The sequence below is a fragment of the Choloepus didactylus genome, chromosome 23, assembly GCF_015220235.1.
Source record: "Choloepus didactylus isolate mChoDid1 chromosome 23, mChoDid1.pri, whole genome shotgun sequence".
NCBI lineage: Eukaryota > Metazoa > Chordata > Mammalia > Pilosa > Megalonychidae > Choloepus > Choloepus didactylus.
Window position 1 is genome coordinate 17,020,479 of NC_051329.1, and position 107,274 is coordinate 17,127,752.

Consider the following 107,274-nt stretch of genomic DNA (forward strand, 5'->3'; position numbering starts at 1 on the left):
TGAGTGGGCAAAAAACATGAAGATATTTGTGTCCCATGTGAACGCTCACCAGAGGGTGACTTCAGCAGGGGAAGATTTTAATAATCAAGTGGGTAAGATGACCCATTCTGAGGATAACAGTTGGTCCTTTCCCCAGCCACTCCTGTCATTGCCCAATGGGCTCGTGAACAAAGTGGTCACGGTGGTAGGGATGGAGGTTATGCATGGGCTCAGCAACATGGACTCCTACTCACCACTTCTACAGCCACTGCTGAGTGCCCAATATGCCAGCAGCAGAGATCCAAGCTCAGTCCCTGATATGGCACCATTCCCAGAGGTGATCTGCCTCCTGCCTTGGAGTATGGGGAGAAATGAATATAGTAAATCATCTTGTTTTCTTGTGCTGATAATACCATACTGCAGGCTTGGAATAACTCTCTAATCCCACTAATTGTTTTTAAAGAAATAACATGATTTTGATCTTGCAAATTTTATAACACCAAGTTCTCCACATTTGGGAACACCAAGATCTTACCAATGAAAACCCTTCCTGGTGTTGAGCAGATGGATAATTTTGAAATATGTACGTATGGAATTAAGTAGTATGACTATCCAAATGTGCCAACCACTTCCACGGCATTTGAAATTATGCAATGGAAAATGTTTTCAGTGAAGCCCTTTTATGTGTTAATTTTGCAAAATGTATTCTCAATTATAATTTCAAATCACCTGAGGAGCAGAAGAAAATCAGAAGTTGTATCAAAACCAAGAACTTACTTGAATTTAGCATTAAGAAAACATTTTTAATTAATCAATTGGCACAAACTGAAGATAACCAATATTTAACAAGCCAGTTCTGGTTGATATTAGCCAAAATATGATACATTGAATATGCTGTTTTTGCCTTATGTCCCTTAAATTAAGAAAAACATTAAAGCAGAGAGTACAGAATAATTTACTTCCAAGAGATTCAGTAAATTTTAATTAGATATCCCTTTAAGGAAGAAATCTGGTTTTGTTCCATTTTGTTAAAAATCTGTGTTTTAAATGACCTTTAAAATTTCAAGACTTCCTCAAGATGCAATTGTCTAATCTTTGTATTAATGAACATGCCAAACATTTTAATTTCCTGTAGACATACCAAGTCTGTTTAGTTTGGAAGAAGATTAAATTCTAAGGTGCTTCTCTTAAATAAAAATATCACTTTCTCATAAGTCAAAAGAATTATTAAATATGTAACTGTCAATATCTTTGAAACATGTAAAATATCTTCAAGTTTAAAACTCTCCTCCAGATTGACTTGAGGCAGCCTTGGCCATCAATTGGTAGTAATACTCTCTTGGTTTACTTTTCAGCATTGCATTTATTGAAAATATATACTTATTTTTATTACATTGTCATAGAACTTGGGTCAAATGCTTTGAAACAGTGAGTTTCAGGGAATTGGAGGAACAAGATGAAAGGTCTAAAAATAGCAATTCTTTGTGCAGCACCTACTGTATATTAAAGTGTTGTATAACTCTGCCATGCAAAGTAAATAATGATAGTAATTTGCATTTTCTTATTACTATTCATCCTCCAATAGAATCCTCAGGCTTTTGCCAATATTAAGGTCCATTTTCACTTCCTTTCATCCCCGAGGGTTTTGAGAGAGGGGCAACATTGGCCTGCCATATTTTGCCCACAGATCGTAAAACAGGTACATCCCTAATTGCTTTGCCTTTATACTTTCAATTCACAAAACCAAAGGTGCGGTGGCCCATGGTTGGACCAATACCAAACAGAGCCAGGATAATGTAACCACACTTCCAGCACCTCCTTATTAATACCTTTTTGTCTTTTTAATCATGATGATCCCAGCAATTCTGGTCCGGGGCAATTATGTTGGGTTCAAAGTAGGAAGAGTCAGGAAAGTTTCCAGAAGAAGAAATATTTTTTAAAAATTTCACCAGCCTAGAAGATCTATTATTAGTGTGACAGAATAAATGTGACTGAAAAATTAACTGTGACTTATTTTCTCCTGTAGACTCATCACAAAAGATTAAGGGGGAATTTTTTTCCCCCAAGAAATTAAGCCCCAGATTCCTGGGGTGTTGGGCTTGCCTAGCTCAGGGCAGATTTAATCCTGGGGACACTGGGAGTTGGAGTTGAATGGTCAAGCAGGCCCATAGAGTGGGGGAGGCTGCCGTGTCCTATAAGAGAGGGGTGGTCCAGCTCCCTGGAGAATTCTGTGACTCTAGGGGCAGCACTAGGGAAGCAGAACTGCGGAGAGGGGCAAGATGGTGACAAAAACATATAATGAGCGGTACCCAGTGTTTCTCAATACAAATGTGCACAAATCACCTGGAGACCTTATTAAAATCTGATCTGAACAGGAGGTCTGGGGTGGGACTCGAGACTGCATTTCTAACGAGCTCCCAGGTGTGGCTGGTGCCTGGACCTCACTTTAAGTAGCATTCCCTGCTCCCATAACGTTCTTGGGGAGGGTGGGTAGAAGGACTTTGAAGTAGGGGCACAAGGAAGACTAAACCCCAAACTCGGTGGCACTGGGAGCGATGGCAAAAATCCTAGGTGGGGACATTATTCCCAGCAGAGCTGCCCATCTTCAAATGGATCATTCTAGTCTGGACAAAGAGCATCTATTCCAACAGAACTGAAGGCTAAAGGCCCTTCCCCAAATTTTCCCCCAATTTTCTGGCCTATTTTCCCACAACCTCCCAAGCCTCTTGAATGACCCTAGAGAGGGGGAGAAGTCTAACTCCCCAAACCCAACAGACTGAATTTCTAAATACCTTGGTTGAGGGAGCAGTGGTGGAAGACCTTGAGCCAGAGTTATATAATGTAGGAAAAGGAAGAAAGGCGAATTTTCTCGAGCCCAGGTGTCACAAGAGAAAATCCAAGTAAGTTATACTTTTAATCTCAGATGTAGAATCAGATTCAGGAATCAATAATAAACATGCATTATTCAATCAACAAATGTTTAGGGTAGTCTTGGGCTTCTGACAAGGGAAAGTAATTGGGGGGACCAGTGCCCCACAGACCAGAGAACTTAAAGCCCCAGTTAGTCAGTGGGTGAGATTGCTGATGTCACCAAAGAAGAAGGACCTTTTGCCCCTTACATGCACTCTTCAAATTGACCTTTAAGACTTTTCCCTCCTGCAAGTCCTTGCTCTTTGTTTAAACACGATTTCACCAGTATGAACATGTTCAGGAGAAAGACCCAGTTTGATTTTCTTCTGCCAGCATCTTCCAAAGATAGCCTTACATCCCATTCCCTCATAAGAACAAGTCTTAAAAATAAACTAAGGCAGTTAAGTGCTGTGTCCAAAGCCAAGTTTGTTCCAAAGCTGAGAGTAATAAAATCCAGGGCTCCCTTTTCCTAATCCAATTTCAAGAGCAAATGCTTCTCGTTGGTAATTTTGTTTATAATGTCTGATCCTGCCATCTCCAGGACTTGATCTTTTATTAAAGCATTTCGAAATCTGGTTTCAATTATATAATAACAGTTTGAGCCTGTGCTCATCAATGTCACAATTCACATAAAGATACCAGGTTGGCTTGTTCTTTTATCTTCCAGAAGGGCTAAAATTCCGGCAGGTAAGGGTAAGAAGGAATGACTACATTTTTTGCCTGCCCATCTGCCCTTGAAATTCAAAGTCACAAAATGACACATACAGTGTTTTGTCTTCTATTTTGTTTGTTTGTTTGTTTTTGTTTTGTTTTGTTTTTTAATTAGTTGCCAATTTAAAATGCAGGTATTTCGTATAAAAATCCAAATTTCTGGTTTCTCTTGAAAAAAAAATCAGATCTGGCAACATTTGGTTGCTGTCCCTCATGGCTGAGTACTTGTGCAATGGATGTTAATGATTTTGGGCTGCCAGCATCTGAACCCCTCCCCTGTCTAGGGGTGTCCCCACATCACAGTCTCGCTGAGAAGCACATGCCATTTCCCACCATTCAAACTGTATACCTGGGTCTCACAAGCATGCAACCTAAGCTTGGCCAATTAGGCGTGTACCCCTGGGCTTTAAAATGGAGCCTGAGTTTTAGGAAGAATCCAGGATAGAAAAGAACTGGAGAATTTTTTTCTGAGAGTGGAAGTGATGAAACCAAGATCCAATTTCTGGGAGGGAATTGAGGAGGAAAGAAGCGGCAGGGCCAGTAGGGGTCCAGAATCTGCAGCAAGTTTCCTTTCTGCATTGGTTCCGTGGAGTAATCTTGACCATGGTTTCGGCTGCATGGCTTGTCTTTGTCCCTGCCCATTTTCCAAGCGAAGTTCCCCAGCCTTGCTAGAGATTATGTGAGCTATCCAATATCTTGTTGCTAAATTCCTCTTCTGCTTAAGTCCTTCTTCAACGAATTCTGCCCCTTGAGTCAGGGAAGAATTTCTACCCGACCTTCTTTCTTTATATATTAACTTCCAGGCATGTGAGTTTGTAACCCTAGCTTGTATCGCTCCCTTTTTCCTTAAAGTGATTGCATTTTGGTACTGGGAGGGAACCCAAAGATCATCTAGTGCTAGAATCAGCAAACTTTTTCCTAGTAATGCAGAAAAGTCTCCCAGAAACCCTAGGTGACTTCCCCTAAATCTCTTTGGGCAGAACTGGGTCACCTGTCCTAAAGCCAATCAGTGGCAAGGGGAGTAGACTTTTTCATAATAGGCTTTTTCAGTGCCAGCGTTGAACTTTGGCTGAACATTACAATCGCCTGGGAATGTTTTTAAAATGCCAATGCCTGGTCCTATGCTGAGGCCAGAATTAATTGGTCTGATGTGGAGTTCTGACATTGGCATTTTTGAAACTCCCTTGGTGATTGTAATGTCCAGCCTGGGATGAGTCACTGGTCTAGGCTAACCTCTGACTCCCTATTTTACAGACGCAAATACTGAAGTCCAAAGAGATATTAAGTAACTTTACTAAAGGACTATACCTTCACTCAATAGCAAACTAGGAACAAACAAAGCCACACACACACACACAAACACACACACACACACAAACACACACACACACACACACACACACACGGCATTTATTAGGACAATTTTGTTTTTCTAGAGTACTCATGTGACTGCCCCTTCTTTTTCTTAGAAAGTGAAGTCATGTAGAACTCAAGGACTGAGATGCAACATAGTGTAGTGAAGTGGTTTTCAAACTTGAGCACAGCAGAATATCCTGGAGGTCTTGTTACAACACTAATGGCCGGGCTCTGCCCCCAGAATTTCTGATTCAGTGGGTTTCCGGGAGAAGAGGGATAATTAGCATTTCTAACAAGTTCCCCAGGGATGCTAATGTTGTGGGTTTGGGGATCACACTTTGGGAACCACTAGTGTACTTCCACAGCTTGGGCTATGGAATTTAATTGTCCTGTTAAGATCCAGTTTTGACTCTTTTGTGAATTTAGAAATTGAGTGACATACTTAACATATTTATGAAATGAGGCCAATGATAGCAACTTGACCTGTTCGAGGACTGAGTATAATAGATGTAAAGCACTTAGAACCATGTCGGGCCCACAGTAATTACTCAATGAATATTAGCTGTTGTCATTCATTCATTCATTCTCTCATTGAACAATTTATTCAATGTTTCCTTTGAGCCAGGCAGTGTTCTGGGTGCCAGGAACACAGTGCTGGTAAGTCAAATGCTCTGCTCTTTGAGAGCTTACAATCCACAGGGAGCTACACAGTAGAGAACCTCGTAAATATGTGATATAACATCATAGAGAAGAATCCTGCATTCCAAGCACACTGAGCAGCAGGTGCATGCAGAGAACTTGTTCCTATCTTGTTTGCACTCTCCAGCTCAAGCAGGTGATGCCTTCATGTTTCTAATGCAAAGTCCCCTCAGCAGGATGGCTCTTACTTGGTGGTTGAATAAAGCCCAGGTTATGGCATCATCATGCCAGCCAATCCTTTAGATTTTTGGGGGGAGAGGGAAACTTTGCAACAAGAACAGGATGAGCGGGGAATGCATTCAGAAGGAAGGAGACCGGTCATACTGTGCTGACTGCACTAGAGGCTTTAGGCACGTTATTTCACTGATTCCTCACAACCACCTTAGAGTAGGTATCCTTGGACGAGAGAAGCAACCTGCCCAAGGCTAAGCAGAAAAGGTGGTGAGCAAATGATCCCACTTGCCCCTGGAAAAGCAGGGTGTCTGGGCACTGTCATATCACAAGCTACATCTGACCTCCTGCTTCTGGGTCCCCTGCCACCATATATTTGCCCACTGTCCTTTTACCCTATTCTAAAACAAGTGGCAGTGATGTAATCAGATGCAAAAAATGCAGTTATTTCTCAATCAAAACTCCGCTGATCCCAGGCCAGCCTCATCTTCACCCAGTAAATCCTGCCTTTCTCCACATGTTAAAAAACAAAACAAAATGACTTTATTACAGATGTAATACATGCTCGTTGCTGGGATAGAAAAACCAGCAAAAAAGAAAAAAAGTGACTCATTATCCCCTCACATCAAAGAAGAAAAAAAAAGCACCAATATTTTGATTCTTCAGTATCTTCAGATCATAAGGGCCCTGTCTCGTTTTCACGCTGGAGTTGTTTTCTGGTGGTTCGTCCTCTGCAAATTTTGTTGGGTGAGAGTCACGGGTTTGAGAGACAGGGAGGTTGGAGTTGTGTTCGTTTGGGGTTGTTTTTCAACTTCAAGTACTCACTCCCAGCCATGGGGGCAAAAGGTCCTGGGAGCCCTTTTACAGATGGGCATCTATATTCAAGAACTGGCGGCATCAGTTGGGTTGTTTTTCCCTCAGGAATTTTTAGCCCTGGCAGTTTTCTGTTCCAAGTGTTTGAACCTTGGTGATGTGTCAGAGGATGGCAGGAATTGGCCTTGACCGTGAGACCCGTACCTGAAATGGTAATGACTGGCGGCTTCAGAAGGTGGCCGGGACTCTTCCGCTGCTTCTTCTTGGGTTCAGGAAGCTCCTCGCCACGAAGAGAGCAGACCGTGGACTCCAAGGGCGGAGCTGGAGGGAGGTTGGCGGCCCGCGCCTCCTGGTAACCAGGCAACCGGCTCCTTAGCAACGGAAGGGGGCGGGACCAGGGGAGGAAGTCGGAAGCCGGCGAACAAGTCTCGCGAGAGTTGCTTTTGCGCGCGAACTCTGAAGTGTGAGGGTCCCAGGGTTAAATCGCGGAGGTTTGGGGGTGATCGACGATCTCCGTGGACCCTGTTACCGCCCCTACCTCCGTCATGGAGACCTCAGCGCTCAAGCCGCAGCAGTCTGCGGCGAACAAGAGCAGAAACCTACCCTGGTAGGAGGAGGCCCGGCGGCCGCGATGGGGAGGGGCTCGACAGCGTCCGGAGCAGATGGCGGGGGTAGAAAGTGGCGGGGCCCGGGCGGCAGCCACACAGGTTTTCCTTGACATCCTCCAACTCTCCAATCTACCCCCCGTCCTATTTAGGACCTTAATCCCTTGCCAGGCCTCACCTCACCTCCAATTTCCATTTGCCGAAGAGGAAAGCGGTTTTTGCACCTGGGTGACAGTCAAGGGACTCTATCCCACGTTCTGACACCCTGCATTGGCCACCATGCCCAGTTGTCCTCATCTCTCTCGACAGCCAAAATCTTCAATGCCATTATTGGTCAAATCCTAAACTAAATAATAAAATAAAATAATAATAACGCTCTCGGGTTGGCATTTATAAAACAGCTTTCTGTGTGACAGTCACCCAGTTCAATGTTTGGGGCGCCTTAACTCACGTGATCCTTACAAACGCCTAGGGGGTAGGAACTGTTAATGTTCCCATTTTACAGATTACGAAACTGTCTTAAGAAGGTTAAATGACTTCCCTAAGGTCCCAAAGCCAGAAAACAGGCTTGGATTTGAACCCAAGTGGTCTGAATTCAGAGCCTGCACACTTAGCCATCTATGTACGTAGTGATGCTTTGGTTGGATTTGGCCAGATTTTGACAATTACAAATTGTTCTTGTATAATGAGTGCATTGTTTTAAAAATCGTGGTAAAACACACATAACATAAAATTTACTGTTTTAACCATCTTAAAGTATACAATGTATAGTGGCATTCACCACTATCTATTTCCTGAACTTTTTCATCATCCCAAATAGAAACCTCAACCCCGTTCACACCCCTACTCGTTCCCCTCAGTCCTTGGCAACCACTGATCTGCTTTCTGTGTCTATGGATTTGCCTATTCTGGATATTTCATGTAAATGGAATCAGACCACATATGGTCTTTTATATCTGACTTCTTTCACTTAGCATAACGATTTCAAGGTTTATCCATGTTGTAGCATGTATCAGTACTTTGTTCCATTTTATAGCCGAATAATATTCCAATGTATGCAAATAACACATTTTCTTTATCCATTCATCTGTTGATGGAATTGTGGTAGAAGTTCAATTTTGGATTCACTTTAAAATAGTTGGTGCCCGTCCAGGTTGAGATTATGAGCAGGCAGCTAGAAAGGTGGGATTAGAACAATTCCTCAACTTTAGCACTATTACATTTTGGGCCAAATACTTTTTGTCTGGGGGCAGGTGGGATGAGGGGAGGGGAGACAGCCCTGTGTATTATAGGATGTTTGGCAGCATCCCTGGCCTCTATGCACTGGATGCCAGTAGGCACTTTCCACTAGTTGTGATAACCAAAAATGTCTCCAGATATTGCCCGATGTTCCCTGGGGGACAAAGTCACCCCTGGTTGAAAACCACTGGTCTATATTAAAATTTAGTGGTTTTCTGTTTCTCTTCCTCTTTTAATTAGAATATGAAAGATTCTTTTGAAAATAATACAATGTTCTTGCCTTCATATATATTGTAATTCATGCTAAATTGTATTTCAGGGTTGAAAAATACCGGCCACAGACACTGAATGATCTCATTTCTCATCAGGACATTTTGAGTACCAGTAAGTATCCATGTATCTGTCCTGTTATCCTAGTTGAAGGACTTGTGTCAATTTCTTGGCGCTGACATCTCTGCTGAGTATTAACTTTGAGTACAATCAAACTTTATGGAATGTGGCTTTAAGAGTTGAGTGCTTCAGGTTTTTCATTCCTGCATCTGCCTCTGATATGAGATAGCATTGGACTGAGGTGTATTCAGTGCAACTCAAGGGCCCCCAGTGAATGAGGCAACTCCCAGAGACTGATGGTTTCTCTCCTTCCCAATCCTCAGTTCAAAAATTTATCAGTGAAGACCGGCTGCCGCACCTGCTTCTCTATGGTCCTCCGGGGACAGGAAAGACATCCACCATCCTCGCCTGTGCTAAACAGCTATATAAAGATAAAGAATTCGGTTCCATGGTCCTGGAGGTAAATAGGATGATGATGCTTACCCCACAAATAACTAAGGACTCTGGTCTATTCCCTTTAGTTCCACAAGGTTTTAGTTAACTTTAAAAGTAAGTTATTCCATCTTCTTGACCAAAAGGGGGATGTGAAAGGAAATGAAATAAGCTTCAGTAGCAGAGAGATTCCAAAAGGAGCCGAGAGGTCACTCTGGTGGGCACTCTTACGCACACTGTAGACAACCCTTTTTAGGTTCTAAAGAATTGGGGTAGCTGGTGGTGGATACCTGAAACTATCAAACTACAACCCAGAACCCATGAATCTCGAAGACAGTTGTATAAAAATGTAGCTTATGAGGGGTGTCAATGGGATTGGGAAAGCCATAAGGACCACACTCCACTTTGTCTAGTTTATGGATGGATGAGTAGAAAAATAGGGGAAGGAAACAAACAGACAAAGGTACCCAGTGTTCTTTTTTACTTCAATTGCTCTTTTTCACTCTAATTATTATTCTTGTTATTTTTGTGTGTGTGCTAATGAAGGTGTCAGGGATTGATTTAGGTGATGAATGTACAACTATGTAATGGTACTGTAAACAATCGAATGTACGATTTGTTTTGTATGACTGCGTGGTATGTGACTATATCTCAATAAAATGAAGATTAAAAAAAAAGGTAAGTTATTCACTAGCAGTTGGGAAAGAAGCAGATATGAGATAAGGTATTGTAATTCACTTTTCTTTATAATGGATATTTTGGTCTGGATTGGCATTAGTCAGCAGGAGGGCAGCTTGGAGGGCTAGGTGTTTTTCTTTGCTGTTGCCAACTTTTACCTAAACACAACTTTATAGTGACTCCGTTGCTGGCTGTCTCCCACCTGCCCCTCCACATCCATTTTCCATATCTCTCTACCCCATTCTTGCTGGGAAGGCTGGGCTGTAGTCTCTGCAGTTCCCCTGCCCTCTGACTCCTAGTTGGACTTGACCATGTGGGGCTCCAGCAGGGATCAGGAAGGAAGAGGGAAATGATGCCTGGCCCTGCCCTGCAGGGTCCCACCAGCTGCCATGTCTCCACCTGCAGACATGTCTCCTCACAGCTGGTACACTTCACATGCCCCTCCCCAGGGGCCACCAACCACTCCTTCCCCAGCCCCTTCAGACTTGGGGGTGGTAACGGGGCCCCAGTAGTCCCTGTGGTATTGCCTAACCCTGTGGTTTCCCACTCTGCACCAACAACTTTTTAAATATCTCTTCATTTAATTCTCTTCAAATTACCAAATTTGAGTATGCCATCTCTGTTGCTGAGACCTTCACTTAGATTACAAAAATCTGAATATTGTCTAGAGCAAGGAAAAAAATGTTTAACTTACTTTTTAGATATGGATCATAGAACCTTGCTACTACCAGCCTTCTTCCTTCAATGTATTGAAAGCTTGGTAACCTGGAAAGCTCTGGGTTGTTGGAGCTAAAATTAGCATCGCTCTGCTCATGCCAGAGATGCTGTTCAGTATGATCAGGCCGATTAATTATTCCTCCAATTTATGTCAGGGTGATTGTCCTCAAAGGCAGGGAAAAACAGTTGTTTGCCTTTCAGAATGTAATGAGGATCAACTGTGATAAATATATATATATTTTTAATGATTATCTCTTAACTGTCATTAGACCTAGAGACCTAGCTTACTGAGCTGGATTGGAGAAAAGGTACATTGAAACCAAAAAGTCACAGATTGCACACCAACATGTGTTTTGTTCTGGCTTTTCTCTCCCACATGTAGCTGAATGCATCAGATGACCGAGGCATAGATATCGTTCGAGGACCAATCCTGAGCTTTGCTAGCACAAGGACGATATTTAAGTAAGAGTTGTTTGTATCTTTGTCTCACTGGAGATTTGGATCAGAAAAATGATAAGAGCTTAATTTTTTAAACTCTCCCCACTACCAGTTTGTAAAGGTAAAACGAGACTTTGTTGACAGCAGCCTAAAACAAACAATAAAGTACAGGGGTGGTGGTAGATGTTAGAATGCAAATATTGAAGTAAAATATTCTTAACCTGCATTAGCAAGTTTTTCAGGGAAACATTGCCATCATTTTGTTAGTTAACTGAGGACTGATTATATCCTAAGGCTGAATGAACCAGTTTGAATTTAAACAAAAATAAATTGAAACCGAGAAGGATAACTAGGATGGTGGTTTGAAAAAAAAAAAAAAACAAACGACAAGACTTAGGCTTTAGCGAAGATGGTGGGAAAAGAGGGTCTTAGGGTGCTTTGTGGAAGGTGGGGGCACCTGAGGTACAGAAGTTGGGCCTCGTTTCCCTGTAAGGGTTGAATGAATGATGGCCCTTTGCTCTCAGCTTGACCACAGATGTCTGCTTTGGTCAAAGTTCTAGGAGAAATGGACTTTATGAGACAGGGCCTAATGGCATAGATGTAAAGACGCAGACTTGTGGCCTGGAAGTTGAAGTGCATGTGAAGAAACCTCTAGCAAGCACTGTTTGTTTTCCCAGGAAAGGCTTTAAACTAGTGATCCTGGATGAAGCGGATGCCATGACTCAGGATGCCCAGAATGCCTTGAGGAGAGGTGAGAAGTGCGGCACATGCAAGTGCCACCTAACGAGCACGTCGGAAGGAGAGCGGGGAACTTCAGGCCCGCACCATGGCGTTTTTTCAGTTTCCGTTCATCTTCTGGTCTGGAGAAATCTCTGTGTACCTTTCTCCATATATCCCACTTTATGATCCAGACAAAATATCTCTGTATTGAGGGTTTATTCACTCAGTAGCTTAAGAACATAAGCCCAGTTGGGACTTTTAAGTCTGGCCAGACACTGCCGTTTCATCCTGTTGCATCTGGGTTCAATTTCAGGGTTGGGAATTTGTATCATTTGATAGGAAGTTATGAAAAATCTTTTGTTCCTAAACGGCTGGATAGGGCTTTCTGCTCTTGGTACCCTTAGATACAAAATAGCCAGGAAGTTAATACAGTTTATTTGCACTCACAAAGCTGACATCTCTTCACTACTTACCATACATGATTTGGCAGGGAAAGGAGGGGATCCTGTGTATCTGTCTCAGTCTTTAGGGGGCTAATGCAGTTCATTTCTTTTCAAGGACATTTATCACCTCCCTCATTAAGATTCTGAGGCAGTCAGCTCTGAGAGAAGAATGATCTTTAGGCATTTCTGGGGGAAGGAGTGGATCACAGCACATGTTTCAGAGGAGGAGGAGGTTTGGAATATCTTCTGGTCTAGAAGTCTTGGCAGCCTTTCTTCAGCATCTTGTGCAGAGTGACTGTCATTCTGGGCAGACAGTGCGAGAACATCGAGTACCCACAGGAGCAAAACTGGTGTCATGAGTACCTCCGAATGCGGGTTGTTGCTCGCTTGAGTGCTCTGAGCCTTGCAAAAAGCCATCCCTGTCCCCTGCGTAGTAGAAAGTAGAACCTCCAGAACCCCCCAAATGTTATTTAATGCAAAAGGGCAGGAATCCTGGGTCTCACAGTTTAAAGGGATGGAATGGCAAGAGCGGCAAGGAAAGGAGGCGTTTTGCAAAATCCCATGGAGGTGACAGGCTCATCAGCTTTTGAAAAGGGAGGGTTGATCTCCAGTCCTGGACACACCAGGGACACCCTCCTGTTGCAGGCAGCACCCCCACTTGTTGGCATTCTTCAACCCTCTTCCTATATGCTCCAGGCAACTGAAGAGAAGTGCAGGGTTTCTGGGTTCTTTGAAGAGTCTGAATGGACTTTGATGTGAGGCGGTTTTGTTTTCTCTTGCCAGTGATTGAGAAATTTACCGAGAATACCAGATTTTGCCTCATCTGTAATTATCTGTCAAAGATCATCCCTGCCTTGCAGTCCCGGTGTACCAGGTTCCGATTTGGGCCTCTGACTCCTGAGCTCATGGTTCCCCGCTTGGAACATGTCGTAGAAGAAGAGAAGTGAGTATATTGGAAAATGGGAAAGGTGAGGGCCTCTGGGGGTTGAGTGTGGTGTGGGTAGGGTTGTGGGGTGACTGGTTTAAATGACCTGGTTGACATATTTAAATGAGGTAATATTTATACTCAGCAGAGTATGTGGCCCAGGGTAAGCATCAGGGTCTGTTGGACACTCTCATTTTCTCTGGTATCTCATGGACATTTGTTCCCAAATAAGTCATTTGGGTCTTCTTTTGATGTTTCTTGATTCCATCCTTCTCCCTTGGAAGCTATCCCAATTTCCTCCTACTCTTCTTTTGTCATTGGAAGCTGCATGCTGCCGAGTCCCTTCTGCTAATATGTCTCTAGTCTTTTTTGACTAGAAGGGATGGTTTCAAAGACATTATATTCTGTGTAATCAGATGCCAAGCAAGTAGCCGACCCAAGCTTGTTTTAAAGGAGGATCTTCGGCACAATGAATACATCTGGGCTTGCTCTTCTCTAGAGAGCAAAATTCAAAGCCAGTGGTGCAATGTAGGGATGAATGCTTGGGCCTAAATAGGGTTCTTTCTAGATTTTGAAAGAAGTCTGTGACTAGTTATGCGAGGCCAAGTCCCTAAAAACCAGGATGCGTTCTAGATCATAGAGATCAGGAGAGTGTTAACTCAGTTCTTCCTTTTCTTTCTTGCTTTTAAAGCCTTAATCATTCCAGGCCATCTTGTTCCCCTGGTGAATGCTTGCGTTCATGTGGGGCTTCTAAATCCCTTTTGCCTATTTCCTTTCAGAGTTGATATAAGTGAAGACGGAATGAAAGCACTTATTACTCTTTCCAGTGGGGACATGCGAAGGGCTCTGAACATTTTGCAGGTATGGCCCTATTTGCAACAAATCTTGAATTATTGCTGAATAGTTTTTCAGGGAAGATGTAGCAACAGTACAGCTAACCAGTCTGTAACTTTAGAAATCCATAGCTGACTAGACCTTGGTCTCATAATGTGCCAAAGATTCCCTAGCTCTTTGTTTTGTTTCATTGAAAGAATAATTTGTTACTAACAAGGGAAGGTATCTGCAGCTGTCACAAAGCCAGCAAGTAGCACTATCTTCTGATGCCTGTGTTAAAAATATGGGGTTTGAATTGCCCTATTTCCATGTGACATTGCTGCCCATCCTTGTGGCTGCCTCAGCAGATTCCTCCTGGCTTGCTGCAGGTTGGCAGCTGCTCTGACAGCTACTGTGATTCTTCCCCTGTCTGCACAGAGCACCAATATGGCCTTTGGGAAGGTGACAGAAGAAACCGTCTATACCTGCACGGGGCACCCGCTCAAGTCGGACATTGCCAACATTCTTGACTGGATGTTGAATCAAGACTTCACCACAGCCTACAGAAGTATCCTTTCTCGCGTTCTCTGGGACAGTGTGGTAAGTGCCTGAGGCCTGGCTGTGGCGCCAGGAGAGCAGGCCTCAGCGCTGCCCATACCTGCACCTCGCTGGCCAAAGCTTGGCTGGGGGCGCCTCCAGCCAGTTTGCCATAGCGGCATGGGTGTCTGTCGGTGGTGCTTGTCTGTAACGTGCCCAAGGTTTTCCTGAAGGGCTCTGACCTCGCCAGGGCTTGTGGAAGTAAATCAGTTAAGCTGGAAGATGTAATCATTTCAAAGTGGTCATTGTTACTCGTTTTGCTGTGAAATTAAAAGCTAGGTGTAGGGTAAGACGCCTCTCGGAGGTTGCATTTGGCTCTATTCTCAGAAGGCGATATCTTGCAGAAAACCATTCTTGAAGATGAAAACAAAAGAAAAATAAGAATTAGGTCCAGTGTACATCACTTCAAATTGAAAGAGAAATTGCTGTGTTGGGATTAAAAGTCCCACCCACCAGGGTTTGTAGTCAAAATTCCCTGCGGTGTATTTGTTTGGAAATGTGTTCCCTTTGCCTTAACTGCTCCTCTTTAGATATTATGGATTTGAAAACTCTGAAGGGATTGGCATTACACGACATCCTGACAGAGATACACTTGTTTGTGCATAGAGGTAAGTTACATCATTCCCTACTTTAAAGCTGTGGAGAAGGTGGCATGTTTGGGGGCTAAGTGTTGTTAGAAAGGGAACTCAAGGCTTCATTCTTGAAGCCAAGAAATGGGACCAAAGAAATAAAATCTGACCCCAATAAAAACTTGGTTCTACAAACACTCTTAATCTCTAGAACTACCGGTGGGAGGGAGTGAAAAGAAACTCTTGAAGGTTAATGTTTTTCTTCCTCCAGGGGTTTGTATTTTACAGCAATAAGTCATATATTTTAAATCATATTTCTAAAAGAATATTTTCCCCAAAAGGAAAGAGGGAGAAGGAACATCTATCTTCATGTAAACCAAAGCAGTCTTGAGTAAACTATCTTAAGTTCAACTCTTGCTCACATGTTCTGTACAGAGAAGTGGTTCACCTTGGCAGCACACAGGAATCCTCCAGGCCCATCAGCCCAGCCTTTTGGGGAGACATGGACATCAGTATTTTTTCCAGCTCCCCAGGTGACACAAGGTGCAGCCTTTGGAGAAGCTCTTCCATCCACAACACACCCAAGCGTGGACTGACAGACTTGGTCTGGTCAGTGAATGATTGATTCGGTCCGTGCCTTTGGAGGCCTCTCCATGGCTGGCTGATACATTAGCTTCTGCCCCAAAACATGGTCAGCTCAGGCTGCACTCTGCTCCTTGATTGTGCAAGCTGGGTATGAACTGATTTTTAAAATCAATTGTTTTAAAAACCGGGACAGTAAGAACTCTGCTTTCAGGTTAACTCCTGGCTATCCAGTTGTTAAAAGAGGAGTGTCGATGAGTCTTCTGAGTCTTCCATGTTCTTATTGTCTCTTTGGAATCTGCTCATATTTTGGTTATTCTTTTTGGGTACACTACAATGAATCACAAAGTAGAATAAAAACTGAAAACTTACACCATTTTCATTTTCTTATTGGTGTGGTGTCAACTAATGTTAAGTCTTGAGACCACAAGAAGTTCAATGTAGCTATTTGAAGTTTCAACTCATACTTGTATTCTGTGATTTTTTTTTTAAATTGTGATGAGTGGCATCTCATTTGATTTTGGTTTTCCTCAGTTGACTTTCCATCTTCAGTTCGAATACATTTATTGACCAAAATGGCAGACATTGAGTGAGTATTCATTTCCCAATTTTATTTGTTTCCCTATTGTAGATGTTTTTGTTTCTACTTGCTTGGTTACAGCCTTTTCTTTGTCTAAATCATTCATATATCATATAATCTAGTTTTTAGTGCTCTTGTCGAATGAAACCTGTGGGAAAGGGTACGAGCTGCTTCTTAAACGTACGAATGAAACGCAAAGGAGAGGTAGCAGTCAGTTACATATTTGAGGTAACGGCCTCTCCTTGGACCTCAAAGGCCTTCCCATCTTGATTCTGAAAAGGCTCTTGGGTATTTGAGAGGACTGTTTCAGTCAGATTTTTAATTTCTGACATCTAGGTCATTTAGGGACAACCAGCTATCTAGCTGTTATTAAGGCATTTTGGCATACTAAAGCATATTGGGGGAAAACTAAACATAAACCCAATTTTCCACTTTGCCTGGCTCAGTAAACACTGTTATTAACCCCCAGTGAAGCTAGCAGCTATCATTTAAGTAGACAAAGCATTGGGTTCAAAATAGATGTCAACACAGGCAAACTCTAATTTGCTGGTCATTGGCATTCACATTCACAAATCAGGTCACTTCTTATCACTCCACGGTGACTGTTAAGTTTGTGCATTCAATGGCCAGGCACTTTAAGGTGGCAAGATGAACTGCCAGTCGGTGCTTTACCAACTGGATCTTAGGACAGACATGTCAACTAAAACACCAATGAAATGATTTGTCTTAGATGAAGGAAATCTTAATTATAAATCCTCAGTGCATTTTGTGGATGAAGATATAATCCTTAATCACAAATTCTGGGTGTCTGTACACAGTTACAACAAAGTTCAGAACACTGTTACTGATGACTAACAGTTTGTTATTTAATTTAAGTTTTCCTTACCAGTTCAAATCAAATTTGTAGATCAATGTTTGAGGGCAGAGAAGAAAATGTTAGAGGAACACACGATTTCTGTCTACAATAAATTTTTAAGTCTTTGATCTCTTTTGTTCTCTTGTCAGAAGGCAGCTATTTGTGGTATTCTTTATTCTTACCTTGTTGAATTTCTTTTAGATACAGACTTTCTGTTGGCACCAATGAGAAGATTCAGCTGAGTTCCCTCATTGCTGCTTTTCAAGTCACCAGAGACCTGATTGTGGCAGAGGCCTAAATGGCGAGGCCTGTGGGCAACAATTCTGAAGGCCCAGTAATGCCTAGCAGAGGACCCAGTTACAGGATGAGCTGCTGCCCTGGGCCCCCGTGATGAAGCCACAGTCACTTGTCTTAGAGAACTCCAATCCAGGCTTTGGGTAGGCAGGCGTCAAAAACGTACCGCATTTGTGGCAGTTTGGCGCAGAGAAGTACAAAATAATTTTAGTGTACAAGTATCTGATTGCTCTGCCCATTTGTTTTTCATAAGGGGAAAAAAACTCGTCAGCCTTAAGGATTTTACCTTTCCATTGCTTGAATTGACAAGAAACTGGCTCTCTTATTTTGGTTTGGAACATAAGGCTTTCAAATCTAATATAGTCCCAGTGTCCTTCAACTCAAGGTAAACAGAACCTCTCCAAAATTAAGTTTATAAATATAATCTTTGGCACTGTGTCATTTCTACCTTAAATAGGTGTTAAATTTCTGGCCAATTCTTATGCTATTATAAAACAAACTCAATCCTCTTACTTTAAAAATTGGACTTTTTATTTCTCTTGAAGTAGAAGGGTTACCAGCAGCTTTCTAATTGTGGTGTGGATGGTAGAAAAAGTTTAATTTTAAATAACAGAGCTTAGCCTTTAAATCTGCCACTGGGGACCAGTGGTTGTACAAAGCTCACTTGTTAGTGGAGGCCAGGTGAGATTAAGCCTGACTGTACAACTGCTCGAAAGGATTGGGATTTTTGTACAAATTTAGCAGCTTGTTTTACAGCAATTCTGCTTCATTTATGTTAGTGTTCTTCACAGTTTAAAAAAAAAAAAGCAGCTTGCTTATTGGCTGTTATAAGTGACTTTTCTTTCCTTAGCCAGTTACGAAGATGCTTCTGTACCTTCATTTACATTATTAAAGCCTTCTCCATCTCTGATATCAAAGAATACACTTTTCTTAAGGGGCTGCTCTTTATAAAGGTGCCCAATTCTTACACCATTGAAAGGGAAAAGGTGGCTGTTTCTATCAGGAGTGTGAGACTTGACCTGCTCCCTGGGGGTACCAGCAGGAGCTTGAAGGCTAATGGCCAAGCAGTGCCTTGGGCAGCACCCAGGGTCTCAGGCTCTGCCACATGGGATATTATAAGAGAACCATAAAATTAAAAAGTTGGCTAATTCATTCCCAGTTGTCCTGTTGTACTTGTCTTAAGATGTGATTTTTTTTCTTAGTGGAAAAAATGAAACAGAAAGCCAAAAGCTTTTTACTGTTTTTTTTTTCCCCCTTCAATGAAAGCCCCTCATTTTGAAAAGAAATATTTTTCTTCAACAACAAAGCTTATGGTAGAAAAGTCCTCTGTTTCTCAACAAATTGTATAACGTCACACTGGCCTCCATTAAGAAAGCCGAAGGATAAGCTGTTACATTTCTTTTAAAATAATTTAAAATATATTAAATTTTCCTAAGGCAGATTTTGTTGGAATGAGGTGTGCTGACTGGATAACTGATGCACCACTGAGGGAGAATGGTGCTTTCAAGGAGCTATTTTTGTTTAGGGGACAGAGTTGAAACTGGCTGATGAGGCCAATGAGGTTAAGCAGCAAAGACAGCTCTCATACATAAGAAAATCCGCTGAAGTGGCGACACCACCAATTTACACAATTAAGAGACAGCCTCACAACTGTTCCACTGAAGTACTATGATTTTTAGACACCATTGAGAAAAACACAGTTTGTACCTTAACATCTGTTGAGAAAATACAAATAAATATGCTAATTAATGGCAAAAACAGAAAGCTCTGTAGCCATTTGAACAGCCATGCAGTTTAGGAATACATCCCTTTGTAATCGCACATACACACGTGTCATCTCGTGCACACGCACACCACTGTTAAAGAACAAAAGAGCCAACGAGTGTCCACCAGTCAAGAACATGCCTCCTGATTCACCTGTAATTGAGTTAAGCGACGGTAATCCCTCATTCCTAATGGCCCCACAGAGACTATCCCCTGGCCAGAGAAAGGACAGCATTTGCCGGCATCGGAGCAACTCTGACCACAGCAGGCGAGACCTTTAAACAAGGCCACCTCTGCATGTGGAAATCACCACAATGACAGGGATTAGGCAGAAGTCACATTTCCCAGTGGAGGGAGATTAACCTTCGCTGCCACTCAAGAGAGGCTCTTGAGGCCTGGTCACTTTTATTATCAAAACAACATCAATAACTGCACTTTCAATCAAAATGACTAGAAAGAATTCAACATTGCTGTTTTTAAGGTAAGGCTTGGGAGCTGTGGAAGTGGATCACCTCTAAGACTGACTTTCACATGTTATAGAGAAAAAGATCCGTGACTAGTCCATTGGAATCTGGTTTTGCTACATTCTATTCACAATCCCAAATAGAAATTATATTTCAATCCAAGACCAGACGTTTGGCCCATTATTCCAGCTACTCTTGTTAGGAAGGTTTATCATGCTACAAAGAAAACAAGACTCCATATAGCATTGCTTATAAAGTCCTGTATGTGAGAAACTCTTTCATTTTCTTGGGTATTGGCAGTGCTAGGACTTGGTAAGTTGTCAGGAAACTTCGAAGGGCTTTCCGGCATAAGTGCTTCAATGATGATAGAACCCTAGGAGCTGTCCAGAACTGGACATGGCCATCTCTTGTCCTAAAATGAAACAGAAACCAAGTTAAGATAGACCCTTGAAGTGTACGTTTCCATTGTGATGGATAATGTTTCTACTTTGACTTGACATCTTTGATACCAAAGCTCCGTCGGCACAGCCCTTTCTCCAACAGATCAGCTGTCAGTTCAAATGTGAGAGGGAAGAGCGCCACCTACTGAATTACAGATGCTGCCTGCAAGGTGGTCTCAGCCCTGGGTTTCCCATAAATTCTGCATCATCTGAATTTATGCTTGTACACTTAAGCCCATTAGATAGCAAGAACTGTAGGTCTCTTTTTAGTTATTTTAGGTTCAATATTAGGAGCAAATGATAAACTACTGGCTGAACAGAATGTTAGAATTCTATATAATCTTGGATTTCCTTAAAGGCTTGCTCTCAGGCCAGAGAATTCTAGGCACTACCTGGTATTCTCAGCAGAAAACTGCTACCCATCTGTTCAGTTAACAGATACATACCCTGTGGCAATAATTCCACCATGTGGAAAAAATGTGCAGCAAAGACCATTGGTCATAGGAGCAAATGCAATTGGAGTTTTCAGTTCCAGGGCCCAGATCCTGAGGAGTCTGGACAAAAGAGAAAGGTATAGTTTGTCCATTAATTGACCTGGGGCCAGACTGCAAGGGTAACACTGCAATTACTTGCTAAGCATCTGCTCTGAGGCTGCATATCAGATTTCTCTGTTTTACCTGTCATCTGCCACCGTGGCAAGGTACAAGCCTTCTGGAGAGAAGCATACCGACCTCAGTGAGCTGATGTGGACATCACTGTCATCCATGGGGGGGTCGAGCTGGGCGTGGCTGAGGAAAGAAAATAGGATGGCGGGCCTGGAATAATGCCATCCCTTCCCCGCTCAGGCAGGAGACCAAGATGCTTCTTGTATCCCTTCAAGAAAACATGGGGACAAAGCAGGCTGGGAGAGAAAAAGCATTTCAGAAGGTTCTGGGTGTCTCACAGAGGGGGCTGAAGGGTTACCAACACTTCCTTGTGCTAATTTTCTTATGCAAAGTAGGTCAGCCCTCACTTTAATGCCACAGTACAATCTGAAAGTCTTTTTTAGGCTAGGATACATGATAATTATAGGACTACCTATTATTTGCTTCATAAAACAAGAGAGACAAAGGGGAAAAGTAGACCAAGTTGTGAGAGTGTGAAAATTATTTTGGAAATAACAGTTTTCAATAAGAAGATCTTTCTGAACTAGTTAGTACAGTTATTAGTAAGTGGCAATGAAGAGTCACTTTGAGGTTTCCTAATACTGAATCCGAAGAAATAAGGACAGCCTCCCAGACAGAAGAGTTAGAGACACTGAGGTCTAATTTAGAGAACTTAACTGACAATGAAATCCTAATATGCACACCACTGCCTTAGCACAGCATAAAAGAAACTGTCCTAGACCCACGGCTTCTTTCCACCCAGGGTGTCCCTTCCCATGCCCCAACTCTAGGCGGGACCTGTCTGATCCAAGGCTGATTCCTCACTGGTCGCCCCCAAACGAAGTGTTAAGCAGCGGGTTTAGTCCTTACTGAAGTGACCTCAGCCTTTCGCCAGTGTAGGGGTCCCACATAATCACATTGGTGTCGTAAGAAGCCGTGACAAGCAAGGCGGAGTCAGGGGAGAAGTCACAAGAGACAACACTGCTTTGGTGGCCTTCTAGCTTCCGGATTAGCGTGTATGACCGCATGCTCCATAGAAAGACCTGTAAAAAGTAACAGGTGCTTGGTCAGGGGTGAAAACAAAGTGCTTAGGACTTGAACAGTGAGTGAAAGGCACCATGTTTCCCTCTGCAGCCCCACTACCAGGTAAAGTCAGGATGTCCACTCTTTTCTACAGTTCTTCCCGAATGCACCACACAGGTTTCAAGAAAGTAACAGATCTAGATTCTTGAGGCACTAAGCAATGGACATACTCAAATTGCTAACTGTTAGGGGGAATAAACCAGGCTGTGCTTAGGAAGACAGTCAGCTAAAAGCAATCTGCAGAAGCTTCTGAGTCCCGCCTCTGACCTCAGTTTGTAAATATGCAAATGAAGACTTGAGTCAACTGCTATCTTGTCCTTTCCCTTCAAACCAAAACTAGCAGTCAGAAGTAACTCCAAGGTTACCCAACAAAGCCATGGCCCCCTGAAATGCCATTTTATACCCTCACCACTGTTTACAGAACTATAGAAATCTGCCCAAAGAGAGTATGTCTGACCTAGCTCATCACGTTAAACCTTTTTGAGAATCATTAAACAAAAATAGGATTTGATTTGATTTGATTTCCTTTAACAAAACTCACATAGTTCCAAACCTCAAATGAATGATTAACCAACTGATCTGTCCAAATAGGTGAACTCTTAACTTTCCCAAGTCAGTCACAGCAAAAGATTGGTTGCAAATACAAAATTCAAACTCAAACAAACTGTTCCCAAATTTTTCTTGGGCTTCTAATACTTGTTATATGTATCTCAGATAGGATTTTGGAGCAAAGTTCAACAAATAACTATGTTTTAAGATGTGAATTAGATGCAGGGGTATTCGCCTACCCCACCTCCATGGTTGCTAACATGACCACAGACATAGGGGACTGGTGGTTTGATGGGTTGAGCCCTCTACCATAAGTTTTACCCTTGGGAAGACGGTTGCTACAAAGGAGAGGCTAGGCCTCCCTGTATTTGTGCCTAAGAGTCTCCTCCTGAATGCCTCTTTGTTGCTCAGATGTGGCCCTCTCTCTCTGGCTAAGCCAACTTGAAAGGTGAAATCACTGCCCTCCCCCCTACGTGGGATCAGACACCCAGGGAAGTGAATCTCCCTGGGAACGTGGAATATGACTCCCGGGGAGGAATGTAGACCCGGCATCGTGGGATGGAGAACATCTTCTTGACCAAAAGGGGGATGTGAAAGGAAATGAAATAAGCTTCAGTGGCAGAGAGATTCCAAAACGAGCCGAGAGATCACTCTGGTGGGCACTCTTACGCACACTTTAGACAACCTTTTTTAGGTTCTAAAGAATTGGGGTAGCTGGTGGTGGATACCTGAAACTATTAAACTACAACCCAGAACCCATGAATCTCGAAGACAGTTGTATAAAAATGTAGCTTATGAGGGGTGACAGTGGGATTGGGAATGCCATAAGGACCAAACTCCACTTTGTCTAGTTTATGGATGGATGTGTAGAAAAGTAGGGAAAGCAAACAAACAGACAAAGGTACCTAGTGTTCTTTTTTACTTCAATTGCTCTTTTTCACTCTAATTATTATTCTTGTTATTTTTGTGTGTGTGCTAATGAAGGTGTCAGGGATTGATTTAGGTGATGAATGTACAACTATGTAATGGTACTGTAAACAATCGAAAGTACAATTTGTTTTGTATTACTGCGTGGTATGTGAATATATCTCAATAAAATGATGATAAAAAAAAAAAGTCAAACAAAAAAAAAAAAAAAAAAAAAAAGATGTGAATTAGAACCTTAAATAGCTGGACATAACCATTTCAGAGAACAGTTGGATCCACATTTGGGTTGCAACTTTTAGAATCTTAGACTAAGAGTAAAAGAAATTCAAAAAGCATCCCTTTACCATTTTATAAAAGCAAACTGCATCCCCACCCCCTCTTCATAATGGGAGCACCCTACTTTCAAATACTTTCTCTCTTTTGGTTTATCAAAAGGCAAATCAAAATGGAGCCTGGAGGAGGCCGAAGCCCACTGGTGTGCCTTCTGCTGGGCCCGATTTGCAGATGGATTTTTGAGGACACTTGGTTTATTTTTCTTCTCTCAAACAAGGTCACTCAGGCCTCCATACAGAGGAAATGGCACCCAACATTTATGACTTACAGATTTCTCTCCAGCTGCAGAGCACAGCATGCTGCAGTCTGGCGAGATGGAGCAGCAGTAAACCCACTGCAGGTGGCCCGATAACACCTGAATCTGTTTACCTGGCAGAAAAAAAGAAGCAAATGGTGAGCCAACCCTCAAAGAGGCAAAGCAGGAAGACTGGACAACCAGTTCTAATAGCCCACCCCTCCCAGTCCATCCATCTGGTTCTATTAGCTGAGAAAGAAAAATGGCAGGATTTGTCATTGAACACCTGAAATGGATAACACGATACCCTAATTCCCAAGGGAAACACTATCTACTGCTTCATCAAAAGTTACAAGGATCAGTGGGGCAAAGGTGCACATACATCATGTACCTTTTGCGAGCAGGGAACGTTCTTTTCAGATCCCCCAACATCCTCAAGTCCTCAGAGGCAGCTTCTCCTATTTTGAGATAGTGTCTATCTTCAACTCCTCCTCCCTTAGACTCTGTAATGGTCTCCCCATCGCCACCAGCTCCCATTCTAGGCTCTCTGTCTCCTCCAACCTTTGCCAGGGAGTCCTGATGAACAGTGGTGGGGTAATTGGGGCCTGTGCTCTAGAGTCAGACAAATTCAGGAATGAATCCTGGCTCCTCTGCTTACCGAGGGTATAACACAGGTTACTCACATCATCTCTCCAGGTCTCAGTAGGGTATAACCCAGGTTACTCACATCATCTCTCCAGGTCTCAGTTTTTGGGGAAAACTGAATGCCCATCCACAGAGGAATGGCTACATAAATGACGGTACAGCTACCCCGTTAATGCAGATGGAATTAGAGCTACAGATTTTCCATGGGGTACTGTTTAATGAAAAAAAAGCAAGATGCAGAAAAATGTGGACAACGATCCCATTTTGTACAACAATGGCCCCAAAACCTCTGAATGAGTGTGTGTGTGTGTGTGATGTGCATGTGCATATCTATATAGGACTTTACAACAAAGATGGAAAAACATGGTAGCATATATACTAGGTTCTTGACCTGAGTTACCAGGTTGCTGCATAGGGGGGGAGGGGTGCAGTGGAGGGGAGGATGAGAGAGAGAGAATGGGAAAGGAAAGCTGATCAGAAAAAGAAGAGAAAAAATGAATTTTACATAAGCATGTATATAGAATATAGAACTTAATTCTTTAAAGTAAATCATAGTTTCTTCAGCTGTAAAATGGAAAAAAGAAGAGTACCTGCCTCCCAGAGTCACTGTATTGAATAAACTGAGGTGAGGCAAGTCAAGCCTTTAGGGCAGAGTCAGGGAGCTGGGAGCAGTACTCTGTTCCCCTCCTGTCTTTTAAATGCCCTGATGATTGGCCTAATCCATTTCACCCATATTAGTCACCCCCAGCCACCAAGTGATTTCCCAAGCTGCTCCCAGTACGGACTCTTCTTTAGATGGTGGCAAGATGCCTCTAAACTCATTAAAACAACTTGAAAACAGTCACTCCCTTTGAGAAGCTTTCCTCACAAGCTGGACAACAGTGAGCAGAAATGATCTAGAGTTCCCATGGTAATTAGATGCCTTCAGGTGCAGACCACAAGCACCTCCTTAGTTTTGTTTCGACAAGTTATCAGGCTCCTTTCCAAGAGCGCAGAGGGGAAAGGTCCCGTCGCATGTGGAAGCCAGGACAGACATGGCTCAGGCGAGAGCCCAGTGCCTATGCCTCATCACGAGTGCACCTCTCTGTGAGGGGTCTATACTGCCATGTCCTTCTCCCACCTTCCCTCTGACTCCTTCACCCTCACCCAGTGTTGGTGAGAAGTGGCATGTCAATAAATTCCCCTTCCCAATGTCCCCTGTCCAGTTAAGGATCAAAACAGGTGAGGTCTGGAATTCTTTAATGGGCCACTCCTGTGCATTGTTGTGCTTGAGGCAGAATTACCTACAAGCTGACCTCCTCTAGCCTGAGAGAATAATTCTAGGCCTAGATTCTACTCCACAAAGCAGCAGCTTTTTCTAACAAGAAGTACACAACAACTTCTTCTAGGGCCGTGGGTCTCAACCTGTAGAGATTTTGCTCCCCAAAGGACATTGGGCACTTCCTGGAGACATTTTTGGTTGTGACAGTGGGTCAAAGGCAGGTACACTGCTAAACACCCTAAAGTGCACAGGACAGCCCTACAACCAAGAATTGTCTTGCCCAAATGTCAACAGTGCAGGGTTGAGAGACCTTGTTCTAGACCATGTATTTTCAATGGGGGCAATATTGCCCCACGGGGGTGAAAACTGGTTCTTGCTCTTCTTCCCTCCCCCTAATCTTACATTTTTGTGCACAATGCACAGACAGACCCTCAGTCAGTACATAAATCTATATACAGTGTATCTGTGGTATAAAAATCTCATTGGGGGATGATTAGGAATAAAAATACCTGAAAAGACTCCTTAGGGAGTAATAATGGGGGGAAAGGTTGAAAGACACTGTTCTAGGTAAAAATGACATTGGTAAAGTGGAGAAAGGGGACAAAAATAGCATTTCTGGTGTTGCCAAGTAGTTCCATCACCTCCATACCATGTTTATTCAGGTCCCAGATGCGAAGAGTCTTGTCCCGTGACGCAGAGACCAAAATCAAGCTGCCACTGGGTGTGAAGCTCAGATCTCTCACGACGTCCTGGTGGCCAGAAAGATTCAAAAGCAGGAGCCCTAGCATGGGAGCAAGAGCACTCAGTCAGCAGGAGAGGTGGCCTCCTGTCTGCCAGTCACCCTTCAACCAGCTGGGGGACAAGTGACCCTTCTTGTGCCTCATCAGAACACACATTTGAACCTCCAGTTTACCTCATGCTGGCCAAAGACGACCTACCTGTCTGCACCTCCCAAATTTTGATCTGCCCATCATTGAGTCCCGTAGCTAGGATCAGGCAGGAGACATCTGGTCCTTGGGGATGGTGGCGTGCCCAGAGCTTCCTGCTGGGTGGAGAAGGCCATGGGCTGAAGGCCAACCCCCAGACAATCTGACCGCAGTCCAGGGTCTTCTCCTTTGGGCTGCCTCGCCCTTTTGGATCATTTTTGCTGCTTCGGTTTTTGGCTTCAAAGCCTTTGGGGATGCTGAGGAAGAAGGGATTTTTAATGAGTCTGAAATTGTTCCTGGGTTAACCAATGCTTCATCCTGGGACATCTAACACTCTAAAGTCCTAGAAGCAAACTGGCCTTAAGTGAACTCTGGTGTGACTTTTTTTTGGATTTCTTATTAGAAGTCACATGACAGCGGCCTCACTGGCCTTGGCTCATCCCATTTGTGGTAGCCCTGCAATGGAGTGACCTGTCTTGTGGGATAACTAGATCACAGATGCTCCAGGGAGTTGTACATTTGCTCAGAGAGTTCTCTCTCAGGTTACTTGCAGCTACGAACAGTTCTGTGAGGTCACATGACTTTTTCTCCTGTAGACTGTACCACCAGGGAAGTAGGTGAAAGAGCTTCAATCACTAATTAGAACATAAAAGAGAAGGCAGAAAGCAACATGTACCAAGCAAACTGTATTGGCAAGAAAGGGATTTGTTTTCCAGCTCCTTGGGACTTTCTAAGCTAGAGTTAAGGGGACTTATCAGGCAGAGACAGCAGCAGATGGGTATTCTGTCCTACTTCCAGAACTATAGTATGCTTTCTTCCTTGTGAGGAAAACTGAGTGCATCTTTCCTTTCCATGCACCAAACCCTACAGAACTTTCTGAGCAAGCGTGCAGTTCCCTGGAGCTTCTGTGATCTAGTTATCCCACAAGACAGGTCTGTGATGAGTTAAGTGAGAAGCAGGAAGTGTTAAGTGAGAAAAGGGCTGTTAAAGTTTAAGGGAAGCTCCTTGAGAGAAAATAACTTCACTGAAATTAACATTTCTAAAAACTTTACTTCTGTAAGTAGCACAATTATTTGGTTAATAGAAATTATTTGCTCAATATCAAAAGCACTACATGTTTTAAAAATATATAACAATCCCAGCAAGAATATAAATGGCCCAGATCTCCTCTTTTAAAGAACTTCTTAAATAACAATTATTTTAAAATTATAAAATAAGAGAAATATGGTAGGAAATTTGAAATCCAGACAAATAAAAACACAAAATTACCTTTAATCCTAACACTACCCTAACCACAGTAAGCATTTCACTAAAAAATTTGTGTATGTGTGTGCATGCATATGTGTGTCTAAAGGACAAATATGGAATCATATTGCATATATGATTCTACAGCCTGATTATTTCAGTAAGGCATATATTGTGAACATTTCCCCAGGTTATTACTCCTTAAAATATTTCCCCCTCAAAACGATTAATATCACATTTAACATATTAAACAATACACTGCTCTCATTTACAAAACAACAGATATGTAAAAAGGATTAAAATTGAAATATCTTTTTCCATTTAGTTAATTATTACTGAAAGGATATATTTAACTACAGTGATGTATAATTTTGGATACGTAAGTGATTTTCAGGAAAACAACAGATTTTCCACTTGATGCTTTTTTTTTTTTTTTAACTTTTTCAGACTATTAACTTACATCAGACTCAAGTCAAGATATGAAGGCTAATCCTTTGTACTCAGAATGGGGGATCAATAAACACTGAATGACACTGACATTATCACTAAACTGACAGTAAAAGGAAGAGACAAACATACTATCTTTGAAGGCTGCAAAGCATCATGTGGAAATGCCACAATTTTCTTAACCATTCTCTTATCACTAGATTTTAAGCTATTTCTGATTTTTCCCTATTATATAATTAGTTTAAGGATGAAAATCAGTGTATGTAAGTTGATGACCCCACTTCTGAGATTCCTAATAACTGGAAGAACACTTCTAAGGCCCTTAACACAGGCGAAACAGCCTTCCCAAAAGTTTGCATAAATTCACACCCCCTTCCCCCAGCAGTTTACAGAGTGAGTGCTCATCTCAGCAAACTCTTAATATTACCTCTAATCCAGACAATGAGTTTCAGACTGAACCCATAAAAAAACTTACTTCTAATATGCTATTTATAAGAAAAGTCTAAGGCAAAACAAATGAGACCCTCAAGAGCAGGGGCTGGGTTTGATTTATTTCAGGAGCCTCAGCCCCTAGGTCAGGCACAGGCAAATAAGATTTGCAATAAATAAAATTCAGACAGAGTTGCCCTAGGACAAATGAAAAAGTAAAGATCCTGGGACATCTGACTGGGACCTCACAGCATTCAGACACTGGAACCTGCCCATCCCTGATGGCCAAAGGAAGTAAAACAATTTAGTGTGAAAAACTGAATTTGGTCAATAATAAAAAGACAACCCAAGTGAAAAATGGCATAGGATCTGAACAGACATTTCTCCAAAGAAATACAAATGGCCACTGTGCAAATGAAAAGATACTCAAAATCATTAACCATCAGTGAAATGCAAATCAAAACCTTGAGATACCACTTCACACCGCTAAGATGGCAACAATCAAAAAGACATGATAAAATTGGGGAGCATGTGGTGAAACTGAAATCCTCATTTGCTGCCGGTGGGAATGTAAAATGGTGCAGCCACTTTGGAAGACAGTTTGGCAGTTCTTTGAAGAGTTAAGCATAAAGTTACCATATGATCCAAAAATTTGGCAACTAAATATAATAACCAAGAGAATTGAAAACAGGTGCTCTTAAACCAAAACGTGTACATGAATGTTCCTAGCAGCATTACTCACAAACAAAAAGTGGAAACAACCCAAATGTCCATCAACTAACAAATGGATAAATTAAAATGTCATCCATCCATACAGTAGAATTTTATTTAAAATAAAAATAATCAAGCATCAATACATGCTACAACACGGATAAAGCCTGAAAGCATTATGCCAACTGAAAGAAGACAGTCATAAAAGACCACATATCGTACGATTCCACTTATATGAAACGTCCAGAAGAGGAAAATCTACAGAGACAAGAAAGTGGATTGGTGACTGCCTAGGGTGAAGGCTACGGGGTGAAGAGTCTCTTTTTGGAGTAATGAAAATGCTCTAAAATTGATTGTGGTGATGGTTGCCCAATTCTGTGGATTTACTAAAAGCCACTGAATGTTTACTTTAAATGAATATAATTATATGGGGTGTATAAATAAATATAGTTTTACGGGGTGTGAATTATGTATCAATAAAGCTATATTTAAAAAAAACACAAAAACTTAACTTGGCGCTAACTTAACGTCCTCAACAGGATTAACTTTCACATGTAAGGAAGCTGGGGCTCTGGAAACTCCAACAATCAATTCCTGAATGCTTTAGTCCTTTTCCCTCCCGCCACACGGAAGTCTCCTATCGTGAAAACTCCTACCCTGCCTTTGGGCAAAGGGGGCTAAAATACTCACAACTGCTCCTCCAGTGGCCAGGGGATCAGCTTGACAATGCAGTGTCCTTGAGACCAAGCAAACCACGAGCCGTCTGGGGAGAAGGCGACGCTCCAGGTCTCACAGCTCGACTTCCAGTCGAACTGGTGGGGGCGCCCGGGCTTGAGCTCAGCCAGCAGCAGCGGCTCCTCTGCGGCAGGAGACAACATGCCTCAGACGAGCCCTCTCACTTCCCGGGAGAGTGGGGAGCCGCGCTCCCCAACCACCTGGCTGACTCCGACCGGAAAACTGCGGCTCCCCATGACAATGGGAGACGCTTTGGATTCCCGGAGGGGGGTGGGGGACAGAGGGAGTTGTCGTTATAATGACCCGGAGCAATAACAGTAGCCACAGGCCACATTCCACTGTGGTTACTCAGTCCCGGCCCTTGGGTCTGATGGTTAACCATGACTCAGAATAACCTCTGTACAGGTGAACCTGTGAATGGAGCCTCGGTTTCCAATGAACGCCTGACAAGGAAGATCGCGGAGATGACAGGCAAAGATTAGGCCAGCTAGTGCAGATGCGAGGCCTTAAAATGCACTTACGGTCTCCCCGAAAGAACCTGCTCCCAGGAAACTGGTGAAAGGAGGAGTTTTTCTCACTCACCAGCATCCTGCCACGAAGGTTAACCCACCTTGAGCACCTGGCCCTCCCTCCTCTGGCTCAGACCTGTGGATTCGGCTCCCCTGACCCCTACTCCCATCTCCTCCTCTGTCCTGGTTGAAAACATCACCTCTTGCCCAAATTTTTCACGAGAGTCTCTGGATTCGGTTCCCTGCCCCCAGATAGCTGCCCACTAGCGCCCTGCTAAAACTGGAGCGCCCATTGCTTCACCTCTTCCAAACATCACAGGCTGTCGGCTGCCTCCATGACAGGCAATGGGCGCAGGCCTTCCACGAATTCGCCCCTGGCCTCCCCAGCACAGCCCCCTGTGCACCTGCTGCACTCGGGCCACAACAGGTTCTTTGTGCCGCACGTGGCTTGTGCACAGCCACACCTGTGCTCACCGTCTGCTTGTGAGAACCCCACCTGATGCACAGCTAAGAAACCTGTGCACTATAAAAACGGAAATAAACTCCCACCTAGCTTGTTTCAGTAAGACCCACCCCTTCTCAAATTTAAGCGCCCTTATGCAAACACCAAGAGTACTTCATCTTTTTCTCTCCCAAGGCCTAGCATGGCATCCAGTGAGAGTAGGCCCTGGTTAGACGGTTTTTCATTAACCTGAACGGCAGGCACTTCCTAGTCCAACCTCTACTCTGCTGGAAGATTCTCTGTGGGCAACTAAGCTCGTAAGCTAAAGGCCTTCAGAATTGATTTTTTGACCACCATGACTGTGATACATACTAATATAATAAAAGCTTCCATCCCGAATGAGGTCATTTCCTGATGAATATGTTCCACCTTAATAGGTTCTAGACTTTGACCCTTTTATGGCTGTTACCAGATAATGATTTAAACAACCCAACAAGCAAATAATGATAAAGAACTACATATGTGTGTGCATCTAAAGTTCTTGTTTTATAACACAGGTGTGTTCCTGAAAACTGCCTCCATTTTAATGAAATCATCTCATGTTTAAGCTGTCGGTGGCTTTGCTATTTAAAGGAATTTTCCTTTGTAAAGAGAATATTTATCCCTTTGACATTCTAAGTGTAAGACTAGATTTGAATACATTAGGTTTGTCTAAACTGGCATTTGTATAGCTATATATAGGTGATTCCTCCTAAAAACCCATGTTTGCATGTGTGAGCCTTTTGCTAACACAATCATGTCTGTACAAGCACACTGTGGTAGGGTGAACATCCGTGTGATCCAGGAATTATATAAGTCACTTTATAGTTTATATAAGAAGTCACTTTATAGTTTAAATCCAGGACAGGTCTCTCCACATTGTGCAGCAATTCCTCAACATTTTCTTCAAACTGATCGTTTCTAGATTACTTCCTTATAGTGACACAAGCACTAATTTGTGAATGCTGCCTTCATGTAGTCCATTGGCTTTCAAACAAGGGTAGGATAGGGGGGTGGGATTTTGCCCCCCCAGGGGACACCTGTCTGGAGACATTTTTGGTTGTCAGGACTGGGAGGAGGACCAGTGCTACTGGGGTCTAGTGAGTAGAGGCCAGGGAGGTTGCTAAACATCCTATAAGGTACAGATCAGCCCTCCAACGAAGAATCATCCAGACTGGCATGTTAATAGTGCAGAGGACAAGACACCCAGATGTGGTCAAATATTCAATGACACTGACTGATCTGAATAAACACTTTCATATATCGACCTAAAGAAAAATGTTTTATTCCCATCCTGGAAAAATTCACACTTGGCACACTTCCCTCACAACACACACATTATACATCCTTTTGACACCATGGAGTCTCTACATAAAATAAAAAGACCCCACCCTTCATTTCTCTCTTTTCTTTACCTCTCAGATCCAAATTATCATGAAGTTCTATAAACTCTGTTTCCAAAAGTATGCCAAATCCAACTTCTCCCCATCTCCATGGCCACTATTGTGATCTACACAACATCATCTCTCGTCTGGCCCACTGCGCAGCCTTTCCAACTGCTTGCCCAGCTTCCATCCTGGCCCCACCATCCACTCGCCTCACCTCCCAGAGCAACCACTTTAAAGTATGAATCGGTTCCAATCACTCTTAGGATAAAACCTGAACTCCTCACCCTGCCCTCGAAGTCCTGCATAACCTGGTCCCTGCCTTCCTCTCCTTGCCCTTGGCTAACCTTCTCTCCACCCCTTGACTGTGCTCAACTCCTTCCGACCACAGGGCCTCTGCCCTGGCCTTGTCCTTTGTCTGCAATGCCCTTCCGTGGCTGGCAACTTTATTCAGGTCTCAGCTCAAATGCCACCTCCTTCGAGAAGCCTCCTCTGACCCTGGAGTCCCTCTCCATTGCAGCTTCTCACTTTATTTTCTTAACAGCACTCATCACTATTTGATGATTATCTGTCTTCCCCAAATAAACATCAAGTCCACGGGAGCATGAACCTTGTCTGTTTATTCCCAGTACCCAGCAGAATTCCTAGCAGAGAGCAAGGCAGCCAGTAAATGTTTTTTGAATAAATATACATGGTATGTCTTCTTTAAACATAAACTAAATGTAACCTCTTCAACTATGATGATGCTTATGCCAAATATTTAACATGTTTCTTAAACATGAGCCATACCCAGAATTCGCACACTATTTCTGAGACTTAGGGATTATAATCTCTTGCTATTTCAGGATCAGGAATCCAGGAGCTAAAAGAAGAAAGAACGCAGTGACTCTTGTCTCTTCATTTCTAGAAGTAAAGAAAATCTGAAGGGGAATCCAGGCCCAAACTAAACCCGGCTCCAGGAAAAGAAAGCCGTAATTAGCAAGAACAAACAACAAAACAGGGCAGAGAGGACCCAGCTTCACTGAAGACTGTCCCTTCTATGTGAAAAGACCCAGGGATCAGGGTTTTCTAATTAAACACCGGGATGTGTTTGGACAACCAGGCTGAATACAGAAAATATTACAGATTTCTTCCGTGCAAGGCGATTCGCCTTAACACAGAGGTGGGAGATAAGACCCCAGCCCGCAGGAAGCTTGGTGATTTTTCCTGACTCAGGGCCTTTATTACATTAGCTGTTCCATCGGCCTGGAGAGCTCTTTCCCTGGCCAGAGCTAGGCTGCTCTGCTTCCCAATGGGGTTACCTTCTCTGGGACCTTCCCTGGCTTCACTACCTCAACTGGCCCCTAGACACTCTCCTCTCACCCATTTAATTTTCTTTATAATCATCCCTCACAAATATTTTCTTGATTGCTTACTTGTTTTTATGTATTTATTGTCTATCTCTTCCCCACTTCCACCTCAAACTAGAGAAAGCTCCTTTAATCAAGATCTTGCATAGCTGGTTCACCCCCATTTGCGCTGAGCCACATGGGGCTACAAAGCACTTGAAATGTGGCGAGTCCCAATCAAGATGGGGGTAATTATACTCACTGGATTTCAAAGGAAATAGAATCTAAAACATCAACAATTCTTAAAATTGATTACCTGTTGACATTATCATTTGGCTATGTTGAATTAAGATATATCTTAAAAATTCATCTCATTGGTTCCTTTCTTTTTACTTTTTTTTAAATGTGATTACTAAAAAATTTTAAATTGCATTCATGGATCACATTATATTTCTACTGGCCAGTGCTTGCCTAGAGGGTGACTGGCACGCAGTAGACACTCTAAATATCTGTGGAATGAAGAAATGAATTCTAACCACCGCTCTGAAGATATCTACTGTTGTCCACTGTAATCCTATTACAATGAGCTTTATTCAGTTTCAAAAGGACGTAAAACTCTCTGGCCTTTTGACAGCAGTTTGGCAGCTACAAACAGCTCTGCCCACACCGTAAAACACAGCCGTCAATCATCGGGAAAAAACCAGAACTAGAAACAGATTCCTGTTAAAAGGGAAGGCTAGCTACAGATTGCTTTCAGATTAAGCTGCAAGTAGTCAATGGAGATGACAGCGGAAGCTGTAAAAAAGATCACATAAGATCCACATGAACAGCAGGGCTCTGTGGGAAACATACTCAATGAAAAGAAAGCCCTTATCAAGATGGAAAGGCAGTAAGAGCTGCCTCAACACCTTACACTGAATGCCTGATTCCAGCAAAGAAATGTCATCTCCCAAATCAAAAAGTTAACAACATTCCAGGGAATACTCGGACTTCAGAAACTCACCCACCCACAATCCCTGCTTCTCCATTTGATCAAGCAAGCCAGCCGGAACACAAACATCAGCAATCAGCATTCTCCAGATCAAGACCAAGCTTGAACTTTACCGGGAGAATACAAGGAGGTTCAGGAACAAATTCTGAACCTCCTGCTTTGGTAACTTCTGAGAACTTCCCCTAGGGAAACTACCCTTAAACGCTACACAGGTGTGGTTTAGGGGCAAGGTGGCTGGAAGGGGGAAGCCCGTGGGACTTGTCTTGAGGTTTCGCCTCTGCATAGCAAACATATCGTTTTTCTCACGTTCCTTTGGGTTGGCTGTCAAAGTAGATCTAATTTTCTTTGACTTCCACATCGTTGTGTGATGTTGACAGCAGTTAAGGAGGATAGAGGTTAAGTACCTCACCCATGAGTATATCCTAAACTTGCCTGATCGTATCTGTCACCAGCATCCCCATCCCCACCACACCCCTGCTGAATCAGTCTCCACTGGGAGAAGCTCAGAATAGATATTTTTAACAGACCCCAGATGATTCTTCTGCACAGGCAAGTTTGGGAAGCTCCCACTGAGGCGGGTACTATTATTATCCCCATTCTGCAGTTAAAAAAAAAAAAGACACACAAAAAAACTAGGGCTTGTCCACCATCACACAGCTGGCAAAGTGCAGAGCTGACTCCCAACCAGACCTGCCAAAGGGGGCGAGTTCGTCACCTGGCACTTGGGCACCAAGCCCCATCACCTAAGGGCTCTGCCGCACCCCTTCGTCCCACGGGGACCGGGTGACCGGTCCCGGGTGTCCCCCAATGCCCGGAGGGCAGAGGGATCCCCACTACGCAGAAGCCGGTTACCCCGCGTCAGTCCGCGGCCAGAGACCGGGTGGCGGCCGCTGACAGCGAAAGTGAAACAAAGCTGGGCGCCGAGCGCGCACCCCCGCCGCCTGCCCCGCGCCGGCGACCCAGGCCCGCGCAAGCCCGCGCCGCGTCCCGTCCGCAAGCCCCACGGCGGAGACGGCCTCCGCCGGTCACCACCACCCCCAACCCGGGAGGAGAACGGCCCTCGGCTCTGCCGGGCAGGAACGGACGCGCCCCGGCCCCACTCACCTCCGGCCTCCATGGAGGACGCGCGCGGCCCCGGCGGCAGGCGGCGGGCGCCTCAGCCCCGCGGGCCGCGGGCCCTCATGCCGCCCCCGCGCCGCCCGCCCCCGCCCCGGCCCCCACCCGGGCCCCGCCGCCGCCGCCGCCGCGCCCGCCGCCGCCGGGAGAGGCCATCAGCTGCTTCCCGTCACATGGCGGCGGGCGCGGGCGGGGGGCGGGGCTCAGGGGAAACGGGGCGGGGGGTGCAGCCGGGCGGGGGGGGGTGGGGTGCGGGGAGCGGGCTGAGGGAGAGCCCCGGGACGGGCGAAACCGGGGGTGGGGGGGACAGAGAACGGGGAGCAGGCCGGCTGGGTGGAGACGAGGGGGAAGCGGCGCGGAAGGGGCATGGGCGAAGGGGAGGGCCGGGGGAAAACGGGAAGGGGAGCGGGGGTGGGGGACTGGGGACTCGGGCGAAAACTGGGGAGGGGGAGCACGGAGCCGAAGAGAAAGCCGGGGGCGGGGACGAGCCCGGGTGAAAACGCGGGTGGTGTCAGCGGGAGAAACGAGGGGCGAGGGGAGCGCGGGCTGGGCAAAAACTGGGAAGCAGGCCTGGTGCGGGGGAGACAGACCCCGCGAGGGAAGCGGCGCGGAGGGGACGCGCGGGGACGGATTAAGAACCGGCGACTTGGGGAGAACCCGGGCCGGGTAAAAGCCGGGAGTGCGGGGCTGAGAGAAATATGAGGGGGGCTGATTAAAAAACGGGAGGGGGGTTGCCAGATAAGGGCTGAGGGGAAAAACGAGGGAAGGGGATACGGGATCGAACCGCTAAAAACCGGGGTGCGGAGCTGAGGAGAAAACCCGGGGAGGGGGTAAAAGCGGACCGGATGAAAACCAGAGTGAGGGGCTGTAGGAACCCGGTAAAAATGGGGGATGGGGTTAAAAATAAAAATGAAAACCTGAAAAGACCAGTGATCAGGGAGAAAATGGAAGACAAAAAAAGGAGCCCGAGAAAAGAATTGGGGAAGAGTAAAATTGGGGGAAGGGGGGACGGGAAAACGGGATCCGGGTAAAATCGGAGTGGGGGGCACGGTAGTAATGAGTCTAGAGAATAAAATTAGTGAGCTGAGGAGAGCGGGAAATCAAGAGGTTAAATGGGAGACAAAAGCGGGAGATTAGGTCGAGAAGATCAGTACAGGGGCTGAGGATAAAAGCTGGGGACAGGGGTAGAGGTAAACCCGGCGGTTTTCTAAAAAATGGTTAACAGAAAGGCAAGCCCAGGGAAAAATGGAGAGTGAAAACGGGGCAAACCAAGGACCAAGCGGGCGAGACAAGAGCCGCCAAGAGAAAGGGATGGAAAAACAGTGGATGTCCAGAAATGCGCAACCACGGGTGGAAGGGGGCACAGGAAGGAGTGCTAACTAAGGACAGAAGGGAAGGGACAATGGCAGAGGTAAAATGGGGGTGGGGTAGGGGGCGCTTCAGGAAAGAACACGGGGATCTGAGGTTAAGAAAGGAAAGACTTGGTTGAAAAGGAAATGAGTTTAAAATAGACAACTGTGATCAAGAGCTGAAGACCAGGGGAGCTAGGCACTAGGGGGAGGGAAATGGGGTGGGAGCTTGGAGTGAAGTAAAGAAGTGGAGAGGAAGAATGGAACTGAGCAACCTGAAGTGGGGGGTGAGCTGAGAGACCTCCTGGGGACTACTATTAACTGAGCCAAGTAAAGACTCCAAAGCCCAGGACTACTACTATGGGAACCAAACTACTAATAGAAACTGCCTTTTGAAACACTTCATCAGCTCTATGTCTTGCATTGTAACATCCACCCTGGCCCTTTCATGTTGGAAAGCATGCAGTATGGCATATGTTTGAGGGTACACAGGTATTTGAGCACAAGGAGGAAAAAAAACAAACACAAAAACCAGAAGAAAACAAGTTTCTCAGGGGAATTAGGAAAGGTGAGGGTATCTCAGAGTGTAAGAGGGTGGGTAGTGGTCTACAAGTCACGGAAAAAAATAAAATGGTAAGGGGCCAATACTGTTACCAATATTAAGGAAAGTTAGTTAACAAAATTTTGGGGGGGCAAACTTGCTTTTTTTCAAATCTTTCAGTATACTAATCAGGTCTAAAGAAAGATCACTAAAGCACTTACTTAAAAATAACTTTATTGCATCATCTTTTAAAAAAATCCATATTATGACCTCAGAATTAATTTCCCTGGACCTACCCCCACCAAATATTAAAATGTATATAATGCAGAAGGATGAACTTATTTTTCTTTGCAGCAGTTCCTGGCCAGCTCCATGGTGAGAAATAGCGATTGGCACTTATTGCATCATAATAAATTTTACCCAGCAAGGATGATTTTCCAGGGTTTGGTACATGGGTTATGGAAATTTTCCGTCATGCATTTTCCTGCTGCAGTGATAAGACGCTGTGTGTGCTTGTGAGAATTCCAGCTAATATCAAAGCCACGGGATTGTATGACCTCCTCCCCAGAGTCCACCAGGTTTAGAGGAAAAAAATGTCAATTGTGATAGCCCTGATGTATTTATCTTCCTGGTTCTGCTAAGCAGATCCCATGGTCTCTGAATTCACAATACATGCAGATAAGATTTTTTAAAGCACAATGTAACAACAGTAAAGACAAAGTTCTGTAACCCTCCTATCAACATGCCTGTGGATTTGGGGATGGATCTTTAAAAAAACAACAAAACAAAGAAACCCTGATTCTTTAAAAATCCTTAGAACTCAAAGATCTCCAGTACCTGGATTCTTAACTGACCCATACATATTAAGGTGCACAGCAGGCTCAGAAATAAGTGACATCAGTCACAGTTCAAGTGGCCAAGGGATGTGTGGTTTAGTGTTTTGGCACCAAGACCTTGAAGTTCCCATTTGCTAGTGGAAAAAGCCTGCCTTGAATATTTCCTATCCTCAGGTTTGTGTGCAGAAGAGGAAGTTGTGGAAAGCGTCCTAATGATCTTGCAAAATGTTTCCTGCATTCCCAGCTCAGGATCTTTTTCCTACAGTTTCTTCTTCTTCTTCTTCTTCTTCTTCTGCTTTGTTTTGTTTTGTTTTGTTTTTTAATGGTTGCCTCTGCAGAGTGGTCTCTGAAATTCAACAGTTTAGTCATTGAAGAATCCAAAGGGGGGACTTATTCAGTCTGCAGTGACTGCAGAAGCAACCAGTCCAAGTATCCCATTCTGAAATGACACTGCAATGCCCACTGTTGGGCAGTGGTTAAGTCACTGCAGGTACTATGGAAATCTGACTTTCTAGAAGACCTGGCCTAACTAGGATGGCGATTCCCAGCTTTTCCTGAAGGGTAGAAATTACAGCCAGCTCCCAAACTCCCCAGTGTTCTCAGCTGGGGGCAGGGCACACTTCCAGTGCTTTGCTCAGTTTTGTCCCTCGATCCACGAAAATAAACCTCCCCCAAGCACACTTGCAGGGGTACTTCGGATAACCAGCTTCTCACCCTAGGAGTCCCTGGTATTGAGAAGAGAGTTTCTCCTGTAAGCCCTGGGTCTTGCCCATTAGTGCAGGACATGCAACATTAAATTCAAGTCAGATATTCATGTTTAGCCCATATCCTTTACACCCTTATAATGCCCATCATTTAAAAAATTTGGATGAAACTAGAAAACCAAAACCTCTAAACTGTACAAATATCTACTAGAAGCACCTATACTCATCACTCAGTTTCATTAGTGTTACTGATCAGTGTATCTTCGTAATATCTTCACAAAGTGGGATATCCCACTTCTGGTACAAAGAAACAGGCCAGATAAACTAGACTGCTCAAGAAGTTTTTATCACCAGATACTCCCTTGCAAAATACTTCTCATGCCTTCTTTCAAAGCCATAGGAGAAGTGAAGAATGGGAGCGGCTAAAAGCTAATAGTGCCTCACCTAGGAGGTTTTTGTTTAAATATGAAGCTCTGCAAATGTGAGGTTATAATGAAAGGCACTTCCTCTTCTCAGCCTCTACCTCTTTGAAAGGAATTATATCTTCAGGAATGCAAAAATCGTCTAGCAGAGTTCCGATAATGCCCTCCTCTGAAACCATTTTCAAAGAAGAATGAAAGGCACGGGGCAGTAGCTCTTACAGGTAACATGTTTCTTCCAAAGGAGAAGATAACTAGCATCTATTGAGCACCTCCTAGACACTTTCATATCCAAAAATGACCTCATTCAATCCTCATCACAATCTTGTAAGTTAGGTATGATTTCACCTATTTTACAGAGGAGGAAATTGAGGCCCAGGGAGAGATAAAACAACATGCCCAAGCAAGTAAATAGCAGGACCCAGAGTCAAGGCCCAGTGTTTCTAACCCCAAAGCCCAAACCAAACTGCCTTCCTCTGGTTCACACTGAGAGCTGATACCTTTCCCAGAGAGCAGATGATTGACCACCTGGTTCTTCAACCACTAGCTCCCCTGGGCAGTGATAAAGAACATTTCCCCAACACCCCATGACATTCCTTCCAGGCTGGGGCAAGCTGGTTACAAACTTAAATAGTGGCAAAGGGTTCTGAGAATACGTGCTACCCTCTCCCCTTCTCCCTCCAAAGCCACATCCGTCACAGTAGGTCAACCTGGATACATCCAGCAGTCAGAGCAAAAGTGGTACCCTGGATGCCAAATGCAGCTTTCCCCCACACCCTGCCCACTCCCAAAGCGCTTTAACATCATTGAGAGAATTTACAGCAAATCAAACCAATTAAGAAAACAAGTGGAAGGAAAGATGTGTGCGTGTACTTTTCTTTTTTGCTGAGAGAACCAAACCATCACTAGTGTGGGACCCGGGCAGGGGTACGAGTCAAAGCTGAATGAAAAGCCCATTTTTGACCCAGCTTTCCAAGCCTTTAAGAAAAGATACCGATAACACAAATTCTCTTCTTCAAACTGGCCTGTCTTCTTCTTGAATGATGATGTCACTTTGCAGTTCACTGTTGTCATCTGTATGGGGGACAGGGAGGGAAGAGACCCAACTTTGAATGATCTCCATAGAGTATGATTCTAGTTCTACCATCAGTTTCCAATCATCTCAATGAGTTCTGGTCCTTTGCTGGACATGTAAGTGAGCCACTGGATCAGATTTCACGGAGGAACAGGCAACGCAGGATGTGTCTCCTTTCACCTGCTTTCCTCACTCAAACTCCTCTAGCCATGCTTGACACTTTCCAACCATACTTTTGGTTCATGCCATTCCCCTCACTCGGAACACTCTCTGCCCGTCTTCTTTACTCAAACTCAACCGTCATTGACGACTCAGCTCATATCCCACCTCTTCCATAAAACTCCACCTAACCACAACAACCCTCAAGGCTCTCATCCTTCTCTGTGGTTCTGTCATCTTTAAACGTATCATTCATCAGGCAGTTAATCACATCTTTCCTTCTGACAGCTCCTCTCCTGTCTCTCCAAGTGCTTCCATTTCAGTTTCCCCCACTTTTTTTTTTTTTTATTAAACTCAGTTTTATTGAAATACATTCACACACCATACAATCGTCCATGGTATACAATCGACTGTCCACAGTATTATAACATAGTTATGCGTTCATCACCACAATCTATCTCTGAACATTTTCCCTACATCAGAAAGAACCAGAACAAGAATAAAAAAATAAAAGTGAAAAAAGAACACCCAAATCATCCCCCCATCCCACCCCATTTGTCCTTTAGTTTTTATCCCCATTCCTCCACTCATCCATATACTAGATAAAGGGGGTGTGATCTACAAGGTCTTCACAATCACACTGTCCCCCCTTGTAATCTACATTATTATATAATTGTCTTCAGGAGTCCAGACTGCTGGGTTGGAGTTTGGTAGCTTCAGGTATTTACTTCTAGCTATTCCAATACTTTAAAACCTAAGAGGTGTTATCTATATAGTGCATAAGAATGTCCACCAGAGTGACCTCTCGACTCCATTTGAAATCTCTCAGCCACTGAAACTATTTCGTCTCATTTTGCATTCCCCTTTTGGTTCCCCCAAGTTTTTAATCTTTGTACCCTAACTGGTTTTGACAAGCTCCTGGCATGCAGATATCGTCTTTTTTTTTTCTATTCCCCTACTATGCCAATACTGTACCTTTCCCGGAGAAGGCCTTTAATAAATGTGTATCAATTTAATTTTGGGTTGGTAGCTGTCCCTCAGATTCTCAGGTTCTAGATGAACTTTTAGCTTCCTTCCCCAGCCTTTAAAAAACCAAAATCATCTCCATGGAGACTGCCAACCATGACGGTCACTGTGGTTGATCAGGGAGCTTTCAAGGAAAAAGGGCGTACCTTGGAGAGCCGGGAGTCCATTTCCCATCTGTTCTATGTTCCCATTCACCAGCGCAGTCACTCTGTGAATGTGGCCATGCCTGTGTGTTTCTTTCGGCAATTCCTCCCTCTCATTTTCTTCCTCCTCGTCCTCCTCCTCCTCTGCTGCAGCATCCTCCTCCTCCTCCTCCTCTTCCGAATCCACCAACACCATAACGTCGCCCATGTCTTGCCTCCTAATTTCCAAAGGGGAAAAATAATCAGGATATCCTGCTTTTTCCCAAACTTCAACCTTCACCAAATAGGACACACCAGATACTCTTCAACCCTTCTGATATGATGGGAAATTCTTCACTCACTCAACTTGGTTAAATAACAGGATAACAGTGTGTGGCCTCACAAAGCTGCCACAGATTGCTACAGAGAACCATATCTTGTACTGGGTTTGTTTTGTTAATTATTTCTCAAAAAGCACCCTCTCTTGCTTGTTAGGCAAGTGTCCTTGTTATCCCAAACAGCTACCAATTCATTCCACCCCCTAGCAGGTACCCTAGTGCTACGCTCCTGTCTTGAAATGCCCTTCCTTCTGCTCCACTTACTGAAATTTCTCCTGCTCCTCATCATGTAAACCAGGGTAAAGTCCTCCCCCTCTCCTGAAACCCTGAACTACGACTGCATTTGCAGTCTGTGCTTAGTGGTTTAACATTTCATTGGTCTCTAGTTTATTGCTAGTTTTGCCAACCCAGCGAGACTGTGTTTCTTAAGGAAGGACACACATGTGCCATGAGCCAGTCACAGTCCTAGGAACATTACATTCTCTTTTAATCTGCAACAGCCCCCTTATGAAACAGATAAGGAGACTCAGGCTCAGAGAGGCTCAGGAACTTTCCATGAAGCCCAGCGTTTAGAAATGGCAGACCTGCTATTTGAACCCGGGTTCCCTAACTCCAGTGCATTTTCCCACTCTACTATGCTGCAGCCTCCCTGTAAGAAAGTACCCTGGGACTCACAGGGAGAATAGCCCTCAGATACAGGGCAGTAAGGGTAATGCTTCCTCACAAAAACAGTCTCGGAACAATATCATGTCACACCATCACAAACGGGTAAAGAGAAACTATTTTCCCATAGAGCCATAGAGAAGAGTTCTTTGTTCCTGCCCAGAATCTCCTAGGGAAATGAAATATACAAGTTGTATCTAGTTACTTTGTGTAGTGGGTTGAATGGTGGTCCCCCAAAATGTCTGTCCATCTGTCTATTCAGAACCTGTGGCTGTGACCCCTATTTGAAAAAGGGTTTTTGTAAATATAATTAAAGATGTTGAGATGATGGCATCTTGGATGGGGGTGGGCCCTGAACCCAATGAGAAGTGTCCTTAGAAGAGGAGGAGACACAGGCAGGAGGGGACCATGTGAAGGTGGAGGCAGAGATTGGAGTGATGCAGCTACAAACCAAAGCCGCTACCAGAAGCCAGGAGAGAGGTATGGGACAGATTCTCCTTCAGGGCCTCCGGAAGGAACCACCCATGCTGACACCTTGATTTCAGACTTTGGTCTCCAGCACTGTGTAAGAAGACATTTATGTTGTCTTAAGCCACCCGATTTGTGGCAATTTATTATGGCAGCCCTAGGAAACCAAGACACCTGGGAGGGGCTTCTGGGCATGCTCAGATGAATCTTGCAAGACATGTAAGACATAACGTAGTCTTCCTTTTAGCTCTTTTTTGGAAAAATAAATTAGGTAAATGAATAAACAAATGGACTCAATGTGTACATCTTTTTTATGCTTCAAAGAAGGTCCAGAGATGTGGCCAGACCTGTGGGGGTCTAACAGCTCATAGAGATTGAAAAATTAGGATGAAGTTTAGCATTGTATAAAGAGCACAGACTTGGAACCAATTAAACCTGGGTGTGAATGCAGGTGAGGCCATCTCCTCCTGGATAGTCTGCAGAAAACATTTCATTGAGCCTTCCTCTCCTCTGTCTGGAAAATGGAGATGGCCCCACCACCCTGAAGGGTTTGTGAAAGGGTTTATAATAAGGTTTAATGAAGCCCCTACTACAGTGTCTGGCACATGGCGAGTCCTCAATAGTAGTTGATATTGTTGTTCTAATCAAGGACAACAAAAAACAGCAGTGAAAACAGATAGGGGAAATGGGTTTTTTATTTGAGTCTAGGGATACTCACCTGAAAGTGTTTCCTACTGAGAAGAGAAAGCGAAAAAAAAATTAATGTCCAGTAACATCCACTTGAGCCTGGCACAAGTTTTTAATCTAACATTTACGAAAGAACAAACAAATAAGAAAACCGACCCAACACAAGAGATCACGGGGTGTTAAGGGATGGGACTTTGGTGCTTCATTATTGCACAACTTGACCCAAATAAAGAAGCCTATAGAATGGGGCTTCAGGTGGGAGCAGAATGGGGGCTTCCTTCCCCTACCCCAGCCCCCTTCAGGAAGCCTGAAAAAGACACAAAGGGGCTGCAGAAGCCTTACCTTTCCAGCAGAACACAGGACTGTAATACAACATAAGCCCTAAAATAATGGCCAGTCCCAGCAGAAGGAGGCTCACGATGGTGCCCACTATCCCGCCGATGTTTACCGGTTCTGTAAACACAATCACACAGTTGACTCTTCCACCTGATACCCACACAGCTCAGAAAGGCAACACCTCCCCTACACTTGCCTGGGTTTCACGACCTCAGCCAAGGTCTATGACCTCTCTGTAAAATGAGATAAGCATCTCATCTCCCATCTCAGAGAGTTCCTGGGGATCAAATAAAGCACCCCATGCAAAAGAGCACTGGAAAGTTAAAATCTCTATGTATCTATCAGACATCAATACTTTTTATAAGGCCATGGTAATTAAGAATATGAGTTATTGGGGCCAAAGTAAACAGAGTGATCAATGGAACAGAATAGGGAACCCAGAAGCAGACCCACGCATATAAGGAAAGTTGATCCTTACCTCACACCCTTCACAAAAATCAACCCCAGATGGATTTAAGATTTGAAAATGAAAGGGAGAGTCTTTAAAATTTTAGAAGAAAATATGAGAATACCTTTGTGACCTTGGGATAGGGAAGGATTCTTAAGACACAAAAACTGCTAATGATATAAAACAGGATTCATAAAATCAACCACATTAAGAACATCTACTAATCAAAAGATTAAAGAAAGCAAAAAAGACAAAAAAAAAGAAAGATAAAGAAAGCACAAAAGACAAAAACTGAAAAATATTTGTAACACATAAAGCTAACAAATGATTAGTCTGCAGAATTTATAAAGAAATCCCACATACCTACAAGGAAAAAAAAAAAAAAAAAAAAAAAGCAAAAACCCAAGGGGAAAAATGCCAGAAGATGCAAAAATGTATTTCATAAAAAAGAAACATAAACAGTAAATAAATATGAAAACTGCTCAGCTTTCATAGTAATCAGGGAAATTCAAATTAGGTCCACAGTGAGATTCCATCTTACACCTACTAGAGAGGTAAAAATTATGAAGTTCTGGAGACAATGTGGATTAAACCAGAATTCTCATATATTGCTAGTAAGAACAGAAATTGGTCCAACCACTTTGGAAAATAATTTGGTGTTATCATATAAAGATAAAAATGCAAGTACCCTATAACCCATCATTTCTACCCCTTGTACATATCCCAGAGAAACATTTGCATAGGGACCTGGTATATATGTACACCGGGAACTGAGTTAAAAGATGTCCATAGCAACACTCTTCATCATAACAAAATATTGGAAAAAACAAATGTCCATTAGCAGGAATATGAATAACTTACTTGTAGAATAGTGATGCCTTGGAAAATTATATGGCAGTGAATAGGTATGAAGTATAATTACACATATCAGCATGGACACATCTTAAAAACAAAACGTGGAAAAAGCATATCACAGAAGACTACATATGTATGGTAAACAACATTTTATAAAGCTCAAAAACAAGTAAAAATAAATAATGTTATTTAGAAATGAGTGCCTATGTAGTAAAAAAAATACATACTTGGGGACCAAAAACATGAAATTCAGGGCAGCAATTACCTTTTGCAGGGCCAGGATGAGACTGGGAAGAGGCATACAGGAAGGACTGCCAGATAAAATACAGACTGCCCAGTTAAATTTTGACTTTAGGTAAACAATAACTTTTTTAGTATAAGTATATCCCATATGTGACATGTTGTTCTGAAGTTCAAGTTTAAGTGGGCATATGCTGTACATATATTAAGTGAGATGGTAGTTTCTTGGGTGTGTTCATTCTGCTATCATGCTTCATAACTTACATATATTTTGTATATATATTCTTTGGTATGTAATAGATATAAAATAATTTTATGATCCCTATGCAAATGTTAGAGATATCGGACTGGATGATAATTTTCCCCAGCTACCTCATCTAGCCACAGGTGTGCGTTTATGCCTGTGTGCAGGGAAGCCCCAGGCTTTCAGATGCTGGTGTCAGGCCCTCTACAGCTCTGAATGCCCCTCCTTGGGGACCACTTTCATCACTCACCTTTCACACTCAGCCAGATGTCCACCTCCCTCGGCCCTACAACATTCTCAGCCCGACAGACATAGTAGCCCTCATCCAGGTCCTGGGAGCAGTTGTGGATGGTTAGGGTGGAGGTCTGGCCGTGCTGTGTGATGAGATAGTGGCCATCAGGCTGGATTACCACCTCAGGCAGGGTCAGGTTCCTCAGCCACAGGATCTTGGCAGGCGGGTAGGCTCCAGACACCTGGCAGGTGAGCGTCACATTGCCCCCGACAAAGCAAGTCTTCATGGGCTCAGAGAGAAGGGAGGGGGTCCCTGGTGATTGGAAGAAGGTAAAGAAAGATACCTGTATAGCAATGTTCACCACAGCATTATTCACAATCACCAAACAACCCAAGTATCCATCAATAGATGGATGGAGAGACAAAATATATATTCATATGATGGAATAATATTCAATCATAAAAACGGATGAAGTTCTAATATATGCTATGACACAGATGAACGCTGAAGACATCTTGTTGAGTAAAATAAGCCAGACACAAAAGCACACATATTGTATGATCTCACTTACATGCAAATACCTGTAATATGCAAATTCATAGAGACGGCAAGTAGATTAGAGGTTACTGGGAGCTGGAGGGAGGAGGGAATGGAAAGTTATTGCTTCATAGGTAAGGAATTTCTGTTTGGGGTAATGGAAAAGTTTTGGTAATGGATGGTGGTAATGGTAACACAACACTGTGACTGTAATTAATTTCACTGAATTCTTGAACGTGGTTAAAATGGGAAATATTGATTTGTAATTGAAACCACAATAGAAAGTTAAAACTAATTAATTAATTTAAAGATAATTAAGGAGATTCTTCAAGTCATGGCCTGAGATCTTCAAGAATACGGTTCCTTTCCTAATGAAGCAACTCCAAGAATTTCTGCACCACACCTGGCCTTACATATTAATAAAAGCTAACATTTATGGAGCATTTACTATGAGATGGTCCTCGTTACAGATCATTTAATTCTCACAACAACCCTATCATCCCCATTTTGCAGATGAGGAAACAGCAACCTGCCCAAAGTCTCTCAGCAAAATAAATGATACAGCTAGGATTTAGGGTGACCAATGTTCCCGGTCTGCCCCTGTCTGAGGAGGTTCCCAGGATATGAGGCTTTCAAGTGCTAAATTCAGGAAAGTCCTGGGCAAACCACAATGAGTTGGTCACCGTGGAAGACTGCAACCAAGCAGTCAGGCTTTATTTAGTCCCCATTCTTTACTTGCATGCTGTAGGCTGCCATGTATAATATCCACATTGACCATAACAAAAATGGGCACACGGTGTGACAAGTGGAGGCTGCCCGCCCACCTTGGCCCCTGCCCCTTCTTCGCATCACTCCAACCTCTTCTGTCCTCACGGCTCCTGTTACTGACCTTGACCTCCTTGCCTCCATCTTATCGGGACCCTCATGACTTCACTGGGCCACCCGGATAATCCAGAAGTATCTCCTTATCTCAAGAAGCTGAACTTAATCACATCAGCAAAGTCTCTTTTGCCATGTAAGGTAATGTAGTTACACATTCTGGGGATTAAGACATGGACATCTTTGGGGGGCTATTATCCTGTCCGCCACAGGTCTGTCCTAGAAGACCCAGAACAAGGAGCCCCTGTGGACTTGGGGTCTAATTGAGAGGGACAAGAAAACTTTTTTTTTTTTTTTTTTTTTGCAAATGAACACACTCCTGGGAAGGGCAGGACATTCATCTTGGGGGATTTATTCAGTCTACAGCTCAGCAGCTGAGGTTCAGAAAGTGCATACTGAGTTTCTTGCCCACAAGAGCGAAACAACACACTTCCCCGTAGAGGCTGCTCCGAGAGAGGATCTAGAGTTTCACAGCTGGCATCCTGGGAAAGAGCAGGAAAGGCGGTGGAACAGCATAAAGCCTCTCTCTCTAGGTCAGGTCAACACGAGAATCCCCCACGCCCAGGTTTGCTCAGGAAACTCACAAGTAAGAACCCCTTCTTGGGTCCACTGTCGGGTTCCCTCTATATTGCTAAATTGTTCCTTCCCCGCTATATGGTTGACTGGAATTTTCTTTGGGGTCACAAAGCCAGCAGCTGTGCCAAGCCTCATCAGTATGTTTGTATTTTGACGTCCCCAAACCAAAGCTTCAAGAATGGACCCCTTATCCTTTATGAAAAGCAAAACAAGCAGTCCCCCTGGTGTTGCCACCATCCTCATGCCCCAAACAAAGGTCATGCTCACAAATACTTCTGCCAAACAGAGCATCCACCTCTCAATAAGTGAGTCACCCAACCAGCCATTGTGGCCGCCTACAATTCAGAGTTGAGCTTAAGAGGATGCTGTGTTGCAAGCTGGGGGTGATGAGGTGGGTGACACAGGGTGCCCAGGGATCTGCAAAAGATAGACTACATAGCAGAGCCTTCACAGCCTGGGCTGGCTAAGCTGCAGCCTAGTGTGAGTTGAGTTGGCTTCTTCCATTTAGGGGTCTAGAAGCCAATTTAAAGAGATATTTGAGCAACTGGACCCTTTTCTCCAAAACATCACCTTCAGTCATTTGGGGGTGCAGCTATTCTGCATCCCTGATAAACATTAGCATTTCCCTCCAATTACTTAGGATCTTCCCAGGTGAAATGGTGCAGAGACCCCAAGGGCCCTTCTACCCCAAGTGTGGTCTGCAGATCAGCCACATCAGAATCTCCTGGGAGCTGGTTAGAAATGCAGAGTCTAGGGCCCCACCCCATTCCTAGAGAGTCACAATCTACATTTTAACCAGGCACGTGTGGGAAGTTGAAAAGATTTCCACACTGAAATGATCCCAAGTTTTTGTGCCTGCTTCCCATGCTCCTGGTACTGGGAAAACTTCCAGTCAGCTCCCTTCTTCAGACACACTTCTTAATTTTGAGCATCTATTTAGATTCAAATTGCAGGCCAAGTCTCAGAGGCCCCAGGAATGATGACTCAGGGAAGACCTGCAAATGATGTGGAAATGTAGGAGGGAAACCAACACAAAACCCTTCAGTTGCCTCTGCCACTTTTACCCACTTTCACCGGTAATCATCATTTATTCACTTCCTGAGACTTACTGCCTGTAACACACGCAGGAGTCTTAATTATGCACCACTCTGAACTGTTTGTACCACTTTCCAGTTGCATGAATCTGGAAAAGTCCATTTCATCATGCATAAAACGGGGTGCAGTGGGTTGAATAGAGTACGCCCCCCCAATATCCATGTCCACCTGGAACCTCAGAATGTGACCTTATTTGGAAATAGGATCTTTGCAGATGAAGTTAGTTAAGGATCTCAAGATGAAATCATCCTAGATTTAGGGTGGACCCTAAATCCAGTGACCAGTGGCATTATAGAAGAGAAAACAGAGACACACATAGAGAAGAAAGCCATGTGTAGACAGGGAGGGATTGTGGTGTTGCCACCATACGCCAAGGAATACCAAGGAAAGCCTGGGGCCGCCGGAAGCTGGAGAAAGACAAGGGAAGATTCTCTTCCAGAGCCTTCACAGGGAGCATGGCCCTGCCAACACCTTGACTTTGGACTTCTAACTCCCTAGAACCATGAAAGAATAAATTTCTGTTGTTTTAAGCCATCCAAGTTGTGGTACTTTGTAACCGGAGCCCTAGGAAGCTAAGACACGGGAATAATATGAGCACTCAACTCAAAGAGTGGTCCGGAGGACTAAATGAGATACATCCCTGATGGACATCAGCACTTCCCTCCAATTACTTACGATCCTCCCAGGTGAAATGGTGCAGAGACCCCCAAGGGCCCTTCTTAGCACATGCCTTGAACACAGTTTGCACTCAATAAATGTTACCATTATAGCTATATTGCCATATCCCTGTTTCATGTTTGTTGGACATCTCTCTCCAGTTAAATATTAAGTCTTTAATGTCATGATTCTGTATTCCTCCAAACTACCTGGCACAGTTACTGAGTACAGAACACCCACGCAAAAGGTTTGCTGGGCTAGTGTAGAAGGAGGTCCCAGGGCAGGCTGTGGATGCTAAGTGGTGAAAGCAAGGGCTCTAGAGTCAGATCATCTGGCTCAGTCCCTTGCAAGCTGGGAGATCTCAGGCACGTCTCTTCACCTGTCAGATACAGTGACCTCCTCTGCAATATATGAACCATCCAATCTAATGTGCAGGCTATCATGAGGTTCAAATATTTAAAAATCAGGGAACAGAAGAAGACTCTCTAAGCTCAGAACCCTTAAAGAACAGGACTGACAGAGAGACTCTTTCTGCTAATTATTAGCAGAAATGCCACACATGTAGTTTAAAGGAAAATATACCAAAAAAATGTCTGCAACACATATGACAGTTATATGAAGGAATCTAGAAAAATTAATATGAAATTTTCTTACAGAATAATAAGAAAAGATGACCAAACCAATTCACAGATGATACATAGGGAGCCAAAAAGCATATGAAAATTATTAACCCCCACTTGTGATCAAAGGAATCCAGATTAAAATGATATGCCACATTGTTTTTACATATGAATAGGAAACATCTTAAAAAAAAAAAAAGCTCAATGTCCGTGAAGTACTGAGAAATGAGAACTCTCAAACAGCCTGTCTAGAGGGTAATTTCCCCAAATGCCCATATTCCAGGATTTCTACTTCTAGGAATTTATCATGAATTAATGAAAAGGAAGTATTCAAGGATGTGTACAATGACTCAACTACAAGAAGGGTCAAAGAATGGTTCATAATTACGAACAAATAAAAAACTGTAAACAATTTAAATATCCAGCAATATACCTCTTTAAGTAAGTAATGGCACATCTATCAAAGGAATACTATACTGTCATTTAAAATGAGGAGATATGTTTTTAATATGGAAAGCTATTCATATTTTTAGTGGAAAAAGCAACTTATAAAACTATATATATTTACGGTCAACCAATTTTTGGCAAAGATGCCAAACACATTCCAATGGAGAAAGGATACTCTACCAATGATAGTCTGCAAATTCTACAATGGGACAATTAATATTTATTTGTCAAAAAAAAAAAAATAGAACTTAAATCCTTAACTCACACCATACACAAAAATTAACTTAAAATGGATCATAGACCAATATGTGAGAACAATTCCATAAGAAAATACAGGAGAAAATTGTCATGACTTTGGGTTAGGTGAAAATTTCTTAGATATGATACCAAATACATGACCCATATAAGAAAAAGCTGATAAACTGGACTTCAACAAAGTTAAAAACTTTTGCTGTCCAAAAACACCCCCTAAGAAAATGAAAAGATGAGCCACAGACTGGAAGAAAATATTTCCAAGTTATATATCTGTTACAGGGCTTTTTTCCCTAGGATATGCAAATAACTTTCAACTCAGTAATAAAAAAAACTCCATTTAAAAATGGGCAAAAGATTGAAATAGACATTTCTTCAAAAAAGATATACAAATGGCCAACAGATGCATGAAAAGATGTTCAACATCATTAGTCATTAGGGGAATAGAAATTAAAGTCACATGAGATACCACTTCATACTCACAAGGATGGCTGTAATAAGACAAATAATAACAAGAGGAAATTGGAACCCTCACTCCTTGCTGACAGGAGTACAAGATGATAAAGCCACTTTGGAAAACAGTTGGGCAATTCTTAAATGTTAAATAGCAACTTATCATATGACCCAGCAATTATACTCCTCGGTATCTATCCAAGAGAAATGAAAACATATTTCTACACAAAGATCTGTAAGCAAATGTTCATAGCACCATTATTCATAGTAGCCCTCAAACTGGAAATCCAAATGTCCATCAACTAGTGAATGGCTAAACAAAATGTATATCCATACAATGGAACACTGTTCAGATACAGAAAGCATTGTTCAGCTACTGAGGCCCTGATCAAGATGGCAGGACGAGACACTTCAGGGCTCTGTACCCCTTACAGAAGCTCTGAACAACCAGCAAGAACTGGCAGAAGCATCTTTCTCAATTTTCCAGAAAACAGTTAAAGGACTGCAGTAACAGGCCAAGCACCAAATCAAGAAAAAGACCACTTAAAAGTAGTAGGATCTTGTGATGCCCAGGCTGGCCCCCTCCACCACCCTTTATCGGCTCAGTGCAGAAGTGGCCCATGTTCCCAGTGTGGATCCCTGGTCCTGGTTCCAGAGGGAACAGAGGAACCCTCGTGCACATACTCAGAGCAGGTATGTCTGGTTCAATCTGTCTGGTGGTGGCCTTAGGGACTTGCTGTCCCAGAACCTGCCCTGTGTGAAGAAGGCAGCTCACAGAGCTCTCGTAGAGAACACTGTGGGAGAGCAGTCAAATGGCTGCCTGGGGCAAGGGACTTGCTGGCTGTAGGACATACAGTGCAGTGCCCGGGACCACAAGAAAACTGTTTCCTAGGGGAGAGGGGACATTCAAAAACGTAAACAGAGGAATTCCCAATGCCAACCAGGCACGTCCAAGACACAACCCAGGCACAGAAAGGACCAGGGAGGCACCTATGCTTTGACCTAGAGCTATTCTCTAAACTCATAGTATGGAGATACTCTGAAGCAGAGCACTTGCACAGGTAAATCTGCAAAGACTGGAAAAGACGTTTTCTTTTTCTTTTTTGGTTAGCTCCTGTCATTCAAGGAAAGCTCTGCCATAACACTAACTGGACACAAGCTTCAGGAACAGTTGCCTCCGAGTCTAAATTCCAGCAGCAACAATTAAAATATCAAAATGTCCCAAGTTTCAACAAAAGATTATAATATCTACAAAGAAACAGGAAGTGATGGCCCAGGGAAAGGAGATTAAAGCAATAGAAACCATCAATGAGGAGGACCAGACCTGTGTCATTCCAGACAAAGACTTTTTAAAAATGGTCCTAAATATGCCCAAAGAGCTAAAGGGAAATATGGACAAAGAGCTAAAGAAAATCAGGAAAGTAAAAACAAAGAGAGTCTCAATGGAGAGAAGACAGAAATTATGAAAGGGAACTGAACAAGGCTGAAGACCACAGTAACAGAAATTTAAAATTCCCTAGAGGGGTTCAACAGCAGATTGCATCTGGCAGAGGAAAGAATCAGTGAACCTGAAGATAAGACAACTGAAATCACCCAGTCTGAAGAGATGAAAGAGGAAAGAATGAAGAAAAGTGAACAGAGCTTGAGTAACCTGTGGCACACCATCTGGTATACCAACATACACATTGTGGGAGTCCCAGAAGGAGAAGAAAGGGGAAGAGAGAATATTCAAAGAAATAATGGCTGAAAACTCCCCAAATACAATGACAGACATGAATATACACATCCAAAGTGCTCAACAAACTCCAAACAAGATAAACCCAAATAGACCCAAACCATGCCATGTTATAATCAGACTGTCGAATGCTGAAGATGAAGAATTCTGAAAGCTGCAAAAGGGAAGTAATATGACAAATACAAAGGCACCTCAATAAGATTAAGTGCCAAGTTCTAATCAGAAACCATAGAGGCTGGAAGCCAGTGTGAAGACATACTTAAAAGGGCTGAAAGCAAAACAAATTGCCCATCAATTCTATGTCTGGCAAAACTGCCTTTCAAAAATGAGGGAGGGATTACGACATTCTCAGATAAACAAAATCTGAGGGCCTTCATCTCCCCTAGACCAACCCTACAAGAAATGCTAAAGGGAGTTCTGCAGGGTAAAAGGAAAGGACACTAAACAATTGATGCCATATGAAGAAATAAAGATTTCTGGTAAAGATAATGACATGGATAAATATAAACACCAGCCCTATTGTATTTTTGTTTTGTAATTCTTCTTTTTACTTCCTACAAGATCTAATGGACAAATGTATAACGTGTCATGGTAAATCAGTGGTGTTGGACTTATAATGTATAAACATGTAATCTGTGACAAGAACCAGATAAAGGTGAAGGGACAGAGGGTTACAGGAACATGGTTTATAGATGCTATTGAAGTTAAGTTGGTATCAAAGTGAATGAGATTGTTATAGATTCAGGATGTTAAATTTAAGCCCCATGGCAACTACAAATAAACTATCAGAGAATACGCAAACTCATAGAGCCAGAAAGCAGTGTAACAGTTACAAGTGTTGGGGGGAAGGGGCAGTGCAGAGTTAATACAGAATGAGCACAGGGCTTCTGTTTAGGGTGAAGGGAATGTTCTATGGACGGTGGCGAGGGTACTGCAACATTTTGAATGTGATTAATCCCACTGAATGGCATGCTTGAGAGGGGTTGGTATGGGAAAATTTATGTTGTAATTATGTTTCCACAATTAAAAAAGGAAAAAAAAAGATAAACTAAAGAGATAATGACAATTAAATGCAATACATGGTACTGGATAGGATCTAACAATGGAGGAGAAAAGGCTCAAAAGGATATTATTGGGACATAAGAAAGAAAATGAAATATAAACTGTAAGCTTTATATCAATGTTAAATTTCTTAAACTTGATAATGCACTTACAGGGATTGCATAAATTAACCTCCTTATTCACAGGAAATGTACATGAAGTATTATGTGTTCAAGGATGATGTGTGCAACCTGCTCTCAAATATTCAGAAGATAGATAAATACGGATTTAGAAAGATAAGGATATAGATATAGACTAGATATAGACATAGATAGCTGATAAATAGAATGATATGGCAAAGGTGGATATCTGGGAGGGTGGGGGTACACTGGAGTTCTGTTATGGGGTTTGTATTATTCTTAAAACTGAAAGTTTGAAATTATTTCAAAATAAAAAATTAGAAAAGGAACTACTGATAAATTAACATGATAAAAAACAAGAATGAATCTCAACATTACGCTCACACCAGACACAAAAGGCCACATTCTATAATTCCATTTATATGAAACGTCCAGAGAAGGCAAATCTAGAGACAGAGAGACAATCAGTGGTTGTGCCTTGGGCTGAGAGTGGGAGTGAGAACTGACTACAAAGGGACAGAAGGGAGCTTTCTGAAGTGATAAAAATATTCTAAAGTCAAATTGTGGCAATAGCTGAACAGTTCTATAAATTTACTAGGCATTATTGAATTGCACACTTACAATGGGTGAATTTTACGGTAAGGTAAATCATACCTCAAGAAAGCTGTTTAAAAAAATGTATGTATTGTATAAGCCTATATTAATTAAATATATAATTAACACCTAATAATTAATTATATACATTTAATTTCCCAATGAAGATGATCTAGAGACATCTAAGCAAACCGTTAATAGTGGTTTCCTATTGTTTCCAGTGGTAGTATTTGGACTTTTCTCTTACAATGAACTTGTGTAAAAAAATGTTTCAAAAAGTACAACCCCCATCTCAATAATATAGATCATATATGTAAAGCGGCAGACACTTGGAAGAGACTTGATAAATTATGGCTATTTGTGGTGGTGTTTGCTTCCCTGTCTTCTCTCTCCAAGAAAACTGTCAAAGGTTGGCCAACTTTTTCTGTCAAGACAGTAAATATTTTTGGCTTTGCCGGACATACAGGCTCTGTCTCAATTTCTTGCCTCTGCCCTTAGGGAGACAATATGTAAACAAATGGGCATAGCCCCGTTCCAATAAGACTTTACTACAAAACCAGATGGCAGGCCATATCCTGGGTGATTCCATCCGTATGAATCTCCCGACTAGATAAATCCAGAGACAGAAAGTAGATCAGTGGTTGCCAGGGAAGGAAGGGAAGGTGGAATGAAGAGTGGCTGCTAATGGGTACAGGCTTCCTTTGGGGTGACGGAAATGTTCTGGAATTAGATAGTGGTGATGACTATCAACCTTGTGAATATATTAAAAACTCCCAAATTGTACACTTTAAAATGGTGAGTTTTATATTATGTGAATTATATCTCAATCTTTTAAATTGCATGAAAAAAAAAACAAAAACAAATGGCAAGCTGGATTTGGCCCACGGGCCACAGTTGGCTTGCCACTACTCTAGAGCAAAGAGCAAATGTCTCTCCCCTCTAATGTCCAAGGCCCAGTAAGCACCAAGCTCAGAGGGGACACTCGGGGCATGTTTGCTGAATAATGAGTCCATGGGAAGGGTCAACCGTCTGAATGTCACCTGCCTGGGAAAACATGCGCCTGGCCTAACGGGGTTCACTTCTCAGCATGCCAGCTCTCCACGGCTGCACCTCCAAGCACTGTCCCTATATCCCGTAACGAAAATCCCCTGCCCACCTGCCCAGCCTCATCCACCCCTCTCAAGCCACGCTCCAGCCATGCTGGCCTTCTCTCAGTCCCTCAAACATGCCAGGCTTGTTTCCACCTCAGGGCCTTTGCAATCGATGTTCCCCCTGCCAGGAACACTCAGCCCCCAGCTCGTCACCTGCTGGTTTCTTCCTATCCAACATGCCTCAGTCCAAGATACACCACTTCAAGGAGACCCCCGGCCACCCTAGGAAAAGTGGCCTCTTCCTATAAAGGACCCCGCTTCTTACACATACCATTTTCTTTTCCTCATAATTGTTATCACTATCCGAACCTGCCTCACCTGTTTTTGTGCTTTCTGTCTTCTTCCCACCTGTACCCCACCCAGAAGAATCTAAGCTCTGTGAAAGAGGAATGGTGGTTGTCTTGAAAACACATCCAGAAATTCTTTGACACTCCTCCCTTCAAAAAGTGGAACCTAATACTCCCCCACTTGCCTTCAGACTTAGGGACTCAATTCTAGCTAATAAACATGGTAGAAGCAAAGCCATGTGACTCCTGGGACTAGGTCCTAAATGTGACAGCTTCTGCCTGGCTCCCTCCCCCATGGATCGCACTGTCTAGGGGGAAGCCAGCGGCCACGTCACACATGGTGAGACACTCCAGCAGCCCTGCGGAGAGGAAACCTCCCAGCTGCGTGAGTGAGCATCTTGGAAGCTGACCGTTCAGCTGCTCTCAGCACCCCCAACCTCTGAGTCTTCTAGTTGAGGCCCCAGACGTTGTGGAGCAGAAACAAACCATCCCCACTGCGCCCTGTCTGAATTCCTAACCCACAAAAATCATGAGATAATCAATGACTACTGTTGTTCTAAGTCAGTAGGTTTGGGGGTCATTTGTCACATAACAATAGATAACTAATACATGAACCTCACCCAGCTTGTTTCCTGCTCCATCCCCAGCACCTGGAAACTGTGCCTGGCACATAGTAAGTGCTCACTTAGTAGCTGTCAGAAACGACAGCTTGAACTAGACCCAAGAAGCTTGGTTAAGCATCTTTGACGTTTGCAAGGAAGGAAACAAAGTAAAAGGAATAAAGGAGGGAAATTAAGTTCATTCGAACACCCTGGGATTTCTTTCCTAAACCTTCTTTCAGATGTTTCCCCCAGAAGAAAAGAAGGCAGGTGAACCCCAATCCCAGGACAAGATAAGTCCAACTCACTGATCTGTACCGTGCAGCTGGCTCCCGACTCTGGCCCCACTATGTGGCTCCCAACACACTTGAACGTCTTGCCATCGGACAGCTGGGACTGGTTCAGCATTTCCACCCCAAGGCTTGATTTCCCCACGACCACGCCTCCTGGCTCTTCTGTCCACAGGAAGTTGGGGTCCGGGTATCCCCCGACCCAGCGACAGGTGAGCTGCACCATAAGCAATCCTGAAGCTATCTCAGCCGAGCACTGAGGTGCCGATGGAGGGGGAGCTGCAAAACAGCAGAGGAGAGCGCGGGCTTCATCTTGGGCTCTAAGATTAGCCACTGGGCCAGCTCTAAGTATCACGGAACCAGGGTATCGGAGAAACATCAGCCCTAGGGAGCGTACCTGGAAACAGCTCTAAGCACAAATTAGTACTAATACTGTAGGGGGATGTTTTAGAAGAAACTTCCAAACTGCTTTCCAAAGTGATTGCAGCATTTTACGTTCCCACCAGCAGCATAAGATAGTCCCACTTCCTTCACACCAAAACTTGGCATGGTCAGATTTTTGCACAAATTAGTAACTGTCCTGTAACTTTTTTTCTTATTTTTTTTTCTCAAAAGAAGTCTCACTCCTCTTTTCTGCGGCTGATCACACACACACACACATACCCGCAAACCTCCAAACTAGTACACCTGATTTCCACCTGCTTTCTCTTACAATCATCCTCTCTACGGATGCCTTTTCCTTAAGATGTAATGAGACTGAACCCCTCTTGGAAAAGTAAAATCTTTTTTTTGATGTGTGCTGTTTCTCTCTTATACTCCTGTCTTCCCTCTCTTAAAATCATCACTGCACCATTCACCATCATTAGTCACCAGGGAAATGCAAATTAAGGCCACAATCATTAGATTGGCTTTAAAAAAAAGTCTGACCATACCAAGTGTTGGTGAGGACGTGGAGGGACTGGAACGCATAACTGCTGATGGAAATGTAGAATGGTACAGCCACTTTGGAACACAGTTTGGCAGTTTCTTATACAGCTATATACACCTACCGTATGACCCAGCAGCTACATGCCTAGTGAAATTAAAGTATATGTTTACACAAAAAACTGCACACTAATATTTGTAAGAGCTTTATTCAAATCCTCAAAAACTAGAAATCACTCAAGCGTCCTTTAGCCAGTGAATGAGTAAACAAGCTGTGGTCCAACCATGGAATACCACTCAGCAAGAAAAAAGAAAGAACTGTTGATTAAACAACATCAATGACTCTCAAACGCATTACCCAAAATCAAGTAGCCTACAAAAAGCTATACTCTGTATGTTTCCATTTATATGACATTCTGGAAAATGCAGAACTATGGGGATAGGATTAGGGTTCAAAGTTTTTTAAAACGCATGTCCTTGGGCCCCGTCTTCAGGGATTGATTCAGCAGATCTGGAGTGGAGCCCAGGACTCTGCATTTTTAACCAACACCTTAGGTTAGGAGACTGAGCCAGGAAGCCCCGAAGCCCAAGTATTTTGAGGGGAGGGCCATGGGTAGGGCAAATATGAACATAAATTAAATAACATTTCCAGTGTCTTTGTCCTATAAGAATTAGAGCATAAATGCAATCAGAGCCTAAAAGATACCCAACCTCAGCAAAGGGCCAGGTTTCCACGAATGAGGACAGCAGTCAGGCCGCCTCTGCTGGATGTTTAATCTCTGAGGACCTCTGCCTCATTTGTCTTGGCATTTCTCGCCGAACACATGTGGCTATTTAATTTAAATTTAATTAAATTACAATTTCAGCTCCTTAGTCACACTGCCTACACTTCAAGTGCTCAGTGACCACAAGTGGCTAGAGGCTGCTGTATTAGACAACACAGACTAGAACATCTCCTTCATCATAGAAAGTTCTGGTACCTGGAAACTAACAGTGGTCACCTCTGGCAGGGGGTTTTGGGGGGACTGGGAGTTACAGGTGGGAGAGAGACATATTTACCATTCCCCAATATGTTCTCCTCTGCATTTTAAATTATTTTTCTTTTTTTTTTAACCATGTGCATGTGTTACTTAAAAAATAAAATAAAAATTTAATAAAAATTTACAAACCTGCAAATTCAAGTTAACCCATATGTCAATACCTATACATTTAAACTCATATAAATTACATATGTATATGTATCATACATTTTTATATACTTTATGTAAGACATGAATAAAAATAAATTTGTATCTTACATAGATGGGTGTTTATTTGGCATCTATAGAAAAAACTATCGGAAATGTACCAAAATGATGGTTGGATTACAAGTGATTAATTTCTTCTTTATACTCATCTGTATTTTCTCCAGCAAGCACAAATGACTTTAGATACAATAAACGTCATTTATAACAGCGAACATGGAGACTTATAAAGGCTTTGGATAATGTATACATTAAGTAACGTGTCATTACCCTACCCATTAATTTGTTGTTCTGATGTTCCCTTTCATTAGCACAGATTAACTGTGAGAATGCTGCATTTCTACAGTGGTTTGCAGCCAAGATCTGTGCACACAGGAGTGTTTGGTTGTTGTTTCCCACCCCGAAGCAAAGGCTGGTTCTCAGTGCATTGGATGCAGGAAAACCCAGGTGAGCAAGGATGTATGAGGGGACGGCAGCTTCCAGAAGAGGTAATTCCCTCCTCTGTGGCCTTCCTGACATGCAGCTGCCCCTGGGGGTGTGTGTTTGTGTGCGAAGGAGCCACATAAACACGTGCAGAGCCATGCAGCAGGCCCGCCTTTGCAGACAAAATGGTTAAGCAGGCAGTTCACAAAGGGTCAGGGTGAAGGGGGGCACGTTCTGCTTACTCACAGTAGACCAGGAGCTCGGCGGTCACCTCTCGGCGTCTTCTGCTCAGTGTGTTGGTGGCCGAGCAGGTGTAGTTGCCCTGGAGGCTGGGCGACATGGGCAGCAGCGTGAAGGAGCTGACCCTCCGGCTGTCTCCAAAGAGCTCGGTTCTGGAGTCGGGGGCCTGGAACCACCACTCGACCCTGGGCGGGGGCCAGGCAGCGCTGCTGCAGGTAAAGTTCACCTGGGATCCCCTGGATACGTAGAAGGTGCCGTTGGGGAGGCTGCCAGCCCCCGAGATGTTGACCTCAACCTGGAAGGGGCCACCTGTGAACAACGGGGGCCAACAGGAAGGAAGTAATTACAATCAAGCAGGTGCACACCGATGCTCACAGAAGCACTATTCACAGCCGTCAAAAGGTGGGAACAACCCAGTGTCCCCCAACTGACGAATGGGCAAACAAGATGTGGTACAGATGCACGATGGAACATTATTCAGCCGTTAAAAAGGAATGGAGTTCTGATACACGCCACAACACAGATGAGCCCTAAAAACACTATGCTGAGTGGAATAAGCCAGACACAAAAGGACAAATATCACACGACCCCACTCATATGAAATATCTAGAATACGTCAATTCAGAGAGATGGAAAGTAGATTACAGGTTACTGGGGGCTGGAGCAGGAGGAAGGTGAAGAGCTATGGCTCAATGAGTACAGAGTTTGCAGTGACGAGAAAGTTTTAGAAACAAGATATTGGTGATAATTGCACAACACTGCCACTGAATTGGACACTTTGAAATGGTTAACATGGCAAATTTCACGTTGCATATATGTGACCGCAACAATTTTGTTTTAATTAATTTGGGCTCCTTACTAGTGCTAATGACACATAAATGACCAGGACATGCCCAGAAAGGATGGCAATGGCACCCGCTGAAGACCCACCAGGAGCCAAACGCTGTGCTAAGTGCCCTAACACATTCCCTCATTCAATCCTGAGTGATTATGTGAGATTTATTGGGGGATAAATCCTTAAAGAAAAGGGAAGATGGAAATGGTTCCTCTTTTAAAAACCACAGCGCAGCAGAAGGGATATCTGCGACTGCTCTCCTGGAAAGGCCCGCTCACGGTGGACCCTTGGCTGGCATCTGGGAACCCAGATTTGGGGAGGGCTCCCACCTGTCCCAGAACAGCTAAGAGCACCCCGTGCCCGAACTGTCTGTGCGAACCACATGGTTTATGCCAAACACCTGCTTTCCTGCTGGGAGTCTGGAATTTTGGTCCCGGAATAGCGGGCAGAGGATGCCTCCCTGAGGAGCCCCCAGTGAAAACCTTGGGCACTGGGACTCGAACAAGCTCCCGTGGGAGACAGCGTCTCGCACATGCTATCATGGCTCGGTGGCAGAGAACTTAGGTGTGCCCTGCGTGACTCCACTGGGAGCAGGCTCTGGAAAGCTTGTGCCTGGTTTCCTCCAGACTTCACCCTATGCGGCTTTTCCTTTTGCTCATTTTGTTTGGTATCATTTCATTTTAACAAATATATTACATACTGAGTCCTAGGAGTCTTCCTGGTGAATCATCAGGCCTATTGGTGATCTTGGGGACCCCCCAACACAGTATCAGACCGAAAGACAAGAAACATCGGTTCCAGTCCCAACTTTGGACTTCACTTATTAGCTCTGTGACCTTGGGCAAATTACTTAACCTCTCTGAGCCTCCATTTCCTCATCTGTAAAATGGGGGTCATGACAGTACCTAATTCACGGGGTTGTGAGAATTAAGTGAATTAATACAAGAGAGCACTCAACACGGGGCCCAGCATGTTGGAAGCCCTTGATAAACGCCAGTTCTTATCTTGGCTCCCTTCACATTGCTGAACCTCTCTCCCTTGTACCCAGAGATGCCCTCCCACTGTTGGTTTCCCATGCACCTAAGATACCACGTCCCCTCTGATGGAAAGAATATAGCTTGTTTATACTTGAGTAATTGAGCCTATCGCCTGCCCCAGAGACTTCCTCTTTTAAAAAGAAGAATCCAGAAAGCAATGTTTAGCCCAGTGGAATGAATCCTTGGCTGTAGGATTTTGAGCACAAACAGGCCAGTGGCGGGGGGAATTATCTGGGGGAAGAAAAGGCTTTTGCAAAGCCCCTCGAATCACAGCATCTATTTCCCCTCTGTCGGAGGCCACTTACAACTCTAGAAACTGGGGGTTTCTGAGGACAATATGTGTGTTGAGTCGGGGCTGGCTCCAGCAGTGATCTGCTGGGATCATACCCCTTCCCAAAAAGTGTGGGAGAGAAAAGGAGGTCCGGGGAAAAAAATTTTACCGTGGCCTGGGCGGTGCTCAGATGTCACATTCACTGTGGCTGGCTGGTCGGTTAGGTATGTGGCTCGGCAGGTCCTGGGCGTGCCCACGGCTGGCATGCTTCCAGGTCAGCACAGGGCACCGATGCCCAGCCCAGCAACGGCAGCACGACAGATCGGACAGACTGGGGCCGTGGCCGGCTCAACTGTGGTCTGGAAAACTGCAATGGCCTTGCACGGACAGTGAGGACTCCTAAAACCAGCTAGGAGGGTCTCCTGCCCAGCACAATCCTCAGCTGGAAACAGGGTTGATTAAAAGGGGCGGGCGGAAGGTAGAAAAAAAAATCCAATGAGACGCCCTCCTCATTTGCTAAGTGTTCAAAGGTTACTGCTCATCCATAAACCCTTGGGTGTAGTCTGCTTGCCTTTATTAAAGCTCACACCATCTCCTTCACTTCCTGGGGCTGCTCCCCTACCCGGCGGGACTACAAAGGAGGATATACAGTTTCCTTCCCCTCCACGTCCGTTTTCCACGCCCCTGGATATTCCTAAAGAGAAACCACTAGCTCTTTGTGCTTGCAGGATGTTGGCAGCGCTCTCCCTGGGAGACAGAGAGAGAGGGGAGGAAACAAAAATAAAACAACAAATAAATAAAAATAAAGGAGGGATTACAAGGTTCAGCAACTTATGGAGGCCGTGGTTGCTGGGGTTTCGATTCTTAACTCTTTCCACCGTGGCTGCCGTGGCCCAGCGGTTACGAGCTCATACTCTGAACAGTCAGAGGGACGTGGGTGCAAGTCTCGCTGCCACTAGAGTTGGGGCAAGTGTCCCTAGCTCCGATTCTCACTTTCCTGCCCTTCCTTGAAAATGAAAAGACTAGTAATAACTTACATGGCCGGTTGTTGGCAGATCCAGTGAGAGCATATAGACAGAGCAGTTAAGCCCACACCCAAGTATATCCAGGTCCAATACAGTGTCGGCAGAGCAGGTGCTTAAAAACTTGTTTACTCAAGAAAAATTTGAGTACTTAACATGAGCCTGGCATTCTCTTTGGGACATAGGGTCAACTTGGATAAACATCTGATATTATTATCAGTGGTATATTTGTAGATTGATTCTGCAACAGGTCTCAGCACTCTGGCTCACCACCCGTTTCTACGCGGCCCACGAGTTAAGAATGACTTTTACAGATGAACACTTGTAATTCATTTGATGCTAGGGAAGAGATACTTTACATCCCAGTTAAGCAAAATGTTACACACACACACACACACTCCCAAAATTTCCTCTCCTCACATTAGTAACTAATATTACAAAAATTGTACACAATTATATTTTGAATTTTCCCAATAAAAACATATGTGGAAATTTGTTTTCTCTCGTTACACAAGTACCTCTATAATATTCTCAATTTTTGCCTCTTGGCCCATTAAACTTAACATATTTACTATCTGGCCCTTTGCAGAAAAAGTTTTCTGGCTCCTGTTGGAAAGCACTCTATTACTGCTCCTGCTCTCCTACTTTCTGCAGTCATTCGTGAGGTCAAAACTCACTTCCCTCCTTCCTCACCACGACTCTCCTCTAGGACTATAGGCTGGCCAGTCAAGGGTCTCAAAGCTTCATTTACATCTTGGGGACCCACAAATGGAGAGAGCCCCATCTCCACATCTGGGTTCCTCACCAACAGGAACGGTTACTACCTTCAGGCACTTACTTTCCAACCTAGCATTTTTTATTTGAAAAATGACCTAAGAATGTATTGCACAGTCTCTGCAAATCAAAGGACATACTGTAGCTCTCTGTAGTTCTCCAGTGGAATGGGATCCTCAGGAACATGACAGAGGCTGTTCTGATGTCCCTCTGAGAGGCTGAACATGACCCCATCACCACCCCAGCTCCCTAGGAAGCCAAGGCCCGGGGGTCTTCAGCCTCTTCCAAGCAGCCCTCCCTGCTTCAGATGAGCTTGGTACAGCCAAAATGAATCAACCCTTGGGCAAGAATCACCCCATCTTGTAGAAGCAGCCAACAATTTTTCTCCCCCTTCCCCAGAACCCTATGCTATGATAAGGCAAAGCGTCACCTTTGCCAACACAAACAAAGGCTCTGCTACTGGGTACAAATGGGATGGGCCTGATTAGGCAGTGGAACTTTCCTGAGACTCCCTTTCCTGGAAGTCACGGGTGGCAGCCACATCATGGGCCAAACAAGGGCACTCTCCACCCACCAAGTCCCATCCGAATCCTAAGGGGCTCTTGGAAGTTGATACCAACCAGCTCCCTCATTGCCCAAGTGCCCGCCATCCCCATGTTCCCTAAACCCTTGCTTGGCCTGAGAAAAACAGACCAGGGAGAGTCTGACACAGCATGACAGAAAATCTGATTGGGTTTTTTCACAGGCTCATGTTCAGCCTGATCACTCGGCTCCCCAAATGCACAAGAGATGACATCTGGAAAGAAGCACAGCGTCTACTGGAGTGTGTTAAGATCTGCAGCCTTTGCAGGTAAACAAGAGTTCTGACCTCCTACCCAATTCAGAGGCAGGAGAAGATGGGTAAATTGAGGACATGAACGGCTGCTGCAGCCCAACACTGCTCTGAGCCAGAGGGTTTCTGTGCCCCTAGGAGCAGCAGTCCCAACCCAGACAGCAAAACCCTTCAACTGCACCATTAAATTAGCAAGTAACAGGATAGACTCTTTCATCATGAGATGACTGATGAAATCACAAAGCAATGCCCACTTGGGCACATTAAGTCACTCCAGATCCATGGGAAATCTGACTTTCTAGAAGGCGGAGGCACTGAATACCCACTCAGTTGAGAGGAAGGAGGGACCCACCTCCCAGTCACCATAAAGCCACCTTTGTGTTCCCTCCCAATCTCTGTCTCGTTCACCCACTCAGTAAGAATCGCTTAAAGATAACAACCTATCACCTCTCAGAATTCTTTCCCCTAGCTTCCAAGGCCGTGTTAGAATGTTTCCAAACTTTTCTCCTTAAGAGAAGGAGGAAATGTGACTGTGTTATCAACTGAGTAAGTGAAAAGAAGGGAAAGGCAAAATTCTGGGCACACAGAGTTCCCGACTCACAAGCAAGTCCTGTTCGAAAGACCCAGATGTGAACGACTGCTGGGAACTTCAGAGGCACTGAAATCCCATCACCTGCTCAACCAATGCATGGAGCAGACATGACCCAAGTGGTACACGTGTGCAGGGAGCTGTACTGGCAGCTGAGCATATATTATCCCAGCAATGTACACAGCACACCTGGGGCCAGGTACCACCATCACCCCATTCACAGATGATAAATCTAAGGTTTAGAGGAGTTCAAGTGACTTCCCCAAGGTCACAAAGACAACAGCCAGAAGGGAGCTGGATTTGAACCCGGGCAGCTCATTTCAGTATGCAAACCCTCAACCGTTCAGCAATAGCACCACTCCTCCCAGAACAGCAGTTGAATCAAACCTAGTCCATATTCTCAAATCTTCTATGGGAAACCGAGGGCCAGGTTCCAATCTGAGAGGCCACCGTCCGGTGCCCGAGAGCTCTGGTATTTGCCCAGGGTCCTTCTGGATTGGGAGCACCTCTGCTCCAAGCTCCAAGCATTTCTCCTGCATGTGAAACCAGAGGGCGTGTGTGTCCTGTCTTCACAAACAAGTCCTCTACCAGTCAAGGACTCCCCCCCCACCATGTTCCCAAATGGACAGGCACCCCCTAATAAGAGCCACACCACAGTAACTCAGGCATGCACGGGGCTTTCCCTCAGGGAGTGCAAAGTACCATTTGAGCTTGGCGATATTTTTAAAAGTCCAAGTTCACTTTCATTGTAACAGTGCCTTGCATTTATCTTCCTGCAGAGCAATAATGAAAACTAATACTGATCCTTCCTCCAATAAACTTAGCCAATGATTAATAACTCAGGGTCAGATTGAGTCGTCATAAACTGGAGAGAGTGATGATAAAAATTAAAAAAAAAACAAAACACCAAAAGTTGCAATTCAATCTCATTTCTCTGTGGTGAACGTGGAAATTATTTCTTGTCAAGATGGTCATGAAAAAATTAATTACCGTTCAGCAGCAGGAGTGAGGGAGGCTTTGCAAGGACTTGCTCCAAGCTCACAGTGGCAGCCAAACAGAGCTGGGCCAAGATATGGGACATTTTTGGATGCCTGTCCCTTCAGCAACTCCTCTGTGGCATCCCCAGATGTTTCTGCATCCCCAGATGCAAAAACACTGGGCTGACGGATTCCATGACAGTTGGTGGAAACCTTAGACACCATCCAGAAATCCAGAAGTGTCCTAGAGGCCTCTTACCCTCACCCCCCCCGCCCCATCCAGTCCAACAGCAAATCCTGCTGGTCTACCTTCAAAATATTTTCTGTATCTGTGCATTTTTCCCCCCAAGACCACTGCTACTGCCCTGATTCTGGCCGCCAATGGCTTCTCTGCTTTTATTTTATCAGCCCCTCTGGAGACCACACACACACACACACACATGTCCATATGGAATCAGACAACGTCACACCCCTGCTCCAAGATCCAGGAGCTTCTCCAGCTCCTAGAATAAAATCCCTACTCCTTACCAGTCCTGCCACATAGTGTGGCCCCTGCCTCCCAGACCTCACACCTCCTTCCCTCCTTTTTACTCACAGGGCTTCCCCACACCAGCCACCCCCAGCCCCCAAATGCACCATGCTTGTCCCGTCTTGCATCTGCCTGGAACGTTTTCCCTCTTATCTTTCCACACTGGCTCCCACTCAGCGTTCAGCTCAAAGGTCACCACTTCCAAAAGCTCTTCTCTGATCCCCATCATCTGGAGTGTTGAGGAGAATCACATCTCCCCATCTCAATTCTCTGCATAGCAACTGTCACTCTGATATTGTCTTACTTGTTCACTTGTTTGTTGTCCATCTTCCCCACTAGAATGTCAGCCCCACGAGGGCAGGGAGCTTGTGTGTCTCCTTCACTCCTGCGTCCCAGGGCCTAGAACAGTACCTGACACGAAGCCGGCTCTCAGCAAGTACATGTGGCCTAAAAGAACGAGTCCATTATTCTACAGCTAAGGAACCCTGGGTCTGGACCAGGAACACATCACACACGTTTCTACTAAACCACACACCCCAGACATGGGACATGGATGTCCCTCTAAGCCAGGGTTAGCAAACTCCCTCCGTAAAGGACCAGAGAGTAACTATTTTAAGCTTTGCAGGACATACGATCTCAGGTGTCACCACTCAACTCTGCCATACAGCACAAAAGCAGCCAAAGACAGTGTGTAAGTGAACGAGGGTGGCTGTGTTGCAATAAAACTATTTATAGGCACTGAAATGTGAATTCCATATCATTTTCGTGTGTCACAAATATTACTCTTCTTTTGATTTTTTTTCCCCAACTGTTGAAAAATATAAAAAGATATTCGTAGCTAGTGGGCTGCACAAAAATAGGTGGCAGGCTGGGCAGGGCCCACACGTCAGCCCCTGTTCTAAATTCATGTATGTTCATGAACAGATATGGTAGACACTAGAGCTCAAGAGTCCTCTACCCGATGAAGAAGGCAATGGATTACTATCCCCATGGAACAGATAAGGAAAACTGAAGCTCAAGACATGAAGCTACTTACTCAAGGGACACAGAACTAAGCCACAGTTGCAGGATTGAACTCGGGCAGTCTGAATCAATTACTTCATTGCTTAATAAAAATGATACTAACAATGCAAGGACAGAAGCAACAAGCTAAAAATAATAGCTAACTGATATGCCAGGAGCTGCTGAAAGCACTTTATACAGAGTAACTGGTATCTATTCTTCACAGTAATTCTACAAGGCAAGCATTTTTCTTATGCCCATTTTACAGGTAAGGATATGCAGGTGCGAGAGGGGGCTCAGCGTGTGGGCAGCAGAGCCAGGAAGGAAACCCAGGCTATTGGAATCCAAAGCCTGCACACTGGACCACGTCCTCCTCCTGGCCAAGGTCTGAGCACCGCGCCAGCCCCGGTGCCCGCCCACCCCACTTACTAGCCACCTGCAGCCACACCCGGAACCTCTGAGTCCCGTTCGGGCCCTCCTGGCAGGTGTAGTTCCCCTCATCCTGCAGGCGCAGCCCCTCGATGTGCAGGGAGCCGGCACTGTCCAGTGAGAAGCGTGGCTCGGTGGGCAGGAGGCTGGAATTGGAGGACAGGAGGAAGAAGGGCTCCGCGTCATTCCGATACCAGGTCACCAGGCCCTCTGGTCCCGAGAGGTTGCCACAGTGCAGAGTGATGTTCTCGTGGACTTCTCCGATGATGACAGCCTCCAAGTCTGTACAAGGAAATGTCAGGCTGTTACTCCCTTTCTCAATCTCCAAACCACCTCCTTTTCTGAACAGTCCCTTCTGCAGTAAGGATCTTTAAAAAATCAGGCGTGTGTGTTCTTAAGATTCAGTAACACACAGAAGCTCCACCCTGCTGGGATTAGGGGTGGTGTTTGACTTGAATGAACTCATGGCAGATCGCAAACGGCCTCAATTACTCACCGCTCACCAGGGCACTGTGCAGTGCCCTCCCACCTTGACCCTGGGCTCAGCCAGGTGACTTGCTTTAGCCAGGGGGATGTTAGCTAGTAGGACACAAGCAGAGACTTAAAAGGCGCTTGTATAATTGGGCTCGCTCACTCTTGCCTTCTGCAATCACCAGTACCACAAGAAGGACATGCCCACATTAGGTCCCAGGCAGAGGGTGGAAAACAAAGCTGTCCCCATCATTCCATCTGAGGCCATTCTAGATCAGCCGTTAGCCAGTCAGTGGATCCCCAGACTCGTGATTGAGCCCAGGCAAGACTTGACTGACTACCCCAGATCCCTGAGCAATAAACACTTATTGGGGTGTATACTGCGGTTTTGTGGTTGTTTGTTACTTGGTATTACAATGGCAGTGAATAACTGATGCAGAACCCAAGTGGTTTTATTTGCCTAGAAATCCAAAAGGGGTGGAAAGTAAAGGGCTTTAGCTTTGTTCCTTCTTTCCTGCTGCTCTCTCTCTCTGTCTCCCACTATCTCTCTCTCCATCTCAGGTCCAAATGACTCTGGAATTAAAGCTCTCTCCTCAGCTTCCTGTAGGAATAGGCTCATAGTACTCAATGAGCACCTACTTTGGTGCAGGCCCTGGGCCAGGTACCAGGGATTCAATGGTGGACAAAACAGAGGCCTCCAGGAATTCACAGTCCAGTGGGGAAAACAGGCAATAAGCTGGCAATTACAATGCCGTGGTATTAATACCACGATGAGGCCCCAGAGAAGGGGCTCCTAACCCCCCTGGGGTTAGGGAAGGGAAGCCTTCCTCCAGGAAGCCATGCTGAGATCCGATGAGCAAGTAGGAATTAGAAAATGAAATTATAAAGGAATTAAAGTGGTGCACTAGGAAAAACTAGTTAACACAAAGGAAGGCAGTAATGGAAGAATAGAGGAAAACAGACATGACATATAGAAAACAAATAGCACAATGGTAGACATAAATCCTACATTACCAGTAATTACGTTAAATGTAAATGGATTAAACTGTCCTACCAAAGGGCAGAGATGGTCAGAATGGATCTTAAATAAACAAAGTATGATCGAACTACATGCTGTCTACAAGAGACACTCTTTAGATTCAAAGACACAATAGGCTGAAAGTAAAACGAACAAATAAAGCCCTGAAGGAAGAGACCAGAAGCCAGGTGGTTCTCAAAAGTGGGGTCCCTGGACCAGCAGCAGCAGCATCTGGGGACTCGTTAGAAATGCAAATTGTTAAGCTCCAGCCCAGACCTACTAGTTCAGATCAGAAACCCTGGGGAGACGGAGAGGGAGGGAACACACACAACAATCTGTTTTAACAATTTTCCAGGGGATTCTGATGTAGACTAAAGTTTGAGAACCACTGCTCGAGAGAACCACCTTAAGCTCTCATGAGCATGTGTGCTGGACTAAATTATGTACCCCAACAAAGAGAGAGGCTGTCACGTGATGGGAGACAGAGAAGCAAGCACAGGAACCGCAAGGATTGTAGCAAGCCAGCACCAGGATGCTACAAACTTTGGAGAGAAAGCATGGCCTTACCAACAGCCTGATTTTGGACTTCTAGCCTCCGAAACAATAAGAAAATAAATGCTTGTTGTTTAAGCCAACCCACTGTGTGGTATGTCACAGCAGCTGTGACAGACTAAGACAGCTTGTCAGATTAGCTGAGAGAACTGTTTTATGATGTGCTTAAGACTGACAGGTGCTAAGGGCAACAGATGGGGTATAAGGCTGTCACCAGGTTAAGAAGAAGCAAATTCATTTTCACTTAGCAAAATGACCATTTTGCTGAAAAGTATCACATTTTTCAGCAACCTCCAATGTCAAGGCCTAAATATAGAGATGCCACAGGGATGAGAATAATAGGCAGCACCTGTTACAACTATTCTATTCAGGATGTCATGTTCCATACATGAGAAATGTATGGTCCAAAGAATCAAAGTGGCTAACCCAAGATCCTGAAGTTAGAAGGTAGCAAGAGTGGGATTAAACTTAGATCTCCCGCTACCCTCCCACCCTCCAGTCAGTGCTCTTTCTGCCAAATCAGAAGTTTTCAAAGTGTGTGAATATATTGGGGATTTGTGTAAGGTGGTATTTCATTAAAAAATAAACTGCTTTCAACAAATGGCACTAGGACAACAGGATATCAACATGCAAAAGAATTTAGCTAGATCTCTCCCTCACACCGTATTCAAAGATGGACTCGAATAGCCATTTGATCTAAACATAAGAGCTAAAACTATAACACTCTTAGAAGAATACAAAGAAGTAAATCTTTGTGAACCTGGGTTAGGCAACAGTTTCTTAGATAAGATACCAAAAGCCCAAGTGACAAAAGAAAAAATAGATAAATTGGACTTTGTCAAAATTAAAAACTTTTGGGAGAAAAATATCTGCAAATCATATATCTGATAAGGGACAAAATATATAAAGAACTTAAAGTCAGCAATAAAAAAGACAAATATAAAATTTTTAAATGGGCAAAGAATTTGAATAGACAATTCTCTAAAGATATACATGCCCAATAAACACATGAAAAGAACCTCAACATCATTAGTCATTAGGGGAATGCAAATCGAAACCACAATGAGATACTTCACACCCACCAGGATGACTAAAATAAAAAAGACAGATAAAAACAAGTGTTGACAAGGATGTAAGGAAATTGGAACCCTCATGCATCGCTGGTGGATTATAAAATGGTACAGCCACTTTAAAAAACATTTTGGCAATCTCTCAAGAAGTTAAACAAAGAGTGACCATATGACCCAGCAATTCCACTCCTAGGTATATACACACCCAAGAAATGAAAGCATATCCACACAAAAACTTATACACAAACGTTAATAGCAGTCTTATTCATAATAGCCCAAAGGTGGAAACAATCCAAATATCAATCAAGTGAAGAATAAACAAAATGCAGATATTCATCCAATAGAATATTATTCAGCAATAAAAGGAAATAAAATACTGATACATGCTATTGCATGGATGAACCTTGAAAACATTATGCTAAGTAAAAAAGCCAGACACAAAAGGCCACACAGTATGATTCCATTTATATGAAATGTCCAGAATAGACAAATCATAGAGACAGAAAATAGATCAATGGCTACCCAGGGCTAGGGGAAGTGAGAGAGAGGGGAAGAATACGGTATATGGGTTTTTTTTTTTGTTTTTTTTGTTTGTTTGTTTGTTTTTGTTTTTTGGCATGATGAAAATGTTTTGGATGGTTTCACAATCTTGTGAACATACCAAAACCCACTGAATTGTAGACTTTAAAATGGATGAATTTTATGTAAATCATATCTCAAAAAAGCTCTTAGAAAAATAAACAAACTGCCACTTGCATCCATGGAATCTTTCCCAGCTATAAAAAGAGTAAAAGTTATTTGTATTTGATCTTTTGTCTTGTTAGAAGAGGCTTCCTTTGAAAGACCTGAAGCCAGTCTGGAGCCACAGGAAGTTCTGACTCTCTCGCCATTTTGGCCACACCATTCCCCAAGACTTTAGAGCCAGGCCAAGAGGGAAAAAAATCTAAAGCCACTTGTTGAAAGGCAGAGAATGTCATCTAATGCTAGAGATTCCAAAACAGCAAGAAACACTTTAAACAATCACTGTTAACACCAGGAGGGGATTTTTTTTGAACCATTAGGCCAGGGAACCCACATTCCCAGTGGCCATCCCTGTTGAGAAGTAGACAATGAACTGTGCAGTTTGAAAAATAATGTGAGTTCTTGAGATCTGCAGACCTGCCCCTTCCCTGACTCCTTGGCAAAGGAATAAAGGAACGGTGGCTTTGAAAAGCCCTGGTGAGACTTTGGTCTTGGAACTTGAGCTAACATTGTCTTCCCCTCTGAAGAACAGAATGACGCAACCACAAAAGAAACCATTTTAATTTCACTGCTCTTCCTGGCTCTCTCTCTCTCCATTCTTTTTAACTACTGAAGCTGAAGGTGACCTTGTGGATCACCTTGTCCAGACACGTGGCTGCCAGGACTGCTGGATGAAAGACTGAGGCTGAGTCTGGGCTCAGTGGGACAGTTGTTGGATGGACAAGGAAAGGGTGGTCCTTGAGGGCACACAGAGTCTATCCCTGATAGTCCTATACTCACTTGTTGGTGAGAAAATGGAGGTTTAGGAAGTTTAAGGTCCCACACAACTCACTGACAGATGTGGTCTCCAGGGCTCTAAGTCACAGGGGTTTACTCTGATCTCCCACACATTGGTGACAGGATAAGAGGGTAAGAAGACAGGATGTAGTGACAGTTTTTGCTACTAGAAGTTGTCCACATGGTGTCCAGAGGAGCCCCTGATGGCCCCCATCCTTATATTCAAAATACAGAACAAAGGAGGAAGTGATATAAAGGACCGTTTTCCAAGCTGCCTTTGTATTATCATTCATAGAGTTGGGATTAAACATTTTCATTGTCCTTGTAATTCTCCCCAGGAATCTGAGGTGACAAGAGGAGGCATGAACTTTGCCTGGAGTTAAGTAACAGGAGAAAGACACATTCTGCCCCCAAGACAACTCCCAACTTGAAAAGCAAATGACACAAATACTCTGTGCTCATGAAGCCCCCTTGCACAATATACCAAGATGAATGGGGCCTAGACATCAAAAAAAAACTGGGCAGCCCAGCGGAGGAAACTTTTCCTCCAAGATCCCTGCGTGATGAGTGATGACCAGCCTCCCAGGCAGGAGGATTACAGCTCAGGGGTCTGATGACCCACAGCCACTGATGCTCACAGTGCAGCAAACAACACACGGCTGGGAAGAAGGGACTACTTGACAATGACCACCAATGTCCTTGGCCAATTGGGGACTGTCCTTCCTCATCCTTGCCAAACCTCAGCACAGTGATCAGAAGTCAAATGCCTGGAGGGTCCAAGGGTAAGTAATACAAGGAGAGAGATGGACACTGTTACAAGTTTGGGTTCATGTGCCCTAGATAACAGGAGGTGAGCCAGGTTCACTTCCAGGCCCTAGGCTGCCAGATCTTCTGCTTTTTCCATATAAACTGAAACCTAAGTTATGGGAAGTTTTCCTGGTTTTGAAACAGTTGAGCCACAAAAGAAAAAAGTTGTGACAGTTTAACAAGGAGGAACTTTTGGCACTTGCTGCTAGGAAGCTCAGGGCACAATTTTTATGTATTTTTTAATTAGAGAAGTTGTATGTTTACAGAAAAATCATGCATAAAATACAGAGTTCCCATTCAAGGCACAATTTACAAGCCACCGCCAGGAGCTTACAAGAGGAGAGCTCCTGACTGTGCTGAACCAGAAAATAGAGAAGCTACCACTCCTCGTGCATCTTGGGGAACTACCCCACCTCCTGGCTCCATCTCCTTTCCCTCCACTCCAGTCCCCTGGCTACTCTTCACACTCCCCTGCACCCAGTTAGGGATGCACTAACTGGTGACATCAATTCAATTTTTCTTCAATCTTTTCACAGTCTTCATATTTTTGTAAGTTACCCCCCCCTTTTTTTTGTAAAAAGGCGGAGTATAGTAAACGAAGCATTTAAGGTCTTTTCTCAATCATTTCAAGTGTCAGAGAAGCTTTTTATAAGTCTGAAGTTATTTCCAAATAAAAAGTTTAAAAATAAAAGGAAGTGAAGGAGGAAGGAACGGCTTTCAGTGCGCTAATCCCCACATGTCAGCTTGCAAGGGTGGGTAAAGAAATCCACAGAGCGAGGAGAGAAAAATAAAGAGGAAGCCTCGAATTTGAAGCAGGTAGAACCAGAACGCGAATTTAAGCATCCGACGCTTTATAAAACAACACTTTCCCCTCGACGTGCGCCTCTTGGTTTTTCCCAACATCGCTCCGCAGGCCCTTTGCAGCTCGTCGGCCGCTCACCCGGAGCGGATAAGCGTCTCTCGCCCTCCATCCAGCGCCCGGGAAAATTCCTTTCTGCAAAAGGGGCCGGGCTGCGGGCAGGAAACCCCAGCCTCGCCGGGGTGGCTCGGGGCTGCGGACCCAACTGGACGGGGCGGAGTCGGAGGGCGTTGGGTCCCTGGCTCTCCCTACTGTTGCCTTGGAAAACTCAACTCTTCCCTCCAGATCCCGGCTTCTTACCTGCGACGACCCAGCGGGCCAGGAGCGCGGCGAGGCACACGAGGACCCGGGGCTCTGGAGCCCAGACGCCTGCGGCCATCTCGCCCCCGACGCCAGCAGAAACCCCCGCAGGAAACGCAGGCTCCGGCGGGGCTGGGCGTGCGTCCCCCGGGGCCCGGGGTCCCGGGGTCCCAAGTGCGCCTCCCAGGTCGTCGGAACGACCGAGTTGCCCCCACTGCCCGCAGCACCCAGGAAGGATGCTTGGGGTGAGCCCGAGGGCCGGGGCGGGGGAGCCGCGGGTGGCCGCCTCTCGAGCGCCGGGGCCCGGGGTGGGAGGGCGCGTCCGTCCGCTCCCGCTGGAGGAAAACAACAGGCGCGGGGCTCCCCTCCCGCCGCCCATCCAGGCGGGAGCCCGACTTCCTCTACCTTGGCCGGGGAGGAGGGCTTTACGCGGAGGACGCGCGCCCCACCGAGGCCGGCCCGGCCGGGGGAGGAGCGCGGAGCTGGGCCCTCCCCGCGTCCCACCCGCTGCCGCCCGCCCGGGTGCGCCCAGCTCGGCCGGGACAGCAGCCTCGCGCCGCGGCGGGGACAGCTGGGCCGGACGCAGCCCCGCGGCTGCCGCAGGACGGCGCCCCCCGGCCCGGGGCCCGGCGCGCCGACTGCAGACCCGGGAGGAGCGCAGGGGAGGAGCGGAGGCGCCGGGGAGCCGGCCGCCGAGATGCAGACTTCAGGGCCCCGGCTGAACTCTCGGGATTCTCGTTTGTTTTCCCGGTGTCGGACGCCCGGGGCCGCCATCGCTGCTTTTTCTTACCCTTTGCAGGAAGAAGGCTGGACCAGCTCAAAGACTCCTGTTCTTTCGACTTAACTGGCCGAGACCACACCGTGAGAGCCTCGGGGGCGGCGGACTTGCTCCTCCAGAGGGTTTTTGTTTTTCCGTTTTAGTCGCCTCACTTCCACCCAGAAAGAGTCGCCGAAAGATGCATTCCCGGGCGAAAACCCCTCTCTCCCCGGGCACGCCTCCATCCCATCCCTCTGTCCCGGGGAAGACACATCTCACGAAGAGCCGATACTTGAAACAGCCCTACGAGAAACTTCCTCTAAAACACATGCGATCAGAACCGTAAAACATTACTCGTGGACTCCACCTGAGTGTTCATTGTAACAGCCTTTCCCCGTCCTGTGTGTTTGAAATTTTCATCGTAAAATATTTATTTAAAAAGTTTTGCTTTTAAGGAAATTATTCCTTTTCCATTGCCCAAAGGCCCCGTGTTCAAACACTTCTTCCGTGACAGAATCCTCTTGAAACCAGCAAAAGAAGTGTGTTTCTCTTGATGAGCCCAGGCATGAATACTGAACAGTTCTTCCTTTTTCCCTCTTTGGGTTGGCTCTTTGTGCTCCATGATTTTCACTCTTTGGCTAGCTCTTGATAGTTTCCTGCTCTTTCCCTTCCCCTTTGGTTCTTTTCCCCCTAAAATTTAATTATTAAAATTTGTAAAAATACAGAAAAGTTGGAAACACTTGACGGTGAACACCTGCCCCGTATGTTCTTCAATTCTTAATATTTTGCTCTATGCACTTTATCAGGTATCTATTGATCTAGCCATCAATCAATCTATCCATTAATAATCCCAACTTTGATGCTTTTCAAAGTTGCAGACACCAATACCCCTTTCACTCTTAAGCACTTCAGCATGTATATTCATTAACTACACACATAGTTAATAGGTACACACATAGATATACTACATTTACATACCATGAAAGGCACAAATCTACAAATCTATTGAATGTGTTGTTTTTTTTCCCTACAACTTGCTTTCTTTTCCTTCTACTTAATGTTTGGAGAGTTTTCCATCTCCTCCCTAGGTGGGATCTGCTCTTCTTTTTTAACTATGGCACAACCCGTCTGTTGAATGAATGTTCAACTGTCAACCCCTCCATCCCCCCTACCCTTTAAAAAATATTTGTGGTAAAATATATACAACATGAAATTTGGCATTTTGACGCATAAAAAAAGCATACAATTTAGTGGTCTTAATTACATTCACGATGTGCAACCATCACCGCTATCTATTTCCAAAACCCCTTTTAGTTCTTCCTTTTGATCTTTTACCTTGTGATTGAAGGTAAATTCTACAATAGCCAGACTTTGTCCAATTCTCCACTCTATTCCCCGTAGCTGGGACTTTGTCGCCACTCAATATATATTGCTGAATGAACGTTAACTGGTTTTGACATTGCAGTTCCTTAGCTTTTCTGGTAAACACCTCACATCCTCGTTGGAAGTAAAAAAAATATTTTAAAAATCAACACTTGGCAAGTTTTCGGCTGAGGACATTTTCTGGAATTTTCTGCCTCCCTCCTGGTGCCTAGCACAGGGAATGCACTGAGCAGGATCTCCTGGCCCATTTGCTGAATCAATTTGCAGATTTTATGTGTAGTTCTTCACCCCCAGAAGGCTTGACCTCCTTCGGGATATTTTAACAACACTGATGATGCCACTGTACATTTGGATAGCTGGGGCCCTTTTCCAGAGCGTTAGAAGCTTCATACAGCTGGGCCCTCCACAGAACCCTTGGACCAAAGTCACCATTCAATCCTATTTTATAAGGGAGGTGCCTGCAGCATGGAGAGGTTAAGCTCTAGCCAGGGCTGGAAACCACATCTGACTAACTCCAAGTCCACCCCCAATAAAGTTCCAATCTCGTCACATACACAAAGGCTGCCGGGGCCAAGGGGACGTGGGTCTGGCTGTTTTGGGTGTCACCGGGCCAACAGACACGGGCCTTCCCCTTGAGCCCAGGCTGGGAGCATCCCCCCACTGAGCCTGGGACAGAGCTGACACAGGGAACACCTGCCCTCTGTGTTTGGTTGCAGGCTTGTGAAGTGACCCTGAGCCAGGGGCCACGTTAGGACACGACCTGCCCTGATGTCCAGTCCCATTTCAGGCCGCTCTGGGCAGTACAAAGTGCCCTGCTGTTTTAATAACCACCAGTGAGTTGGGGTGGGTCACTGTGCGATCCCAGGCAAGGCAGGGCCTTTCAGAGCCCTCGTTTCTCAATCTGCAAAATAGAACTAATACCCACTTCACGGGATTGTTGTGAAGATAAAGTGAGTTGATTGTACAAAGGGACTCAAGAGAGAATAAAGACCTGTACAGACCTAAGGCATCACTCTGGGGACCATCATTTGAAATGCCGCCACACAGGGCTCCTAAACCCCTCCATCCTATGCAGAACATGGGGCTCAAACATCTCTCTTCCCAGTCTGCTCAGGGCCATTTTGGTCTCATTTACACTCCCAAAAAAAGTTCCTTGGGGGGCTGCACTAGATGTTTACATACGGCCCTCATCACAGCCCAGAGGGGTGGGGAATATCATTCCCCTTTTACAGACAGCTCAGAAGGACCAAGTTACAGAGTAAATGCTGCAGCCGGGATTCGAACCCACGTCTGAGGCGGCATCATTTTGACCCGTTTGGAGGGAGGAGACAGCAGGGATCCTGACCAGCTCCGTAGCCGGCATGTCCACAGCCTGCGTCTCTGAAGCCTTCGAGAAACCTATCTCTATGCTTCTTGTTTCTGCCCCACTACTCCTCCCTAGAGGGGATTCTTAAAGATTTCTTAGCAACCACCTGCTTCCCGGTTCAAGCTGGAGACTGTTCTCCTGGGAGGTTCAGAAAGGGAGCCGGTGGGGAGCAGCTGAGCTAAGAGCCTCAGCCCTCCGGGCACCTCACGTCAAGAAGTACTACGAGGTGGATGACAAAAACCTCCCGATGCCCCCTTAAATGGACCCGGGAGCCGCAGGCTGGTGCTTCCAGGGATGGATCAATCTGGCTTGTTGTCTGGAGAAGAAAGCTTGGGAAAGCTTCCAGGAACACCCCCCGCCCTGCACTTCCTCCTTGCCCTCCCTCCAAACGAAAGGATTGGGGGTGCAGATGCTGTAGCAAGAAAGTTCTGGAAATCAGGCAAAAGTCCACGAAAAAGCTGGCAGGATGAGATGGAGAAATGGAAAACGGAGAGTTGCCAAGAGTCCACCTTTTTTTTTTTTTTTTTTTTTTTTTTTGCAAGAGCCCAGTTCTTCTATCTGGACTAGAGACTAAGAGGGTGAAGTCAGGTATTTCTAAGTGGAAAACAACTGTGGGACTTGGAAGGCAGATCCACCCCCAAGAGGCAAATGTTGTTTGCAAAGAGATCAAGATGCAAGAAATGGTCATCCAGTTCCTTGAGAAATGGGCTACAAGGGGTCAAAGAGGTGGCTGAGGCACCCACCCTAACAGGTAAGCACAGCCCCTCCGAGCACTGGTAAATGTTCCACCAGACTCTTGGGGCGGGGTGGGGTGGGGGTGGGGCTGCTGATCGATCGCATTTGCCATTTTCCATGGTGTGACTACTTCTGGGAGAGCCAGCTGCAGGCTTCTGCTGTGAGGTGATTGAACACAATGCACAGATCCCGCTCCATTGCAAAGGCCCTCTTTGCCCCAGTGAGAGAACTTTTGAGATGGGAAACCTTTGACAGGGAGAAGCATGAGCAGGATTACACAGGGGGATGAGCTGGATTACCCAGGGGGACCCGCTGGGAGTCAAACAGATGACGCGGGTCGAAAACATTCTTTGATCCTTCTCCTCTTGTTTGATCTCACACTCACCTATCGGATGTGTTCTTTGGCTGAGATAAATGTTATTTTCCCCACTCAAAATTGGGGTGTGTAGATTGATGACCAAATGTGTATTTTATTTAGGGGGATGGAAGGACTTTGTAAAATCTGGGCTCTCCCAAGAAAGCTGGGATGAAGCATTTCCCTGCCATTGACATACCCTTAAAAGACAAGTAAATAAATAATGACACTTACTTTTTTTTACTGATTATAAATATACCATGCTCATTCTGGAAAATTCTGAAAGTACAGAAGAATAGAAAGAACATAAAATTTAACTATAACCCATCTAGAAATAATCACTATCACCACTAGAGACTTTTGTCCTTTTTGATGAGTTCCTGCTTATGTATTTTTTTTTACAAAGTTGAGATGACATTTTATACAAAGTTTTAATTCCTCCCATTTACCTTAACTTTCTATTAGAAGCATATATTGTGATTTATTTTGACAACTAATTAGTCTTTTCTTAATTGAAAAAGTAATAAATACTAATGGTAAAAAACATAATAATCCAAGCAACTATATGGTGAAATTATATCTAAAAGTAAGTGTCCAGCCACCTCCTCCAGGCTTTAATCGTCTTCTCCAACTTTTGGAGACTGCAAGCTTTACTGATTGCCTAATATGCAACCAGTTGGAATATTAAAAAGTCACCAACACTTGCCTTTTCAAAGTTTATGTAATGATCTTTGTCTATCTATTGTGATTACCCAGAAGCATAAGGTTCAGTGACAGGTTTTTTGGTAACAGCTTTATTGAGATAAAATTCACATGCCATACAATTTACCCTTGAAAAGGGTACAATTCAATAGTTTTTTTTTTTAGTATATTCACAGAGTTGTGCAACAAATCACCACAGTCAATTTTATAATATTTTTATCTCTCCAAAAAGAAACCCCGTACCTTTTAGCTATCATCCCCCAAAACCCGCAACCCTTCTAGCCCTAGGCAACTATTGTCTACTTTCTGTCTCTATAGATTTGCTTATTCTGGATATTTCATATAAAGGTATAACTCATTTTATTGAGCTTCATAGATAGTGCGTTCTTTAAAATTGAACATTTGTGGCAACCCTGCACTGAGCAAGTCTATCGGTGTCATTTTTCCAACAGCATATGCTCACTTTGTCTCTGTGTCACATTTAAAAATTCTTAATATATCTCTTTAGTATATTTTAATCTATAGGTTATCCTCCCTATTAATTTTGTTAGAAAAAAGAAGCTTTATTCACACGCCATATAATCCATTTGTGCCAGTTTGGATATATTATGTCTCCCCAAAAGCCATATCCTTTAATGCAATCTTGTGGGAGCAGATGTATTAGTGTTGATTAGGTTGGACTCTTTTAATTGAGTATTTCCATGGAGATGTGACTCAATCAACTGTGGGTGAAACATTTGATTAAATTATTTCCATGGAGACATGGACCTGCCCATTCAGGGTGGGTCTTGATTTATTACTGGAGTCCTATAAAAGAGCTCACACACAGTTGAGACATAGGTAAAGGAAATATAGAATGTAAGCTCTGTATCATTGTTGAATCTTTTGTACTTCTTAGCTGTGCTTAATGGGATTGCATAAAAGAATGTTCTTGTTCATGGGAAGTGTATATGTGAATTATAGTGTATGTTCAAGGATGTGTGCAGCTAGCTCTCATATGTTCAGAAGACAGAGAAATAGATGACGGATGATAGATAGGGAGGGAGGGAGGGAGGGAAAGAAATAGCGATGAGACAGCATGTTAAGGTTGGTGGCCTGAGCTATAGGGGGAGGGGGGTCAGGGTATGATGGAATTCTTTGTATGGGGTTAATATTGTTTTTGCAACTGTTCCTATAACTGTGAATTTATTTCAAAATAAATAAAATAAAATAAAATTAAATTAAATTAAAATAAAATAAAATATAAAATAAAATAAAATAAAATATAAAATAAAACTCACAAACAGAAGGACCTCAGAGCAGCCGAGAGGGACATTTTGGAGAGAAGCTAACAGCTGATCCTGACCTGACACTTGGAGATGCTTGGAGATGTTTGGTGATGCTAGCACAGAGTTTGCTCCAGAGAAGCTAAGAGAGGACCCTGACACTTAGATGCACAGGAGCTGAAGAAGCTAAGAGAGACCCAGAGACATTTTGGAGAAAGCCTTTTTGAAACGCAACCTGCAAGCAAAGGACCAGCAGATGCCAGCCACGTGCCTTCCCAGCTGACAGAGGTGTTCCGGACGCCATTGGCTGTTCTTCAGTGAGGGTATCCTCTTGTTGCTACCTTAGTTTAGACACTTTTATGGCCTCAGAACTATAAATGTGCAACTTACTAAATCCCCTTTATAAAAGCCAATCCATTTCTGGTATTTTGCATAATGGCAGCATTAGCAAACCAGAACACCATCCAAAGTGTACAATCAGTGGCTCTCAGTATAATCACAGAGTTGTGCATTTTATTACCACAATCAATTTTAGAACATTTTCATTGCACCAAAAAGAAAAACCCCATACCCCTCATACCCCCCTATTACTGACACTTAGCCTTGGTGTGGCACCTTTGTTACAGCTGATGAGAGAATATTGAAAGATTACTGTTAACTGTAGTCCATGGTTTGCATTAGGTGTTTTCTATGTCACATTTTAATTAAGGTATATACATTGTTTTTTAAAGACGTAATGCTATTTCCCACTTAAGAGACTACAGCATAGTGTAAACCCAACTTTTATATGCACTGAGAAACCAAAAAATTCATGGCTTGCTTTATTGCAATATTTGCCTTATTGCAGTGGTTTGGAACTGAATCCGCAATATCTCTAGGCATGCCTGTAATAAGTGGTCTTTTGTGACCGTTTTTTTTCACTTAACATAATGTTTTCTATGTATCAGTACTTCATCGTAGCATGTATCAGTACTTCATTCTTTTTTTATGGCTGAATGATCTTTCATTGCATATGTTTATCTGTGCATCTGGTGATGGGCATTCAATGAAAGCTGAAGCCACTAAATGACTCAGAGATTGGGGGCATCTCTTTCCTAATTTCCTCCCTGCCCTATCCATCATTCCATTTATATCTTCTGGAAAGAATTGTTCCCACTTCCCTTGCTGCCCTACTGCGAGCAGATTAGCATTTCACAAAGCCAGCCTCTCTTTTCTTACACTGGGCTCTGTAGTCCAAGGCCACAGGCTAGAATTCAGCTGAGTAGTATTTTATGCCGTGATTTTTACTTTTTCAAAGATTTCAGACAAACTTTTTTGGGTGTGTAGCCAGGAATTCCCAACCTCCTGAGGTCCTAGCACCGGATTATCATTTGCTTCAGTTCAGTCTCTGACACTTGCCCAAGTTCCATCCCATTTCTCAAAGACAAATGTATTTAAATTAATTCACCTCTAAGAGTTTGCATTCCCTAAGTCCAGGAAAACTTAGTCTTGCTAAGCCAGGAGAGAAAGCATCGGGGAAGCAAAGTTCCTACTTGAATCCTGGCTTTTCCGGCTGATGGCTGATCTATAAAATTTTGCACAAGTTCCCTTATAATATAATCCAGTTTGCTCCTGCCAGGAACACTTGGATGGAACGTCTCCTTCCATCCTTTAGCAAACTCCTGAAGTGGGTACTATTTTAAACCACATTTTACAAATGAGGAAACACTGGCTCAAAGAGATAAAGTAAATTCCCCAAAGTCACAGCAGTAAATCCATTATAAAATGAATGACCCGTGTCTAAAATTTCCCTAGAGTACTTAATGGTTCTTAAGCTTGGGAGAGGGAAGATGGTTAAGGACCTTGAGATGAAAGCAATGTACGCACTTCCCAGGAAAGAGGAAATATCAACAACAATTTAAAAGCAATTTTAAGGAGTTAAAAAAAAGATTCTGCAGATCTAAACTGGAATTGAAAACTGGGTTGGCTGCGTCCAGGAGACAGTGAAAAACAGCACTTACAAACATGCATCACCAGGTGGCGCTCTCCGCCCTAAGTGGACTCCAATTCCACTGCCAAGGTTTCTAAGAGATAAGATTTGGTCCAGGCTTCACGGAACGCAAAGAATTCCCAAAATTATTGGTTAAGCCAATAGCCCTCACTGTCCAGAAGAGGAAAACAGGCCCAGAGTTGTTCTACAGCTTGCTCAAGTTCACAGCTCAAGGGCAAAGCCAAGACTCACCAGCTTGTCCCAGTTCTGACATTTCTAAAATGTATCACATAATTCCCTGACCCATTAAACAGAGCACAGGGGATACAATGCAGTATTTTCTTGTGATGGTTTAAGGAATGAATTTTTTGCATACACGTCTGCTCATTTTGAACATTGGTTACTGCGCTGTGCTCCCTTGTAGATGGCCCTCATCTCCCCAACAAAATGGCCCCAGACTATTAGAGAAATCACAGATTAAATGAGACCTATGACAGTCAAGGGCATGGCAGGAAATAGATGGACAATAATAGGTGACTATTATAAATATAAGTACGGTTCTTGCTCCTGTCAATTTGCTGCCTTAATTTGCTGCTTTATATATTTGCTCAAGTTTAGAACCCAGATGACCGAACTTACTAGAACTCTGTAAAATAAGAACCTGTGGGCACTAAATGAGAAAAGTGTCTGTGCCTTTGTGGACTCAGTGCCACGTGTTTTGTGACTCAGTGGCCTTGATTCTTAGCTGGGTTCTAGAGAGGCAAGGGGCCCCTTTGAGGGCCTTTACAGGGGGAAGCAAATTTGTGGAAACAGAACGGAGATTGAAGACTGAGCTCCAGAAAATAAGTTCCTCTTCTGTTTGACAGGCCTAGATCTCCTTTCTTTTCAACATGTATTTGTGATGATTCCAAGATCAAATAGCATCAACACTGTATTTTTCCAAATATGAAACCTCCAAAAGACAAAAAACCCCAAGGGATGTCAAATTCCAGTTTTCAGCAGATTTGTTCATTCCTAGCATTCTTTCAGAGATACACATCTTCCTTCACTCACACACACTGCACTGGTGGAGCCCTTTCCGGAGTCTGTCCCCTCCCCTCTGTTCCCACAGTCTGTACTGAGTTCTGACCTTTACTATGTGCTAGGCTCTGTGTAAGGTACGGGGGTAACAATGGGGAACAAAATAAGCATTGTCTCCCTCCTCCAGCTCACACTCACCCCTTCTCTCCAGCCACAGCCAACAAAGGCTGTTCCCTCCAGCCATGTTCTTTCACATCCCGTCCCCGCTCCATGCTCTCACTCTCTCAACAACCAGGGATGTCCTTTACTCCATTCTTCAGCTGACACATTCCCAGTGATTATTCTAGCTCAAGTTGTCACCTCTTCCAGGAAGTCTTCTGGATACACAGCAGGGACAGGTGCCCATCTTTTGCATTCCCATAGCGCCCTCCAGAAATTTTGATGACAACTCAGGCCACTATGAATTGTCATAATCTCTTTATGGGTCTGTCTTCCTGCTCCAGACTGAGCCCTCCTTGACAGCATGGACAAAGGCTCATTCGCTTCTGTGTCTCCAGGGTCTAGCACAGCCTAGCATGCAGTAGATGCTCAGTCAATGGTAAGGGAATGAATGATTTTGGCCACAAGCAAAGTAAAGGGCAACACGGGGTGAAACCCTGGAGGGGTTTCCTTTTGGGCAACTCTTCTTTACAAAGCTCTGGAATCTGCAGATGGTTCTTGTTTGCCTAAAGCTATCTTCTTGATATCCTGCTTAGTTGCGCCCTTTCCAAGGGACATCTGGTCTCCCTGGGAACTGCTTATCTTCCCTGCCCCAGGGTACAGCCTGTCCTTGCAGGGCCACCTTCACTGGGCGTCCTCACCAAGTTTATGTGACATCAGGCTTCACAGCGTTGACCCTGAACATTTATCTCCCTGATGATTTCTCCTTAACTTTCTCACACTCAGCCTGCATTCCAGTCTTTTGGGATTGACTATGGGTTAAGACCCTGGGTTCTGGCATCCAACACACCTAGATTTATGTCTCCAACTCACCGCTTCTGAGCTGAGAGACCAGAGCAAGTCATCTCTCTGAGCCTCAGCCTCTTCAATTGCAAACTGGGAATAACTCTAGTCTGCACCGTGGGACATTGTTGAGATGATTACAGGCGACAAGGCATACAAGATGCTGAGCGCAGAAACAGGCAAGCAGAAAGATCTGAGTAAATACTGCTGTGCTATTTGGGATGTCCAGAATAGGAAGACTTTCCTTATAATTTTTTCTTACATTTCATATATCAAATAATTGATATTGCCTTACTAATTATTTGGCTTTTGCTTCACAGCTTTTAAAAACTTTTTGCTAGCCAATTAAAAATATGTTAATTGGTTTTATAAGAAAACTATCTAAAAATGTCATGTAAAACAATTCAGTCCTCATGCGGGAAGTGAAAATTCCCGTAACATTTTTCTAAATTCTCTACCCTTCCCAAGGAAAACTACTGCTAATTGTTGTTGTTTATACTTCCAGATACACATTTATATACATATGCATCCTACAAGACACATAAACTTGTAGGTTTTCTGTTTGTTGCTGTGAATTTGTTTTTATTTGGTATAGGAGATGGCTGAGAAATGCCACCTTGGGGGTATAGCCACCCAGGGAATGTCCATTCTAATCTTCCTGGGATGGTTTCTGCAACTTTTTTCTTTTTCTCAGAACTGTTCTGAGTGCCAACAGCCTCTGCATGTCCACTGGTGATGGGCTCCTCCTTGGAGGAGAGGTTCTTCTTTTTCTTGGAGGCACTCCTGCTTCTGGCTGCCTCTTCAAGTTCACTAACTGGCTCCTCTTTGGGGAAAGGCTTCCTCTTGGGGAAACTTGAGCTGCCAATGGATTCCTCAAGTTCACTACTAACCAGCTCCTCCTTGGATATTTTCTTCTTGGGTTTGGAGAAGAGACAGATGGGTCTTTCATTCCATTCTCCTGAGGAGCCCCCTAGAGCTTTTGCTTTTTCTTCTTTTTGGGTCTGCCCCTCTTCTGGAGTCCTGCTGCTGCTTTCTGAAGATGCAGGAGCAGTTGCAGCCAGTTGCCTCTTTTCATCAGCCACTTCTTCTGCTGGAACCATCACCTCCTTCGTGACATCCAGATGCTCAGGGGGAATCTCCTCCGTCTCATAGGAAGCCAGCCGTTCCTCGGCCTGCTCTTGAAGCTTCTCCCCAAATACGCTGTGGGTACCTCAGAGAAGCAATCAGCTCGTGAGGTAATAACTGCATTTGTTTCCAGGTGTCAGGAGATGCAGGCTGTGTTCTTGGCCAATGAAAGTGGATTGGAAAGTGAGTCCATTTGGGGTGTTTCCCCTTGTCTTCAGGGCTCTGGAAGTCAGATCCCTTTGCAGGGTCCTGGGAATCACTCAGACGCCAGGACTTACGGGTTTTTTAAAAACATAAATGAGGTCACACTCTGGATTTTTAAGTGATTGCTTTTTTTTCTATGCCCTTTTAAAAAGTGTACCATTCATTGGTTGTGCAACCATCACCACTATTTAATTCCAGAACAGTTTTATCACCCTAAAAATAAACCCCATACCCATTAGCAGTCACTCCCCCCTCCTCCCTTTCCCCAACCCCTTGCAACCATTAACTTATTTTCTGTCTATGGATTTGCCTATCCTGGACACCCAATTTATGTCCTTTTGTGTCTGGCTTCTTTCACTTAGCATAATGTTTTGAAGTTTCATCCATGTTTGTGTATCTACTAGTACTTTATTCCTTTTTATATTTGAATAATATTCCATTGTATGGCAATACCACATTTCGTTTATCCATTGATCAGTTGGTGAACATTTGAGTTATTTCTACTTTTTGGCTATTATCAATAGCACCACCATGAATGTTCATGTACAAGTTTTGGCATGGACATATGTTGTGGTGGTTTGGAACTATGTACCCAGAAAAACATGTTCTTAAATTTAATCCATTCCAATGGGTGTGACCCATTGTAAGGACCTTTTGATGAGGTTACTTCAGTCAAAGTGTGGTCCAACACAATCAGGATGGGTCTTAATCCTATTACTGGAGCTCTTTATGAGCAGAATTAAATTCAGATAGAGGGAGAGAAAGCCATGGAAAGCAAGAAGCTGAAAGTCAACGGAACCTGGAAGAGAAAGGAGAAGAGGCCGCCATGTGCATCGCCAATGACAGAGAAGCCAAGGACCAAGGATCACTGGCAGCCAGCCCCAGAATACCAGTCCTTGGAAAGAAGCTTTGACATCTTGATTTGGAATTCTCATAGCCTCAAAATGTGAGCCAATAAATTCCCATTGTATAAATCAGTCCATTGCATGGTATTTGCTTTAGCAATGAGGAAACTAAAACATATATTTTCAGTTATCTTGGATACCTACTTAGAAGAAAACATAGATGTAAATCTTTGTGACCTTGGATTAGGCAACAGTTTCTTAGACATGACTTCTAAAGCACAATCAACCACAGAAAAATTAGACAAGTTAGACTTCATCAAAATTAGAGCTTTTATGCATCAAAAGCCATTATCAAGAAAGTGAAAAGACAACCCACAGAAAGGTAGAATATATTTGCAAATCATAGCTTTGTAGAGGATCTAGTATCCAGAATACATAAAGGACTCTCATAACTCAACACCACCACCACCACAAAAAAACCCAACCCATTTAGAAAATGGGCAGAGGATTTGAATCGATATTTCTCTAGAGGATATACAAATGGCCAATAAGCATAGGAAAAGATGCTTAATAGTAATTAGGGAAATGCAAATCAAAACTCACCACTCCACAACCACCAGGATGGCTTTAATAATTAAAAAAAAAAAGCAAAATAGCAAGTGTTGGTGAGGATGTAGAGAAATTGAAACCCTTGTACATGCTGGTGCAAGTGTAAAATGGTGCAGCTGCTATGAAAACAGTTTGGCACTTCCTCAAAGGATTAAAATCGAGTTTGGGTATGTCGTGTCTATTTTGTCAGATATTAATACAGCCACTCCAGCTCTCTTTTGGTTACTGCCTACATAGTATAACTTTTCCATCCTGTGCATTTGGCTTATTTGTTTCTTTTTTTTTTTTTTTTTTTTTTTTTTGCAGATGAAGGTTGGGTTTAATTATACATTAAAAAAAATTGAGAAACATCGATTTGGTTAACAAAGCTACAGTACTTTGCGGAAGTATGTGGTAAGTGGATAAGCATTATAATCAGCAGGAAAGAATACTGGAAGCCTATTGGCTTCCACATACAGGACGAGTGTTAGCCTGGAATGGGCTTCGTTGGTATTCATCATGTATCTTGGGGAAAGAGAGATTTTGATTAGAGAGTGATATGATCAGAATTGCACGTTAGGAAGATTAATCTGGATGGGATAAGGAGGATGAATTGCTGTTAGAAGCGGCTTGCCCTTGTTTCTGTCGCCAATAAAACCATGACTTTTCCTGTCTCTATTTTCTTTTCCACCATGAAAATCAAGAGGAAGGGGCATCTGGGAGTGAGCAACAGAGGATGAAGCCTTTAGTTCTGCATGTTGTACATTAGGCACACTTGCATATCCCTATCTTATTATTTAGGTATTGTAATAGTCACTTTATTTAAATTAATATATTTCCCCTGCTATCTCTCACTAGAAGGTGAGGATTGTGTGTGTCTAAATCAAAACTCTGCAAGCCCCATGGTGTCTCAACCCACACTGTGCTTACACTGTCCTGTTATACCCTATGCTTAACTGAAAACAAGCAGGTATGCTACCACTGAAATGCATTCTGGTTTAAAAACAATATAAAGAGATCTAACTACATTATTTAAAAATTTTCTTTCATATTTACTGCTATTTTATACACAGTATTATCTAGTTTGCATAATTTAAATAGTAATCCTATACAATGTAAAATATGCCTCTTTACTCATCCAATATTGGTGATGCAACATTTTAAGGAAACTCACAGGACTCAGGAAGGCTGAGTGCTGCCAGCTCTAAAACTGATCCTGGGTGTGCATGTAGAAGTACATTTCCATTTTGTCAGCAGGTCTTGAGAGTCTCTTATGACGGAAAAAAAAAAAAACTTGGCATCAAACCAAATTATGGAGGGATTGTTTTTAATTATGTAAATATGTCATTTAGGATTATTCAGAGAACCTCAAACTAGTTTGTCTATGTTGAGTAGTCGCAACTTGATCTTTACTCAGGTAAGAGCTTAGGACTTGTGGGATAGAAACCTCATATTCCAGTTTGCATTTCCTTTTTATTTATTTATTTATTTTTATTTTAATCTTCATTTTATTGAGATATATTCACATACCACGCAGTCATACAAAACAAATCGTACTTTCGATTGTTTACAGTACCATTACATAGTGGTACATTCATCACCCAAATCAATCCCTGACACCTTCATTAGCACACACACAAAAATAACAAGAATAATAATTAGAGTGAAAAAGAGCAATTGAAGTAAAAAAGAACACTGGGTACCTTTGTCTGTTTGTTTCCTTCCCCTATTTTTCTACTCATCCATCCCTAAACTAGACAAAGTGGAGTGTGGTCCTTATGGCATTCCCAATCCCATTGACACCCCTCATAAGCTACATTTTTATACAACTGTCTTCAAGATTCATGGGTTCTGGGTTGTAGTTTGATAGTTTCAGATATCCACCACCAGCTACCCCAATTCTTTAGAACCTAAAAAGGGTTGTCTAAAGTGTGCATAAGAGTGCCCACCAGAGTGACCTCTCGGCTCCTTTTGGAATCTCTCTGCCACTGAAGCTTATTTCATTTCCTTTCACATCCCCCTTTTGGTCAAGAAGATGTTCTCCGTCCCACGATGCCGGGTCTACATTCCTCCCCGGGAGTCGTATTCCACGTTGCCAGGGAGATTCACTCCCCTGGGTGTCTGATCCCATGTAGGGGGGAGGGCAGTGATTTCACCTTTCAAGTGGCTTAGCTAGAGAGACAGGGCCACATCTGAGCAACAAAGAGGCATTCAGGAGGACGCTCTTAGGCACAACCATAGGGAGGCCTAGCCTCTCCTTTGCAGCAACCGTCTTCCCAAGGGTAAAACCTGTGGTAGAGGGCTCAGCCCTTCAAACCACCAGTCCCCTATGTCTGTGGTCATGTTAGCAACCATGGAGGTGGGGTAGGCGAATACCCCTGCATTCTCCACAGGCTCCTCAAGGGGGCACTACATCTTTTTTTTTTCCTTGTTTTTCTTTTTTCTTTTTTTTTTTTTTAACTTTCCCTTCTTTTTTAAATCAACTGTATGAAAAAAAAAGTTAAAAAGAAAACAAACATACAATAAAAGAACATTTCAAAGAGACCATAACAAGGGAGTAAGAAAAAGACAACTAACCTAAGATAACTGCTTAACTTCCAACATGTTCCTACTTTACCCCAAGAAAGTTACCTAATATAGCAACATTTCTGTGAACTTGCTCCTACTATATCCATCAGAAATTAACAGACCATAGTCATTCCTGGGCATCCCCAGAACGTTAAATAGCTTATCTGTTCTTCTTGGATTATTGTTCCCCCTTCCTTAATTGCTCTCTATTGCTAGTTCCCCTACATTCTACATTATAAACCATTTGTTTTACATTTTTCAAAGTTCACATTAGTGGTAGTATATAATATTTCTCTTTTTGTGCCTGGCTTATTTCGCTCAGCATTATGTCTGCAAGGTTCATCCATGTTGTCATATGTTTCACGAGATCGTTCCTTCTTACTGCCGCGTAGTATTCCATCGTGTGTATATACCACATTTTATTTATCCACTCATCTGTTGAAGGACATTTGGGTTGTTTCCATCTCTTGGCAATTGTGAATAATGCTGCTATGAACATTGGCGTGCAGATATCTGTTCGTGTCACTGCTTTCCGATCTTCCGGGTATATACCGAGAAGTGCAATCGCTGGATCGAATGGTAACTCTATATCTAGTTTTCTAAGGAACTGCCAGACTGACTTCCAGAGTGGCTGAACCATTATACAGTCCCACCAACAATGAATAAGAGTTCCAATTTCTCCACATCCCCTCCAGCATTTGTAGTTTCCTGTTTGTTTAATGGCAGCCATTCTAACCGGTGTTAGATGGTATCTCATTGTGGTCTTAATTTGCATCTCTCTAATAGCTAGTGAAGCTGAACATTTTTTCATGTGTTTCTTGGCCATTTGTATTTCCTCTTCAGAGAACTGTCTTTTCATATCTTTTGCCCATTTTATAATTGGGCCAACTGTACTATTGTCATTGAGTTGTAGGATTTCTTTGTATATGCAAGATATCAGTCTTTTGTCAGATACATGGTTTCCAAAAATTTTTTCCCATTGAGTTGGCTGCCTCTTTACCTTTTTGAGAAATTCCTTTGAGGTGCAGAAACTTCTAAGCTTGAGGAGTTTCCATTTATCTATTTTCTCTTTTGTTGCTTGTGCTTTGGGTGTAAAGTCTAGGAAGTGGCCGCCTAATACAAGGTCTTGAAGATGTTTTCCTACATTATCTTCTAGGAGTTTTATGGTACTTTCTTTTATATTGAGATCTTTGGTCCATTTTGAGTTAATTTTTGTGTAGGGGGTGAGGTAGGGGTCCTCTTTCATTCTTTTGGATATGGATATCCAACTCTCCCAGCCCCATTTGTTGAAAAGACCATTATGACTCAGGTCAGTGACTTTGGGAGCCTTATCAAAGATCAGTCGGCCATAGATCTGAGGGTCTATCTCCGAATTCTCAATTCGATTCCATTGATCTATATGTCTATCTTTGTGCCAGTACCATGCTGTTTTGGCAACTGTGGCTTTATAATAAGCTTCAAAGTCAGGGAGTGTAAGTCCTCCCACTTCGTTTTTCTTTTTTAGAGTGTCTTTAGCAATTTGAGGCATCTTCCCTTTCCAAATAAATTTGATAACTAGCGTTTCCAAGTCTGCAAAGTAGGTTGTTGGAATTTTGATTGGGATTGCATTGAATCTGTAGATGAGTTTGGGTAGAATTGACATCTTAATGACATTTAGTCTTCCTATCCATGAACATGGAACATTTTTCCATCTTTTAAGGTCCCCTTCTATTTCTTTTAGTAGAGTTATGTAGTTTTCTTTGTATAGGTCTTTTACATCTTTGGTTAAGTTTATTCCTAGGTACTTGATTTTTTTAGTTGCTATTGAAAATGGTATCTTTTTCTTGAGTGTCTCTTCAGTTTGTTCATTTCTAGCATATAGAAACATTACTGACTTATGTGCATTAACCTTGTATCCCGCTACTTTGCTAAATTTGTTTATTAGCTCTAGTAGCTGTATCATCGATTTCTCAGGGTTTTCTAGATATAAGGTCATATCATCTGCAAACAATGACAGTTTTACTTCTTCTTTTCCAATTTGGATGCCTTTTATTTCTTTGTCTTGCCGGATTGCCCTGGCTAGCACTTCCAGCACAATGTTGAATAACAGTGGTGACAGCGGGCATCCTTGTCTTGTTCCTGATCTTAGAGGGAAGGCTTTCAGTCTCTCACCATTGAGTACTATGCTGGCTGTGGGTTTTTCATATATGCTCTTTATCATGTTGAGGAAGTTTCCTTCAATTCCTACCTTTTGAAGTGTTTTTATCAAAAACGGATGTTGGATTTTGTCAAATGCTTTTTCAGCATCTACTGAGATGATCAATTGATTTTTCCCTTTTGACTTGTTAATGTGTTGTAATACATTGATTGATTTTCTTATGTTGAACCACCCTTGCATGCCTGGAATGAACCCCACTTGGTCATGGTGTATGATTTTTTTAATGTGTCTTTGGATTCGATTTGCAAGTATTTTGTTGAGGATTTTTGCATCTATATTCATTAGGGAGATTGGCCGGTAGTTTTCCTTTTTTGTAACATCTTTGCCTGGTTTTGGTATTAGATTGATGTTAGCTTCATAAAATGAGTTAGGTAGTGTTCCATTTTCTTCAATGTTTTGAAAGAGTTTGAGTAAGATTGGTGTCAGTTCTTTCTGGAAAGTTTGGTAGAATTCCCCTGTGAAGCCAACTGGCCCTGGGCATTTATTTGTGGGAAGATTTTTGATGACTGATTGGATCTCTTTGCTTGTGATGGGTTGGTTGAGGTCTTCTATTTCTTCTCTGGTCAGTCTAGGTTGTTCATATGTTTCCAGGAAATTGTCCATTTCCTCTACATTATCCAGTTTGTTGCCATACAGTTGTTCATAGTATCCTCTTATAATTTTTTAATTTCTTCAGGATCTGCAGTTATGTCACCTTTTTCATTCATTATTTTGTTTATATGGGTCTTCTCTCTTTTTGATTTTGTCAGTCTAGCTAGGGGCTTGTCAATCTTGTTGATCTTCTCAAAGAACCAACTTTTGGTGGTATTTATCCTCTCTATTGTTTTTTTGTTCTCTATGTCATTTATTTCTGCTTTAATCCTTGTTATTTCTTTTCTTGTACTTGGTTTAGGATTGGTTTGCTGTTCATTTTCTAGCTTCTTCGGTTGATCCATTAGTTCTTTGATTTTGGCTCTTTCTTCCTTTTTAATATATGCGTTTAGTGCTATAAATTTCCCCCTTAGCACTGCTTTTGCTGCATCCCATAGGTTTTGGTATGTTGTGTTCTCATTTTCATTCATCTTTATATATTTAGCAATTTCTCTTGCTATTTCTTCTTTAACCCACTGATTGTTTAGGAGTGTGTTGTTTAACCTCCAGGTATTTGTGAATTTTCTAAGTCTCTGATGGTTATTGACTTCTAATTGTATTCCATTGTGGTCAGAGAATGTGCTTTGAATAATTTCACTCTTTTTAAATTTATGGAGGCTTGTTTTATGTCCCAGCATATGATCTATTCTGGAGAAAGTTCCATGAGCACTAGAAAAGTATGTGTATCCTGGTGATTTGGGATGTAATGTCCTGTATATGTCTGTTAAATCTAATTCATTTATCAGATTGTTTAGGTTTTCAATTTCCTTATTGGTCTTCTGTCTGGTTGATCTATCTATAGGAGAGAGTGATGTGTTGAAGTCTCCCACATTGTGGAAACATCAATTGCTTCCTTTAGTTTTGCCAGTGTTTCTCTCATGTATTTTGTGGCACCTTGATTGGGTGCATAGACATTTACGATTGTTATTTCTTCTTGCTGAATTGCCCCTTTTATTAGTATGTAGTGGCCTTCTTTGTCTCTCAAAACATCCCTGCATTTGAAGTCTATTTTATCTGAGATTAATATTGCTACACCTGCTTTCTTTTGGCTGTAGCTTGCATGAAATATTTTTTCCTTTCTTTCACTTTCAGTTTCTTTGTGTCCCTGTGTCTAAGATGAGTCTCTTGTATGCAACATATTGATGGTTCATTTTTTTTGATCCATTCTGCGAATCTATATCTTTTAATTGGGGAGTTTAATCCATTTACATTCAACGTTAAAACCGTGAAGGCATTTCTTGAATCGGCCATCTTATCCTTTGGTTTATGTTTGTCATATTTTTCCCCTCTGTCTATTAATATCCTTTATTGTACCATACCGAATCTCTTTAGTACTGAACTTTTCTCCAAGTCTCTCTGTCCTTTCTTTGTTTCTCTGTCTGTAGGGCTCCCTTTAGTATCTCCAGTAGGGCAGGTCTCTTGTTAGCAAATTCTCTCAGCATTTGTTTGTCTATAAAAAATTTAAGCTCTCCCTCAAATTTGAAGGAGAGCTTTGCTGGATAAAGTATTCTTGGCTGGAAATTTTTCTCACTCAGAATTTTAAATATATCGTGCCACTGCCTTCTCGCCTCCATGGTGGCTGCTGAGTAGTCACTACTTAGTCTTATGCTGTTTCCTTTGTATGTGGTGAATTGCTTTTCTCTTGCTGCTTTCAGAACTTGCTCCTTCTCTTCTGTGTTTGACAGTGTGATCAGTATATGTCTCGGAGTGGGTTTATTTGGATTTATTCTATTTGGAGTTCACTGAGCATTTATGATTTGTGTATTTATGTTGTTTAGAAGATTTGGGAAGTTTTCCCCAACAATTTCTTTGAATACTCTTCCTAGACCTTTACCCTTTTCTTCCCCTTCTGGGACACCAATGAGTCTTATATTTGGACGTTTCATAGTATCTATCATATCCCTGAGGTCCATTTCGATTTTTTCAATTTTTTCCCCGTTCTTTCTTTTATGCTTTCATTTTCCATTCTGTCATCTTCGAGGTCACTGATTCGTTGTTCAACTTCCTCTAGTCTTGTACTATGAGTGTCCAGAATCTTTTTAATTTGGTCAACAGTTTCTTTAATTTCCATAAGATCATCCATTTTTTTATTTAGTCTTGCAATGTCTTCTTTATGCTCTTCTAGGGTCTTCTTGATTTCCTTTGTCTCCCGTACTATGGTCTCATTGTTCATCTTTAGTTCTTTGAGTAGCTGCTCTAGGTGCTGTGTCTCTTCTGGTCTTTTGATTTGGGTGCTTGGGCTTGGGTTATCCATATCGTCTGGTTTTTTCATATGCTTTATAATTTTCTGTTGTTTTTGGCCTCGTGGCATTTGCTGAACTTGATAGGGTTCTTTTAGGATTTGTAGACCAATTGAAGTCCTTATCTGTAATTTATCAGATCTACAGCTTCGTGGAGTACACTTTCTCTAACTAACCAGCAGGTGGCGTCCACGAGCCACCTGTTCTCCACAAGCCAGTTCTCCCCTGCTTAGCCTTTTTGGTGAGTGGGGGAGTGAGTCTTGTGGGGTCCAATTGGTGTACCAAGCTTGCGTGTGTAGTTGGTGTTGCCTGCCCTATATATGGGGCGTGTTTCTGGGCAGTCAGGGAGGGGGGGTGGCTCTAACAATCAAATCTCCCTGGTGATCCTAGAGTTTTAAAGCTGCTGCAATAGTCTAATCCTTCAGTTCAGTCCTGCCACAGTTTGTCTCTGCCAGTGACTCACAAGTCCTTGGTATTGGCATATGGCTCCTGAGACTTGCAAGTGGGCCCCTCTTCCAGGCCGTGCACCCCGGGTCCTCTGTTGAGGGATGACTGTGCTATGTCACAGGTGAGTGCCGTCCCCCCAGGGCAGTTCTGGGCTGCTGGGCTGTGTAGGGAGGCTCCCAGTCTGCTGAAATGATGGCTGAATGGGGCTTTGTTAATTCACACTGCTCTACCTTCCCAACTCTGGGACAATCAGCTGAGGTTGCAGGGAAGGCTAATGTCCACGCCCAGTTTTGTGGTGTGTGCCTGTTATTTGAAGCACTTCCGTCACACTGGGTTGTCTGGGGCAGTTCTGGGCTATGGGGCTGGCGATGGGCAGGAGTGTTTCCTGTCCACCAGGATGATGGCTGTGAGCGGACACCCCCCTTTTCTTGGGAAGTTGTGGTGTTTAGTGAATTTTCTCAGCCACTGGATTATTGCATTTTGTCTCAGAGCTCTCCTAGTTCTGCTCTTGACTTGACCTGCCCAAATTGCAAGGCTTTGAAGCTTTCTGTATTGGGCTTCTTAGAGTAATTGTTTTAGAAAAAGAAAAAAGGATTAAAAAAAAAAAAAAAACGGGCCCTCCTCAGAGATCTAATGGGTTATTGAAATGCTAAGAGACAAAGCATCCAGGGCCATTAAGGAAAGGTCCACAGGGCAGAGAGATCAGCTTTTCTTCGGGATTTGCATATGCGCCTCAGGGCCTGAGCTTGAGCCTGAGCTCTGCCCTTCCCCTTTCTATGTTCACCACAACTCCAAAAATCCTCCGCTTTTATTTTGGAGTTTTTCGTGTTGTTTTTTTTCTATGCCTGTCTCCTCTCTGCTGGGCTGGCTGCTCTCAGATTCTCTGGTGTCTGGTCTCCGTCTATCTATGGTTGGAGTTTGGATCAGCAGAATGAGTTTCCGATAAGGGCTGCCACTGCAGTTCTCCCTTCTCCTTCCTGGAGCTGACAGCCCCTCCTCCCACGGGACTGAGCCTGGCAGGTAGGGGCGCGGGTCCCCTGGCCGCAAAAACTTACAGATTTCGCTGATCTCAGCAGTTCCACGTTTTCATGAGTGTTGTATGAAGTATGCCCAAAGTCAGATTGCTCTGTGGTGTCCAGTCCACGCAGTTCCTGGCTTTCTACCTACTTTCCTGGAGGAGTAACTAAAAGATACAGCTCACCAGTCTGCCATCTTGCCCCGCCTCTGCATCTTATTTGTTTCTTTGAATCTAAAGTATGTCTCTTGTAGTTAGCATATAGTTCAATCATGTTTTTTTTTTTCTTTATTTGGCCAAACTCTGCTTCTTGGTTTCATAATTTAATCCATTTGCATTAATTACTCGTAAGGTAGGTGTTTCGGTCTGTTAAAACTGATGAAATGCAACATACCTGAAATGGACTGGCTTTTAAAAATGGAGACTAATTAGCTTACAAATTTACAGTTCTAAGGCCGTGAAAATGTCCCAATTAAGGGATCAACAAGACAATACCTTCTCTGAAGACCAGCAAGGCAAACTTGGGATCCTTTCAGATAACAAGGCACATGGAGGCATCTGCTGGTTCTTCTCTCCTGGGTTTCGTTGCTTCAGCTTCTGGATTCTCCTTTTGTGGCTTTTTCTCTCAACTTCTCTGGGTGTTTCTCTGTGAACTTCTCTTAGCTTCTGAATGTGTTTTATCTCCTTATAAAGGACTCCAGTAAGAGGATTAAGACCCACCTTGAATGACATGGGTCATATCTCAACTAAAATAACCTAATCAAAAGATCCCATCTCCAATAGGTCTGTACTCACAGGAATGGATAAAAAGACTGTGATCCTTTTTGGGGTATGTACAACCTCCAAACTACCACAGTAGGATTTACATTTGTCATTTTGCTATTTGTTTTCTATATCTCATATCTCTTTTTTTGTTCCTCTGTCCCTCCTTATTGCCCTCTTTAGTGTTAAATAGATATTTCCTAGTGTACCATTTTAATTCTCTTGCCATTTCTTCAACTATGTATTTTTGAGTTATTTTCTTAGTGGCTGCCCTGAGGATTAAAATTCAGTCTTAATTTCTAACAATCTAGTGCAGATTAATAGCAACTTAAGTTCAAAAGTATACAAAACTCGTCTCTTATATAATTCCATTTTGCTTCCTTCTTTATGCTGTTATTGTCACAAATTACATCTTTATATACTGTGTGCCCATCAACACAGATTTATAATTGTCAAGCCAAGACACATTTGTATTTACCCACATGTTTACCAATTTCGTTGCTTTCCATGACTTCTTGCATCTCACTTCTTCCCTCTGGCTTGTATATCCTTCTCCCAAAAGAACATTTTTGGTAGTTCTTTCAGTAGGGGTATGAAAGTGGCAAATTCTTCATGTGAAAGGGTGTTAAATGATAGCTTAGCTACAGGTGGAATTCTAGGTTGACGTAAGTATGTGTGTCTTCATTTGTAGGCAATATTTTTTTGTCTTTTATTGCTTTTAAGATTTTGCCTCTATGGTGTGCAGTTTAATAATATATCTAGGTGTCATATTTCTAATTTTTAAAAAATCCTTATTTTAATCTAGTCCTTGCATTCATTTATTCCAAGGGAGTAAAATTTTTCAACAAGTTTTCTCTGAACAACACTTCCCCCTGATCCTGTCCATTTCCTTATTTCCAGAGGCAACTACTTTCCACCCCATTAGTTGATTATTTGATAGTTACCTCTTATCTCTATGTATCTCTAAATTATATGCTTATATTGATTGATTCTCCTGTTTTCACAATAATATCCAAGTCCTCAGCTGGGCCTGCTTTTATTTCTCATGTTCATGGCTTTGTATGTTTCTTCAATCAGAAGAGCCTTGTCTTTTTCCAAGCCTAGAAAATAATCAGTCTCTTTTTTTCTCTTATTAGATGTATGGTAGGTCTTCTTATTCTATCCTGTATGTCTCGTAACCTCTCCTTTATATTTTTTATATTTTTAGAATCTTGGTAATGTACTCTGTAATTACATCAGCACTATCTTCCTGTTCACTAATTCTCACTTTAGCTATTTCTAATCTGCTATCCATCTACTGAGTTTGTAGTTTCAAAGAATGTATTTTTTATTTCTATATTTATTTCAAATCTTCCTCCTTTTCCCATAATTTTCTGATAATCAATTATGATTTCTGCTGTTGCTTTTATTTCTTAAATCACTGAAATGTATATATTTTTTACTGTCTTCATATTTTTCCATTACACCACAGATTTAAGATGCTCATGCTCCTATATCTTGAGTCCTCACATTCTCCTGATCACAGAAGATTACTTCCTTGTTTTTTACTGTGATCCCTGAGGGAGTCCCTCAATCTCTGGGTTGCAGAAGTATCCTCAAAAGTTGTTTTGCATTTCCTTCTCTCAAATGCCTCATGGGTTCCATAAGGCCAGAAGTTGTTTTTTTTTTTTTTCCTGTTAGCTCTTAGCTTGGGATTCCTACGTCATATGAATAGAATTAATTTGGACCCCACATCCGTACTTGGTAAAAACTCGGGGCTCCGAGTCCTCATGGGAGATTTTTTACCCCCCAACCCTGAACTCCAGGTGAAGACAAGTTTCCTTCCTTGACAGTTCACTGGGGAGCCGGCATTTTCTCTGGTCCTACAGCCCTACAGGGTCTTGCCTTTAGGGTGCGTCTTACATCCAGCACCTGCCTGGTCCACCACCATTAATATCTGAAACCCACCATGTGCCACTGCACCAGCAGTTTAGTTCTGACCACTCTGGTTGTGAGCGCTTGCTCTATTATAAATCAGGAAATTCTTTTTTTATCCCAAACTTGGCTGGGCATTTAAACTTTTCTGTTAATTTTTCCCCTAGTATTTCTATGCATTTGAAGCAGGGGGTTCTTGCATTAGCTCATTGTGCCATGTTGCTGGTTTGATACTAAATTATTAGCCATATCCCATTGCAGACTGGTATTTCAGATTTTTTGACTGTGTAATTGAGCCACCTCATCTACACATTTATATTCTATATTCATCAATATTCACTCATTAGAGAGAGAGAGGGAGAAAGGAACAATCTAAATAGTCTGGAGCACTATACTTAATTTTGGACTTATACTTTGACATTGAACCCTAATGTCTACATAAGATGGCACACAGTTGCTCTCAGTTTCCTGTGAGACTCTTTGACTATAATTTTACATCTCAACTCACTAAAAAGGGAACTAAGACACTGTATGTCACTAAAGTATTTCCATCCCTTTATCTCAACCCATCTTCCCACCAAAAAAATGCAAATAAGCCTCCAAATCATCAACATCCTTGTGTTTAGACAACTAGTAACCATGACTAGCAAAACAGTTTAACTTGGAAAATATACAGGTTTCTGTATGATATTTGCCTTCCAGGACTTTAACCTGACTACAGGGAATTGGCTTAAGGCCCTTTTGATATCTAATCTATTGGTTCACTTACCTTGGACTTCTGCACAAATGTTGCTGTACAACCTTACTAATTCAGTCCAGTTGAGAAAATCAAGATCAGTTTTAGATTGGTGTGTTTTAATGAATGCATTTCCTCATTTCAGGAGCAGGCAGACATTCTGGTAAGCTCATAAAATTTTGATAAGTAGAGAAGGAACCTGTTTTAAGAAATGACCAATATCATATGTAATTAGTATCCACTGTGTCCACAGGCAGGGCACTTACAAGTTGCTCATTAAAATATGTTAACAAGCTCCTTGCCACTAACAGAGGACAACTTTTGTTTCTTCTGCCTTTATTTCTTTTCTCTTCTGGTATCAGCATATTTCTTTTCCTTTGGGGGGGGGGTCTTCACCCCCACTCTAAGAACATGTGGCTGGTGTGGAGCTATGGGGGCGGGATGTGCCAAGAATCTATCTGGATGATAGAGATATCATTCAATCTGGATGAATGAGAAGTAGCCCCATATTTTTGCTAGAGGTGTTAGGAAAGAGAAGTCTTCTTTCCACTGGGGTGGCTAACCCAACGAGATACCCACCTGAGGTTGTTGGGGGCTGCATTTGTTACCTATTGCTGCAAAACAAGACATTACAAACGTAATGTCTTAAGACAACACGTATTTATCATCTCACATTTTCTGAGGGTGTTGGCCTGCTTCAGGTCCTCATGGGCCATTGGACAGAGGACCTCAGATTCTCACTGGCTGTTGGCTGGAGGCTGCCGTCAGTTCCCTGCTACTTGGGCCTCTCCCATATGGCAGCCTACTTCCTCAAGGCCTGCAAGCTGAGAAGGCAGTAAGGAGAGTTTGCTACCAAGATGGAAATCACAATCTTACGTAACCTGATCACAGAAGTGACATCCCATCAATGTGACCATATTTTATTGGTTGGAAGCAGGTAACTCAAGGGAAGGGACTCCACAAGGACATGAATACTGGAAGGCTGGGATCATGGGGGACCACTAGAGGCTGCAAACTACAATGGCTACCTGGCAACATAAACGGAGAGTCTGCTAGAGATTGAAACCAGCCTAGAGGCAAACAGCTGAGAAATAAGAGGGAGACAGATACTTATGGTATCAATTAAGCACCTGGATCTAGCCACTCCTGAAACCAACACTTTGCCATGCCAGTGACATGAACTAATTACTCTTCTCCTTTAAGAATGCCAATTTGCACTGAGTTTCAGTCACTTGAAACCTAAATGAAAGAGTCCTAATTAATACGCATGGATTTGGCCCGATTCTGTCACCTTAAGAACTAGGGTGCCTTCTCGTCCGGGGTGCCCTAACAGGGAGTGGGTTAGTGCTGGAGGTCGGAGGCTCTTGTCTCTCCGGATGCCTCCTTTCTCCCTGTGCATCTTCTCAGTTCCCTCCCTGCCAATGGACCTATTCTCCATGCTGCATATCCCTCTCCTTCCCCATAATCCCTGCAGCCTCTGATTTTCACCTTGCACAAAGCTCTTAAAGGCCCTCTGGATGCTCCCTGCAGCAGCTCTTTCCTGCATTAGCCCCTACCACTCATTACTGCCGGTTCCCCTGTTTATCCAAGCGCAGACTCAAGAGGTAGAATCTGATTGGCCCAGAGCAGCCTTTTCAGCCAAGCCACCTCATAGGTGGTTTGACAAGCCCGTGGTTTAACAAGCCCGTGGATTGGCTGTCGTGAGTCAGGGGGTGGACTCCTGAGAACTATACAGGGGCTGTGGGCCTGGCGGGCTTTCTGCCGGTGGCCTTGTCTGAATCCCGCAAGGCGAGCCATTTTTCTTAAAGATGTTAAAGAGTCTCGGTTGAATATTCGCCAGTTTGCTGAATGGAGAGGCTTCCCTGAGTTTCAGCATGATCTGAATGCCCGCTCCTTTTAATGAATGCTAACTGTGCACAGGCCATCTGCATTTGCTAGGATACTTTCTGTGGCAAGTGAAACACACCCAACCTAAATGTGCACGGGCCCCAAATGGAATTTGCTTACTCATGCGCCTGAAAACCCGAAGGCTAGATCTTGCTTCGTGTGTGGCAGGATCCAGGGGCCAGACAAGGTCAACGTCAACAGGAGTTGGTCTCTCTGTCTCTCCTCTCTCTTTGTCTCTTTGTCCCTCTGTCTGTCTCTCCGTCACTCAGTACCACTTTCCTCTGTGTTGGCTCCATTCTCAGGCAGTTCTCCCTTCCAGGTGACAGGCTGGCCAGAGAAGTTCCAAGCTGGCATCCTCTTGCCTTAGCAACACTGCCCAGAAAAAAAGATCCCCCCCCAATGTTTCCACTCAAGACCCCAGCACTGCCTCATCCTAAACCACAAGAATTTAACACGAGTGAGGGGCGGTTCCCCAGAGGAAAGGTGGGGTGCTATGCATTAAAGAAAGAGAAACGGATCTCCGTCAGCTGGCCTTGCCTTTCCTGTGTTTCCTGATCTTTAAAAGGATGTGCTGTTCATGGAGCCATCTTACAAACTCCTAGTCTCTTAGTCTCCGGATGCATTTGGCAGTGACTTCTAGAATATTCTTGTTTTTAAACTCAATTTTCTGCCAAACTCTTTCCAAGAAATGTCCAGAAGATGCCAGTGAGAATGTAAAGGATGTGTTTAAATATTTTCAATGTCCCATAGGAAAAAAAAAAAAAAGGCAAAACTCTCAATATAAAAACAGATGAGTGAAATCCTGGAGCCCAGTAAGATGTAAATTTCCAGAACGATGTCTTGGTCCAGTTCCTGTCACACGGTTCCACATGACTGACATGGCCAGGGCTGTGGTTTCTGACTCAGGACAGAGCTTTATTTTCGTCTGTTCTTTCCTTGTTAAACACTTTCTCTAGCAGAACCATAAAGAGTTCAACTGTAATGAAGCCATGCTACCAAATAACCACATCGGCAAACTCCCTCCACTCACTCAACCAACAGAAACAACCTGTGGTTTTACAGGCTCATTCATTTGATTATCCCCACAGCGAGGAATTACAGAAGCTCCCGTCTCAGACAGATAAACAGACAAATGACAATCCAGAAAGGCAAATAGACAGTAGATGTGGCAACAAATTTTAAATTTATTTTTCTTTTCTTTTTTATTGCTCTCCCCTCCCCCTCCTTTAACGGTGCTCTGAGCAACCAGCAAATATTAAGCATCTGTCATTTGCCAGGGGCCCCCCCGAGCTCCCCAGGGCTGGGTTCTTTACCTGGATTTTTAGGGCATTTCTGGGTTTGTGAAAGTTTTGTTAGCTGCCTGTATCTGAATAAAGACCAGGCTCTCTTGAATGCCCTGTCCCTGCCCAGAGCTGCTCCTGACTTGGCGGAGACCTCTAGAAAAGCAGAGCAAACAGGTTTCTTCTCAGATGCACCTTTGACTGGTCACTGAATCTTTCCTAACTTCAGTTTCCCCAATCCATGGGGTAAACAGGAAACAACCTCAAAGTCTAACAACAAATACCTGAATAAATAATTGAGGAGACCATCATTTTAGGCAGTCATTATAAAGAACATCTTTTTGAAATGTGTTTAATATCAGAAGCTGTTCAAAATAGAATAAGATCTCGCAAGCACTGGGGACTACCAGCTTAGTAGGCCAAGCCCTCCATCTTGGTGCTTGCCCTTATGAAGCGTGTTACTGCAAAGAGGAGGCTAAACCTGCTTATAATTGCACCTAAGAGTCTCCCCTTGAGTGCCTCTTTGTTGCTCAGATGTGGCCCTCTCTCTCTCTCTAGCTAAGCCAGCTCAGCAGGTGAACTCACTACCCTCCCACGTATGTGGGACCTGACTCCCAGGGATGTAAATCTCCCTGGCAACGCAGGATATAACTCCCGGGGATGAATCTGGACCCGAAATTGTGGGATTGAGAACAACTTCTTGACCAAAAAGGGGATGAGAAATGAAATGAAATAAAGCTTCAGTGACTGAGAGATTCCAAATGGAGTCGAGAGATCACTCTGGTGGACATTCTTATGCACTATATAGATAACCCTTTTTAGGATTTAATGCATTGGAACAGCTAAAAGTAAATACCTGAAACTATCAAACTGCAACCCAGTAGCCTTGACTCTTGAAGACGATTGTATAACAATGTAGTTTACAAGGGGTGACAGTGTGATTGTGAAAACCTTGTGGATCACCCTCCCTTTGTCCAGTGTATGGATGGATGAGTAGAAAAATGGGGACAAAAACTAAATGAAAAATAGGGTGGAATGTGGAGGATGATTTGGGTGTTCTTTTTTACTTTTATTTTTTATTCTTACTTTTACCTTTTCTGGTACAAGGAAAATGTTCAAAAAGTAGATTGGGGTGATGAATGAACAACTATATGATGGTACTGTGAACAATTGATTGTACACTTTGGATGATTGTATGGTATGTGAATACACCTCAATAAAGTTGAATAAAAAAAAATCTATCAGCCACAGAGGCGTCACCCAATTTGGAATATGATATCCCAAACTTAAAATGTGAATGTTCTTTGACCATAAACTCCACTTCTAGGATTTTATTGAGAAGAAAAAAAAGTACCAACATCTAACCAGAGAAGTGCATGAAGTTACAGGTAAAAGGATGCATATTGCAGAGATGTTTATATAGCATAATAGTGGAAACAGTTTAAATGTCCCCAAATGAGGGATTGGTTTTGTAAACAAGTGACTATCCATTCAATAGAATCCTGAGCAGTCTTTGCGAACGCTACTGTAGTAATTTATTAATAGACATGATGAAGTGGAAAAATAGACAGATTACACACCCGCTACACCAGCTTCTATGTATAATTTGACCCAGTTTGTAATGAGTACATATTTTCATATATACATATTCACATTAAGGTACATAGAAGGACGTCTGTCCAAGATGTTCATTGCTTTTGGGTGGTAGGATTGCCAAAGGTTTTTAATTAACTTGTTAATTAATTTTATACTTTTATATTTAATTGATGAGTTTTATATAACAAATATGAAATAATAGTGATAGCTTCCCACTTGGCAATGCTGGGAACTGTGTCACATGTGTTTTGCCATTTAATCTTCACAATGATCCTTTCAGGTGTGTTGTCAAACCCATTTAGAGAGGAAGAAACTGAGGCTTAGAGAGAATAAATCCCATAGCTATCTTAGTTCCCTGTTGCTGCTATAACAAATTACCACAAACTTCATGGTTTAAAACAACACAAATGAGTTACCTTACAGGCCTGAAGTCATAAATCTGATGTGGGCCTTGCTGGGTAAAATGGACATATGGAGGGTGCTGTGTTCCTCTGTTTTCTTGCCTTTTCCAACTTCTAGTGGCTGCCCGCATTCTCTGGCTTGGCCCCTGCCTCCATCTTCAAATCCAGCAATGGCTGGACTAGTCTTCCCCACACCCCTTTGCGCTGACTGTTCCCCCACCCTCATCCACAGTTAAAGGACCTCATTTTAAAGTCAGCTGATTAGCAACCTTCATTCCACCTGCCACCTTAATTCTCCTTGCCAAGGACTCGAACCCAGGCACAGGGTCCAGGGATTAGGATGGGCCGCCTGCCTCAGGCTG

General features: G+C 43.5%; 3 protein-coding genes across 6 annotated transcripts; 1 reads left to right on the forward strand and 2 right to left on the reverse strand.

Annotated features, from left to right (window-relative positions):
* The first annotated feature begins 7,093 nt into the window (after nucleotides 1-7,093).
* On the forward strand, nucleotides 7,094-18,615 carry RFC5 (replication factor C subunit 5). The gene is made up of 11 exons (XM_037816843.1): nucleotides 7,094-7,246; nucleotides 8,803-8,867; nucleotides 9,137-9,273; nucleotides 11,023-11,102; nucleotides 11,756-11,829; nucleotides 13,025-13,184; nucleotides 13,946-14,027; nucleotides 14,418-14,547; nucleotides 15,107-15,184; nucleotides 16,262-16,316; nucleotides 17,365-18,615. Exons 1-11 carry the CDS (start codon nucleotides 7,185-7,187, stop codon nucleotides 17,459-17,461), a joined length of 1,020 nt encoding a protein of 339 aa, XP_037672771.1. The 5' UTR covers nucleotides 7,094-7,184; the 3' UTR covers nucleotides 17,462-18,615.
* WSB2 (WD repeat and SOCS box containing 2) lies at nucleotides 17,967-36,238 on the reverse strand. Of its 2 annotated transcripts, XM_037816842.1 has the most exons (9): nucleotides 36,094-36,238; nucleotides 30,251-30,419; nucleotides 26,741-26,985; nucleotides 26,452-26,583; nucleotides 23,930-24,030; nucleotides 21,640-21,812; nucleotides 20,803-20,913; nucleotides 20,572-20,679; nucleotides 17,967-20,097 (listed from the first exon to the last, which is right to left on the reverse strand). In XM_037816842.1, exons 1-9 carry the CDS (start codon nucleotides 36,104-36,106, stop codon nucleotides 19,935-19,937), a joined length of 1,215 nt encoding a protein of 404 aa, XP_037672770.1. In that variant the 5' UTR covers nucleotides 36,107-36,238; the 3' UTR covers nucleotides 17,967-19,934. The 2 variants fall into 2 exon arrangements, with proteins under 2 accessions (XP_037672770.1, XP_037672768.1); XM_037816840.1 differs by lacking the exon at nucleotides 36,094-36,238 and having other exon boundaries at nucleotides 30,251-30,438.
* A 1,783-nt stretch (nucleotides 36,239-38,021) lies between these two features.
* Nucleotides 38,022-76,351, reverse strand: VSIG10 (V-set and immunoglobulin domain containing 10). 3 transcript variants are annotated; one of them, XM_037817109.1, is made up of 10 exons: nucleotides 75,924-76,351; nucleotides 69,329-69,610; nucleotides 61,038-61,340; nucleotides 58,219-58,479; nucleotides 46,866-47,159; nucleotides 44,835-44,945; nucleotides 44,524-44,539; nucleotides 42,361-42,575; nucleotides 40,949-41,028; nucleotides 38,022-38,101 (listed from the first exon to the last, which is right to left on the reverse strand). In XM_037817109.1, the coding sequence occupies exons 1-9, from the start codon at nucleotides 76,300-76,302 to the stop codon at nucleotides 40,970-40,972; spliced, it is 1,920 nt and encodes a 639-aa protein (XP_037673037.1). In that variant the 5' UTR covers nucleotides 76,303-76,351; the 3' UTR covers nucleotides 38,022-38,101; nucleotides 40,949-40,969. The 3 variants fall into 3 exon arrangements, with proteins under 3 accessions (XP_037673037.1, XP_037673038.1, XP_037673036.1); XM_037817110.1 differs by lacking the exon at nucleotides 38,022-38,101 and having other exon boundaries at nucleotides 39,351-41,028; nucleotides 44,524-44,536; XM_037817108.1 differs by lacking the exon at nucleotides 38,022-38,101 and having other exon boundaries at nucleotides 39,351-41,028; nucleotides 75,924-76,350.
* Nucleotides 76,352-107,274: the final 30,923 nt, after the last annotated feature.

What these genes read in the sequence shown, in the direction of transcription:
- RFC5 (XM_037816843.1), top strand. Translation starts at nt 7,185, where the DNA reads ATGGAGACCTCAGCGCTCAAGCCGCAGCAGTCTGCGGCGAACAAGAGC. An exon ending in TCAGGACATTTTGAGTACCA is followed by an intron (nt 8,868 to 9,136) that starts GTAAGTATCCAT and finishes CCCAATCCTCAG; the next exon opens with TTCAAAAATTTATCAGTGAA. An exon ending in CATGTCGTAGAAGAAGAGAA is followed by an intron (nt 13,185 to 13,945) that starts GTGAGTATATTG and finishes ATTTCCTTTCAG; the next exon opens with AGTTGATATAAGTGAAGACG.
- VSIG10 (XM_037817109.1), bottom strand. Translation starts at nt 76,302, where the DNA reads ATGGGCGGCGGGAGGGGAGCCCCGCGCCTGTTGTTTTCCTCCAGCGGG. An exon ending in CAGCTGCACGGTACAGATCA is followed by an intron (nt 47,160 to 58,218) that starts GTGAGTTGGACT and finishes TCCAATCACCAG; the next exon opens with GGACCCCCTCCCTTCTCTCT. An exon ending in CATCTGGCTGAGTGTGAAAG is followed by an intron (nt 44,946 to 46,865) that starts GTGAGTGATGAA and finishes TTGTGTTTACAG; the next exon opens with AACCGGTAAACATCGGCGGG.
- WSB2 (XM_037816840.1), bottom strand. Translation starts at nt 30,438, where the DNA reads ATGTTGTCTCCTGCCGCAGAGGAGCCGCTGCTGCTGGCTGAGCTCAAG. An exon ending in CTGGGACCTGAATAAACATG is followed by an intron (nt 24,031 to 26,451) that starts GTATGGAGGTGA and finishes TTTTTCTGCCAG; the next exon opens with GTAAACAGATTCAGGTGTTA. An exon ending in GGTGGAATTATTGCCACAGG is followed by an intron (nt 20,098 to 20,571) that starts GTATGTATCTGT and finishes GTTTCATTTTAG; the next exon opens with GACAAGAGATGGCCATGTCC.